The sequence below is a fragment of the Bos mutus genome, chromosome 27 (assembly GCF_027580195.1).
Source record: "Bos mutus isolate GX-2022 chromosome 27, NWIPB_WYAK_1.1, whole genome shotgun sequence".
NCBI lineage: Eukaryota > Metazoa > Chordata > Mammalia > Artiodactyla > Bovidae > Bos > Bos mutus.
The window spans coordinates 29,240,872-29,385,050 of NC_091643.1; the positions used below are offsets into that span (position 1 = coordinate 29,240,872).

Sequence of the window (144,179 nt, forward strand, 5' to 3'; positions counted from 1 at the left end):
CCCTCAGAGGTTGTTTCCCTAAATGGTGCGAGTACCGGTTTAAATCTATGTAAATATTCTCCTTTGTTTCTTCTGAATTTTTCTCATAGTGGAACATATGTTCTCATAATATAATAAAACTTAAGATTTGCTTGTGGATTCAGAAGGAGCAAATCAGAAAGAAGATGAAAGAGGCAATGATAGGTAGAATTCTAAAATGTTCCCCAAGGCTTCCTTCTATCATCCCAGACATTGAAGAAAATGGGGTACCACATTTGTCCACGATTACTTTATGTTACAGGACAAAAGCAATTTTGCAGATGTATCAATAATTAAGGTTACTAAACTGTTTTAGTAACTAATCAAATGGGGATTATCTGGCTGTGCCTAATCTTACCACTGAGCCCTTTAAAAAGAGAGCTTGCTTCTGCTGTCAGCATAAAAGTCCTAGAGATTCAAAGTGTGAGAGCCTTTGGGCGGGAGGGGGGCTCTCCATGGCTGGCTCTGGAACCACATGTTTACAGTGGGTGTGGTTTGAAGAAGCAAAAGGAGAAGAGAAAGTGGGGTATCACAGGATAATTCTACAAATAAAGAAGGTGCTGTTCCTGCAAAGAGGGAGTCTCTGGGCAGAGTAAACAAAGTTAAATGTATCTATCAGCATCTCATTAGATGCTGGAAATAAATACATTTGATTGATCCAAATACATCCAGGGTAAAAACTGACCTTTTTATGACCAGCATCTCTTTGTGAGACAGGTCAGGTGGTTCAGAAATTGACATTCCTCGGTTGTCTGTGACGGAGAGTAGAGTGTCAGTTCAATAGGCCCCGTCCTGGAGAGGTTTCTAGGCTGTAAACCCCTGGGACCCAGTGATGCTATGGTTTTTGCTTACTCCCAGGGAGCCCTTAAGAGGGATTTTACTTTTTGCTATCAGATGAACAAAACGTTCTGGGATTTCTGCTTCTCCTCTAGTTTATGCTTCAAAGTATGGGAAACTTGAAATCAGTCTATGATAGCAGCGGAAGGGTCATTTTGTTAGAAAGTGTGAATGACACTAATGATATCAACTCAAAAGTACTAATACTTTTATTACATTATGAATCAGTCATCCACTAAATTATCCTTTAAAGTTATCCATATTTCCAACTAATGTCAACTCTTAGGATAAAATATAGCACCCATGTTTAAAATGTAATGTATTTTTCTTGAGTTACCCCTTTTGAGTAGAAGACAGGTAATAGGGATATAGATATTTGATTATCCTTTTATTTAAAAAAATCAGCATCTACATTTCCATATTACAAAAGATGACATATTTCTCAGTTACAACTCTGACACAGTTTCAGAGAATTTCCAGGTTAAAAAAAAATAAAATCAACAAATTATTCTGAGGCTAAATGAAGATTTTAGACCTAAAGACAACATGTAGTAATATTTTACATTTAACTTTACATCATATTGTGGGGTCACTTAAACACACACAAAGGTTTACACGTAAGTGCATGAAATTCAGAGATAAGGCCAATTTCCACAAATAAAATTCCTATTATCCAGGGTCATTGGGGCGCAAGATTTCTACATACCCAGTTTTTAAGTAAGAAGGTTAACCATAAGATGGAAATCTTTTCTTTATATCGTATATGTTCTTGACTTTTTCTGCTCAGCTTAGGGGCTGGGTGGTCCACAATGGGGATATGAAAGTGGGTAGATCTGCTGACCCTGTCCTTAGTACCACAGCCTGTGATGCTTCCCAAGTGGCTTTGGTTTTGTAACCTCTTTCTTTGATATCCATTGAAGAATACATCATGCATCTTCTTGTTGTTTCTATCCGTTATTGTCTTGGAAAATTGAAGAAACAATTTTTATTAAAATTATTTCTTAAAAGAAGTTTCTGAAAGTCACTGAGTGAGGGACTAGAGATGTTGTCTATGGCATTAAAATTTGGGGAACAGGTGTCTGTTATCAGCTTGACAGGTATGTCCTGGAGGATTCAATTTACTACAAGTCTAACCCTATACTAAGTGAGATGTGATTGATATACTTAATATAGATGAATGGCTTCTCTTTTTCTTTAATAATGGAAGAGGAAATATGCCAAAATCAGAGGCAGAACATCTACATTCTAATAACATATCTAGACATGGGTGCCATGAAGCAAGATCCTATTATGGAAGTGTCACCATATTGGGAGTGGAGAGATTTAAAGATCTCCATTGCCAGCTTTATCATCACCCACTAGCAGCGTGGCTTTGGGACTTACTTTCCCCTGAACTCAGCCTGTTCTATTAAGAGGGAGTACCCCTTGGTATCCACGAGGGATTGGTCCCAGGACCCCCACAGACACTAATCTATGGATGCTCAAGTCCCTTACACAAAATAGTGTAGCATTTGCACATGGATCTGCACATCCAACTCTGTACTTTAAATCATCTCTAGAATACTTACAATACCTAATACAATGTAGTGAAGTGAGTGAAGTCGCTCAGTCGTGTCCGACTCTTTGTGACCCCATGGACTGTAGCCCACCGGGCTCCTCTGTCCATGGGATTCTCCAGGCAAGAATACTGGAGTGGCTTGCCATTTCCTTCTCCAGGGGATCTTCCCGAGCCAGGGATCGAACCCAGGTCTCCTGCATTGCAGGAAGACGCTTTAACCTCTGAGCCACCAGAATACAATGTAACTGCTATATAAATAGTTGTGAATACAACGTAAATGCTTTGTAAATAGTTTGGCTTTCTGGAACTTTCTGGAATTGTTTTTTCAAATAATTTCTATCAGTCCTTGGTTGAATCCATGGATTCAGAACCTGTAGACAGGGAGAGGTCACTGCATAACTAGAAAATCTCTAAGGTCCTTAGACCTTCCAAAGCCTTAGAGCTCCCAATCAATTCCCTGAGGCATGGGGAGGGACAGGAGATTACCAGGAGGAATCTCTTCCAATAATATACAATATAGAAAGGTAATTATGATGCTCTGAAAAATGAAAGGAAAGCTATAAGTACACACTCCAAAGGGAAAGAGGAACAGAACCTGTGAGTGAACTTATAAATGATCCACTGTACATGATTAAATCTTTGAAAACTATCATAGGATTATTCTCCTCAAAACTGATACCACTGATACAATTCTTGAAATTTAAGCTCCTTAAGTCATAGTACTTAATTACACAGCCTTTTTGAACAAATGTATATGTGTACATGCAAATATTTATTCCTGAGTCAATAAGAACATCTTAAAAATATTCTAGAACTTCATTTAAATTGTATCTTTTGGGTCTGTTGATTGGAATGGAATTGGCCTGTGAATCCTTCTGTGGAGAAGTTTTTGTATATTCATTTGCGTATGGTCATCAGTTAATTTATCTTGGGATCAAGACCAGGAGTCAAAGCTATGATGGTGATGAAGATATGGAAACTCTTGCTTTGGTAGACTTGATCCAAGCTAAGTGGGACAAGAAAAAAATTAAATTGAGGGATTAAGAATACTGAATCCATGATCTACAAACTGTAAATGAAAAGTTCCCTTTAAAGAAAGACCTTTTTATGATAAGAGCATAACCCAGTAATACAGTTAGGATTCATCTGTGTTTCTCCTCTTCAACTTGATCCAGATGCCGTTACTTGGACGAAGAATGAGCTCTCCTGCTAGACCAAGTTCTTCTCTTTTTTGGTTGGATTCTACCCAAAAGTGCCTCAGGATGCAGGAAAGAATGGTCTTTTCTTCCATTATGGCAAACTTTTGACCTTCAAATTAAAGTAAATACCAACATCATTAAATAGATATAACTTAAATGTGAGAAATCAGAAGTCCAATCAGAGGAAGCAAACAATTTTATGTTTTTGCAATGGGCCCTGGGAGAATCAGAATCACTTGGGATGCTTGTTAAAAATGAAGATTCTTGAGTGCCCTTTCCTTCTCCCACCAGTACATCTGAACGGCTGGGATGGAACAGGAATTTATATTTTAGCAAAAGCCTAAACAAATCCTGGGCTCATTCAAGCCTGAGAATCATTACTCTAGATTACTTTCTTATTGAGCCTTTAATTTAATTTACTACAGAGTCACCAAATAAGCTTCAGACTCACCCATTTAAATCTGGTCTTATATGAATGCCTGTATTTGCATAAATGATAAAATGCTAGAGATTCTGAAGCTGAACATGTTTATAATGCTTGGTGATGTGCATTCACTTTGTTTAAGCACTTCAGCTGGCCTTAGGGTGTTTTGTGTTTTCGTTTTCCAAAATGAAGTTCTTAAAAGCAACAAACAGAAATTAAATATAACGAATCATTATACATAAGTTTTCTACCATATGAAGTATATTCTTTTTTCATCTAAAAGCTACAATATTGTCAACTTCTACCAAGGAAAGAATTATGCTTTATGTTATGGGCTAAATTGTGCCCTGATCCCCCAAATTCATAGCTTTTTTTTTTAAAGATTAATAAATCTTAAAACTCAGTATCTCAGAATATGACTGTGTCTGGAGATAGGACATTTAAAGAAGTAATTAAATTAAAACGGTCAGATGGGTGAATCCTAATCCAATCTGACTGGTATCCTTATGGAAAGGAAAGATTAGAACACACGCACAGAGGCCATGTAGGGTTGCAGGGAGAAGAGCAGCATGGATCCAGTAAGCTAAGGAGAGGCTTATTATCAATTCTGTTGTCACCTTGATCTTGGACTTCTAGCCTCCAGAATTGGGAGAAAATAAATTCCTGTGGTTTAAGCACCCAGTGTAGGTTACTTTGTTACGGCTGCACCAGAAAACTAATAAACTTTGTGACAGTCACATTTTAAAACAATAATGTGTAGCAAAGGGGAAGGAAAAGGAAGTCAGTTTTGTTAAAAGACAGTTGCCTATGGGATGCTATATCTCAAGAAATTTTTGTAAGAAAACCACTACCGCTCTGCCAACCTGAAAGGTGAAACCAGTTCTGGTGGATACAGACCTATACAGTTTCGGGGGCCCGCAGAGAAGGGCACATATGCGTATGTATGACGTCCTTTCAAATTCTCGGGAAAGAACCGTTCTGGCTTGAATTCCTCAGGATCTGGGAAGTACTTTGGATCTCTATGCAGTGCGTAGGGCACGATGATTACTTGACAGCCTTGCACGATTTTGTGACCCGCTGTCAAGAAGTAGTCAATAGGCCATGAGGATGGAGCAAGACAGACCATAAAAATAACCCACTCTCCCTGCTATTCAAATTATACAATCTTTACCAACTTCACAGTCTTCGGTAAGATTACGGGCAAAGAAAGGAACAGACGGGAAAAGGCGAAGGCTCTCCTTAATAACACAGTCCAGATATTTAAGTTTCTTCAGGTCTTCTAGGGTAACAGGACGGTCAGACTTCCCTGGTTTTAACAGAATACACAGAATAACAATCAAAGAATTATTTGAGCCTGGGAGATGGGACATTGATGAAGAGTACACATCAAAACACTGAATGTTAAATATCTACAGCTAAAGTAGAATCTCTAATATCACCCATAATCAAAATAAAATGAGATCTATTCAGTGAAAGAAACCAGACACCAACAATCACATATTTGTAGGATTCTATTTATAGGAAGTATTCTGTTGTTGAGTTGCTAAGTCATGTATGACTCTTTTGCGACCCGATGCACTGTAGCCCACCAGGCTCCTCTGTCTGTGGGATTTCCCAGGCAAGAATACTGGAAGGGGTGGCTATTTCCTTCTTCGGGGATCTTCCTGACCCAGGGATCCAACCCACATCTCCTGCATTGGCAGGTGGATTCTTTACCACTGAGCCACCTGAGAAGCCCAGGAAGTACCCAGAACAGGTAGTAAGTCCCATTAGAAACAGACTGTAAATTAGAGAATTCCAGGGGCTGAGGGAAGAGAGGAGAGTGGCCAAGTAATGAGACAGGGTTTGCTTTTGTGGTGCTGGGAATCTGAGGACATCACTGCTGGGTCAGCCTGTAGATTGCTGGCTGTGTAATAGAAATGTACATCCTAGCAGCTTAATGTGTCTTTTCTCTCATTCATGGCCAGATGCGAGGCGGGATGAAACAGGTTGCCTTGAGCCCATGACTCAGTGCTGTTGCATGTACACCTGCTTCATCTATTAAGCAGTGAGATGCCTGAGGATTGTAACATTTATCTGTGCATCACATGCCAAACACTTAGCAAATGCCTATATTCTTAACCAGGCCTTGCTAAGAAAACTGGCATTGGAAGGACCCCACATGGGAGCCTTCCTGCTCAGTGTGGTACCTTTAGAACAGATCCTACTGCATACCCTTCCTGAGCGAGAACAACTCTTGCTTCGGTGGCCATGGTGCCCACGGGGTAACCAGCGAAGGGGCTGAACATACCAAACACTTCTTCCAGCTCACTGTCCACTTTCTGCTGGACTTCTGGATACCAACCCAATAGATACAAGGACCAGTTTATTGCAGCTGCAGTTGTATCGTGGCCCTACAAATGCAAGGAAAAAATAGCTTAGCAGAGTCGTATGGTGAAGATTAGAAGAGAGAACTCCATTTTGAACTGTCTGGATCTGACAGCTGCACCGTGACTCCAGACATAATAAATTGAGGGTGCAGCATTTCCCCTCGATAAGAAACAAAACCGTCCCTTCAAAGGGGGGATTCATGCTTAGAGAGGCGTTTCAACGCCACACGAGGTTGCATATGTGGTGAGAAGGGGACAAGGTGCTCTAGACTGTTTTTAAGGGGGAAATATCTGACTTTCATGAGCCAATCTGCCAGACCTGTACTGCTCCACCTCCTAGCCTTTGTAAGGTGCTTTACCTGTGGACCTTGGAGGCCAGGAGTCTATATGTGGTTCTGAGTAACATCCTCCACGTCCAGAAGTTGATACGTCCCCTCCTGTAATACTGGCTGAGCTTTAGGCAAAATACTAAGTACTTTGCAGAAACTAACTTATTCTTCAGAAAAACTCTGTGAAACACTTGATACCACTATTTACATTTTAGAAATTAAAAACAGATCCTAAAATTGTTTACCTGAGTTCTTCAGAAAAAAAAATTATTTGGAAAATCAATAGTAATAGTATAGCTCTATGAATAAGACTTTCAGGGGGCACTAAAGACAAAATTATTCCTCTGTGGAAGTTCTTACTATTCCATTTTTGCTATGCAACACAAGTGATAATTGTCATTTTTCTTTCTCTGGGCAGCAATCTCCAAAGCACCTTCTTCCTAAAACAGCTTCTCAGTTGAATTTGTTGTTGCTGTTGTTTAGTCGCTCAGTTGTGTCTGACTCTTTGTGACCCCATGGACTGTAGCCCATCAAGTTCCTCTGTCGATGGATTTCCCAGGCAAGAACACTGAGTGTGTTGCCACTTCCTTCCTAGAGCGTCTTTCCAACCCAGGGATCGAACCTGTGTCTCCTGCATTGGCAGGAAGATTCTCTACCATGGAGCCACCAGGGAAGCCTCTAAATTGAATTGTTTGAGGCTTATTCTGCAATTTTATAAAACGTGTATTTTTGGAGTCTCTGATATTGGTGTCCTGGCCTCTTCTGCAGCCTGCAGTGCCTTCACAGACGCCACCCTGAACTCCAGACAAGATCTGGCCCCTTTCACTCAGCTGTTTACCAAAGCCACAGAAGGAAGTGCTCTTGCTAAATAATTCTTAATAACTGCTCTTGAATTTGTAAGTGGAAGCCTGATCCAAACAAGAGATGCCTGCTGAGCATAAGGAAGCTGTGACAAGGATCTGGGGTGACAGGCAGCATCTCATAAGGCTAATCAGGAGAGAGCCAGAAGGAGAACTCAGGTCTAGGAACACTCAGCCTGCTTTCCTACACTGCGCCCTCAGGAGCACGTGTGTTCCGGCGCCCTCCCCAGACGCCTGCAGGCAGGGCGGCTCGTTCCACCCAGGGGCGGCCTGCACTGAGCCATGCTAAACCACCCATGCGCTTCCTCCAGTTCCAGGATATTACCACGTGGTGCTTTTTAAAACATTTCTTCATCTTTATTTGGCTATCCATCCACTGAATGGTTCATTCTTTGTAATATTTAATAACACTAGAATTACCTTTTGTAAAAACCGCAACTTTCTTTTAATGATGTGAAGCCCAGAAATCCCTTTAGAATCCACAAACTAGTTAAATTCGCTATCAGAGGGCTCTTGCTAATCTTCTTTAGTTTGGGCAGCTCATAGCAGGAGTTCATTTGCTAGAACTTCAAAAAGGAGGTAGTGAAAAGACAGACTTGGGGGTTTCAGAGTTTTTGTTTTTTTTTAAGCATGAAGCAATACAGGGAACTGAGAAATTTCTGGCTGCTTTTCTACTTGGAAAAGTCTGATGGGTTTTAGGTTATCCTGAGAAAACTGCTTTACTCACCACAAGTCAAAGGCTTTTTTCTGAAGAAGAAAGTTGATCTGATAACTTAATCAGGTTCTTTTGTAATTTCTAGTTGTAATTTAGTGACTCATCCTCAGTTATATGAGGCTATTTTAAAACGAATAAACTTTTAAAAATAATGCTAAAGATTCAAAATTTTTTTTTGGAATTTTTAAAATGATACCCAAAAATGATGTGACAAGATAAAATACCTCAAACATAAAGGTGTCGACTTCTTCTCTTATATCTTCATGACTCAGCTTGTTCCCTTGGTCATCAGTCACATTTAAAAGCAAGTCAAGAAAAGCCCTGCATTTAGTTTTGCGTGGAGGAAAGTCCTTCTCCTTGTCGTTACTCGTACCTTCTTCATGTCTCTTCATTTCATTGGCCCGTTCAGTGATGACCTGTATGATTTAAATAATATGCTCTTGTGTGGAGTTTGATATAGCCCCATAATACATTTTCCCATGAAAATATACTAGTTTCTTTCATGGATTTTTTTTTTTTTCCTAAACCTTTCCTATTCTGACTCAAGAATAACTTAGACTGTTGTGGAAAATATAGATAAAGCTTCCTGTTAACATTTTAGGACATTATTTGATAAGACTTTTAAAAACAAATTTAACATCAGACAAATTCAGCATATTCAAGTGCCATCCTTCTAACACGGAATAGACCTGGTAATCCCCTAAATGGTGCCCTAGAGATTTGAATGAGCTAATGAGAAAAAGCTTGGGTGGTGAAGAGAATGCAGTCATTATATAAGAGGCTAATTATGGATCGCTCTCATTACTGGTTGGATTGGAGAAAAGAAACAGCTAGTTCATAGGTGACATCACCTGATGTGCTTGCTGTTCCTGTTGCCTGGAAGTCTCTCTCTTCAGACACCAGTGCGGCTGGCTCCCTCCTTCTTTAAGGTCTGTCCCCTCTGCACACCATCAGAAAGACCTTCCCGGATCACTGCTACCCTGGTCTCCAGCACTATCTTCCCAACTCTATTTTTCTCCATTTCACTCACCTCCCTGACATTATATTATACTTGCTGTATAATATAATGCATACCTCAAATATAGCATCCCCATGGCAGCAAATCTTTGTTCACTGATGTTAATTGCAACCCTTCCCTGATAGCTCATTTGGTAAAGAATCCACCTGAAATGTGGGAGACCTGGGTTTGATCCCTGGGTTGGGAAGATCCCCTGGAGAAGGGAAAGGCTACCCATTCCAGTATTCTGGCCTGGAGAATGCCATGGACTGTGTAGTCCATGGGGTTGCAAAGAGTTGGACATAACTGAGTGACTTTCACTTTAACTTTCAGAGCACTGCCTGGCATTTAAGGACATTCATTAGATCTTTTCTGAGTGAATAAAAGAACTAAAGCCCATAAATTTAATTTGGTCATGTATTTCAACTTTCTCCTCCTATCAAGCAATTGACCAAACCTGCTGCTAAGTGGTCTGAATGAATGGATCCTAAGTTCTTTGGTGACAAAACACCATATTTCTCTTCATCCTTGGGGAAACCCCTAGTGCCTGGCACTCAGTATGCAATTTTCAATGTTTATTAAGTAAATAGTATCGTTCATCCAATTTGCAGTTCATTAATTATTGGCATTGATAGTAATGCATGTAATTTGAGGAAATAATTAACTATAGTTAAAAGATACAAACTGTTGGTCATTCTCCCACCACCCAGTAATGGAGATTACTCTGTCTTCCACTGTAGGCACCTTGATGTAAAACTTCATTCATCCAATGTCTCCTGCCAGTAACCACACACATAATGCTAATACACAGTTAAGATGCAATCGTGCTGTCTACTTTTTTCCATTAGTATTCACCTTTTATGAGACACAGGTTCCAGACTATGGTAATACAACATAAAAATCTTGGACTTGTAAAGATCTGGAAGTGGAGAGTGGCGATGGTTCACAACATCGTGAATGCCCTTAATGGTACGTTTTATGTTGAGTATTTTTTTTTCTTCTAATTTTATTTTATTTTTAAACTTTACATAATTGTATTAGTTTTGCCAAATATCAAAATGAATCCGCCACAGGTATACATGTGTTCCCCATCCCGAACCCTCCTCCCTCCTCCCTCCCCATACCATCCCTCTGGGCCGTCCCAGTGCACCAGCCCCAAGCATCCAGCATCGTGCATCGAACCTGGACTGGCAACTCGTTTCCTACATGAGTATGTTTTATCACAAGTAAAAAAAAAAAAATCGAGGGCTTACATTGTTGGTAAAATCATGTACAATCTTTAGGCTCTTTCTGTGTTCTCGTCCATTTTTAAACATATAGAATATAAGGTCAAGCCAGAGCCAGGGCGTCTTCATTCTTTGATGTATCGAATCACTCATCCTATAAACAGGATAAAAACACATCAGCTGACGTACTAAGAATGTGTATTTCTTGAGCCCTGATGTGATGCCCCATCTCAGCATGGGTGATTTGGGGAATGGCGATTATTCATCTTAGAGGCTATTGAGAACTCCAAGCTTTACCATCAACATGAAGGCATGGACTATCCAGGGAAGCTTAAACATTGAATGCGTTCTTGAGAGGAACGAAGAATCCATTATAAAACATTCTGACCAGATAGCCATCTGATCTCTGCTTCTTCTTCTCCAGGGAGAGTTCTTGCTCTCCCCAGGCCAAGCATGGCTCTTGCACCACAAGATCATATGAAATCTGCCTCTTTTTAATGACCACTCATTCACTTGCTCACTCCTCTGCAGTGCTAACAAAACAAATGACTTCCCTCTTCCACGGAAAAGTGCTCATCAATCCCCATCTGTCACAGAGCTGTCACGAGCCCCACCCTCAGCATTTCCAGTGAAAAGCAGAAAGACCTACACAGCCTCCTCCTTTGTGACCAGCTTAGATGCCAATTCCACGAAAGGACCTTTCACGGCCACTCAATCTGTAAAATTTATCCCTGTGTCCCCTCTCGCATCAACTTGATCTTTTCTTTCCAAGTCATTATCATAATTTATAAGTTTATAGTCACCTGCTTCAATGCCTGTCTCCCCTGTTACTGTTTCATGAGCCTGTATAAAACTAGTCAGTACCTTGTGCAGTGAATGGCAGGTTAGATGCTCAATAATTAATAAGATTAAGTGAAAGGAGCCATGGATTAAACATAGGATATGTTGAATCAGATTCTGGTGCTGCCTCTTAATAATCATGAGAAATTTTAAAAGTAAAGTTGATTATTTCTATTAAGAAATAATACTCAAGGGTAGAAAATATAGGAAAGGAGAATGAACCACAACAAAAATAAAGCACAATAAGAAAAAGAAGCACACATACAACAATAAACACAGCTAACATTTTGATGTAGTATCTTCTCATTTTTCCATGAAAATGTCTTTCTCTTCAACTTAGCATCATAATATAATCTCTCAGTATATAAAATAGTCATTTAAAATTACTGTGTAATCTGAATGTGCTATAATTTACACAACTCTTCCTCTACTATTGAAATACATGCTTTAATGATTAGGTTGATTTTTAGTATAATGTTTCATTTTGAAATGAAGAAAAAGATACAATATAGACAGAAGTGATTAGCAATAATTTTTAAAGCCCTAATCAATAACAGTTTTAGAAAGGATTTCATTTACCTATAAACGGCTCGAACATACTCGGAATCATCATTTCTTTGAGCACCAATGTTCTTTCCCATGGCTGTTTCTGTAAAATAGAGTGAGAAGTAACCATTCAATTCACGCACACATCTTGGGTACATTTTCCAGTGTCAGACATTTTAAAAAAAGACATTATGTCCTGTTCTGATATATTGTAGAATTCTTCTTTTCCCTTTTCTCTCGAATCTTCTGCTTCTCTTCCTCCCAGCTCCTATCCTTCCTTCCCTCTGACCTTCTGGTCGTGCTGGCTCCGTAACTGCTGGGTTTGAAGTCCTGTGAATGGCTACTGCTTCTCAGGAGGCTAATTTAGGACTAGGACTATCCAGATGAACCCCAAATCCCTTCTAAATGGCCCCCCTCCACATACACCATGAACTGTTATTTTCTATTTGGGCCATTTTCTTTACAGCCTAACTTTAAAAATAAATCAGTGAGACTTACCACAGATTATATCTAAGGTACAAAGAGTGACGTAAAAAAAGCAGTTAAACGCTTCTTGGTTAACATGCTTTTCAAGCTTAGTAACCAATATATTTGCTTGTTCATTCATGACATCTAAGAAATCCTCCAGAATTGTAAAATGGAAAGTGGGTGTTAACATTTTTCTCCTAGATCGCCATTTGTTTCCAGTACTAGAAATACAATACATGGTTACAAAGAAAAAGAAGCAACATCTGAAACAGATAAAATATAAATATAGTCAAGTCACCAAGTTCTCCTGAAATAGCTTATTCTGTAGATTCTCGATTGCTTTGATCAGAATGACAAAGACTCATGTATAGCTACAGAATGTGAATATTTTGGATATTGTTCTATATTACTAATATTTACAAGGGCATTTATTAAAAATGGAAACAATTAAAATTTTTCCTATATTTCTAAGTTCTGAGGTTCTAAAGATTAGAACTTTTCTCCCTTTTGTCAATACCATGGTCCTCAGGTGATCCACTGTTCCATGATTTACTTTAATCTCTATTATCTTTGAATTATCTAAAGTCCCCACAAGGGTCCTGTCTTTCTGGAGTCCTGTTTCTGAATCAAGAATTGAGGTCCCTATGTTTGATATACTTCTCTGGGGGGGGATGTGACTGCTTTTTCATTATATTTTCAAGATATCCCTCCTCCAAACTATCCTTTGCTTTACTCCATTCATTGTTCTTGGAACACTAGTGATTATCAGTATTGAATACAGTGCCTGGATATTACCATATACCCAGGACTCCTGTCAATCAAAGGCCGATTGTTAACTAGACTCTTCCTTGTGCCTGCTCCCATAATTCTCGAGAGCTCAGTCTTGTTATTGGAAGAATACTTTGGGTCAGTTCCTGAAATAACAAGTTACCCAGAGAAGAAACTGTTTCTATAAGACAGCTTTACAAATTTCCACTGACATACCTTGTAAGAAGTCCTAGTCCAAGCCACGGTTCTAAGAACTTGTACATATAGGATTTTTCAATGTGCTTTGAACTGCTTAAAATTACCTCAAAAAGAGAAAAAAAAAAAGAGAGATATAGACATCAAAACGATATCAATTACAAGAACATCTGGCTAGAACACAACTACTTTTTAAAACAAGATTTCATAATTGTTATTTCTCTGTGATTCATTTTTATTCCTGTGCCTCAAAGAAATTCAATTAAGAGTTTTGAACATATAACTGTCATTCAGTCTTGAGGACTAAGTGGAATTGAAAGAAAACACCCAAGATGATTCCTGGTTTCTGCCACCAACTAGGAACTGAATAGAGAATTGACTGAGGGAGATGGGGGGAGGCAGGTGAATGTGGAGAATGACCACATCTAATGAGATTCCCACACCATCAAACAGACAGTGGAATATGGACCATATTTGCCACGTACTCACTTCCACAGTTTCTGCGTTATAAAGGGCCACGAGAGGCACAGGCCCGAGCCAGAGTTTCAGCAGTGGCAGGTGTCGGCATTCTTCAGTGAAATCAATTATCTGCTGAAAAAAATCTAGGAGAAATATTTAACCTTAAAATCAATCAAGACAAGAATTCTGTCAAATAAGGATCTACTGTACAGCGCAGGAAACTCTACTTAAAACTCTGTAATGACCTGTATGAGAAAAGAATCTAAAAAAGGAGATATATATATATATAAACACACACACACATATATATGTATAACTGATTCACTTTGTTGTATACCTGAAACTAATGTAACATTGTGAATCAACTCTACTCCAATACTTTTTTAAAAAAAAGACAAGAATTTTGTAATAAGTTCCTTATGTTATTTTAGATTCCACAGAGAAGTGAGATCACATCACACTTATCTTCTTTGTCGGACATTTCATTTAGCATTCACGGCCTCAAGTTTCATCCATGTTTTTACAAATGGCAATATTTCTTTCTTTTCATGACTGAGTAATATTGCTGTGTGTGTGTGTGTGTGTCACATTTTCTTTATCCATTCATCCAGGGATGGACGCTTGGGTTGCTTCATGCTGATGCACCGCCTGCCTCAGTCTGATCTGACAGAGAAGACAGGGAAGTCTGAATCTGTGGTTTGAAGGTATCAGGTCCAATAGCAAGTAGCTGCTGAGGAAGACAAGTGCAGACACAGAAGCAAAAGCAAGAGGCTACTAGAGTTCAAGAGGCTCATGGGAAGACAGCCACAAAATGTAAGGCACAGCCTCCATGTGAGACGAGATGCCGAGGACAGGAACTATTTCACAGAATATTCTGAAATCCCCAGTTTTGTTGAGCTCAACACTGGGCACAAAGCAGGGCCTGGATAAATGGATGATTGACAATCTTAAAGAACTCATTCGAACCAAGTTTGGACAGTGCAATAGAAACCACATGCATTAAATTGAATCCTTAAAATTACTCTGTAATACTACAAAGTGAAAATGAAGTCGCTCAGTCGTGTCCGACTCTTTGGGACCCCATGGACTATAGCCCACCAGGTTCCTCCATCCATGGGATTTTCCAGGCAAGAATACTGGAGTGGGTTGCCATTTCCTTCTCCAGGAGATCTTCCCAAACCAGGGATTGAACCCGGGTCTCCCAAATTGTAGGCAGACGCTTTACCATCTGAGCCACCACCAAGGAAGCCTGTGATACAGCGAGTTTATAATATTAAACAAAAAAGTTATGTAAAAATATAGACCTTCCCATCCCCACTAAAGAAACAGTATGCTTAAGGAGTCTCATGTTCTTTTTGAGAATTTTTCTAATTGAAATCTCCACTGAATAAGACCTATTTTAAAACAAACTGCGAGTTGTCTTTGGAATTACTTTCTGAGTGAAGAGAATGACAGTGTACTGCCTTTTATAAAGGACCATTTTAATCTGCCATATAAATACTGGATTTTGGCATCAGGCAAACCTTGGCTCAATTTCCAGCTTTGGAACCAAGTTGTTTGATTTTGGGAAGTTGTTTAAAACTCTAAGTTAGAGTGGTTTCTTTTTTTCTTAAGCATGTACTTATATTTTAACATAACTTTTTTGTTTAATATTATAAAGCCTTAGGATAGAAAGGGAAGTCAGCTCAGCTTTTAAGTATTAGGGACTTTTCTCGTAGCTTAGATGGTAAAGAATCTGTTTGCAATGCAGGAGACTTGGGTTCAATCCTGGGTGGGAAAGATACCCTGGAGAAGGGAAGGGCTACCCACTCCAGTATTCTTGCCTAGAGAATCCCAACGACAGAGGAGCCTGGTGGGCTACAGTCCATGGGGTCACAAAGAGTCGGACACGACTGAGCAACTAACACCTTCAAGATGACTTTACAAATGTGGTTTTGATATAAGTAAATGTGTTGTTGGATCACTTGTGATGTTAGTCACTTTGATGTTTGGGTGGTGAAAAGTCTACTTGGATTTCTTCTGCCCTAAAATATGTTCAGTATTTTGGTAAACACTCTCCCACAAGGCCTCGTGGTATTCTTGTGAGTTTAAGATGACAGTACTGTTTTGCTTGGGAAAACAAAGGAAAATAATCCTTCGAGCATTGCAGTTAATCTTCAGCCTGTAAAACCACTAGCATTTACAATTAATTGGAGGGGGAATGGGGTTCTGGTCCCTGACTTAAAGCATGTCATATTGAGCAAATCTTTTCAGCTCTGGGTAATTCAATTTATACCCCTATGAAATAAAGTACATGTGTTCTCAGTTGTGTTTGACTCTTTGCGACCCCACGGACTGTAGCCCACTAGGCTCATCTGTCCATGGGATTTTTTTCCAGGCAAGCATACTAGCGTGGGTTGCCATTTCCTCCTCCAGGGGATCTTCCCAACCCAGGGATCAAACCCCAGTCCCTTTGAACCCATTTCTTGGGTCTCCTGCATTGGCAGGCAGATTCTTTACTACTGGCGCCACCTGGGAAGCCCTGAAAATAAAGTGCTCATATCTGTTAATAATTCATCCTCCCTAATGGAGGACTCCAAATCTCAGATACTTCTGAGACTTTTCTAGCTTTTTAAAGCGATCTTTTCCATCAACAAAACAATATAAATCTCTCTCTTCAAAAAGACGATCTCAATAAAAATAAATTCACTCTTAAATAAGAATTTTGAAACTTCCTGCGTGAGTTTTCAAGAAGGCCTGGCCTTAAGTTTTGTTATTACATAACCTCCTTAAAAGGGCTAAAATATTAAAGTCAAGAAGGAATCAAAGTTGTGGTCAAGTCTTGTGATGTCTGGATAGGGAAGAACCTCAAGTGCCTTTTGAGAGAGAGAGAGAGACAGAGATTTTTGTGTTCTAAGGGATTTATCTTGTTCCAGGTGGTGCCAGTGGTAAAGAACCCACCTGCTAATGCAGGAGATGTAAGGGACCTCGGTTCCATTCCTGGGTTGGGAAGATCCCCTGGAGAAGGGCATGGCCACCCACTCCAGTATTCTTGCTTGGAGAATCCCATGGACAGAAGGCTACCGCCCATGGGGCCACAAAGAGTGGAACACCTCTGAAGCTACTTAGCACGCAGGCACAGGGAAGTTTCTGCCCTTAAAGGCTTTAAAAGCCCAGACAGAAGCAAAGGCAGCAGTGTTTTGAGGTGCAGGAGCAGCTACGAGGTGGAAAAAGCAGCAGCAGAAAAGCAGGACAAGAGCTTAGAAATAAGCTTGCGATCTGTGCTGCACAGGCAGAAAAAGTTCATTTGGACCAGATGCAACCGCAATGTTGCCAGGTGTCATAGGGAACCTGGATAGAATTGGGAACCCGTCTTCTAATGAGTGGGTGACAAATTCTCTCTCTCCCGGCGTCGGCAGGCCGGGCACTTCGGTGTCCAGACTACATGCACGAGGGCCGCCAGGCGGCGCGTGCTGGAAGCCCGGGCCCTCGGATGGGGTCGCGGCCGGCGCCCTTACCTCTTGCGTCGGGCTTCATCATCAGCGCGTGTCCCACCAAGGGGTAGGGGTCCCCAATGGTCGGGACGGGACGCATCTGACGCCATTTCCGCGCATAGCTCGCCACCATCTTCAGGAGGTTCAGGGTGAGGGTGGCGCCTGCTAGGGAGACGGCGCACAGCCCGCTCCAGAGCAGCAGCTTCGGCCCGACGCTCAGCAACCACGGCGCCAGCATCGCGCCCGCGGGGCCGCTGTGCACCGGGGCCGAGACCGTGGGGACCGCAGGGCGGGATGCTGCGGGCGGCCGGCGCTGTCCAGCCCCCCGAGGTCAAGTGCGCGGGCGCTGGGAGGAGTTCGTGGCCTGCGGGCGGTCGGAGCCGAGCCGCAGGAAGGGGCGCGCCGGGCCAGGTCACTTCCCCCCTCTGGCCGGTGGAGGGGATGAGCACCCGCCTGGCTCCCACTCTGGTCTCCGAGCCGACGACGCCCGGCCGGGCTTGTTACGACGGGTCAAAGCCTTCGTAACGCGCACCGGCCTCTGTTGTGCTTCTAGCGGAAAACGAAAGTTCGGAAAGCGGCTTGAGCGCTCAATAGGCTGCGCGGGTGTAAACGGAGGCACGTTAGTGGGTGGAGACTGGAGGATAATGAAGGTGGAGTGGAAGCAAGCGGTTTAGTGATGGAGAGGCGTCCAGGGGCTGGGGGCTGCGTGGGTTATACCCAGCAGCTGCTGGGTCCCGGACAACTTCAGGGTACAGCGAGCTGGATGTTTTAAAATGGAAAAAAAAAAAAGCATCTGGTTTGAAGCTCAACCTCTGGAGCTCATTTTTCGCTCCCGGCTGGGTATCTAACCTCGCTCCTTTGCACTCCGCTAGGACCGGCTGCCAGCCCGGATGGAGATGGGTTGCTTCTTGGCTTCCACGTTAGGGTCACCCGGGCAGCTACCTACTTTGACGCTGAGTAGCCTTAGGGGCACGACCTTCGGGGCACCAGTTATCAGGCTGCATTGGGCTGCTGATTGCGACACAGGTGGGTTGAGTAATCCAAGCTGTGATCCAAGTATTTTTCAGAGTATTTTTCAGAATATTTTTCGGGACCAAGAAAAGTTAGCACCCCAAGAGAACAAGACAAGGGCGGGGGTGGGGTGAGGATGGAGGTGGGGGTCTCTGAAAGCGGTGAAGGTAAGAGATGCTGGGAGAGGAGGGTTTGATAAGGAGACAGCAGTTGGGGAGCACGCTGAAAAGGGAAAGACGACACACCGCGGAGCCCGCACAGGGAAAAAGTAAGGACAGTGAGAAGGACCCTCCGGTTCTGCCCAGGGCCTGAGTTCTCTGACTCTCAATTCCTCCCTTTTCTCCAGGTGCCCAGTCCTGATTTTCCTTTCCTTTTCTACTCTTGATACTTCCTCGAAAAGGGGCTGAGAGGGGAGTGTTCCTCTCCTAGCAGAAGGTCCCTAAATTGTAGAACCAAGGAAGATGAAGTATTGAGAATACCCTGCATTTTTTTCTTTTTTAAATTATGAAAGTATGATAACACATTTACAGGAGACGTGAGAAATAAAGAACAGTTACATTCAGTTCCACTATATATTAAAATTACTCTTAAAGTAGATAAATTAAGATTTTTACTTGGAGTTTCAATATCAAAAATTAGACGAATTAAGATTTTTAGTTGGAAAAAAAAAGATTTTTAGTTGGAATTTCAATATCAAACTCTAAAAATTAATAGAATAGGCTGAAAAGTAGAAGGATATAGTAGACCTGAAAAGCACTATGAACCAGTTCAACATAATTAAGATTTATACAATTTTCACGCAACAGCAGGATGCAAAGAGAATATCCTGCATTTTTACTTTGCATAATTGGATTAGTTTTTCCAGCAGCTATTGTATAGTTTGCTCACAGCCACCAGCAGAGGAAACCTAAGACTTTTCTCTAACTGGATTTCAAGTCATCAACATATACTGACATAGAACAATGTTTGTGAAATATTAAGTGAAAAAAATAAGCAAGTCGCAGAACCAAGTATTTAACCTAAATGCCCTCTTTGGGAGACCTTTTTTCTTTAATTTAAAATTTATTTATTTTAATTAGAGGCTAATTACTTTACAATATTGTATTGGTTTTGCCATACATCAACATGAATCCGCCACGGGTGTACACGTGTTCCCAATCCTGAACCCCCCTCCCACCTCCCTCCCCATACCATCCCTCTGGGTCATCCCAGTACACCAGCCCTTTGTTTTTCTTTCTCTCTACCGCTAGACTGATATCTGGAAAGAAAAATACTGAGCAACTTGATCATTTGGGAATGGAGAAGAAACTTGAACTTTTATGTGATTCATGTCTATATTGTTTACTTTAAGACTTTAAAAAAGTGTATCTGTGCAACATCTGTTAGTATATCTTCCTGGACTTCGATTTCCTCCTCTCTAAAGGATCAAGGATAGAACTTGCTGGTGGCCCTGTGACTAAGACTCTGCACTTCTACTTGGTCGGGAACTAAGATGCCACATGACTAACATCTCTCCAAAAAATGGATCAAGGCTGAACTACAAGGTCAGTTATACATATAAAAGTACAGGGTTTGTATATATCTGACTCTCTGCTAATCTCTGTGGACAAAACAAGAACTGTAACATACAAGCGCTGCCCTCGGAAGTGGAGAAACAGGGTGATCCCAGGAGCAGCAAATGTGAGCCAAGAAATGCCCCCACTCAGGGGAGGATATGAGGGATTCAAAAGGCAGTGGAGGGGCTCCTGTTTGCACACAGATCAACTCATAGTGACAAGAGCAAGGTAATTTGACTGGCGGCATGGAGCAAGCTGAAATAGAGCTTGACTGCCAGGCTTAAACTTTTATTTCTATTTTGAAGACAATGGTGAGTGAGGAAGAGGCACTGAAGTTTTTGTTTTTTTTTAAAGGGGCAACACAATAAAAGCCTTCTATTTTGTTCCCTTTCATCTTTCCTATGGTTTCCTTGTTACCAGATGGGACCTTCTCATGCTGCCTTGGAATACTGAAATTTCAGATGAAACCAGTCAAATGGCCAGGCCTGCAAGAAATGTACAGCACCATCCTTTCTCTCCGGGTGACAGAGTGCACAGTGAGTCCACCATAAAGTGGAAGGATCCTCTGTGTAGGGAACAGTGCTCTGCCAAGGTCAAGACTATCAGCCTTTGTAACCATGTTGATTGTCAGCCTTGCGGAATGAATCTGACTGCTTGGGAAGGTGTGAACCTTCCCTCCTGAAGATTCATTCTAGAGTAAAGGTTGAATTCCTTCTCACTTGGAAGGTCTTTGCCACTCTCTCCAGCAAGTGCTTTTGACAGTTAAAGTGGTAGGCCAGAATATGTTATAAACTACAGAAGGGCTTTGTAAACGTTGACACTTGGATTTACTTAAATTTTCTGTCACTTGGAATGGTTCCCAATATGAAAAAGGTATTTTAGACTGAAAAACAAATTCTGACTGGATACAGAACTATGGTATCTATATACTCACACACATGAAACCATCAGTGTAAATTCCTATCATCTTCAATTCCTCTCCCTGTATTCTCTCCTGAAGCCTCTGCAGTCACAGTTTTGCCTTGACCATTCTCCTAGCACAGATCTTGTCAAGATCACCAATATCTTCCATGTTTTTTTTTTTTTTTTAAGTCACTCAGGTGTGTCTGACTCTTTGCAACCCATGGGCTATACAGTCCATGGAATTCTCTAGGCCAGAATACTGGAGTGGGTAGCCTTTCCTTCTCCAGGGGATCTTCCCAAACTAGGGATGGAACCCAGGTCTCTCACATTGCAGGCAGATTCTTTTTTTTTTTGCTGTTGTTTATTTTTTTTTCAAGCTGTGGGTCTTTTTTTTTTTTTAATTTTTTTAACTTTACAATATTGTATTGGTTTTGCCATATATCAACATGAATCCGCCACAGGTATACACGTGTTCCCCATCCCGAACCCTCCTCCCTCCTCCCTCCCCATACCATCCCTCTGGGTCGTCCCAGTGCACCAGCCCCAAGCATCCAGTATCGTGCTTTGGACCTGGACTGGCGACTCTTTTAGCTGAGTCAAAAGGGAAGTCACAAGGGAAGAATACTGGAGTGGGTAGCCTATCCCTTCTCTAGGGGATCTTCCCGACCCAGGAACTGAACTAGGGTCTTACAAACTGAGCTATGAGGGAAGCCCTATCTTCCATGTAGCTAAACCTTTAAGTCATTTCTCAGACCCTATCTAAATTGACTTATCAACAGCATTCAACATATGTGAGTGCTTATTACTTTCTTGAACCCCTGCCTCGTTTGAGGATTCCATATTCTCTGGACTGTTTTCTCCCTCACCGGTCATTCTTTCTGCTTTGCTCGTTTCTCTTCGCACAACATACCACTAGATGTTAAAATACCTAGAGCTTGAACTCTTTTTCTCTGCTTTTCCATTCTCCACTCTCTTGTTTAGCTCATCCATTTCAGTACTTAATTTATGTATTATATATATATATCTGGGGTATACATATCTGTATCTATATGTATCTGTATGTATATATATTCCCCCAGTCTGAACCTCCTCTTTATCTCCACTTAGACATCTAATAGGCATCAAACAAACACATCCCAACATGCTTCCAAATCTGCTTCTCTTGAATTCTTTCTGATTTTGGTAAATGTCAACATCATCTTTCCAAGTATTAAACCAAAGCCTTGGGGTCAACCTGGATTCTTTTTTTTGTTGTTGTTACCCTCTTCATCCAATCCAACAGCAAATCCTATTGGTTCAAATTTGAGAACACACCCAAAGTCCCTGACTTGTCACCAGCTGCCCCTCTGTCATCTAATCTGAAACATCATCTCACATCAGATTACATCACTCTGTCCTCAAAATTCTCCGGTGGCTTCTGGTTTCAGGTAACTTATAACTCCCACCGCCAAAAAAGAATCTTAATCCCTTGCCCCTGTTACTTTACTGATCTCATCTCTTATTATTTACCCCCTTGCTAAGTCCATCCCGTGTCCCACCAGCCTTTTTACTGCTCTCTAGATCTCCAGGTATGCTCCTGTTTTAGGCTGTGTGTTTTCCCCTCTGTCTAGAATTTTTTTTTTCATCTCTATATGACTTCTCATTTTCTTTGAGTCTTTGCTCAAATACTCTTTGCAATAAAGCCTTTCCTGATTATTATCTAAACTTGCAACTCTTTCCATCCTGTCACATGGCCATATGTTATGTTTCTTCATCACATTTATTATTATCTGACCTTATATTTCTATTGATTTGTTTATACTTTTTGTCCTCCATGAGAATATAAGTTCTGTTAGGGCAAAGTCTTTGTCTTGTTCAGCTCAATGTTCCAGAATCTTACATGAAGAAGGTGCTTGATAAATATTTGATGAAGTAATAAATCCAGGATGATGGTCACACAGTCACACACATGCTTAGTGCATGTATTCACAGTAATATATGAAAGTATATTATTTAGGAATATGCCTTTTTAATCTAGCAGTATATAACTATCTTGACTTTTGTCTCATTCTATTATTAATGCCATTAAAATCCTAGTCATTAATAGATATTACTCCCTCCTTTAGAAAAGTTGGTACAATCTGCCAGGTTGACTAATAATCACATTGTTCTAGTCATTGTGCTGACTTTCTTTTACATTTTTTTTACAGGCACTTTATATGCATAGACTATACTGCTCTGATAGAAAAGAAGACATGGCCATTTGAGATCTGAGAATATCTGAATCCAAGGATTTCAGTCACTATTAAAGGAAAACAACGGTAGGTAGGGGGAAAAGGAAGCAAAAGATAAAGGACCCTAGAGGCTTGCCTCCAACTGATACTGCTCCTGCACTGTCTCTGTTCAATTTTCTATGTTAATATCAGGTCAGGACATGTGCTCTGAAGAAAAATATGGCAAGTCTAGAGGACAGAGGGTGGATAGAGCTGCTGTTGAGACCGAGGGGTCTGGGAAGGTTTTCTGCAGAAGTGACCATTTAAGCAGAGATCAGATTGTGTTAAAATGAGGAAGATGCTGCTGCAAACACTTCCCACCAGTAGATGAGCACTTCTGTCGTTAATAGTAAAGAGGAAACCATTTGCAATATGGTTTAAGTACATTTATATTCAGCTTTTACACAAGCAATCAATTTGGGATACTTTTATTGTATTTGAAATAGACTGCCTGAATTTGAGCATGAAAACTAGTAAAAACAAAACTGGCTTGAGACACTTAGCCATTGACTTTCCTCTAAGTCAGGACAATGACTAGAACAATCTGAATATGAGTCAACCTAGCATACTGTACCAATTTTTCTATCTTCTAAAGAGGGAGTAATATCTATTAGTGACTATGATTTTGATGGCATTAATAACAGAATGAGACAAAAATGTCAAGACATAGTTATATACTGCTAGATAAAAATGCTTTTTTCCTAAATAATATACTTCCATATGTTACTGTGTGAATACACACATTAAGCACGTGGATGTCTGTGTATAATTGATAAAAGGATGGATTATAAACACATACTAGATTCGTCTGAGTAAAACCTAAAGAATCTGTATAGGAATGCTTCCGATAAAGGAGGAGGTTGGTAATTTTGACTCATATTCTCTTAACAATGCAAAGTGTTCAAAATTAAATTGTTTATTTGTTTGCGTTTCTCTCGGGCAGTCTAACATCTCAGACTGTCAGATACATAACATAATACTTCTTCCATTTCAAGTGATAAATGGTGCGCTGAGGCTTTCAGTGCTCCAGAAGGGTTGTAGTTCTGATGACGTCACATCAGGAGGCCACTTGGAATCTCTTTCTTAAAGTCAGTGTTGTCCTCTGGAAAGATTTAGGTGGATACTGTGAGCCTGAAATACCAAGCAAAATTCTCATTCAAATGTTTTTACAAATCCCAGCTCTCAAAAGGGTCATGTTTGTATGTTCCATGCAGATGATATATATTTTTTTAATTAAAAAAATTGTAATGTCATTTTTACACAAATCAGGGAACAGTCATAGGGAGAAACTGCCATTTGGGGTGCTGAGAAGAAGGAGGGGTGCTCCCCTTAACTGGGCCTGGATCCTGGCTGTGAGTTGTCCCAGATAACTGTCAGCTACCTTAAGAAGTCCTTCCCACTATTTGCCTCTCATTTCTTTTTTTTCTTTTTTCCTGCTACAGAGCAAATGCTGGTTAAGTTTATATCCCTGCTGCTTTTGGATCTGGGAACAAAGCTAAGCAGAAACCACATGCCTGCTCATCAGAGAGAAAACACATCGTTAGAAATACAGGATCATCTCTCTTATGTACCTTTCATTGCTTTAAAAAAAATCATATTACTACTTTATTTTACTTTAATTTTATTTTGGCTGTGCCTTGTCTCAGTTGCAGCATGTGGGATCTAGTTCCCTGACCAGGGATCGAACCTGGGCCCCTTGCATTGGGAGCATGGAACTTAGCCAATGGACCACCAGGGAAGTCTCCCTTCCATTACTTCTACAGACATGACAGAGGGCTCCAACCAGCAATAATAATAGTTGTCAGAAAGTTATTGGTAAGAGAATACAGTAACTTAGTATTTGGTGAAAAAGTAAGAGTGTAGATTTTAAACAAATTCAGAGTTCGGTTTCCCCTTCCTAAACTCTCTTCCTGTGTGCTATTCTACTTTTCCACTTAGCACACTTTGGTCAACATTTCCAAAACCAAACTCATCTAAACTCCTCAGTACCATCTGCAGCTATCTGCAGAGATCACATTCATCAACCCTCACTCTACTGTCTCTCAAGTACCATGGCTTCCTTTAACAGAAAGAACTATTGTCACTGAAGACGAAAGCAAACACTGCTGGGGAATGTATAAGGAAAACAGCAACAAAAAGGCCTGGCAGCTTAGAGCTATGAGCATAGCAAGGGAAATTTCAAACGAATACAGAAATCTTTGACATCACTATGCTGGGCTGATGTAAACAGTGATAAGCCTAGAATGTCCCAATGCTTGAATTATACTAGATTTATTTTAAAATGATACTATATTAAGTATTTCCCTTAAAACAGCAAATTGTCCTCTATGTTTCAGATTATTTATAATAAAAATGGTTCATAATTTTTGAGCGAACAGTGTATCCCTGACATCTGGCTAGGTCCTTTCCATACGTTTTTCCAATAATTATTCTATCTAGTCTATTATAAAAGAACTAAGATCCAGAGAGGTTGTTATTGCCTTTGTTTAGCTGCTAAATTGTGTCTGACTCTTTTGTGATCCCATGGACTGTAGCCCACTAGGTTCCTCTGTTTATGGGATTTTCCCAGGTAAGAATACTGGAGTGGGTTGCCATTTCCTCCTCGCGGGGATCTTTCCATGCAGAATCGAACCTGCCTCTCTTGCATCTCCTGCATTGGCAGGTAGATTCTTTACCACTGAGCCACCAAGGAAGCCCCTCAGGAGAGGCCAAGGCTCTCTTAAAGTGCTCAGCCAATAGGTACTAGAGTTAGGCATTTGATTCCAGAGTGACACACCTCATGACAACGCTATGTGGTGGTGGTGGTTTAGTCACTGAGTCATGACAGATACTTCGTGAGCCCACCAGGCTCCTCTGTCCACGCGACTTTCCAGGCAAGGGTACTGGAGTGGGTTGCCATATCCCTTTTCCAGGGGACGATGCTATGTTACCTCCTTAAATAAAAATGCTGGTAATGGTTTTGAAAATTAAAATATCATTGGCCTGAGTTCAGGCTAGAAACGTCATTCTTTAAATGGCATGCTGCTGCTGCTGCTAAGTCACTTCAGTTGTGTCAGACTTTGTGTGACCCCATAGACGGCAGTCCACCAGGCTCCCCCGTCCATGGGATTCTCCAGACAAGAATACTGGATTAAATGGCATACTAGCTGAGAATAAGTATTTATCTGTAAAACTCTAAATCATAAAATAACTGGAACATTTGTATTATTACTTTTGTGAAGCATTTTTATAATTAGATCTTCAAAGAGAATCTAAAAGTATCGAGTTTCATTTAGAAGAAAAGTGTAGAAACTCTACAACAGAGAAAGACCTTGATTTCTCTTAAGACTCATAAGACAGCATTTTCTTTTTTACGTGGGTGAGGCCCTAGGTTATTCAGAACCTTTGGGCATTTTCTCTTTTAAGATTATGAAAATTAATAAAAGGAAACCTCAGCCAAAGTTGGGGGCAGAAGGCCAGTAGAGGGTGCTCTCTGGCCTGCTTACCACTCACCTTCAAAAATCCCAATAGTAAGACAGCTGGTAAAGAATGCCTGCAATGCAAGAGACCCAGTTCAATTCCTGGGTTGGGAAGATCCCCTGGAGAAGGGATAAGCTACCCACTCCAGTATTCTTGGGCTTCCCTGGTGCCTCAGACAATAAAGAATCTGCCTGCAATGCGGGAGACCTGGGTTTTTTTCCCTGAGTTGGGAAGATCCCTGGGAGAAGGTCATGGCAATCCACTCCTGGAGAACCCCACAGACAGAGGAGCCTGGTGGGCTACAGTCCTTGGAGTCGCAAAGAGTCAGACACGACTGAGTGACTAAGCTCAGCACAACAGAAAGAAACTATCTTGGTCTTCCAAACAAGCAGCCCAGCCACATCCTACCCCAGCAGGAAGAGGGAAGACTTCCTTGTTGCCTAGCAACAAGCCCAGCCAATGGGAAACCCAGCAGATCAGCCAATGAGAAGCCATCATTACTTAAACCTTTCCTTTCCTCCAATGAACTTTCCTTTTTCCTTTGCTTATGACTTCCTTTCCTTGGCCTGCCTTCCTTTTATAAAAGCTGTCCATGCCCTGCAACTCCTCAGAGTATCTGTTTGCCAGATGAGATGCTACTGGATTCATGAACTGTTTAAAAAAAAAACAAGTTATATCTTCAAATGTACTCAGAAGATTTTTGTTTTTTAACCAACAGTAGATAAGTGCTTGTCTTTGTATTTTGCTCTTCATAAAAATTCCTGAGATACAACCAAAGACTACAAACACTTGGTCAAAATTATCCTCTCAAGGTAGATAATCTTGAAAACTTGAAACTTCACATATGACATTGTTTTGTTTGTATATGGAAAACACTGACCTGTTAAAAAACCTTGACCTGTCCACATGTGCCCAGCAAATTCCATCAGTGTTAATGAACCTTTTCGAGGTGTATCTGACTGTTAGAAGAAAAATAAAATGAAGGGTGAGTTTTATTGTTGTGAATATTTTTAAGAATCAGAGTTAACGGTTAACAGAGAACCTACCCGAAATGTATGGGTAGTGCTGGGCCTTGAAAACTGTTCCATGGTTAGAGATCTTTCTCGAAGAGGTGACCGTTCTACACTATCAGGTAATGCACTCAACCCATGATTTTGTAGATGTCTTCCTCTGAGCTAAATAAAGGATAATATATTCTTGTTAAAACAAATGCAATTCTTAAAAAGACAAAAGAAAATCTGTATATGTTTTGATCAGTCTCTCGTCTATTCATTCTTTCGCTTATTTGAAAAACTTTTATTTAGATGTTGCTAAGTATACAGTCTACTAACACAAGTATCAAAATATACTTTGTGTAACTAACTGTATCTTTTAATCTGATAAAGCCCTAATAAGTAAATATGGATTAAAACATTAACCACATAAAATTCTTAATATTAAATTATGATAGAAATGTTATTCTGCATTTGTGAATGCAGCATGGGTGCATTTGTGAGGCATCTGAATTTTTTTAAATGTGATGTTTGACTGCTTTTATGATTCCACTCTAAGCCACAATATTCTAAGGTTAAATATTAAAGCTTTGCAACTCTTGCCTTCTGGGAATGATTTTTATTGCTGTGCCCAAGGAGGCAGAAGGAATGTGAGAGAAAGCACTGCCTCAGTTGGTTTTTCTCTCTCTAGACTTTATGTTCCTACGGTTGGCATTCTTCTATATTTTATCAAAGAGACACAAGTTAGGCTTCTTTGGCTCTCCAATGGTTAAGGCTCCACACTTCCAATGCAGAGGGTGGGGGTTTAATGCCTTGTCAGGGAACTAAGATTCTATATGCTACATGGCCAAAAATTAAAATAAATAGTTGCTTATATTGGAGTCTCGGAGAAGGCAATGGCACCCCACTCCAGTACTCTTGCCTGGAGAATCCCATGGATGGAGGAGCCTGGTAGGCTGCATGCAGTCCATGAGGTCGCTAAGAGTCGGACACGACTGAGCGACTTCAGTTTCACTTTTCACTTTCATGCATTGGAGAAGGTAATGGCAACCCACTCCAGTGTTCTTGCCTGGAGAATCCCAGGGACAGGGGAGCCTGATGGGCTGCTGTCTATGGGGTCGCACAGAGTCAGACACGACTGAAGTGACTTAGCAGCAGCAGTGAGAAGTCTGTATAAATCTGGGGGAAATCTGACTATGCTTCCTACCAGCAGCATAGCTTCCTCAGGCTTTCTGTAATTGCTTGGCTGAACTGAACTTGGGTGAAGAAGACAGTGCCTCTACACTGCAGTGAACATGGTACAGACTAGCTATAAAGATGAGAGTTTAGGGCTTCGCCGGTAGTCCATGGTTAGGGACTCGGCATTTTCATTGCTATGGCCAGGGTTCAATCCCTGGTCAGGGAACTAAGATCCCTGATGCCATGTGGCAGGGCCAAAAAAAAAAAAAGAGAGAACTAGTAAAAATGGCAGAGTATTTTACTGTGCTTTTAATCTATGCCAGGCATTATTTAACATCTATAAATTCATTTAATCCTTATAGCAATTCTTTGAGGTGGGAATCATTATTGCCCTTTTATAAATAAAATTAAGGGAGATTAATCTGTACCAAATTATACAGAGAATTTGTGTGACAGGCCTCAAATACAGATCTACCTGTCCATGGGATTCTCCAGGCAAGAATACTGGAGTGGGTTGCCATTTCCTTCTTCAGGGGATTTTCCCAACCCAGGGATCGAACTCAGGTCTCCTGCATCGCAGGCAGATTCTTTACCATCTGAGCCCCCAGGGAAGCCCCTCCTGACCTAACCTTCACACTTTTCCTTACTACACCATCCTGACCATCAGATATTTCCTTGACACCTGGACCCTCTGATTTAATTCAGGCCATGTTTGTATTTCACAAAATATTGAATCAACCGTCCAGCCTCCTGTAAATTCTCACAAGCTACTGACTTTCAGGAAGCAGATCAGGGAGATGTTTTATGCTACTGAGCTCTTGTGAAAGTGTTACAGTTATGTCTGCTTGCTTTCCAACAAACAGTGAAAATGGTGCACTTAAGTATTAAGACAATTGTCTTACGGAAACAGGGCGTGATCCGGGACCTGCCACGTGGTGCTCTCCAGTCTCGGAGCCTATTGGGGGCAGCCGGCTCCGTGGGGTTTGAGTCGGTGGGGAGCCCATACGGTCCACACCAGTTTGCCTGTAAACACAACAGTGTGACCTGAGCACCCAGGTGCAGAGAGACGAAAGACTTTTCTGCAAAGCTCCTCACCTGAGCTATTGATCACAGCCTGCCTCCAGCGCCTAGCAGAATGAGCTGAGTTTCCTGAAGATGAATGCGGGCGGGGGACTGAGCCCCAGCTCCAGTCACTCCCATGTTTAGCAAGGACTATGAGCCTGTGTTTAATAAGTGCTCAGCTATGTGCAGAACACACAAGTTTCTGAAGGTCTAGTTCCTCCCCTTATGGAGATTTGTTGTTGTTTAGTCTCTAAGTTGTGTCCAACCTTTTGCGACCCTGTGAACTGTAGCCCACCAGGCTCCTCTGTCCATGGGATTTCCCAGGCAAGAATACTGGAGTGGGTTGCCATTTCCTCCTCCAGGGGATCTTCTGGACTCATGGATCAAACCTGTGTCTCCTGCCTCTCCTGCATTGGCAGAAGGATTCTTTACCACTGAGCTACCAGGGAAGCCCTAAGGGAGATTACAAGTTATTGAAAACAAGATGAAGACACATAAATAATTAGATTACAAGGCAATGCAGTTGATATAGTGCTATGTCCAGTATCTGGTTCTTATTACAACTGCTGTAGAAATTTAGGGAATAGAGCAATCAATGCAGGATAAAATTAATTCTACTCTGCAGGGCTTAGGTGAGGAAAACCACAAAATTTTATGTAAGGTCATAAAATCAAGAGGTAAGATAATGCTCTTTGATGGGAAAACTAAATATTGTGAAAATGTCAATTATTCCTAAATCTTAAATAGATTTAAAGCTATGAGGTCCAATGTGATACTTTTTTTAAAATTTGACAACCAGATTGTAAAATTTATCAGGATGGGTTAGAAATTTTAATAAAAGAAGAGTAAGGATGATAAGACACCTTCCTTACCAGATAATAACATTGAAAAATTAAATGATCCAACTCATGCACAAGAATAGAGATGGATACTCTAGAAATGAATTCTAATTCATTTTTCATTTATTCACTAATCATAAACTTATGAAAATTAAAATATGACAGGTTTTGATCCATCAGGTTTTAAAATACACATACTACCTAAAGTTTACAGGCTGTAAGGAAAGAGTCTTATCTGTTTCCAGGGGATCTATAAAAACTGGTAGAACCATTCTTAGAAGAACTTTGAAAAAATATTTCAAGAGCCTTAAAAATATCCATAATCTTTGACCCAGTAGCTTTACTTCTAGGACTTACTACCAGGAAACAATTTTAAGACACCCTAACTAAGATTTGCAGAAGGCAATGGCACCCCACTCCAGTACTCTTGCCTGGAAAATCCCATGGACAGAGAGAGGGGCCTGGTAGGCTGCAGTCCATGGGGTCGCTAAGAGTTGGACACAACTGAGCGACTTCACTTTCTCTTTTCACTTTCATGCACTGGAGAAGGAAATGGCAACCCACTCCAGTGTTCTTGCCTGGAGAATCCCAGGGACAGGGGAGCCTGGTGGGCTGCCGTCTATGGGGTCACACAGAGTCGGACACGACTGAAGCAACTTAGCATAGCATAGCATAGCATAGCAACTAAGATTTATGTCAGATAATATTCACTGCACATTATAATAGTGAAAATATAAAAGATATGAAATTTTCCAGTAACAGGGCAACACATATACCCACATAATTATATTTTAGTCATTAAAATCATGCTTTCAAAAATATGCAATAACATGGAAAATATGAGTAATGTTTAAGTGAAAAACTGTATGAAAAAGTGGTACATTACAGGACTTCCCTGTGGTCCAGTGGTTAAGAATCTGCTTGCAGATGCAGGTTCCATCTTTGGTTGGGGAACTACTGATAAGATCCCATGTGCCACAATGTAACATCTTGTGTGCAGTGACTAGGAGCCAAAGCAGCCAAAAATACATTTAAAAAAGCTGTTCTTAGACTGTCAAAGCAATCAACAAGACACTACTATTAACCTAAATATTGCCTGACACTTGGGTGACTGAGAAAACTGCTTCTTTATAATTCTACAATTAAAGGAAGCGACAAATGTCTTTTTAATAGGCAATGATTTGATGTTGATTCCCCAAGGCCAATAGATTTTCTGAAATTCCCTACACAGAGTGAAACTTGTCCTTAGAGATAAATAAAACTAATAGGTATGTTGTTGAGTCTTTAAGTTGTGTCCGACTCTTCTGTGACCTCATGGGCTGTCCATGGGATTTCCCAGGCAAGAATACTGGAGTGGGTTGCCATTTCTTTCTCCAGGGGATCTTCCCAGTCCAAGAATCGAACAGCTCCTGCCACATCTCCTGCATTGCAGGTAAGGTTCTTTACTGCTGAGCCAGTAAAGAACTATTTACTGGAGCTATTTACTCTAATAGCTATGTATATCAATTTTTACACATCACAATGAAAGTATCAATTATGTTTTTTAAAGGCTAATAATTTGCTAATTATTAGTTTTACAGACTTGGTCATTGAAACCCATCCAAGACCCTCTCCCTCAAAGAACTTGCTTTTGTTTGGCTGCCTGTGCTATAGGTACATGGCCTGACTTTATATTCTAGTATCCAACTAAGTATACTACTTCAATTCATGTTAAATATCCAGAGGAATGAACCACTTAGAAAAATGTTCATATAAAATTTGACAGCGGATGCTTTGTCTGGAATAAACCACAAACTAAGTGACAAGCATCTCTGTCCTCTGTGATCTTTGCTTTACCACCAGAAACAAGACTTACAGTTTTGTCCCCCTAAGAACTTCATCACTGTACACACTGGGGATTTTCAGCCTCTGGGAGTCCGAGGTAAGAGAAGGCAGCCTCCTGTGCGCGAGTGTTTTCTTTGCGGAGGTCTGTGGTCCACGAGCATCTGTGATCCGGGCCAGACGGTTCTGGGCTGAGGAAAGAACAGCGGATCCTACACCCAATGGTTTGTCCTCCTGCTCACTCCTGGGGGAGAGAAAGCAACTTAATTGTTCAGGGGTAAGCTCTGCGAGAACAGGGCACTTACATATTTATCCTTTAGCAGACTCTGTCTAGAGCCTGGCATACAGAACATAGTCCCATTTGTTCAATGAATGAACAGACTAACATGCCCAGCTCAATTTTAATTTCAATGAAGGATCATCAACAGGGAAAAAAGATCTAAATTTCTTCTTGTTTGCATCAAACCATATAGCCCACAAGAGGCAGAATTCATAGCTACAGTCCCCTTTTCTTATCAGCCCCAACCTAACAGAAATTGTTTTGTGGCTGATACCTGACTATTGTCCTTTTACTTTACACATTGACTGCATGTGGTCTTTAGGGCTAGAACGCATCCAGCCGGGGGAAGAGGGTGGATCACTATTTTTTATACGCACTGTGTTCTATCTGCAAAACAGGTAGGTCTCTGCTGAAGTGGTTTTGCTTGAATTGTCATCACACCATTCAAGTCACTATAAAAATTGTTGGAGAAGCGATGTATCTGAGGAAAGTAAACACAATAAAAATTAAAAAGCATCCAGGGTCACTGCAATTACTGTTAAAGGACACCTTCAAACTGGCTAATGGGAGGTGAATTTAATAAAGGGACTCTATTTTCTAAAAATATGTGAAGAGAAATTAATAAAGAATGACCAGATTTCCAAATGGGCTTCTCCAGTCGCTCAGCAGTAAAGAATCCTCCTGCAACTTTGTAGAGTTATTAGGAGAATTCAATTTGATAACCTTGGTGAAAGCGTGAAATAAAGACTAAATTATTACTAATCTAATATCTGGCCTGTAATACAACCAAGTAGATTTAAAATAATATTTAGTTTCAGGCAAACAGGGTTTCTGAAACTAGAATTCTAATTCCAGAAAAATGTGGCAACCCTAATCCCATTTTCCTCATATCAAATACATATAAAAATGTCAGAGGCATAAATTAAAACCTAGTGTGATTACCACCAAATGCTTTGTCTATTTCAAAATAAACTCTACTAGTATTTTACTTTTACTTTTAACTTTGTTGCCCATTCACTTTCTTTTACATTTATCCAAATTAAAACAAAATAGCTATCAAAAACATTTTTAAAAACCATAAAAAGCCATAAGTACAACAAAACATCTGTTGAAAAATTTCCTTAGATTTGAAAATTTCCGTATTTCTCAAGTATATTTATGTTGAAGTGAAGTGAAATAGCTCAGCCGTGTCCGACTCTTTGCAACCCTGTGGACTGTAGCCTACCAGGCTTCTCCCTCCATGGGATTCTCCAGGCAAGAGTACTGGAGTGGGTTGCCATTTCCTTCTCCAGGGGATCTTCCCCACCCAGGGATCGAACCCGGGTCTCCTGCATTTCAGGCAGACGCTTTAACCTTTGAGCCACCAGGGAAGCCCTATACTTATGTTGCCTGATAGTTAAAGCTTTTCTTCTATGTTGTCATCACTGTTCATTTGTATGTGATTCACATTTCATATTTTAATATGAAAAGTGGGAAATATTATTGAGCCTGTCAGCAATTTAAAGAGACCAAAAAGTACATTAAGCTGGTAGCAATTTCAAAAGTTTCTTTTGAACAGCACAAGCAAAGACTAAGTGGAAAGCCCTGGCACTAGAGAGTAAATTCTTTTAGTTATTTCTGTTTTAATCCACTGCTCCCTGAACCTCACACCCTATTGCTCCTATGCTGGGTGCCTATTTCTGCCTCCGCTTTGTCATCCTCCAAAGTTGTAGTCTATATCTAAAGCTACAGCTGTCATCTATTCTAAACATATCTACTAGATTGCCTCTGTGTGTGTGTGTGTGTGTGTGCTCGCGCGCATACACGCATGTGCTGTACTCTTTGTCATGGCTTGACTCCCTCCAACTAACTTGTAAGAACCAGGAATTTCGTCTTCTCTTTTGTCTACTTCCCCACACCAGATGGGCTGTGCAAACATAGAGTCCAAACTCCTTAGCCCTCCGGAAGGTCTCCCATGAACAAGTGCATCCTTTCCAGCCTACTTTCCACTAGATCTTTCTTTGCATAGGGATGTAATTCAAGAAATCCGTATTGAGTTCCCAGTACATGTTTGTATGATTCTGTGCTCACAACAACCCCTTGCACAACATATGATTGCCCTCATTCTACAGATAAAGAAACTGAAGTTTAGAAAAGTTGAACAACAGGTCCAAGATAATCCTCCTTACGGGTCTCAATTCCCAATGCCACGTCCTGCCACAGAGACTCTGCTGGTCCCGGCGCCCCATTCTCCAGCCCTCAATCGGTCACTGCCACCCTCCCTCACGCCTCCACGTGAGAACTGTCTGAATTGACCCACACAGTCTTCCCACCCAGGAAAACTACCTGTTTCTTCATGTTTGGCTCAAATTTCATCTCCAACCTAAAAGATGAAGCCTCGCTTCAGGCAGGGTAAATCATCCTCGTCCGCATTCTCTTACAGCCCTTCTTTTGCACATCACTTAGAGAAGACACTGCATCTGACCTGTATAATACTTTTCACTCGACTATTTCAGAGAATATGCTGTGATCATCTCTGTATGTCCTTAAAACACCTAATATAGTTGGTGTGTGGGTGCTCAGTTGTGTCTGACTCTTTGCAACCCCATGGACTATAGCCCACCAGGCTCCTCCATGGAATTTCTCAGCCAAGAATACTGGAGGGGGTTGCCATTTCCTATGCCAGGGGATCTTCCTGACCCAGGGATCGAATCTGCGTCTCCTGCATTGGTAGGCAGATTCTTTACCACTGAACCACCTAAGAAGCCCCAATACAGTTCACTTAATACAAACTCAATAAATGCTGAATGAACTCAATGCATACTCATTGATTGAGTCTTTTATTGCTTTGGTGGGAGGGAAGGAGAACATCTGAAACCTTCAACTTGTCTAGAAATACTGGGGAAAGCATGTTTTCTTTTCAAAAATTGTGGAATCAGTTCTACCACTCCAAACAGCTGGAAAGTCACAAATCTGAGTGTCCCTGCTCTGTCAACCAATCTGGTGATTCTATTAAACTTCATCTGAGTGTCCCTGTTCTATCAGGAAATCTGGAAATTCTATTAAACTTCATAAAATATTTTAAAATTTTGGTCTTATTGGCCAACAGACCCAAATATCTTGATAACAATTTAACACTGGACACTGGCACTCTGGACAACCTGAGGCCAGATACATAAAGACTGAAAGAAAGAGACAGCGAGAAAGCACCTACCTGCTGTGGGTTAAGATGAGAAGCCAGGGATACACTTCGAGTTTCAGAGCTTCTGGATGGCGGAACACTGGACACATCAGCGTTAATGCGGGAAATGACTGTGGGTGGAGATTTATTCTCAGCTACTTTCAATTTTTCTTTCTGTTTTTTTCCTTCTGTGCCAAAGAAAAACCAATATCATTACAAAACATTATCTAATACTGTATATGTACTTAAAATTCACTGTTCAGAGAGAGCATTTCTTCTTGAGATCCTTGAGTCTGCAGTGGCCACTGACCCTTAAAGAGAACAGACCCTACAGAGTAATGGGCTTTGACACTTTTCCAAGAGCATCTAATGAAATGCCTATCCTTTCAGTGGTACGTAAGAAAAAAAAATCAGAATTATACACTGGAGCAAGAATGATTCTTGGTATTTTATAATATCCCAATTAATCCCTTTGATTGCAAAAAGTAATATTTAATTAATATATTATTAATTATATATAATATAATATATAATATATTATTATAATATATACTATTATATTATATTGATTAATTATTACTATATTATTAATATATATTATATTATAATAACATAATATATATATGATATATTATTATACTATTGTGAAAATTGGTTAACAGGAGTCATTACTGTCCACCACTGACATTTCTATCATGTTTCTGCTCGGTTTCGAGTAGAGAACATTTTATACAGGTAAATGAAGTGATTAATAAATTAGCTTTGTTGACCTTTTATTTTATAAATAATGTCATCTAGAATTAAAAAAACAATATCCCATTACTAGAGATTAGTTAGGTAATTTTTTTAAATCAGAATTTAAAAAGTGACTTCGAGCTTCTCTCTAATGTATTTCTGTATTTTTTCAGGAATACCTCAATCTTTTTTTAATAGCTCAAAACGTGAGAATGTCATTTCTGAGGTGATTAAAGGTTACTTGTGAATAAAGGCAGAAACCCACTTCCCTTCTCACTCCAGTCATGTCCTAGATTTGGCCAAGTCAAGCACATGGGACAGAAAGCTGAGGAGCACGGGTTACTTTTTCTTTTCAATACGTCACATTCTACAAATTAAGTACCTGTAAGTTCCCAGTGTTTTCTGGTCAGCTTTTCCAACACCTCCACCACATTCATCCAGACGTGATCAAACACTTCCGCAGCCACCGCATCTCTGATACAGTCGTGTGGCGACACAGGAGGAAGTCCGTGCTTACGCCACGTCCTGCGACGATGAGCTGGTTTTTGTTCAAGACAGTCCTCGCCACTAAGGACAAAACCCATTCTCATTACTAAGCTATCAATGGTTGAGGTTAAAAGAATGCTACTCCTCTGTCCAACACACATGCATATTTGTATACTGTATGTATATAGACAAACAGCATTTTTTTAGTACCAATTTTTAATCAGGAGGCAAATTTTCATTATACAATACCAATAGCTCTTGTCTAAGAATCAGATACGCATTTAGAGCAGAGACTGGACCTGGACCTTTTCCCCTTTGCTCTCCTGGGCAGCTAGATTCCGAAACCCCGGGGGACAAAGGCCACTAGGAGCCTTTTTCCACTTTCACCAACGCGCTGAACGCAATTCTTATTTTCTGTCGGTGCCACTTTGTCAGAAAGAAAGGGAAACACTGCTCTAACATATCTATATTCTGCCAGGAACTGAAAAACTTCAGGGAGCACAGGACTCTGAAAAGAGTGGAAAATCTTTCGCATAAGTGAAAAATGCACAAAACACTAAATGAGCCTATAATCAACATACACGCCCAATAAATATTATTGTACTAAGTCAATGTCGAATAAAATTCTATTTACTCTTGTTTTCTGTCAAAAGCAAAATACTCTTCAATCTTTCCATCCACATCAAAAATCTCTTCTTCCAGAGATGAATGTGCCAGGAGGTCCACAACCCTGGTGCCATCAGGACCCGGCAGGGAGGGGGCTGGGAGAACGGCTGGGACTATCTGAGAGCCAGAGATGCACAGCCTATGGGGAAAAGCAGATTCTCCATGAGGGTCAGCAATACAATGTTTACATGATCAGGGTGGGCCCTTCAATTAGTTATAAAGCCACAGATTTCCAAATTTTAAAAAGCACTAAACATTACATTTGACAAAAGGCATATGCTTAAAAGCAACATTTTAACTCAGGCATCATTTAAATTTTTAAGGGCTTCTTAAAAGTCTAAATTATTCTACGAGTTTGTGTCTTCTTTGCTATGATGAAGGAGCATCATGGCATAGTCCGTTCCTAAGATGTGTGAATGGCATAAGGGATTTATCAAAATCTGTTCATGAGCAAAAGAACACAGAATAGAGCTTTATTTCTTCTGCTACTGTCTTGAGGCTTAGAATCCATCACCATGAGGCAGTTCTTGATTTGGCATTAGCCCCTGCCTCTCAGAGTATTTGAAACAACAGTTTAAAAGTTAACTGTCTTGATACTTGTATTACATGCACACAGCACCATCAGTTTAGAATTGGAAGTATCTTGGGTAAAAAAAAAAAATTGCTCTGTATTTGCCCTTTATTAAAATCTAAATTTCTAAGTTGGTGAAGCCAAGGATCGCGGCTGAGATAGACATGAAAAAGTATAACTAAAATGCATTTGAAAATACTTTTTAGGGCTTCCTACATGGCACAGTGGCAAAGAATCTACCTGCCAACGCAGGAGACACAGGAGACTTGGGTTCCATCCCTGGATCAGGAAGATCCCCTGAAGGACGGCATGACAACTCTCTCCAGTATTCTTGCCTGGAGAATTCCATGGACAGAGGAGCCTGGCAGGCTACAGTCCATGGAGTCGCAAAGAGTCAGACATGACTGAGCGTGAGCACATCTGCTCGTAACAGTGGATGGATGTGTGTGTGTGTGCTAAGTTGCTTCAGTCGTGGCTACTGGGGTTCCCCAGTGGCTTAGCAGTGAAAAAGCCACCTGCAATGCAGGAGCCACAGGAGATGTGGGTTCAGGCCCTGGGTCAGGAAGATCCCCTGGAGGAGGGCATGGCTACACTCCACTATTCTTTCCTGGAGAATCCCATGGACAGAGGAGCCATGGACAGTTCATAGGGTTGCAAAGAGTCAGACACAACTGAAGCAACTTAGCACATGCACACTCTGGCTATTACTTATTCATTTAAATATATAATTTAAAATACGCTTCCCAGGTGGCTCAGTTGGTAAACAATCTGCCTGCAATGCAGGAGACCCGGGTTTGATACCTGGGTTAGGAAGATCCCTTGGAGAAGGAAATGGCAACCCACTCCAGTATTGCTGGAGAATTCCATGGACAGAGGAGCCTGGCGGGCTATGGTCCATGGGATCGCAAAGAGTCAGACACGACTGAGCGACTAACACTTTCACACTTTTCGAAAGTAACTTCTAGCAACATACTCTCTGATATTGCTGCTGTGTCCACAGTCATCAAGGAAGGGTCTTTGGATGGCAGAAGCAGGCCGACTGCTCTGGAAATGCTCAACTCCTTCATCAGCAGGTGGGATGAGCTGTCTTCCTAATACTCTGAAAGTAGGGGGGAAAAAAGGAAACTAACATTTTTTTATTGGAAAGGGGAAGATGTTTTGAAGCAGTTTGGAAAGTATGAAGTGATAAGGTAAATACTGGTACATGGGCAGTGTAACGGGATCACAGGAAACGTACGGGCTTTGAGGGGGGGACATACTACACTGCTCTTGCCGTTGATGCAGAGCCTTTAGCCAAAGTTTGCAGGCTCCCTGAGCCACTGATTCCATCTGTTCCATTTTGTATCCAAAGTAGAATAACAGTTCCTTTGTAGGACTAACAAGTAGCTTAGAGACAGTATAATCACATTCAGACAACTAGGGTAATGCTAGGCACACAGAAGCTCCCTATGTTAACTGATACATTCGCAACAAAGGAAAATAATGTGAATATACATACTTGGTTTACAGTCCTTGCCATCTTTTCTTTTCTCTACTCTCTCTCTTCCTTCATTTTTATCTAAAGTATATAAGACAACACTGAAAGAAACAGATCTGAGCTCCTGGGTTTAGGCAAGTGCACCATGATGCCTAGGAAAGTCCACATTGCATCGTTAATGTCTAGTGGATTCTAAGACAGGGGCTTACAATGGCCTGGAGACAAAAAATTAAACCTACTGAATAAAGATTTTTAAAAATCTTACTTAATTAACCAAAAGATTTATCAACATGTGTATGGAAGTTCTAATGTAGTCTCCCCAGATATAACCCAGAGAAACTTCAGATAACTGACATGGATTTTTTTTTTTTAACCCTCTAAGTAGGTTTGGCTGAGTAATTGAAGGAAGACAATCTTCCCTTTATACTCAATCTATATACTTCATCTTTGATCTTAAGAAGAAATAGATGAGCTTCTCCTACATAAGGGATCTTGATGAGATGGTCAGATTCATCCACGCCATCATCCAGCAAATAATCTCTCTGTTCCTGCCCAGATCTTGCCCCATGCGTTGCTCCTCAAGGGCAGACAGACACAGCTGCTCAGACTCGGGAGTGGGAAGGCATGGATAACTCCCTCCCTCCTTCCATTCTTGCACCTGTGATACACACAATGCCTTTCCAGGCACGAGCTCCATTTGCTTCTCACAAATTAAAGTACACTTGGAAGGTCTCCAGATTTCCTCAGACACCATTTCAAAGGGAGTGATTTCTCAGTAAAGCACATGTGTTCTGGGTACATATTTTGACAAGCACTTTCACTCAAAATATACCGACATATTGAACAGGTCAACAGGGAGCAGTTCCCAACCCCCTTCCGGAGAATTTTCGTGAACAACCTCCTCACCTCAGATGCAGGGACCGGCCCGCCCATTCACGGCACTCAGCCTGGAGATTCTGGGTCTGAGGGCTTACTTTCCCTTCAAACAACATTTCCTCGACCTCCCAGAATAACTGCTGTACTTTCTGTGCACTGGCTTTGTCAAACTCCTAAAATATAGAAATGCACATTTAGTTACAGGACTAGAAGTTGTCAATAAAGGCTTCAGAATCAATGACACAAATTTATATAATAGGAGGGAGTGTGACTCGATCGAAACCAGACATACCAGGGCTCCAATTTTTACTCTTCTGAAAAATTACATCCCAACTGAGACTTAGTTTCCTTAACTGTTAAATAGAGATAATCTCTACTACGAGAAAGTCTCATAATCCAAGATTTTACATAAACATAGTTACAGCTATGAATATACATATTAATATAGACATTGATAATGACAGAAACACACACACCATATAGCCAAGCACATACACACACACATATATGTGTGTACACAGACATGTGTCCCTCATATAATTGTGCATTAGACACCTAACTACATTTGCAAATTATAATCTTTTTCTAATGAAAAGGAATATTATTTCATGGAAAGGGAAATAATCACTTTCTTTTAATTAAGGAAAACAGAAAAACAAACAAACGAAAAACCACCTTAGGTATCCTAAAAGATGTGGTTATTAGGATGAGACCAGAATATTCATTTTTCCTGTCTGGCCTTAAGAGATTCTTGGGCTGTGGGCGCAGTGAAGTGTCAGTGAGAAAACCCTTCAGTTTTTCTGTATATTGAAAATGACTGAGAAGTAACAGACCTAGAGCCCTTACAGTCAGTTAGAAAAACATGAACAGAAGTACAATTGGAAGAACCAATTATTGGCTTACAGGGCAAGGGCTTTAGTTCAGTCCGTTTTCTCCCAGGGCGGGTGTGTGAAATCTAACCCATAAATTCAGCCTGACGTACCTGATCCAAAATGGTCAATTCAGGCTGATTTTCACAGACTGCTATTCCATATTTTCCATGATACTTCTTCCCCTTAGTTGATAAAAAACTAGATTCCCAGACTGCAGGGTAGCTGAATTACCTCTTTTAAAATACAAATAAGGAGAAAACTCAGAAGAATATTTGGCTGGGGTGTGAAGAGGGCTTATTTTCATTTTTCTCTGTTTTGTATTTTTTTGCATTTTACAAATATTACCTATCGAACAGTAAAAAAAATGCTTTTAAATTCAAAGCAAAACAATGTTTAGGGACTGGAGTAATTTAAACTCTACAAGTGGAAGTCATAAGACTCTCTGGATAATTACTTGAACTTTTGCAGGAAAGGAACCCAGCATTTGGACGGTAATGCTTCATAAAGCAATGGTTCTCAGCCTTCTTCCCATCTGCACTCTTTTGACCAAAGAGTGTGGGTGGGGGTGGGCGGTGTTTATCCCAGAGACAGACTTACATCTCCTCTGAAAAGTGCCCGAGTGATTCAGGGCCGACTCCCTTTCAGCCGCCCCCCAACCCCCACCCTGCACCCCACAACCCTCTCCCTCTGGCCCCTCTGGAGACCCGCTCCTATAAAACCATGTAAAACCGTCCTCCCCGGGGAGTGGACCCACATGCACAGTCCAGGGCGGAGAGCTGCTTTTAAAGAAAGCAAAGAAAACCAGAACACAAACAAGAAAACAGCAGGAATGAGACCATCCAAGGAGCTAGTCCGGACTCTTCCATGGCCACAGGGGCGTCACAAAAGCCTGTGTTCCGGAATTCTCAGACTCTTGAGGGGATGAAGAGGTCAGAAACTGTGCAATCACACAGATTTGAATGGTAAGCTTGCACTGCAGACTAAAGTCCCACCGGCTCAGTCTCACTATAGGGTTAACATCTTCTGCTGGGATTAGATGTAAAATATCTGACTTAGAATATTCAGGGGAAATTCCCTAATTGTGATTTTTTTTTTTTAAACAGCTTTTATTTTTCCCCAATTTTTCTCTTGTTCACGTTCCTAATTGTCAGAATCTCTCCTGAATTTCCAACCACAGATATTTATGCAAGAAATCATGTATAACAACCTGATAGGGGTTTGGAGGTGGGAAAAACAGAACTATCAACAGCTAAGATGCTGGATGTGTGGTTATGGGAGCTTTTTCATCTTTTTTAAGAGTCTGTATTTTCAGTTTTATGTGTGACATGTCAGTGCTTTTATATTTATGTGTATGTACAAGTGGACCAGGTAGAGGTTTTAATTTGGTAAAAACTTAAAAAAAAATAATAAAGCAGATCATCGTTATGAATTGCAACCATGAGATTATCCAAAATTTTGTGACATACATCATCTCTCCAGGAGTAAATGGAGCTCCTCTCTGTAGATAAACCAGTTGTTGAACTCTGTGTCCCAGACCCAGACCAGGAGTTGGGGGCTTCTGTAGGCGTGGGGCTCCCACTTGATGAAAATGATGACACAGATTCCCTGCAGGAAGAAATATAAGTAACATAAACGACAGTTACTGGAAACAGGTTTTACTGGGAAGCAGCTTCACCTCTCTGAGCTTACTTCCTGTTTTTTCTTTAAATATACTGGTTAATTTTCACAGTACACTGATTTTCAAAGATTTATGCAGTATAACATTTCACTTGGCTAAAAATAAAGCGTTTTATTTTTTTTCACCTTGGAGAAATCCATGGCCCATCAGTGATTCTGTTTCCCGTATTCATTCAGGCAAGTTTTGATTTTGTGATCAGAAGCATTTAAAGGCTAATTCTTACCGACTGTATTTAGCAATGGCTTTCTGTACATTTTTTGTAAAATGGGTAGGTAAAGGATCTTTGCTTTTCACAGTGAAACTCTGCTTTCCAGATCCTTCTGACAGTCCTCTTCTGAAAAAATAAAATATGAAAAGTAACTGTAAGATAAGTCCATTCATTAGGATATTTAAACTTTCCTTTCATAGAAAGTTGCCTCTCTCTTCCCATTATGTCTCCCTAAACACACACATGTATGAGCACACACACCCCACACACCTCAAGACACTGAGGCTTAGTTCCCTACCATTTTTATTTTTCTTAAAATCAAGGTTGTAGGGTGGGGAGGGAGGTAGAAGGGAGGTTCAGGATGGAGGGACACATGCACCCGTGGCTGATTCATGTTGATGTATGCAAAAACCACCATTATTTTGTAAAGTAATTAGCCTCCAAATGATGCTAAAGCTGAAACTCCAGTACTTTGGCCACCTCATGCGAAGAGTTGACTCATTGGAAAAGACTCTGATGCTGGGAGGGATGGGGGGCAGGAGGAAAAGGGGAGGACAGAGGATGAGATGGCTGGATGGCATCACTGACTCCATGGACGTGAGTTTGAGTGAACTCTGGGAGTTGGTGATGGACAGGGAGGCCTGGCGTGCTGCAATTCATGGGGTCGCAAAGAGTTGGACACGACTGAGCGACTGAACGAAACTGAAAATAAATTAATTAATTTAAAAAAATCAAGGTTGTTATTAACCTATATGCACTGTTACATAAACTAGGGAAAAGCAACTTCTTGTGACTCAACCAGATTGGTCTAAAGGTTGCCCCAAACCTAGGTGAACACAGCCTCACTCCAAAACTTGGTGATGGAACCGTGAACTGGATTTCAGGTCCCAGGTATTCCTTGACCCCAGGCGCCCTTGCACTTGCAAAAGCCAACCAGCTTTGTACCAAAAAAAAAAAAAGACAGTTTTAAAATATTAAAAGTAATGGAAAACTAAAACAGAAGAAATCTCTCAATTTTAAATATGGCATTAAACCTGGCTGGTGTAGTCCAGTTAGTGTTAATCATTAAAATGTCCTTTCAATGAACCTCTTAAAACATTTACTTCCCTTTAATCAAAATACCTTTCTAACAGTAAACTACTTCTGTTCTTTTATCAAAGTCATATTTTCCCACATGTTTTATATTAACTTTAGATATGGTAGTTATTTGAGGAAAACAGTCAATTTTCTAACAGGGACGCCACTCTAGCATTCATTTAAAAATTTGCTTTTCAAATAAATGGTATGTAATTTTCAACACTTGTGTTTCTGAATGTAAATGGAGTTTTAAAAACTATTAATATGAGGATCAGTTTTACCCTTTGTTATATACTAAAGAACTCTACAACAAGGAGAATTTTTAACAAGTTAATTACTATTACTTTTAATGACTATTACTGAAGGAAATGGCAACCCACTCCAGTATTCTTGCCTAGAGAATCCCAGGGACAGAGGAGTCTGGTGGGCTGCCGTCTATGGGGTTGCACAGAGTCGGACATGACTGAAGCGACTTAGCAGCAGCAACTATTACTTTGTATAGTTATTACTACACAAAAGTGAGCAATCATATATATATATTTACAAGGGAGAATAACAGAATTATAGGATTTTTTCCCTCCCTTTCTTGTTTAATAGTCGTAAGTACAAGCAAACAATCTTAAGAATAAAGCTGTTAAAGAAAGAGTAATGGAGAAAAGAATATAGACAAGCTTTTATACTAACACACTGCCTTACCTCTAACCCTATCCAGTCATGTCCACATGACTCTATAACTCCAAATAAACATAAAAATACTTATGACATAAGAGACAATAAAAAATTGTATCAAATACATCTGCTTTGAGTATTATAATATATATATATATATAAGTTAATTTGCTTGTTATTGAGAAAGAATTTTAAACACCAGGGTGGTAAATTAGATAAAATATTATTCTTTGGTAATATCTATAGAATAAAATAGCATGGATTAGAATCTTGCCCAGGCACTGACAAGGCTGTGTGCTTGACCAAGTTATTTCTCCAGTTGTTGTGAGACTTAAACTAGATGAGTATGTCAAGTGTCTACATAATCAGGCCAGATAAATCACTACTTTGTTGGCATATGCCACTCGATGAAAACATCATGTTCTTATTTTATTTCACTTTTCCCAGCATTTCCGATTATACATCTGTCTTGGTACTTTAGTTTTAAAAAAATATTTATATTTATTTATTTGGCTGCACCAGGCCTTAGTTGTGGCACGTGGGATCTTTAGTTGTGGCATGCGAACTCTTAAGTTGAGGCATGTGGGATCTAATTCCCCAACCAGGGATCGAACCCACCCCTCGCACTCGGAGTGTGGAGTCTTAGCCACTGGACCACCAGAGAAGCCCCTACTTAAGTTTTTTATTGGGATGATCCTGATACCTTATTAATATTTTCCATCTAGAGTACCCAAAATACTTCCTTTCACTTAGAGATGCTCTCTGTTTGCTGAAAGGATCCCTAGTGAGATATTATATTAGTACCTCAAACAAAGAGCATACTTTGGCCCTCTAATCACTCTGAATGTTTCTGTTTAATGCAAAATGAAAGTATCCTCCACATCCAAGATATTGCTGGAGAATTCTTTATCCTTTATAAAGAAAGAAGATTTACAGTTCTTAGCATAGCTACTATCTCCAAAAATGACTATTTATGGAGCACCTAATCCACTCAAGTCCACCTTTCTCATTTTGAGCTCTTCCTCTGCCTTTTCTGCAATTGAAAGTTACAGTCATTAATCAGACTCATGCCAGTCTGCTTTGTTTTCAATGAACAGTAATTTCTTCTTTCAAAAAATTCACCCTTTTTCTAAGGGAGCAAGGGGATATCTTTTCAAACTAAGAAGAAAGCTGTTTACAAATTGAAGAAGGAACCCTCTCTTCATATCACACCATATTCTTGCTCAGATCAGCATTCCTACTCACGTCAAAGTGTAGTTGAGGACAGGAGGACTGAAAGATGCACGGATGCTGGGAGGGGGCAGATAGCTGGAAAAGCAGATGCCTGAAAATGCTAGCAACCTCCATACCATTTCTACAACTCTTCTCACCTCTTCCCTGCCTCATCTTCTCTGAAACCCCTGTATTTCTGTGGGAAATACATCAGAGTTCAACATCAGAGTTCAGCTGAACAGCAAATACATTTGACCACAAAGTTCAAAGGAATTCTAAAGAGGAATTGGAGCCCAACAAACTCAATGCCTGCTCAAAGTCATGAAGAAGAGAGGGTTGGAGCTGGTCCTGGGACCCAGGCCATCTAATCTGCATGTCTCTCCAGGAACCACAAGTTACTGATGTGGTAAATGAAGGATAAAACACATAAAACTGGCCATGTTTCTTTTTACAGTTTATTTTGAACCTTGTGGTTTCTCTGGCCTCTAACCATGTACTGTAGTTATATCAGACATAATATTGAGTATCTTTAATATCCTGTAAACTGTCAACTCCTCCGTCATCTAGAGAGTCTAGGAAAGTATACACAACTCAAAGTATGTCTTATAAATATCTTAAAACTTTAAAGTGGTGACATGTCTAGTAAGCTTGTATTATGTGATACACAGACATATAAGCATTTTATACTATTTCCTGTCCATTCTGTTTAAATTTTAGAAATAATAAAATGCCACTAGTCGCTACATTTAAGGCTGTTGATCTGGGCACAGGATCTGGGTCTTAGGGCAGACTGAAGGGCAACCACTGAACTCTATTGCACTAATTGGTTGCTACATGAAAGTTAAATTAAGGCTAAGGTTTGGGAAGATCCCTCGGAGAAGGGCATGGAAATCCACTCCAGGATTCTTGCCTGGAGAATCTCATGGACAGAGGAGCCTGGACGGCTATAGTCCAAGGGGTTGCAAAGAGTCAAACACGACTTCAGTGACTTAGCATGCACATGCACTCTATCTCCTTGAGTCACTCTATTCCAGGTCAAGGAAACGACTAGATAATCGACTTTTATTTTTTTTAAGTTGCCTCTTGGGAGTTACCTGGCAGTCCAGTTAACTGGACTTTCACTGCCTGGCCGGGGTTCCGTCCTGGGTTGGCGAGCGGATATCCTACAAGCGCCCCACAGCAGAAAGGAAAAAAAAAAAAAGCCCTCAATAGCCCACAAACCTCTGTCACTTTGCTCTACAGAAATTCAATTAGTAATCAGTAACTGCAGCTTTCAAAATGTATATTTCTGCTTTAAAAGACTGTCTGAAACGTGAATGGGCTGGAAATGCAGGATGGTAAACCCTGATTTACACAAGCACATCCTAGAAGCAACTGAGGCTCTCTGCCCTCGGGACTGATGAAAAGTTATCTCAGACACCACGAATGCTCGTCAGACCAAGCGAGCATCTTGGCTCCAGGAGGCCGGATGATGTCAGCACGAGATTTCATGAATGGATGCCGGGGAACAGACCAGATGGATTCTGGCTTTGCAAGCAGTGGGAAAAATAAAAAAAATCAAGAGCATGGCACAAAAATGCTATCTATACGGAGGCAAGTTCATGCCTCCTACCTTCCCAGATCAGGACTTACCCAATCACCATCAGCCCCAGGCCTGGGCTTGCGTCCTGTGGGCCGGGCCCGGAGCCCAGAGGCCTGGGCACCGCTGGGCGCTGCCAACCCGCGCCCGCGCCCTGCAGGCGGCGCCCCCGCGCCCCGGGGGCGGGGGGTCCCCGGCCGCCCAGCTCTGCGCACCGGCCCGCTAGCCCTGCATGTGCCTCCGCAGCGCCGCCGGGAACCGCGAGTCTCTAGGGGTGCGGCCAGGGGCGCTCCGGGCCCAGGCAGCGCGGTCCATGGGCACTGCGATCGCCGGGCGCCCGGCGCTGCTCCCCCTCCGACTCCTCCAGCCAGATTCCAGTGCGGCAGGGCGACGCCTCCAGGCCCGCGCCCGCCCTCCCCTCCGCCTCCGTGGCTGCCGCGCCCCTCGAGGAGGTCGGGCAGCACCAGAAGCTGGTTCCCTGGCTGCGTCCCCCGTCTTCCAGAGACTCTCAGCGCTCCCTGCTCCCACCAGCCGCCCAGGGCCTCGGTCGCGCCCCCTCTCCCTGGAAGAGCACGCGTGCCTCCTTCCCGCTGCCAGGGGCCACCTTTCACAATCCAGTGCCCTGAGCTTTGACCGCAGGCGTCTACCGCTCCACTGCCCTCTCTGCGCCTCCAGTGAGCAGCGATCTGACCTTCGCACCCCCTTCCCCGGGGTCTGCCCAGACATGTGTCTGCCATCCTTAACCTTTAAAAATAGAAAGTTAATTAACAGGAGGAATACGGAACCATTTCACCAACCCCCCTCCTCGCGTCAAAAGATTCCTAGTGGGGATGAGGGTAAGTAGAGGGAGGTTTAATAAAAAGTGAAGTCTCAGCCTGGTAAAGGCAAGATGCTAATCTGATTAACAGGGACTCTAGATCTCATTGGGCTTCCCAGGTGGCTCAGTGGGGAAGAATCTGCCTGCCAATGCAGGAAACAGCAGGAGAGGGGGGTTTGATCCCCGGGTGGGGAAGATCCCCTAGAGTAGGAAATGGCAACCCATTCCAGTATCCTTGTCTGGAGAATCCCATGAATAGAGGAGCCTAGCGGGCTACACTCCTTGGAGTGGCAAGATCCTGCAGTGCGAGCACGCGCGCGTGCACACACACACTCTCTCACACACATACACACACACAGCACTAGGTCTCATTAGGCACCCAGATTCACTTCCTGTGCGGTCTTGTGTCTCCATCTTCAGATGCTTTCTCTCATACACCTTGTTTTGGTTTATGAATATATGCTTGTTTCAGTCTTGAACTCATACAATTACACCAAGATGAGAGTCACCAGAGGCTATGCTGTGAGACAGCCAAGTGGCCAAGCCACTCTTTTCATAAACTAAAAGAAACAACTCACTAAAAGAGTGAGTTGGCTGAAGTAAGATAAATTGTCAAAGTAAGATGTCCAAAGGTGGGTACTACCTGGGGTGTGCCCTCTCCCACTAAGAAGTTCTTAATAATCACAATGAATAAAGGGGACGCGGCCTGCCCTGGCCTCCATCCTCCTGTGAGATACGAGGCCTTCTAACCCTGAGCAGGTATAAAGGAGCCCATCTATTCCTCCTGCTGGAAGATAGAATGCCTCTCTCAGTGGGAAAGGGGTAAAAGAATCTGCAGACTTCTTTACCCTGCCAACATCCTCTTTGAGTCTCTATCCCTCCCACATGCCCAGTACACTCAGGCCTCTCAAGAATCCCCTAAAATGTCATCACCCCAGTCCTGGCCAAGTGAGGATGAGGAGCCTCCTCCTTGGGAGCATGTCCTCTGGCTCTGAAGACCAAGAAACAGCTCTGCCAGCAGACTGCCTTTGGATTTGAACTACAACTAAAATTCTCCCCTGGGTCTTTAGCCCTCTGATCTGCCCTGCAGGTATGGGATTTACCACCACCTCCACAATTATGGGAGCAAAGTCCTTAAAACTGAGTTGTTTGCATGCAATACTGCCACATAAGCACTAGACGGCACTCTTTTTGCACTTTGAAAACCATGCCCAATTACATTTTAATTCTATTACGTTTTGCATAAGAAAATGAGGAAAACAATAGAAAGGGAAAGACTAGAGATCTCTTCGAGAAAATTAGAGATACCAAGGGAACATTTCATACAAGATGGGCAAAGTAAAAGACAGAAACAGTACAGACCGAAAAGAAGCAGAAGAGATTAAGAAGAGGTTGCAAAAATACACAGAAGAACTATACACAAAAGATCTTCATGACCCAAATAACCATGATGGTGTGATCACTCACCTGGAGCCAGACACTCTGCAGTGCGAAGTCAAGTGGGCCTTAGGAAAAATCACTACGAACAAAGCTAGTGGAAGTGGTGGAATTCCAGCTGAGCTATTTCAAATCCTAAAAAATGATGCTGTTAAAGTGCTACACATAATATGCCAGCAAATTTGGAAAACTCAGCAGTGGCCACAGAACTGGAAAAGGTCAGTTTTCATTCCAGTCCCAAAGAAGGGCAAGGCCTAGCAAGTTCAAACTATTGCACAACTGCACTCATTTCACATGCTAGCAAAGTAATAGGAGAAGGCAATGGCACCCCACTCCAGTACTCTTGCCTGGAGAATCCCATGGACAGAGGAACCTGGTAGGCTGCAGTCCATGAGGGTTGCTAAGAGTCAGACACGAAGGAGCGACTTCACTTCACTTATCACTTTCATGCATTGGAGAAGGAAATGGCAACCCACTCCAGTGTTCTTGCCTGGAGAATCCCAGGGATGGGGGAGCCTGGTGGGCTGCCCTCTATGGGGTCGCACAGAGTCGGACACAATTGAAGCAACTTAGCAGCAGCAGCAAAGTAATGCTCAAAATCCTTCAAGCTAGCCTTCAACAGTATGTGAATTGAGAACTTCCAGACGTACTGGATTTAGAAAAAGTAGAGGAGTCAAAGATCAAATTGACAACATCCATTGGATCATAGAAAAAGCAAGAGAATTCCAGAAGGATATCTACTTCTGCTTCATTGACTATGCTGAAGCCTTTGACTATGTGGCTCACAACAAACTGTGGAAAATTCTGAAAGAGATGGGAATACCAGACCACCTTACCTGCCTCCTGAGAAATCTGTATGCAGGTCAAGAAGCAAAGGTTAGAACTGGACATGGAATATGGACTGGTTCAAAATTGGTAAAGGAGTATGCTGCTGCTGCTGCTAAGTCGCTTCAGTCGTGTCCGACTCTGTGCGACCCCACAGACGGCAGCCCACCAGGCTCCGCCATCCCTGGGATTCTCTAGGCAAGATCACTGGAGTGGGTTGCCATTTCCTTCTCCAATGCATGAAACTGAAAAGTGAAAGGGAAGTCGCTCAGTCGTGTCTGACCCTCAGCGACCCCATGGACTGCAGCCCACCAGGCTCCTCCGTCCATGGGGTTTTCCAGGCAAGAGTACTGGAGTGGGGTGCCATCGCCTTCTCCAAAGGAGTATATCAAGGCTGTATATTGTCGCCCTGCTTATTTAATTTATATGCAGGGTACATCATGAAAAATGCTAGACTGGATTAAGCACAAGCTGGAATCAAGATTGCCAGGTGAAATATCAATAACCTCAGATATGCAGATGACACCACCTATGGCCGAAAGCAAAGAGGAACTAAAGAGCCTTTTGATGAAAGTGAGAGAGGAGAGTGAAAGCCTGGCTTATAACTCAACATTCCAAAAACTAAGATCATGGCATCTGGTCCCATCACTTTATGGTAAATAGATGGGGAAACAATGGAAACAGTGACAGACTATTTTCTTGGGCTCCAAAATCACTGCAGATGGTGACTGCAGCCATGAAATTAAAAAACACTTGCTCCTTGGAAGAAAAGCTATGACAAATGTAGCGTATTAAAAAGGAGAAAAATTACTTTGCCAACAAAGGTCTGTCTAGTCAAAGCTATGGTTTTTCCAGGAGTTGTGTATGGATGTGAGAGTTGGACCATGAAGAAGGCTGAGCACCAAAGAACTGATACTTTTGAACTGTTGGAGAAGACTGGTGTTGGAGAAGACTCTTGAGAGTCCCTTGGACTGCAAGGAGATCCAACCAGTCCATCCTAGAGGAAATCAGTCCTGAATATTCATTGGAAGGAGTGATACTGAAGCTGAAGCTCCAATACTTTGGCCATCTGATGCAAAGAGCTGACCCTCTGTAAAAGACCTTGATGCTGGGAAAGACTGAAGGCAGGGGAAGAAGGGGACGACAGAGGTTGAGATGAATGGATTGGCATCACCAACTCAATGGACATGAGTTTGAGCAAACCCCGGAAAATAGTGAAGGACAGGGAAGCCTGGCATGCTGCAGTCCATGGGGTCACAAAGAGTGGGACGTGGATGAGTGACTGAACAACAACAATGCTTTTGCAAGGTTTAGTGAATTTTTATTATAGTACAGATATAGGCTTCCTTCATAGCTCAGTCAGTAAATCATCTGCCTGCAATGCAGGAGACCCAGGTTCGATCCCTGGGTCAGGAAGATCCCCTGAAGAAAGAAATGGCAACCCACTCCAGTATTCTTGCCTGGAGAATCCCATGGACAGAGGAGCCTGGTGGGCTACAGTCCATGGGGTCACAAGAGTTGGACATGACTTAGCAACTAAACTACCACCACCACCACAGATATAGGACCTGGTTAGATCAGAAATCACTGTAGCAGTGAACAATATCTAGTCTTCGCAGTTAACACCACATGTCATCTCACTGACAGCCTCCATGGACAGTGCTTTCACCTTGGCAGGTAATTAGGTCAGGGACCTACATACCTTACTCCCAAACCTCACAACAACCCTAAAGGTGACTACTTTTTTGTATAGAAAAGGTAACCCTTTATTAAAAAGCAGTCTAAACTGGAAAATGATATTGTACCAGCATAATTTGTCAGATGATTAATATTACTATTTCTCTGCTGTGGAAATAAGTGTGTTTCTTTTCATTAGAAATGGCATGTACTAACTCTTCATCCATAAACATTTATATTCAATATTTCTGTATTCTTCAAGAAAATCAGAGATACCAAAGGAACATTTCATGCAAAGATGGGCTCGATAAAGGACAGAAATGGTATGGACCTAACAGGAGCACAAGATATTAAGAAGAGGTGGCAAGAATACACAGAACTGTACAAAAAAGATCTTCATGACCCAGATAATCAGGATGGTGTGATCACTGACCTAGAGCCAGACATCCTGGAATGTGAAGTCAAGTGGGCCTTAGAAAGCATCACTACGAACAAAGCTAGTGGAGGTGATGGAATTCCAGTGGAGCTATTCCAAATCCTGAAAGATGATGCTGTGAAAGTGCTGCACTCAATATGCCAGCAAATTTGGAAAACTCAGCAGTGGCCACAGGACTGGAAAAGGTCAGTTTTCATTCCAATCCCAAAGAAAGGCAATGCCAAAGAATGCTCAAACTACTGCACAATTGCACTCATCTCACACGCTAGTAAAGTAATGCTCAAAATTCTCCAAGCCAGGCTTCAGCAATATGTGACCTGTGAACTTCCAGATGTTCAAGCTGGTTTTAGAAAAGGCAGAGGAACCAGAGATCAAATTGCCAACATCCACTGGATCATGGAAAAAGCAAGAGAGTTCCAGAAAAACATCTATTTCTGCTTTCTTGACTATGCCAAAGCCTTTGACTGTGTGGATCACAATAAACTGTGGAAAATTCTGAAAGAGATGGGAATACCAGACCACCTGATGTGCCTCTTGAGAAATTTGTATGCAGGTCAGGAAGCAACAGTTAGAACTGGACATGGAACAACAGACTGGTTCCAAATAGGAAAAGGAGTACATCAAGGCTGTATATTGTCACCCTGTTTATTTAACTTCTATGCAGAGTACATCATGAGAAACGCTGGACTGGAAGAAACACAAGCTGGAATCAAGATTGCCAGGAGAAATATCAATAACCTCAGATATGCAGATGACACCACCCTTATGGCAGAAAGTGAAGAGGAACTAAAAAGCCTCCTGATGAAAGTGAAAGTGGAGAGTGAAAAAGCTGGCTTAAAGCTCAACATTCAGAAAACGAAGATCATGGCATCCGGTCCCATCACTTCATGGGAAATAGATGGGGAAACAGTGGAAACAGTGTCAGACTTTATTTTTCTGGGCTCCAAAATCACTGCAGATGGTGACTGCAGCCATGAAATTAAAAGACGCTTACTCCTTGGAAGGAAAGTTATGACCAACCTAGCTAGCATATTCAAAAGCAGAGACACTACTTTGCCAACAAAGGTTCGTCTAGTCAAGGCTATGGTTTTTCCTGTGGTCATGTATGGATGTGAGAGTTGGACTGTGAAGAAGGCTGAGCACCGAAGAATTGATGCTTTTGAACTGTGGTATTGGAGAAGACTCTTGAGAGTCCCTTGGACCGCAAGGAGATCTAACCAGTCCATTCTGAAGGAGATCAGCCCTGGGATTTCTTTGGAAGGAATGATGCTGAAGCTGAAACTCCAGTACTTTGGGCACCTCATGTGAAGAGTTGACTCATTGGAAAAGACTCTGATGCTGGGAGGGATTGGGGGCAAGAGAAGGAGACGACAGAGGATGAGATGGCTGGATGGCATCACTGACTTGAGGGACCTGAGTCTGAGTGAACTCCGGGAGTTGGTGATGGACAGGGAGGCCTGGCGTGCTGCGATTCATGGGGTCGCAAAGAGCTGGACACGACTGAGCGACTGATCTGATCTGATCTGATATATCAACTGTGTCTTTGATGAACAATATACAGTTGTTGCTATAATCTTAAATACAGAGGGGATTAAATTTGGTTCTTACAGCAGACAGGGCTAGGAGCTCCAGCAAATTCAAATCATCTAAATCCAATCAGGAATTAAGGAGATTTAAAGCTGGGTTTCAGTTCCTATGAGGCTGGTCTATTTCCAGTTTACCAAAACTTCAGTGGCTTTTAAAATTTATTCTCGCTCTTCTACACGCATTCAGGTGGTGGTTTTCCTAAAACAACCTAGTTTGTCACTGTTGGAAGTAGAATGAAGGGAATTTTTGCACTGAAATATTGTACAACGTGTGATACAAATCTCCATTCATATCCCAAGGGAATCTTCAGTAAAATACACATTTTATCCCTAATTCTTCTTTTTTTCCCCTAATATTTTGGCCACACTGCATGGCACGAGGAATCTTAGTTCCCTGACCAGGGATGGAACCCTCAGTCCCTGCACTGGCAGCTCGGAGGATGAATCCGTGAACTACCAGGGAAGTCCCCTGTCCCTCCTGCAATTCTTTAATGCAAGAACAATTCATTGGTACTTAAGGGTGAAAACAAGATTGCCTGCTGCTTTGTAGTCGGTTTGAGGCAAAAACAGAGGTTTCCAAAGGGACAGGTAGATGGCTTATATGTATTTGGAGTTCACACACACACACACACACACACACGATGCTAAACTCAAAGTGTCCATGTTAAGCAAAAGAGCAACATTAAATAATTAAATGGTAAAGAAAAGTGCTCCATTCCTAAACTGAATTTCATATTGACTTTGAATTCACAAGAATCATTAAGACACATTTCTATTAAGCACAGGTCAATCCTTGGCTAAAATAAAGGTAAAAGCACATTTTCCTTATTATAAAAAGGAAAAAAAAAAGGTATTATGCAGTAAGGTGTCCCACAGAGGGTTGTGTTGTTTTTGTTTTTTATAACACTGAGCTGAGTTACTGTTGAAGATAACATTACTATACAAATTTTGTATGGAGAAACATTTTTTAACTTTTCTTGCTTTGCTTTTATTTTAGTCAACTGCCTAGTACATGTATTAATGTCAACCTTTTATACTAGGGTAGAGCTGATTAACAATGTTTGACAGTTTCAGGTGAACAGCGAAGAGACTCAGCCGTACATACACGTGTCCATTCTCCCCCAAACTCCCCTCCTATCCAGGTTTCTGCATAACATTGAGAAGAGTTCCCTGTATTATACTGTAGGTCCTTACTGGTTACCCATTTTAAATAAAGCAGCATGTACAAGTCCATCTCAAGCTCCCTACCTATCCCTTCCCCATCCTTCCTCCCCCCAATCCCCTGCAAATATAAGCCTGTTCTCGAAGTCTCTGAGTCTGTTTTGTAAGTAACAGAACAATTTCTTCTTATTCACATCTCACCTAAAATCATCGTCCTTCATCTTGATCTCAGTTGTGTGAAATCTGAACCAAGAAATTTAGGACTAATTTTATCAGTAATTAACATTTTAAAAAATAGAGTAGGGAATTCCCAGGTGGTCCAGTGGTTAGGACCCTGTGCTCTAACTGTAGAGGGCCTGGGTTTGATTCTTGGTAGGGGGAGCTAAGACCCTGCAAGCCTGGATGGTGCAGTCAAAAATTAAATTAAATTAGAAATTAAAAAATAGAGTTTTACCCAAGACTATCCCTTTCACCTCCATTCCCATATCTTTACAGTTGTCAATATTTAATTAATATAAGGCTTCTTCTAAACCCTTAAGTGAAATGGCTAATTAAGAAAATGCTAATGTGTACATTTTCCCCTTAGCAAAGGCATATCTAACTGCTTCTCCTGTTATTTTTCCCCAGTAAGACAATGCTTGCTAATTATCTGCCTTACTTGTACAAATATCTGATTTACTATTAAATATACACAAAATAATTTATGCGAAACACATACATAATAAAGTAAAAGAGAGATAATAGTTTTGCTTTAAAGAAAGGAAATGCTTTAAAGAAATTCTAGCTTTATAATAAAAATCATTTGTTATCTGTGCCTCAAAGTGGACAAAAGTATGCTTTAATTTTTGTCTCCTTATAGTATTACTAGGAATATTATTTTGAGAAAGATAATTTTAGATTACTTATTAACATGATTTTTATTTTCAAACTAATTTTTATTGGAAAGAGTACAATTTCCTAGAGTCAGTTTGTTTCAGAAAAAAACGCTACCGATTTCCTTAGAAGTAGATTTTAATCCTTATTACCATCTTAATTCTTTAAAAAAAAACTTGGCTACACGTAAGCGTGGGGGATAAAAATTGACTGCGTGAATTTGAATCTTTCATTTCCACATATTAACCATCTGAATGAGACCATTTATAATCCTTTCTGAACCTCAATTTCTTCATATGTAAATGGAAATAAAATTCCTTCCTTGTGTGTATGTTCTGGGGATGCATGATAATGACTATAGAATATGCATACAGCATTTGGTACCTGGTGTTCTTGCCTGGAGAATCCCAGGGACGGGGGAGCCTGGTGGGCTGCCGTCTATGGGGTTGCAGAGTCGGACACGACTAAAGTGACTTAGCAGCAGCAGCAGCAGCAGACAAGGAAATACTAGTCATTATGCTAAGAACCTTGACTCCATAGGATAATACATATTTGAGAAACAGTCACAAAACTAATGCTTTAAAGCAGTGAAACACTATACCATAAGGAAGGTGCCTGGCCAAGTAGTTAATGAGGGCGGAAATCTATCCAGCCCATCATTGGAAAAGTGTTTCTTTTCTTATTCTCATGGGCCAGTGGAGCCCTGAATCAGCCTAGGGAGTTCCAGGGAGTTTCTAGAGGAGTCCTTCAGGAAACTGACGCAGAAGCACAAAATGCAGACCTCAGGGGCAACAGAGGCTGACTGATGAGGAGGTAATTGATCAGAGGGCGCTGATCCTTGTCCACAGCCTAGGTGGGCTGGTAGAACCCCAGAGGAAGGCTGTGTGCTATGGGTTGGCATCTTCCTGGAAGTCCTGTGACGGAGAACGTTGGTAAGAGAGCAGTGGGCTGCCCCCAGGGCCTCCCAGAAGTACCACAGAATTAACCGGGGAGATCCCTAACTGCAAGGGCCTTTGTGGATAAAGGCATAGGACCTGGGTTATTACGAAGGACAAGATTACGGATATCTCAGTATATTCAGCAGCGACAGAGGTTATTAAAGAACAAGTGGGCTCCTTCCCCAGTGATGAATGCCCTGGTCTTATCAAAGCCCCCAGAATGAGGCTCAAGTCTAAGATAAAGATGAGAGCAATCCCAGATAACTGGGCTTTCATTTCCACCAGAGGAAGAAAGTGAGTTTCAAATGTAAATTAAACTTAAAATTAAACTTAAAAAAACTTAATGGGTCATAGGATTCCCTCCTATGGGACATGATTCCCTCCTGTGCAATTCAGAAGGGATTAATACATCTGATCATTTATTACTGGTAAATCAGGGATTCTTCCAAAGAGACTACAAATTGGCAATAAGAGAAGAAAGCATGTCATGTCTGTAAATTTCATCTTAAAAGTTCCTTTAGAAACAAAAAAACACATTATCTGTACTTGCAAGTTATGCCTTATGAGAGAAACAACAGCCATCAAGGGCTGTGAACAAGCTCTGATGGGATACAGCATTGGTGTAAAACTTAAAAAAAAAGCATTAACTGTGAGAAACCTCCTCCTTCTGGCCACAGATTATATCCCCACAGCCAGGGCTCCCAAAAACTTTGTGACAAGAGCATATACTTGACTCTAGATTATTTGAACAATCATTTAAAGAATGTCTTCTTTAATCAGAGGATACTGTTCAAACCTTGCTTAGCCCTGTATTTTAGGAAGAGTAAAATGCTAGTGTGGTCATCCGGCTGTTTTTTTCTCTCTCGATGTCCTGAAATTTGCTGTTCATTGTGGTTTACAAGTGTTTAAGTAAAGTCTGCTTCAGTGCTTCTCAAGCTAACATGTGCTACAGGCTTAGTTACTAAGTTGTGTCTGACTCTCTGCAACCTCTTTGCAACCCCAAGGACTAATGTGTAGTCTGACTATTAAATTTTTCTTTCCTATTCATTGTGGATGTTGTAACTTTTAAGTATAATAAAAATAAATTATTAGAAAGCAAAATGGAAAAAAGATGCACAAAACACAAAGTCCAAAAGTTTTATCAGTCAATAGACATAATGTTACTCTGTCAATTGTTAAAAACTTTTCTAAACATTTATTCTCTCAATCTTTCTTTTTTTTCAAAAGTTATTATTTTTTATATAATATAATTTGGTAAGGAGTTTGATGTCCTTTTAAAATTTTTTATTTATTTTTTTTGTCATACCCCATGGCATTCAGGATCTTAGTTCCCTGACCAAGAATCAAACTAACGCCCCCTTCACTGGAAGCACAGAGTCCTGGACCACCAGGAATTTGTTCTTACTTTCTGTACTTATCATGGAGTGGTAACCGGTAACTGCTAGCATACCAAGTGTTAGACACATTAGCTATTACATTACATTACATTAGCTATTACATTAGAAAAGGTTCAATATGTGTCTTTTAAATACACAGCAGAAGAACATAATAGCTCAAGTTCAGTTTTTTTGAGCCTTCAAAGTAATAAAGAAGATAATTTAAAGCTTAAAAACCTACTGTATAAGACGTTAAGAACAAAATTCTTTTCTTGGGTTTAAGCAAATGCGAGGCATGAATGCCCAAGTCAGGTTCATTACTATTTTTTAATGAAATTTATGGTCATCTGACTGTAATAGAAAGTAATAGTCAAATGACAATTGTCTGCTGAGCACACCATTCATCCCTGTGGGAATGCAAAGTCCCCGCAGAAAGCATTACCAACTCTGGGAAAACTCCAAGACAATGGAACAGAGAGGCCCAAGACAATTATTCTTAAAGAAGGACATTTAGGGACTTCCCTGGTGGCCCAGTGGCTCAGACTCCAAGCTCCCAACACAGAGGGCCTGCGTTCCATCCCTGGTCAGGGAACCAGATCCTTCATAGCACAACAAAGAAGCTGCTCCTACGTGCCACAGTTAAGACCCGGTGCACTCAAAAAAATATATATTTTTTTAAGAGGGCTTCCTTGGCTCTCTAGTGGTTAAGAATCCGCTTTGCAATACAGGGGACACTGGTTCAATCTCTGGTTCGGGAAAATCTCACATACCACAGGGCAACAAAGCCCGTGGGCCACAACTACTGAGCCTAAATGCCGCAACCACTGAAGCCTGTGTGCCTAGAGCCCCCTGCTCCGCAACAAGAGAAGCCACTGCAATGAGAAGCCCGTGCTCCCTGCAACTAGAGAAAAGCCTGAGCAGCAACAAAGACCCAGCACAGCCATAAATAAATACATATTAAAAAAGGACATACGTACATTTAAATTTCCTCTGGATTTTTACAAGATTAGGAACATACGCAAGTGGATATTATAATGGAAATATTTTCATTTCTTCATTTAATAAATATTTATTAAATGCCTTTTGTGGATGTGTGCTGTCTTAAATGTCACAGGACAAAGAGTTTACAGTTTAAAAAAGATATGTACATATAAAGAACACATCACTGAGTAGGAATGGCAAGGGCTATATGAAGTATTGGCCATGAACGATTTGATTTGTGAGGCTACTGGTTACTCCGCAGTGTCTCTAAAAATTAAAAGTTTGATCTCTGGGTGGCAAATACATTTTCTTCTAGATACTGTACAGCAAACAGTAGTAATACTAATTAAAGTAGCCTTTATCTTCTGTAAGTTTCACAGGGAAAATGATGAAAGATTAGAGTGTACTCTTATTTGTTCTGCCTAATAACTGCACTAAAAGATTCCATTTTCAATACTAACTCTTACTAATATTTCCCTTTTTCCTTCCTAGTGGAAGAGATTAGATATGACTATCCCATTGCCTCAAGTGTTATTTGACACTGAGAATATAGGTGTACTACCCATGTCTTATTTTTTTCAGCTTTAATAGGATGTAGCCCACCAGGCTCCTCTGTCCATGGGATTCTCCAGGAAAGAATACTGGAGTGGGTTGCCATGCCATCCAGGGGATCTTCCCAACCCAGGGATCGAACCCAGGTCTCCCACATTGCAGGTGGATTCTTTACCATCTGAGCCACCAGGGTTATACACATTTCTCTATGTTAGGCACTTAAAATATTATTTCAATGAATTTTTGGAACATCTGTATGAGAAAAGCATCATTATTATCTCCATTTTATCAAGGTGGAAACTGAAGAGCTTGCCCAGAATTACACAGCAAGCAAATGGTTTGAGATTGGAATTCAACTCATTCGATTCTTGCCTGAATCCTGAAGAGTCACCCCAGCTCTGGACTCAACAAGTCCCTGCATTCTTTTTCATTGGCAGTCAAGTTCACAAGTCCTGCATGCAGCTATTGTGATATTTCCATACTTACAAGACTTTAACAAGGGAACTCAACCACTCACAAAAGCAATGACTATATACTATCAGCAATAACTTAAAAAGATAGAAATACTTTCCAACAACATGAAGTTTAAATCTACCAATCTTCACAAACAACAGTGCCTATCTGCCTATCTTATCTACTGATAGAAGTTCTTCTATTCGCAAAGAAAGAATAAGTCCATTTACGAGGTGATAATTGTATATATCAAACGAGAAATGCAAAAGGAGGTAGTGATGAGGGATGGGGAGACAGGAAACCAGTGTGAAGGAGGGACAATGTGTATATCAAAGACACAGGGAAATGAAGGTGAAGTTGACAAGTGCTAGCTCACACATCCGGGGGTGTGGGAGAATGGGGTAAAGGAGGCAACTCAGTATCTCTGCCTCTGGTTTAAACGTGTCACTGGAAAGAGCGAACCCCTCTTCTGTGGGCTAGTCATTCATTTAATCTATGAATCAGAGATCAAAACTCATGCTATTACACAGCACCTTAATGAAAAAGAAAAAGGCTCTGAACTGAAAGAAAGTTTGCATATATCCCCACTGAAATTTCAGTATTTTTAATTTTAGTAAAGGCCAAGAACAGAATCAGGTCAAAGGTAAGATGCATAGATCTTCCAAAAAATATAAATTGTGAATGAGGACTTTTTTAAAAAATGAGTGGTGGTCTTAAAATTAGATTAACTGTTTCTCAAGATTTTCTTACCTTTGTTTGACATGTATCTACATTCTCTTTAGCTATGCTTTCCCCCTCTTCCCTCTCTTATTCCTACTTTAACTACCTTTCACTCTTCACATATCTGGCTTGAGAAAACCAAATATATGGTTTTATTATTAGTTAAGCGGGCTAATGATTAACAGCAGCTATCTGAAAACAAATAGATAAGGTGAAAATTGTTGTGCAATTTAAATCCATTGTTGAAGGATTCTTTCTTATTCAGTGTCATAGTCAACCCAGATGTCCAGGAGGGAAAAAATACATTTTAAGATGCAAAAGGTCTGTAAGAACGAAAGAAAGATTTCTTTCTTTTTTTCTTCCCCCTTGTCCCTTTGTACATTTCATGATTAAAAAAAGAAATGAGGCATGAAAGGAAGGGAATATGACTATTTGTATATGCAAAAGAAAAAAAAAATAACTAATGTACTCAAAAGTGCTGTAGGGTGTTCCACAGAGAGAACAAACAAGCATAAATAAGAAGATCCTTGAACACACGTATCTGTGCCTATTATTCCTCAAAGCAATTTTATAAAATTCAGTGTCTGCCCTTTCAGGACAATTGGATATCTCTGCCAATGCAGATTAGCATACTGTAAACAGGGCCAAATACAGTGTTATTCAAAAAAGTATCCATTGAGCATTTTTGGACAATGCTAACATACACTATGGCAAGCCACTCCAGTGTTCTTGCCTGGAGAATCCCAGGAATGGGGGAGCCTGGTGGACTGCCGTCTATGGGGTCGCACAGAGTCGGACACGATTGAAGCGACTTACCGGCAGCAGCAGCAGCAACATAGACTAAAATGTTCAAGAAAGAAAACCACACTAGTGCTTTCACGGGCCCTACTGAATGTTTCAGTGCCTGCTGGAAAAAGGACTAAGATTAGAGTTCAAGATCAGTGTGTATATCTGTTTGCTCATAAAACATTAATTGCATAAATGTGAAGGACCAGTAGCCAATAACAAAGGTCTAAGTCCTTAGGCATACATATTTTAGCCACTTGCAGGCATGCATGCTCAGTCGCTTCTGTCCAAATCTTTGAGACCCTATGGACTATAGCCTGGCAGGCTCTTCTTTTGTGAGGATTTTGTGAGGATTCTCCAGGCAAGACTATTGGAGTGGGTTGCCATGCCCTCCTCCAGGGATTCTAGCCACTCATCCAAATGCAACTGATTTTCCTTTAGGGGGAAAAATCAGTTAATTCATCTATTTCATAATACAATAATTTAAGTGAAAAGAAACAACTTACTACTTAACTGCTTATTTTAACACTGAGATGAGTGTCACATGGCTTTGTGAAAATAGTTATTTGAATTTTGAATGACTTAGAATCAGTCTTAATGCCAAAGTTTTCCAGTCCATTTTTGTGGGCAGAGGAGAGCTTTTCTGCTAGCAGGCCTAACCGTTCTTCCTTCACTAGACTACAATGAAGAAATCTGCATCCAGGAATGGGACTTCCTGATTTGTGCTTGACCTTTTCACTACATTTGCCCTTGACTGTATCCTTTTGTGAAATTCAGAAGGCTGAACATCTTTATACCCACTTAAGAATAGCTATATCCTGTGCTCATTAATAAAATAAAATTTGCCTGACTTCTGACATCCACATTTTCCAAGAGGAATGTGTGTGAGTTTGTGTGTTGAGGGAAGTGTCTCCCAATTCCCATTGAGATGGTCCCCATGAAGTCAGTCACTGTTTGTGGAGTATCTCAAGGCCCCACGGCAAGAACGCAGGAGCTCTAGGATACAAGATACAACAAATCCATTTGTGTCAGATGATGTTATGCATACGTAAATTAACTCCATGTCTCATACCAAAAAAAAAAAAAAAAAAGATCCCACTTAAAGGGATGAGAATTGAGGCTGATCCTTGAAAAAGGGGGGAGGCATGAGTCTCACCATTTCTTAAAATGAGAGCTGCTAGTGTAGTAATTGGGTTACCTGCACATCTGTTAATCCTGCATCAGAGAGAAGGACTCAAAGGCTCCTTTCTAAATCCTTAAGGAAACCAGACTCTCAAATGATCTAAAAGGGAAGGCTTCAGCGAGAAAAGAAACAAAATGTTGCCCCTCTTTCATGCAAGCCCTGTTTCATCGTCTCTCCTTCACTGATGGTAAACACCAGAGGATTATTTCCCAGAAAGCTAAGCGCAAGCCTGTCACAGCCTGTATTTTAAAAGAACAGAAAGCCAAGGAATCAGGACCCAAGAAAAGTGCAAGGAGGGTGATCCAGGGGAGTTAGTGGAAGTAATGGCAAATGGCGCCGTTCTGTAACCGGGCGCCCGGCAAGGTGGCTGTGGCAGGTGGAGGGGTGGGGTCCCCAGAAGGACCTGCCTGGCCCCAGCGGGGCTACTCACCCTAGCCGGCCGTCCTCCGAGTCGCTGTCCGAGGCCCACTCCTCGCCGATGTCCGGCAAAGTGAAGAACAGGGTCTTGGGGCCAGGCCCGGGGGGCACCCGAGCGCTGGGTTCTTTCTCCCCAGGGCAGGGGGGGCGAGGGTTCCGCGGGCTTGCGGTCACACTGCTGCTGATGCTGCTGCCCACCGAGCCCCCGATGGACGGATACGCCGCCCAGACCGCGCCCGGGCCCGGGGGCTGCCGCGCCACGACCACCAGGTGGGCGGGGGAGCCCGCCGAGCTGCGGCCGCCGCTGGAGGGGGCGGGCGGCAGAGCCAAGGGCAGGGGCAGGGGCGAGGACCGGACTTTGGCTGCTCCAGGGCTACTGGGCAGCGAAGCGGGAGTCTCCACAGCCTCTGCCGGGCGGCCGGCGACGGAGACTCGGACGTGGGGGGCGGCGAGCAGGGGATGGAGCGCGGCGGGCGTCGGCTGCAGCAGGACCGAGGGCCCCCGAGAGCTAGACGGGGAGTCGGGGGCCAGGGCCGGGAGGACGGTCAAAGTCCGGGCCGCGCTGAGCGAGGTGCCCGGGCGGGAACCCGCGGCCCCCGCGGCAGCAGCGCCTCGCGAGGGGCTGGAGGAGGACACCGGCGAGGGGGCCGCAGGGGGCGCCGTCGAGGTCTTGAAGATTTTGGCAAAGAGAGACCCAAGGTCCAACACCGCGACCTTCATGTCCTGGCCCTAGACACGCCGTCCTGGCTGTGGCCCGAACCTCAAGTCCACGCGGAGCCGGGCTGCAGGGCTCCATCCACCGCCGCCCGCAGGGCTCGGGATGAGGCGGCCCTGGGCCGGGGCGGGGCGCGGCGGGGCCCGTGGAGTCCCCTCTAGTCGCGCACCCCCGGGGGGCCTCTGATGCTCTCTCCTAGTGAAGGAAATCCTGCGGGCGCTCGGCCCCGCTACTCCTCGGCCGGACCTTCCCCGACGCCGGGTTGGCCGCCCTCTGCGGTGAGCAGATCCTTCTTTGCCTTAGCGCTGCCGCGAGACCCCAAGGGCAGGGGTCCCGGTGCCCACGGGGGGCGACTCCTGCAGCCGCCGGTGCCACCGCGGGTGGAGGACTCAGACCCGGGCCTCCGGCCCCCGAAGAGACCCCGACGGGCCCCCGGGACGGCGCAGGCGGTTGCTAAGCTAAACAAAAACCCGGATTAGCTCACTGCTAATTGGGCCCCAGACTGCAGCCTCCGGCTGCGTCTACAATAGACACCTGGGTCTCCTCCTTGAACCTCGCCTTAAAGGAACACTCTCCAATTTATCACCCTTAGAACTTCACCAGATTTGCAGAAGTCTGGGCAAAATGATACGAAGTTTGAACACAAACCTGGAAACCATAACCCTGATTCCAAAAGATCTGGGACTTAGCCGAAGGCCAAAATGAAACATGGCCAGTCTCTGATAGGAGGGAAGGTTAATAAGAAGCTGTATTCAGATCATTTCTAGAGTATGAGCTTTCAGGGTTTAAGCCCTTAATCATCGGATTGATTCTGAACACAAGTAATGTAACTTGAAGGGAGAGTCAGCACAAAGGGTCATTGCTGAGTGAAGCTTGATTGAACTCACCCAGTTCCTTGGGAGCTGCACTTGTCTGCGGCCACCTCTCTGGGTTTCTGATTTTACAGGCCCAAGACCTTCATAGCCGAGCAACCTCTTAGGATGGAGCCCCAGTAACTTAACTCATAAAATACTGATGTGTAAATCCAACTCAGATGTGTTAAGTAATAACAGCTGCAGTGTTGTCTGCTCTTTCTCTAAGAGAGGAATTCCTGTTGAGGTCAAATTAAGTTGAGCACAGAATCAAAGCAAGGGGAGTGAGTCATATATATGATATATATTTCATATACAGAGGGCAGTAATATAAGGGAGCAAATCACCCTTCTCTATGAACAGCAGGGAATTCATCCACCTGTCTTCAGTTATTTCTATGCTTTCATTACTAACCACTTCCATTATTGCACACGCCTTTTTTTACATACATGCTATTATTGTTGTATAGCTGTGAAGTCGTGTCCACCTCTTTTGCGATCTCATGGATGTAGCCCGCCAGGCTCCTCTGTCCATAGGATTTCCCAGGCAATAATACTGCAGTGGGTTGCCGTTTTCTTTTCAAAGGATCTTTCCCACCCAGGGATCGAATTTGCGTCTCCTGCATTGGCAGGCAGATTCTTTACCTCTGAGCCACCTGGGAAGACCACTTTAAATACAAAGATACTGTCAATAAGGCCAACAGAAAAGTTCCTACTCTTTCAAGTCCCAGCCTTGAAGGTAGTTTGTCTCTGAGGTGTGTTTGCAGGTATCCTCTCTGTTACGGGCTGAACTGTGTTCCCCCCAAAGATATGATGTAGTCCTAACTCTGTGTGTGTATGTAACCTTATCTGGAGATATTAATAGGATCTTTACGATAAAATCAACATAAAACAAGGTCATTAGCATGGGCTCTAATCCAATACCCTTAAGAAGAGAGATCTCTGAACACAAACACACAAGGAGAACATCATGTAATAACAGAGGCAGAGGCTGGTGTGAGGCAGCTGTAAGCCCAGGGGCATCAAGCTTTGAAGGCCAGCGCCCAAAAGTTAGGAAGAGGCAAGGAAGATCCTTCCCTACAGGTTTCAGAGGGGGCTTGGCTCCACTGGCACCTGTTATCAGACTTCTAGTTTCCGGAACTGTGATGGGAAACATTTCTATTGTTTTAAATCACCCAGTTTGCAGGACTTCCCTGGTGGTCAACCTTGCAATGAAGGGTGAAAGTGAAAGTCGCTCAGTTGTGTCCTGCTCTTTGCAACCTCATGGGCTATGCAATCCATGGAATTCTCCAGGCCAGAATACTGGGGTGGGGAGCCATTCCCTTCTCCAGGGGATCTTTCTAACCCAGGGATTGAACCCAGGTCTCCCACATTGCAGGCGAATTCTTTACCAGCTGAGCCACCAGGGTACGTGGGTTCAGTCCTTGGTTGGGGAGTTAGGATACTGCATGCCGTAGAGCAACTAAGCCCATGTGCCACAACTACTGAAGCCCACGTGCTCTGGAGCCCATGCAACTACTGAGCCCATGCACCACAACTAGAGAATCCATGCATTGCAATGAAAAGATCCCACACACTGCAACTAAGACCTGACACAGCCAAAATAAATAGATAAATATTAAAAATTAAAAAAAAAATCACCCAGTTTGTGACACTTTGTTATAACAGCCCTGTTGCTGCTGCTGCTAAGTCGCTTCAGTCGTGTCCGACTCTGTGCGACCCCATAGACGGCAGCCCACTAGGCTTCTCTGTCCCTGGGATTCTTCAGGTAAGAACACTGGAGTGGGTTGCCATTTCCTTCTCCAATGCATGAAAGTGAAAAGTGAAAGTGAAGTCGCTCAGTTGTGTCCGACCCTCAGCGACCCCATAGAGGGCAGCCCACCAGGCTCCCCCATCCCTGGGATTCTCCAGGCAAGAACACTGGAGTGGGTTGCCATTTCCTTCTCCAATGCATGAAAGTGAAAAGTGAAAGTGAAGTCATTCCGTTGTGTCCGACTCTTCGCGACCCCATGGACTGTAGCCTACCAGGCTCCTCAGTCCATGGGATTTTCCAGGCAAGAGTACTGGAGTGGGGTGCCATTGCCTTCTCTGATAACAGCCCTAGGGAACAAATACACTATTGGGGTAGTAATTAATATTTGGGATGCTTCATGATCATAGGATCTTTCTGGTACCTCTATGAAAGTCTTCAGTGGGTGTGCTGCTGCTGTGCTAAGTCGCTGCAGTCGGGTCTGACTCTGCGACCCCATAGACAGCAGCCCACCAGGCTCCTCTGTCCCTGGGATTCTCCAGGCAAGAATACTGGTGAGGGTTGCCATTTCCTTCTCCATTGCATGCAGGCATGCTAAGTCTCTTCAGTCGTGTCCGACTCTGTACGACTCTATGGATAGCAGCCCTCCAGGCTCCTCTGTCCTCGGGATTCTCCAGGCAAGAATACTGGAGTGGGTTGCCATTTTATTCTCCTCAGTGGGTGTATTGGCTCTAAAAAGCTAGCTACAAATTAAGATAATTATCATAATTGTCTAAAAAAATCGACAGGGAGGATGACAGAATATATAAAAAGGACAGAAAAAAAAATACCATGGTGGTTTAAACAGTGGATGTAAGAACCTTCTGGTCAGCCCGCTTCATGAAGAAGGCACAATGGATAAATGATTGATCCTTTTGTTTGAAGGTCCTTTGAAAACAACGGATAATTGCAAACATGATAAACAATTCTACAGAAGACGCTAGGTCTTTTATACCCATTGTTCATCTGTCAACAGTCTTTCAGACAGACGTTAGAGGCTACCCAGCTTTTCTGTTAATTACCAGTAGCATGTCATTCTTAAAACATGAGCCCCGGGTGATGTGCCATGATGGCCTGGCTCAGCAGAGTAGAGAAGTGAGGGTAAATGCAGCAAATCATCCTTTTTAATTTTGACAGTGTTGATTTTGGAGAGACTTTATTTGAAATGTCAAAGTTGTGTTTTATGTGATAAACTTCTCCTGTTTAAGTTGTTTAATTAATTGGTTTTCTAATGTGTATAATGATGCTTGGCTACATCACTGAGAAAGTATTAGGAAGTGATGACCATGTTGCTATGTAGAGATATTATGTTTTGGAAACCTGAAAGTTAAAACAACCTGAGGAATTAATCTGTTTAGGGATTTATATTGTCTCAGTATGACACCACGGTCAAGATTCTATAAAGAAAAATACTATCAAATCTGATTTTATAAAAGAAACAACTAAACTTCCAGGCAAGGAAAGGCATTTGTTGATTTGACAAACATTTAGCTTAGCACCTGGGTGGAGACAGTACGGTATGGAAGCCTTTGGGGCTAGACTTCCTAGTTCACACTGTCTCTTTTACTGGCCAATACCCATGGCTCTCTGTTCCTTAGTTTCCTTATCTGTAATCCCAGGGTGATAATGGTTTCTATCTGAAATAATGGGACTTGGAGAGTTACATTAATGGACACATGCTTGGAATGTGGTATGATCCCACAGCATAAGCTCTCAGTAGATGTTGGTTTTTCATCACATGTGATACCAAGTTACACTGAGAGGATCCTCTTTATCTCAGCACAGATGAAGCCCAGGGCTCAGGCAGCAGCGCCTGCAGCTGCATCGCCCTCCAGCGGAGCACAGGAAATCCGTGCTATGCGGTGGGGCTGCCGGGCTCAAGGGCTTTAGGTCTCACCAGCAGGTCTCTGTCCACTTCAAGGGCCTGCACGTCCAAGTTTGTGCTTAAAGTGAACTGGGAGGTACACAGCAGCCCTGTGCCTGAGAGTTTGATTTGTTATAAAGCCTCAGTTTTAGCACATAATAACTGTGTGCAAGACTAATGAAAGGGAGCAAGAACCTATGGAGTCCTCCTGGGTATAAATCCTTTCTGTGTTTGTAGGGAAAGGTTTCTTCAGCCTCCTAGAACTTCCCAGAGTTCCAAAAGGCAAACTCAAGCCCCTGCTAATCAAGGAAGTAGATGGGGAGACAGTGGAAACAGTGACAGAGTTTATTTTTCTGGGCTCCAAAATCACTGCAGATGGTGACTGTAGCCATGAAATTAAAAGACGCTTGCTCCTTGGAAGAAAAGCTATGACCAACCTAGATAGCATATTTAAAAGCAGAGACATTACTTTGCCAACAAAAGTCCGTTTGGTCAAGGCTATGTTTTTTCCAGTAGTCATGTATGGATGTGAGAGTTGGACTGTGAAGAAAGCTGAGCGCTGAAGAATTGATGCTTTTGAACTGTGGTGTTGGGAAAAGGCTCTTGAGAGTCCCTTGGATAGCAAGGATATCCAACCAGTCCATCCTAAAGGAAATGAGTCCCAAATATTCATTGGAAGGACTGATGCTGAAGCTGAAACTCCAATACTTTGGCCACCTGATGCAAAGAGTTGACTCATCTGAAAAGACCCTGATGCTGGGAAAGATTGAAGGTGGGAGAAGGGGACGACAGGGGATGAGATGGTTGGATGGCATCACTGACTCAATGGACGTGAGTTTGAGCTAGCTCCAGGAGTTGGTGGTGGACAGGGAGGCCAGGCGTGCTGCAGTCCATGGGGTCCCAAAGAGTCAGACAGACTGAACTGAACTGAACTGAATCAAGGAAGTGAAGGAATTTGGAAACAAAGGAGGAACAATCAAGAAACAATGGTGCAGCAATTAAAGCAGGGTCCAGGGTCCTCATCAAAGGACACACAGACCAATACCTCTGAGTTCTTCTGAAAGAACTAAGGTCTCCACCCATGTGGAGGATGGTAACTTCCAGCTGAGTCCCGGAACATCTCTTTTATCTTGCAATCAACCAAAGAGAAGAAAGTCACACATCCTGTAGCCCGCACCCAAAGCCTATAAAAACATTTCGCTGAAAACCATTGAGGGGTTTGAGATTTTTTGAACACAAGCCACTCATTCTCCTAGCTTGGCCATTCAGTAAACCTCTTTCTGCTCCAAACTCTGCCCTTTCAGATTCTTTGGCCTCATTGTGCATTGAGCATATGAACTTCTGTTCCATGACACTTGTCAGTCTTGCAAAAGACTGATAAATTGAAATCTTAAAACATCTTCAGAACCAAGGTAATTGCTGGGGGGTGAGAGGGGGAGGAAAAATCCCTGAATCTTCATGAAAAACATTTCACAAACCAAGACGCTCCAGAAGAGGAACAGAGAGGAAACTAAAGAACTAGTTAACAGTTCTCTAAAAAAAGTTTGCAACTGTAGAAGAGGAAGAAAATTATTTTTCTCTCTACACCTTAGGTTCATTGGGCCCTAAATAAAAGACTGAGAAAAGAAAGATTAACAAGAGTAAAGTTAAGAAGCTTCCCAGTAAGGAAATAATATTTGTACTATTTTTCTGTAACACCAGCTAAGATAATGCATCAGCAAGAGAAATTGAAAGTGTCTGATAAAATATTGATAACAAATACTTACGTACAAAGAATTCACAAAAGCCTAGCTCTCCACTTGAAGCAGAGCATATGGCAGTTGACACCGGAACAGATCGAACCACTGGCTGGGATTACAAAGCACATACTGATCCAGAGGAGGAAAGTCACCCGTAGCAGAGGTTTTCAGCTAGAGTTTGTCCTCTGTGGACAGACACTCCAAGATGAAGACGGTAGTAGGAGGATAAGAGGAGAGGCTGAACCCTGCCGAGATGAGATAGAGACGACATAGTCTTCATTCTCAAGGTCAAGGGGAGCTTCCTGCCTACACTTGTACAGAAAGGCTCGGTGGAGGTCAAAAAGAGTGTGCTGATGCCAACCTACCCATGGGCCTCTTCCCTGGAATCCATCTTGGCTAAGAGATGCACGCCCAGATAGGAGGACCCTGAGCTAAACCAAACAGACTCAGAACAAGGCCAAGCAAGGTGACTGGTCAGAGGAAACCCAGAAGAAACGCCCCATGTAAGAGATTCAAAGTACCACGAGGGCATGACTCCCTGCCTCTGCCCCGTGTGCCTGCTCACAGGGACTCTTGTTCCTCCTAATAAACACTTGACTTTTTTCACTGCTTTCCGTTACATTGTGGGAATTCATTTCCACAAAGCTGACGGGCCAGGGGCCTTGTCACTGGCCCCCAGGTCAGCGCTCTCACTCTGAGACCTCATTCCATCTCTGGTCAAGAATCAAAATGGTGCTTCAAGCCGCTGCAGGCTGGAGTGACTTGAGATTTAGAAGACAAGGGAAAAGGACTTCGCATTTCCAGGGGCAGCCAAGTGTGGGACAGTAAAGACATGGGGAGGGCAGTGGAAGACCGCTGCTAGTGAGGTTTGTTACGCTGACCTTTTCATGGTGCCGTCTTATCTCCTGTTACTGCTGACCTTTTCATGGTGCCGTCTTATCTCCTCCCGGCTCCCGGTTCGGGAGGTTTTTTCGCGGGGGAGGCGGTTTGTGGTGGGGGTTCGCCTTCACATGGGGATTTCTGTTCTGCTTTCAGGCAGATGGTGGTGGTGGGGATAGGGATGCAGATTGCTCATCCTGGTTGTCCTTTTCTCAATTGCTGTCAGCTCAAAATGACCCTTATGCCAGTGTCACACATTTTGGAGTGGTATACAAAGCATGACGGGCATAAAATATTCTTACCTTTGACTTATAACACTTTAAATGTTTAAAGTTCAGTAGATTATAAAGGACACGATGCTTATAGTTCTGACTTTTAAAGTACAGCAAGAAAAGGCCACTGTGAGGAAAACTGGTTTTAAAAAGCACAGAGATAATTCATATGATAAATTTAAACAGTTTTCAAAAACGACAGCACTTTTGGGGAACTGACTCATCAATTTTCCAGGAATACAGTCAAGGACCCTCTCTCTTCGGACTCCTCCAGTGGTCATTTCTTTGTTGTTATGGTAACTGGCCATAAGCTTTCCCTGGTTACTTAAAGCCCTGTGGCCAATGAGCACACAAGGAAAAGCTGAAGATTAAGACGGGCGTCACAGAAAGGTGAGTTCAAGCACGGTTTTGAATATTTTATTGATTTCGTTTTTAATTTGGCAATGTTACATGGCATGTGGGATCGTAGTTCCCCAACCAGGGATGGAATCTGAGGGCTCTGCATTGGAAGCTTGGAGTCTTAACCATTGGACCACCAGGGGAGTTCCAATATCTCCTTTTTTTTAAAGATAATTTCTCATATAGCATGGACAAAATGTCATAGTGTGTTAATTACTGTCCAAGCTGTATATTAATAAATCTGCCTTTAAGGGGCTTATAAATATTATAAAAAATAATTACACACACACACACACACACACACACATTAGATTAGGGCTTCCCAGGTTGCTCTGGTAAAGAATTGTCCTGCAATGCAGGAGACACAGGAGATGAGGGTTTGATCCCTGGGTCAGGAAGATCCCCTAGAGGAGGGCATGGCAACCCATTCCAGTATTCTTGCCTGGAGAACCTCATGTTCAGAGGGGCTCGACAGGCTATAGTCCATAGGGTTGCAAAGAGTCAGACAGGACTGAAGTGACTGAGTATGGATGCATGCATATATTAGATAATAATAGATTATAATAACATATAATTGGGTTGTTTGTACTTTTGTACCTTTGACTGTTGTGATGTAATGAATCTGCTAATATCTCTTTGAGATCCTGAACAGTAACTCTTTTGGATTGCTGACCTGAAACAAATGCCAGATATTTCTTCAGCAAAAATGAGCTAATTTGGGATCAGCATAGAATTGCAATTGGGGTCCATAACCAGGGTGAGCCACGTGCAAGTTCCCACACAGCAAGAGAAGGAGACCATCTTTCTAGGGAGGAAAAAAAACCCCAGCGAATTAAGGAGAGCTGTAGTAAACAGAGTCCCTGACTTTTCATTGGCTGAGTCCTTGCCAGAAAAGAGAGTCTTTCTTCTTCCTGTTTGGCTCAGCGATCCTCAAGGGTATGACAGCGCCCTCTTCTGGTCTCTGTTTATTAATGTTTTACGGGATAAATACCCACAGGTGGGATTGCAGGATCATTTGATACTTGCAGTTTTTTGAGGAATCTCCATATTATTTTCCATAGCAACTGCACCAGTGTACAAGGGTTCCAGTCTCTCCACAACCTCACCAACACGTGCTGTCTTTTGGTTTTTTCAATAAAATCCATTTCAACAGATGTGAGATGACACCACACTGTGGCTTTGATCTGCAATTCCCTGATGCTGAGCATCTATCCATACACCTGTCGGACTCATCTCACACCATACGCAATAATCAATTCAAATGGATGAAAAACGTAAACATTTAAGACCTGAAACTGTAAACCTACTAGACGAGAATACAGGGGAAACCCTTCAAGACCTTGGTATTGGCAATGATTTCACAGATAGGACCCGCAAAGCACAAGCAACAAAAGCAAAAATGGACGAGTGGGACTACACCAAACGAAACAGCTTCTGCACGGCAATGAATACAATGGAAAGAGTAAAGAGCAACCTACAGAATGGGAGAAAACATTTGTAAGCCGTATATCTGATAACGGGTTGTGATATTGTGATTTATCATATGTGATGGCCTTTGTTCATTTCTGGCACAGAGCTAAAGCCCTCGAAATTCTTTCAGTGAGAAGAGCAATGGGAGCAGCTTTTGTTGTAATATTTGGTTTCTTGATCTCAGTTCCTGAAACACTCAGAGCCATAAAAGTGAAGCTTGGTGTCTTCACTTTTCACCACAACTGGCTTTAACTTAATGAGATGATGTGGAAAGAACCTAAGGATGGGGGCTGGGTGCCAGCAGAGCTGAGCATGTGATTAGAGGTTTGGAAATTTCAGTCGCACCTCCACATTCTGGGTAGGAGGGGACTGACACTGAATTCAGTCACCAGTGGCCAACGATTTAATCAATCTTGCCCATGTAATGAAACCTCCATAAAACCCCCAAAGTACAAGGGTTAGAGGGCTTCTGGGTTGGCAAACACCTGTAGATTCAGGGAGAATGGCTGAACTCCAGGAGGGCATGGAAACTCCACACCCTTTCCCCATACCTTGCCCTGAGCATCTTTTCCATCTGCCTGTTCCTGAGTTATACCCTTTTATAATAAACAGGTAATCTAGTAAGTAAAATATTTCTCTGAGTTCTGCAAGCCACTCTAGCAAATTAATGGAACCCAAGGAGTTGGTACTGGGAACTCAGATCCAATCAGGTGATGACTTTGGTGTGATTTTGTCTGAAGTTGGGGGGCAGGGGCAGTCTTGTAGGACTGAGCCCTCAACCTTTGGGGTCTGACGCCCTCTCCAGGTAGATAGTGTCAGAATTGAGTTGAGTTACAGGACACCCAGCTTGTGTCAGAGGACTGCTTGATTGTGGGAGAACTCACCCACACCACCACACATTAAAACTGGTTTTAGAAACTTTTGGAAATTAATTTCTCAAATATATAAGGAACTACAATTCAATAGCAAAAAAAAAAAAAAAAAAGGGACTTCCCAGGTGGGCTAGTGATTGAGAATCTGCCAGCCAGTGCAGGGGACACAGGTTCAATCCCTGGTCCAGGAAGATCCCGCATGCCGTGGGCAAATAACCTGTGGACCCCAACTACTGGAGCCTGTGGGAAGCCACTGCAAAGAGAAACCTGCACGCTGGAACTAGAGAGTAGCCCCTGCTCGCCACAACTAGAGGAAGCAATGATGACCCAGCCCCAAATACATAAATAAACAAAAATGAATGATAAAAAGAACCTATTTGAGAGATTAACCAGAACTTCTGTTTCCTAACCTCAGTCCTGGACCATCCCTGAAATACTACCTTCCCTCTGTAGACTCTGCTATCCTGTCCAGAACTCGCCTGGTGTCCCCTAGGGAGTGTGGATCTGGTGGTAGACAGGGGTGTTCCTCTCTCTTCTGGGCGAGGGTTGATCTTGGGAGCACACGCCCTTTAAGGCCAGGGAATGTTGTGAGCCGCCAGAGATAAGTTACATCAGGAGAGGCTGCAGAATCACTGTTATCAGGAAGTCTAGAGGGATCCTCTGTTTCTTACCACTGCTTAGGTAACTGGCTCTCTCTGAGGAAGGACGATCTCATTTGACCCAGTGTTTATCCCAGTCAAGGCTGCTTCACACCAAAACAGCTCCAGCAGAACAGCTCTTTAAATCCCCCTGCACCGAAGGGTTATCTTCAGCAAATGAGTGGAGAAGAGTCTCTGATCTGAGAGTCCCCTCTGAGGCCACAGCCAAGACAAAGCCCTTTTTTTGACCAGGGCTTTGGGTTTGTACAGATGCCTGCATCAGTAACAGTGGGTCCTAAGGTTGCCCCTCCTGTGACTCCTCCCAGGCATTCCTGGTGTTTAGGAGCCTGAGCCCGTTCTGTCCAAGAGTACTTGATCTAAGACAAAGTTCTATAACTCATCCTACGGAGGAGGCATGTTTAGGAAGCTTGTAAGTTTCAAGGGTTAGGTCTCTTCAGAGGAGATACTGGCCCCAGATAGCTGAGGTGCACATCAAAGGAATGATTTCAGTGATCCCAGACTCTTGCATCTTCCCATGCATACTGTTCAATCGTTCTGTCGTGTCTGACTCTGCAACCACACGGACTGTCGCCCTCCAAGCTCCTCTGTCCACGAGATTTCCCAGCAAGATAACTATTGTGGATTGCCATTTCCTTCCCCAGGGGACCTTCCCAACCCAGGGATTGAACCCTGGTCTCCTGATTGGCAGGGAGATTCTTTACTGCTGAGCCACCTGGGAAGCCCATAGACGGAAAAGCCCTACATTTCTTAACTTGAGATATCTGATTTTCTTTAATTAACAAGTATCTTTTGACGTTCAGACTATCCTGTCTTTGTTGTAAAACTTCTCTGAAACCCGGCTCCTCCCTTCACCTCCTCAGAGCAGTTCTCTCGGGGTTATTCAAGGTGCTGCTTCCCAGGCTTGAAGTTCTAAAAATTCCCGCCGAATAAAACACGACTCAACTTATAGGTTGTGAATATTTTTTAACTCGACACCTGCTTCAGTTAATCTCCATCCAGGAGTCTGTTTTCTGGGGAACTGACTTAAGATAAAAGTGAGCTAAGAATTCAGAACAGGTTTCCCAGGAATTCTCACACAGAACTGGAAACGTTTTTCCATCACTGAAAAGTGCCATGACCCCTCCCTCTTGACTGTTTGTTAAGCTGGTGGGAGAAAGTCACAGAACCAGTTATTCACCTGAACAATAATTTGGATTGAAACTTGGTTGCAAGAGCTAAGAATGGCTGATGTATCACCTGGTGTACTTAGTGCCTAGTGATCAATTGATTATCATGCTTTGCTATTTTAATACAGATTTATATATTTATCGGAAAAAATAAACGCTTCAAATCCCCTTGTGTTATGTGAGAGTAAGTCTGGCTTGTGTGGACTGTGAAGTTATAAGTTATTCTCCTCTGTTCAACGAGGTGTCATGTAAATCGAAGTCACAGGCCCCAAGAGGGAATTTTATGATAATTTCTCATTTGTCTATAGAAATCCACCAAGTTACAACTTCAAAATACCGTAAGCGCTTCCCTGGTGGTTCAGTGGCTAAGACACTGAGTACCCCATGCAGGGGACCCAGGTTCCATCCCTGCTCAGGGAACCAGATGCCCGAATGCCACAACAAAAGACCCTGCGTGCTGCAACTTAGACCAGGCACAGCTACATCAAAATAAATATAAGAGACAAGCAAAACCAAAACAAACACAAAATACCTAACCCCTTAAATCTAAGCTCTTCTGCTATGCCCTCGGCAATATGGTTCCATCCTCTGCATACCCTGACTATCTTCCAGCACCAAGCCATGTCTCCCTCCTTCCCTTCCATCTTACAATTCATTCTGCCATCTTCCTTGTCACTCGCCAAAATCCTTCCTTGGCCAGGTCCATCTCTGAGCATCCCTTCCCACCTCAACTCCTATTGCCCCATTTCCTACAGTGCATCTCAGACCCAACTGTACCCCCACAGTGCTTAGCATGGGGTTAGGCACATATTGGAGAAGGAAATGTCAATCCACTCCAGCATTCTTGCCTGGAGAATCCCATGGACAGAGAAGCCTACACTCCATGGGGTCCCAAAGAGTCGGACATGACTTAGTGACTAATTATAGGCATGTGTAGCTAGCTCTTCAGTGAATATGATTTTTAAATAGCTATATTAATGTTTAATTTTCATACCCAAAATTTACCTGTTTTAAGTGTATGATTCAGTGATTTTTAGTAAATTTACAGTGTTGTGCAATCATTAACCTCAATCCAATTTCAGGACATTTTCACCACCCACAAAAGATCTTTGATGCCCACTGTCTCTAGGGTTGGCAAGAAACTTATTTTGAGCTCTTCATTTGAAACATCTTTACATTTTCTCAGGATGGCCATCAGTTACTACTGAGACCCTTTTACAAATAATCCAAGGTAGTATTTTAAAAAGTAAACATTGTTAAGTAAATGGTGTTGAAAACCTCTCGTTCTCACAAATGGATTGCGCCTACTTCTTACTGCAACCTAAAAGGTGTCATTTTTAAATCTCAATACCTAGGTTTATTTCAAACTCCATGTTGTTGATTCAGCTGGATTCTGTTCTGAAAGTGAAAATGGGAAGGAGTTGGGGTGAATGGCTTACATGATGACATCCTGAGCACATTCAGACAAGTCAGTTCAACTGTGGAAATTAGGTCAGACAAACATTCTTTTCTGTACTCCCTTTGTCTTAAACCCAAGGGGGATGGACTCCCCCGAGAACAATTAGAAAGGTCAATCTGCAGAAGAACCGGCTGCTGCTTCCTGTGTAGGTCAAACACAAGTCAAGGCTTATACCTTTTATTAGTTATATTTATATTCAGTTAAACTGGTCATCCCTTGTACAGCCTAACCTCATAAATATTAAGCAACTTCTAAAAAATGACATTTGAACTCAATTTAAATTGTGCCCCTGTGATCAATGACTTCATAAACAAGGAAGAGAGAAAACGCAATATTACTTCCTGCTTTGCTTTTCACAAACTGATAATATATTGATAAATTCATAATAGTGAAAGTGAAAGTGAAGTCACTCAGTCGTGTCTGACTCTTTGCGACCCCATGGACTGCAGCCCACCAGACTCCTCCATCCATGGGATTTTCCAGGCAAGAGTACTGGAGTGGGGTGCCACTGCCTTCTCCGGGAACTTACTTTAGAGTCATTTAAAAGAGAAAAAATTTTGGTAGCCTGAAAAATCACTAAATTGAAGTATTTAAAAGTGTTTTGAAGTTGTTACATTTTGTAAAAGTTTGTGAATATAACTTTGTCCAGCTCCAGCAGCCAGACCTCAAAATGTTTCAATGAGGTTGGGAGTATTGATAACATACAAAGTGCATCAAGAAAAAAGCAGTTGTGATTTTTATTTTATGATGCCAAAATAAAACAGGGTTCTTTCACAGATGGGCTTCCCTTGTGGCTCAGCTGGTGAAGAATCCGCCTGCTATTTGGGAGACCTGGGTTCAACCCCTGGGTTGGAAGATCCCCTGGAGAAGGGAAAGGCTATCCACTCCAGTGTTCTGGCCTGGAAAATTCCATGGACTATATAGTCCATGGAGTCGCAAGAGTCGGACATGACTGAGTGACTTTCACTTTCACTTTTCACCATTAGAAAACAAATCTTTACAAAAAACAATAAAACTAACATCTCAAGCATAAGGGTGGCATATAAATGTGAGAGTGAAAATGAATTCTCCATATACTCATGTTGTTGTAGAGTTCTTCAGAACCAGCAGTACAGCGAGTGTACTTTATTTAGGATTACATGAACCTACCCTGTACTATTTAATAGTTCTGTGTGTGTATATATACATATTAATATGAAATATAGAATATTTAAATCAAATCTCCAAAATGTGACATCTCACATGCTTCCTAAATTCAGCAGACAAATGAGTGCTTCAGATACAGAAAATATCTCAGCATGATCATTTCAACTCTCCCTTATATTTGAATACCAGAACTATAAAGGTTTAAAAAAGCTATTCACGTCAATTTCCAATAATTAGACCCTTTTTAAATTGTAAAATGAAAGTAAAACAAAACAATCATAAGAGTAACTTGTACACAGGATACTTTTTAAATGGTTATAATAATATAGTCTACATGAATATATTATACCACAATCATCATCACTAATGATATATGAATAATTCAGTTCAGTTCAGTAGATCAGCTGTGTCCAACTCTTTGCAACCCCATGGATTGCAGTGCGCCAGGCCTCCCTGTCCATCACCAACTCCCAGAGCTTGCTCAAATTCGTGTCTATTGAGTCGGTGATGCCATCCAACCATCTCATCCACTGTCATCCCCTTCTCCTCCTGCCTTCAATCTTTCCCAGCATCAGGGTCTTTTCAAATGAGTCAGGTAGGAATAGTTAACATTTTGTTAATCACTATAATTTTCAAGATTGGCAGGCAGAAAATCCCAGTGGAACCAAGTGAATTAGCCAGGGCCATCTCCTGAGTCTGTGACCAGGATAAGACAATATTTTGTTTCCACAAAGCCAATCTACTAATTAACCTTTGGGAAGTAAGCCTTCCTGAAACACTTGTAAGCAAAAGAATTGTTTTTTCTAATGCCTCAGAAATCCAAATATCAGGAAACATAAGTATTCATTAAAAGATTCATTGTATTAAGTAATCAAAATGAAGAATAAATGTTTTTTGTCCTGAGTATATGGGATTCCCAGGTGGCACAGTAGTAAAGAATCCGCCTGCCAAGTCAGGAGGTACAAGAGACACGGGTTTGCTCCCTGAGTCAGGAAGATCCCCTGGAGAAGGAAATGGCAACTCACTCCAGTATTCTTGCCTGGGAAATCCCATGGACCGAAGCTCCCAGACACGAGGTCAAAAAGAGTCAGACACCCAACTCAGCAACTGAGCACACACACATGTGTACACTAAAATGTAATTTAATATTTAATAAAATCAACACTGCAACAGGCACCACTAAAACACAAAGTTTGCAATTAAAAAATTGCTGTAATTAAACTTTTAAAAATATAGGTGTACGTTTTACGTTTTACCCTTTCACAACTGAAATAGCATTGTACCCATTAAAAGTCATATTTTATTCTTAGTGCATCCAGAAAAAAAATAAATATATTTATCACAAACCCTTATATACCTCTAACTTTTCTTAAAAGTCATATTTTATTCTGAGTGCATCCAGAAAAAAAATAACAGATATATTTATCACAAACCCTCATATACCTCTAACTTTTCTTTAAATTGAGGACTATTTCAAAACTGTTTTCATAGGCCTCAGTAACCTGTGTGTTCATTAGTAAAAGATATTCTTATATGTTTATTTTGGGTCAGATTATGTCAATTGGTAACAAAAGGCCTGAAATAGGGAGACATATTTCCATAGAAGAGACATAGTGGTGATATTCTTACTTATGAATATGAATGAACAGATTTATGTTATTGTCAAGGAAAATGTAAATTTACCATGGAACTTTTTTAAATTAGGAAACTTACTCCTTTAATTCAGTCTTTAAATAAATTTAATGTGCTGAATTTCTGGACCCAAGTGCTACTTTCAATTTATGATGAAAAGCATTTACCCGTTCTTTCTGAACCGGCCAATTCAAGATGCAATGAGATTTAAACATCCCTCTTCGCAAACAGAGTGCATGGTTCAGTTTATAATCCGGAATCTCCTCAAGAAAGATCAATATAATGGAATCCAGATTTTGTTCAATAGCTTGCTGAACTGCATGGTGAACCTTGAATCTAAGTTAAAAACATTATTAAGTCATACATCAATACACAGTTTTTAACAGCCCAACACTCTAAAATCTAACATTCTCCTTGTAATTAACTTTAGTCTTGTCACTAAAACCCAGGTTATGTTTCTTCTTAATTTTATTTTTAAAATACTTTGAGTTGTGAGTAATAACGTTGCTGCTGCTGCTAAGTTGCTTCAGTCGTGTCCAACTCTGTGCAACCCCATAGACGGTAGCCCACCAGGCTCCCCCGTCCCTGGGATTCTCCAGGCAAGAACACTGGAGTGGGTTGCCATTTCCTTCTTCAATGTATGAAAGTGGGAAGTGAAAGTGAAGTCGCTCAGTCATGTCCGACTCTTAGCAACCCCATGGACTGCAGCCCACCAGGCTCCTCTGTCCATGGGATTTTCCAGGCAAGAGTACTGGAGTGGGGTGCCATTGCCTTCTCCGGAGTAATAATGTTAGTAATATTTAAAAGCTCAATTCAGGGGCTTTCCTGGTGGTTCAGGGACTTCCTTAAGGACTCAGCCGCCTGTAATATGGGACGGGCAGTTTGATCCCTGGGTTGGGAAAATCCCCTGGAGAAGGGAATGGCTACCCACTCCAGAATTCTTGCCTGGAGAATTCCATGGACTGTAGAGTCCATGGGGTCGCAAATGGTTCGATAGGACTGAGCGACTTTCACTTTCCTTCTGGTAGTTCAGAGGCTTCCCTGGCGGCTCAGTGGTAAAGACTCCACCTGCCAGTGCAGTGGACATGGGTTTGATCCCTGGTGGGGGAACTAAAGAGTCGGACATGCCTGAAGTGACTGAGCAAGCATGCACAGGGGAGCTAGGATCCCACTTGCTGCAGAGAAACTAGGCCCACATGCCACCAATTGCTGAGCCCATGGGCCACCTAGAGAGCCCATGCACCCCTTTAATGCATGAACAGTCCCGACTGCTGCAACTAAAACTGGACACAGCCAAATCAATAAAATAAAATTAAAACAAAATAAAAGCTCAGTTTAAAGATAAGAATACATTTCAAATGTCATAGTGTTCACCTACCTTTTGCATAGTGGATCTTTCAATAGATTCTGTGTTACAACGAAAATAATTTTTCTGCTCCTTCTGATGCTGTTCACAATTGCTTCAAGTTCAAGGACACCTGCCTCAAAGTCCCTTTCTTCCAGACAAAATCTGAGAGTATGATCTTCTTCCTCCATTGGGGAGAAGTGCTTCCAGACCCAATCCCTATCTTTATAGGCATGAATTATATATGCTGCATATTCAAACTGCTCTGCTCTGTCTATTTCTTTGAAACCGAGAACTCGATGCACTGAAACATTCCAATAAAAAGATATCCTCCAGCCTTCAAAATGGATGAGCAGTACAATAAAGATAAAAATCAAAAGGATATTGATGTTAATCATGAAAAGGAGTTCAAATGGGGCGCTGTCTTTGCAGGGCGATACATCGAAAAGCATTACTGGGTAACCATGGTATTGGGGCGGAGTGTTGCAGAGGTAATGGTTCGACAGTTCAGAGATGTTGGTGTGGGTACTATTAATCCAATTAACAAACCAGGCAATGCTTTCACAGGTACAATCAAATGGATTAAAACGCATATCTAAATAACTCAGGTTCCTGAACGCTGGCCCAAAAACAGTCTTTTGAACAGATGTTATGAGGTTCTTCTGAAGGCTTAATGACTTCAGTGACACTTGATTATCAAAGACAGATTGTGGAAGGATATTTAAATTATTCATTCCTAAATCAATACTCTTCAATTCACGTAAGTCCTTGAAGGCTTCCACTGGGATCTCATCAAAGCCATTAGACCCTAAGTTAAGGATGTGGAGGTGAAAAAGGCCCTTCAGAAACTGAACAGGGCCGCCAGGGTTGGCATGCTTCCAGAGCCGAGCTAAGTTGTTATGCTGCAAGTCCAGAATTTCTAGTTTCTCAAGACCCTTCAGCAACTCGTCATTTATGTTGGCTATGTTGTTGTTGCTTAGATCCAGAATGACCAGGTTCGGAAGAGGGCGAAAAGGCGAAGGGGAGCAGTCCACATTTTTCAGGGCCACCCTTCGGAGCATCAGTCTTTGAAGGCTTGGAACTGAGGTGAAAGAGTTGGTGGTCAGCTCTAGGTATTTGTTGTAGGAAAGGTAGATTTCGACAATATTGTCTAGGCCTCTCCATTCCTGGCCTGTGAGTTCTTGCCCAATCTCATTAAGGCCGAGGTCAAGGACCTCCAGGTGCCCCAACCAAGAAAAAGCACCACTCTGAATTTTTGAGATTTTATTTTTGGTTAGGTTGAGTAGGAGCAGAGGACAACCAGCGAGCGATAGAAATGTCTCATTTGTTAAAGTCCGCAAACTTGAGAAGGAGTTGGAGAGACTTAAAAATTTCAGCCTCACCAATCCCGTGAAAGTATTTCTTTTTATGCCTGGAAAGTTGTTATCGTCCATGTTGAGGTACTCCAAACATTTTAGCCACTGAAAGGAAAAATCGTCAATCTTGGGGAGCGAAGTCAGTGAAATGCTTTGTCTAGTAAAAGACCGTCTCAAGTCCAGGCGTCTCAAGTTGGAAAGCCCATAAAAAGAGTGAGAAGACAAATGCTCTATGTTATTATACTCCAGAGAGAGGTATTCGAGATGTGGAAGCCAGGCAAAGGAGTCATTACCCATCACACGTAAGGAGTTACGGGAAAGGTCCAGCGTGGTGAGATTCGTCTGCTTCAGTCCATCGAAGGTCGTGTGGCTGATTGTGTCCAGCTGGTTGCTGCTCAGGGACAGATTTTCAATGCTTGTGTTTGACAGTTCCAAGCAGAGCTTCTCTGTGAGACTGGGGCTCAGCTTGGCATTGTTCAGAGAGAGGCCAGATAATTTTCCAATGGCATGAAAACACCCAGGAGAGAACTAAGAGTGGGATGGAAGAAGAGGTTAATATTGAAAACACAGCAGTCTGTATGACCTTTGGAAAACAGGCACAGTTCTTTACTCAATTTCCTTTCCTCTCTCACCACCTCCTCCGGGTTTTCACTCCATCCTCTCTCTCCCAGCTCCTTCCTCTGTGCCTGGGTCACCCGCCTCCTGCTCCAGCCTGTACTTCCATGGTCACTGGCCACTACTCAGCACCCACATCTTGGCCTCCCTGCCACTTCTTCAGAGGGTCTTCCCTGATCTCCCAGACTAGGTTAAGTGGCATCCCTGGTGGTTCAGACAGTAAAGAATCTGCCTGCAATGCGAGAGACCTGGGTTTGATCCCTGGGTGGGCAAGATCCCCTGGAGAAGAGAATGGCAACCCACTCCAGTATTCCTGGAGAATCCCATGGACAGAGGAGCCTGGTGGGCTACAGTCCAAGGGGTTACAAATAGTTGGACACGACTGAGTGGCTAACACACACACTTAGCCCTTTTATTTCACCACACTGAGTATAACTGTAATTAGTAAACTCTTTGCAAAGTAAGCTCTGGGGCAGATGCTGTTTCTGTCTTGGTGATCACTGCTCTCAGTGAACACCCCGGAATGAATGAGCGGACTTTATTACCACCCATTGACCGAAGTGTTCACTGACAGGCACTTTCCCTTCTGTGACTCTGAGCTCCATTGACACTCTCTGTTTTTCCAACAAGTTTTCTCCTGACTATTTCATTTTTCTGTTTCCATCTGCCTTCTGCTCTGCCCCCCAGTCCCTCACTGGAAGCCTTGGCTGCCCTGGGACTCAGTGCTGGAACAAGAGGGCAGAAGGCAGGAGAGAAGGAATCCAGAGAGGATAGATCAAGTCTACCAGGAGTGCAAAGAGGCTCTGGTTTCTAGCATGTCACTTCTGTGACCTTAGGGCTAATGGAAGAAATAACAAAGACATGGAAGAAAGTGTGCTTTATCATAAGTGAGTCAAAATACAAAACAGGAAAATGATTAGATTCAGTTTAGTCGCTCAGTCGTGTCCGACTCGTTGCGACCCAATGAACCGCAGCACACCAGGCCTCCCTGTCCATCACCAACTGCTGGAGTCCACCCAAACCCATGTCCATTGAGTCAGTGATGCCATCCAACCATCTCATCCTCTGTCACTCCCCTCTCCTCCTGCCCTCAATCTTTCCCAGCATCAGGGTCTTTAATTAATTAAGGGTCAGATTAATTAAGGTAAATCTATATGATAGGGTTATTTTTCTGTCACTAAAATGAAATTTTTGAATAACTCTTAATGACATGGAGGATACTCATGACATGATATTAATTTTAAAAGGCAGGATGCACCATCATCCTCAGAGAAGCAATACAGCACAGCTGGGAAGAGTACATGCCCTAGTCTAACACTTGCAGAAACTCAGCTCTGTTACCAGCCCATCACCTGAGATTCTGGGTAAGTTCCTTAACTTTTCCTCATCTCAATTTACTCTTTTTTTTTTTTTTAAGTTATTTATTTATTTGGCTGTGCCAGGACTTAGTTGTGGCATGCAAACTCTTAGTTGCATCACGTGGAATCTAGTTCCTTGACCAAAGATTGAATCTGGGCCCCTTGCACTGAGAGTGTTGCGTCTTAGCCACTAGATCGCCAGGGGAAGTCCCTCAATTTACTCCTGTGTAAAACCACGATAAGCATAAGTTAGTTACAGAACTGTATAAAATTAGGCTGTATTCCTTTGCTAATCACCTGAAACTATCACAACATTGTTAATCGGCTATATCCCAATACAAAATAAAGTTAATAAAAAAAGAACTTGTCACAATGCCTGACACATAAGTACTGTATGAATTTCAGTTGCTCTGTTGTTATTTCTTTTATTACATGGAGAAAAGCTGGATACAAACATATCCAAATTCTAACACTGGTTGCCTTGGATCGTGGGGATTTGGATGATTTTTTTCCCTCATTACTTAACATCTTTTACATTTATTTATTTACATATTTCTACAATAAATGTTCTAAACAAAAAAATGCTGTTCAAAACGAACACAAATAGCTTGAGTAAGATATTTAATTATTATCTCAGGATAATTTCATTCACAGTCTCTTTTTTTATCTGAAAAATCAACATAGCTTTAAAAAAATTTGATTTTGCTTAGAATTCCCGATACTCTTCTTCTTGGTTTGTAAAGGAATAAAATACAGACATACCTGTATGCAAAAATCATTAGCAAATTGATGGTCATAGACCCCCAAAAAAAGGTTAGGTTTACTCCGTTATAGGAAGATGTTTGTAAAAATATAATGCAAGGTATCATTTATCGAGAACTTCCTACATGCCAGAAACTGCTAAATTCTTCCCCACACAGCCCTATGGGGAAGTGTAATTACTATATCCATTTTAGATTTAGGGAACTGAAGTAGACGGAACTTGAATCATTTGCCCAATTACATAATTGTTAACAGATAAAGCCCAGACAGGGAGTCAGCTAACCCAACTCTAAAGTCTGTGCTCTTAACCATCATACTATTATTAACTTTTCCAGGACTTCTGTACAAGAGGTAGCATTATTTCCACTTTATAGGCAAGGAAATTAGACCAAGAAAAGTATGTAAGTTCCCCAAGGCCAAAGTTCTGGTCTGTAGTGGACCCTCCACTTCTTTTTGACAGCACAGCCCCAGATTCTGGATTCTAATAGCTACCAAACTCACTTTCTTGTGAGGCTGATGGCAATGGCCCAAAGCAGTATGTGTGAAGGATTTCTGGAAAACATGACAAAGGTTATCATCCCTTCCTCATCTCTAGCTTTAGATTCTCATCCATATGAAACAATTAGGGTGTGCCCACACTGAAAAGTACAAAGGAATTTTTACCTTACCTCTTTGATTTGATTTGATGACAACTCTAATCTTTTTAAAGAAGAATTGCCAAGGAAATCAAATTCTTCTGGTGTTAGTGAAGAAATTTTATTATTTGATAATAGAAGCTCTTGAAGGTTCTCCAGTTGGAGCTGAGTTCCTAATTTAGTAGATGATAAGCCATTATGAGAGAGGTCTAATTTGATTAAATTCTGAGGAGGAAAAAAAATATGTATGTAAGTTATAGTCTTGGCATCAAAAATGGTTCTTCTAAATGTACATGCATCTTAGAAATAACTGGACAGCAAAATAGCACATCTCAATTATTCTCTAGAAAACTGTAGGAGTAGTAAGAAATCCTGATTGTTACTGAAAACACCATTGCTACAAAGATGAATTTCTTAATTCAAAGAATTTACTTCTCTTCCAAAATATAAGGACAAGTTTTATTTGTCATGATGTAAAGAATATTCTTAATAAGCATTTTACTTATTTATAATAAGCTTTCATTTATGATGTAGGAAATATTCATGTCGCTTATCAAGTAAATAGTCATGCATTAGTCTTGAATCTAAACAACAGAAAAAAAGTTGAAGAAACAGCGTCTTAAGAGGCATGAAGAGAATGTTACTGGCCACGAAATTTTAAAAGGATTTTTATATTGAGAAATATTGGTGGTTGTGTAAATTTTGCATCCTGACTAGTACAGAATACTAATTTTTATTTGTTTCGTCTGTGCTTTGGGATGTTTTACCATTTCGTGCTACTTTTGAATATGTAAACTTCCACTCAGGTAAAACATAAGGAAAAGCTGATACATGTTAGGGCAAAGTCTTATGTAATGTCTATTAATAGCATAAGCCTTCAATTTATGTTTTAAAAATAAAAATAACATCTTGCAAGCAATTAACCAGATTTTGAGGTCTTTGAGTCCAAAGACATTTCTTCCACATCAACATCAGGCATGACAAGAAAGCATTTCAAGTCTCCAGCTATCCAATGAATCATTTTATAAATATGTCTAAGCGTATTAAATGTGTTCATTATTCTTGGTATCTAAGGCCAAGGGATGCTCAGTTTTTTTGTTAGCCCACAAAATGAAGAAAACAAAGAGTTCTGAAAATAACCTTGATATAAAAAAGCACTTAATAATTGCCTCAGATTTAGCATACATTTTGCATGGATTTACAATTCAAGCAAAGTGCTGACAAGAAAAAGGTGGTAGCCATTGGATAAGCAATACTGTAGAAGATTTCATAAATCAAAAGGAGATAATTTTTAGTTGAACAATTTGCTTTATAATGGGTCAATTTGTTAACTTTATTTAAATCAGATTTTGGACTCGACACTTTTTCATACCTGCAGGTGCTAAATCAGCAGTACTGAGAGTTTATTTGCCTTTCATCATGGGATATTCTGATTCGTCTCCACATCTTATATCTAAGTTCTGTTTCAAGTGGAAGGATGCAAGAGAGGAGAGTTCTTTATAATTAAGATTGAAACTGACTTAAGACAGTATTTGCTCTTTTGAAAATATTTCCAATCATAATGGCCATATTTGAGTGTGGGGTACCCCTCTTCCCATTTATGTAGATCAGACTTCTCATTCTTCACCTCGATAGCTACAAAGTCTAATGATGCATAAACGACTTGAAAACAATATTTGATAATATATTTTTCATTTCTTACATGAAAATGTTCATTTCCTTCTTACCTTCAGGTTTTTAAAGGGATCGTTTTTAATTTTTTGGATTGAGTTGGACATTAGATGGAGTTCAGTCAAATTCATGCAGAAGATAAAGGTTTTATCAGAAAGCTGAGATATCTCATTGTGTTGGAGGTTCAAAATTTCCAACCAAGGGAGACTTTGACACAGTTCTGGCTCCAGCTTTGAGATGGAGTTAAATCCCCCATCCAAGATAGTAAGTTGGCTGTATCTCGTAAAATTGGCAGGTGGCAATCTTCTGAGTTGATTATGGGTGAGATTCAACACAGTTATGTTTGTTGGGAGGTCATCAGGTATTTGCGTCAACTTCAGATGACTGCAATCAGCTACTTCATGTCTAACAGTACATTTGTGGGCAGAAGATGTACACAGTATCCAACAGGTCAACAGTCCCGAAAAGAAGTGGATATGATAAGGCAAAGGTCTGCTCATGCTTTTGCCTTATAAAGAAAAGCATAGACATAATGGACAGCATTAATAACATACGCTTTCATATTCATTGGTTTATTCCTTGTAATAATATGCAACCAAACGTGACTATGTGTCCTCTTGATACTCATAACATTTATGATAAACAAGTATGTTTTATACAAATAATACATCAAGTGGACTGAATCAGCACAAAAAACTCACAAATGGAACCCACAAACTCTCCCCTTCCCTGGTGACTCAGTGGTGAAGAACCTGCCTCCAATATGAGAGACCTGGGTTTGATACCTCGGTCAGGAAGATCTCCTGGAGGAGGGCATGGCAACCCACTCCAGTATTCTTGCCTGGAGAATCCCCATGGACAGAGGAGCCTGGCAGGATACAGTCCATGGGGTCACAAGGAGTCAGACACAGCTGAGCGACTAAGCAAAGCACACGGCACAGTTGCAAACTTCCAAGGTGAACCTCTTAACAGCTTCTACTTTTAATTCTCATGGTCACTTACACAAACCTGAATGATATCCTTATGTTTCCATTTCTTTATTTCCAGACGTTAAGTAGTTTCTTCCCACACCCCAAAAAATAGGGAACTTAATTATATTCTTTCCTCATCCTCTTCACATTTCTCATTAGTTATTTTTTATTTCATTTAATCTATTGTTACATTTCTCATTTTAAAACCTATTCCTAAAACTCTTCTCCTAGTACCATAAGGGTAGGACCTCTATTTACCAGTTCATAGGCACAGTCCCTGGAGAAGGCAATGGCACCCCACTCCAGCACTCTTGCCTGGAAAATCCCATGGACGGAGGAGGCTGGTAGGCTGCAGTCCATGGGGTAGCTAAGAGTCAGACAAGACTCAGCGACTTCACTTTCACTTTTCACTTTCATGCATTGGAGAAGGAAATGGCGACCCACTCCAGTGTTCTTGCCTGGAGAATCCCGGGGATGGGGGAGCCTGGTGGGCTGCCGTCTATGGGGTCACTCAGAGTCGGACACGACTGAAGCGACTTAGCAGCAGCAGCAGCAGCAGCAGGCACAGTCCCCGAAATACACTCCCCTCCTTGTCTAGGTGACATTTACTGCTTCCAGAAGGGCAACAGCTAGAGATCAGAATTACTGAGAAGGATTAAGCCATTTATAAAACATGTAAGGACTGAAAGACATTCCCAGATCTGGAGATAACACTTCATCTGCTAGAAAAGACTCTCCAAATGCCAGGCAGGGTGAGTGAAAAAGGAAAAATACACATACTCTTATGAAACTTCAGAATTGTGATCACTCACCAAAAACATCCTAAAACTCTCTAAGGAGAACATATATGATCCATTACTTCCACAGGAAAGAGATCCTGATGGCTACAAAGCTTTTCACCAGCAACATAAGTCACTAGAAAACAATAGTGATAAGCTTTCAAAACATTCATGGGGAATAATTTTGAACCTCAAATTTCATGTCAGGCTGAACAATTAAAGATAAGGGGAAAAAGCATTTTGAGATATGCACAGACTCCATAAGTTTATAACTAAGCAACCTACATAAAGGACTTTAATTCTAGAATGTACTTCGGTAAAACAAACAAAAACACAGCGAGAGAATGAGATGAGAGTGAAGAGCTGATGTTTCATGAGATGTAATAGAAACAAAGAAAGGCTGAAAGAGATGAAAAGTAGATTCACTGAGCCTTGCAATTTTGGAAAACCTAGGATTATACATTTCTTTTTCCAAGTGAAAGACAATAATGTTTGGGACATGGCGTCTGGAGGCAGGCTGCTTAATCCTTATTTATAGTTTGGCTTGTACAGTTTGGTTTGTAAATTCACAACATTTTCCCCTAAATTTACGCAGACACACACTAACATGTAATCCTACTTGAAAATTTGGAGCCAACTTCCCCAAACCAGTACTGCCCGAGGCTGATCAACCCACATTTACTCATTTCTGACCTTTCTACACGTCTGGACATTGTTCCATGTCTCATCTTCTTCCATTTTCCTTTTTAGGCCGAAGAAAGCTGTTTACTCACTCCTAGGAAAGCCTGAATGTTTTCTCATAGTCAGATTCACTATCGAATGTCAGCCCCTATCTCCTCTCCAGCCAACAAAACTGAGAAAAGGAGGTAAGTTCTTTAAAGCTCAGAAGGCTTTGTATCTTTAAGAAAAGATATGATTTTTTGTTTGTTTTAAGAAGGCGGGTGCAAAATGATTTCTATCACTTCCTCAGTGTGCTTTCCCACTACAGAACATCACAAAGAAAAAGAATACCACACAAAATGTTTCATCACGTTAATTAGAAATTGCTGCTGTCACTTGTTCTCTGTGTTACCATACACTTCTCCCCACTCCTTCACCTTCTCCCCTTTCCTCTGTTCTCCTTGTTGAATGATTCTGACTCCACTTCAAGCACCAGATCAAATAAAGACCAAAGAATGTTCAAACCAATGTAATTCTAGCTTTACCCAACATGAGAGCTCCTATCCCAGTAAGAATGTAAAAAATGTACCTTCACTTACTGTGACGACAGCTGACCGTTCCTTTTTTCATTAGTCCAAATCCAGTTCGTTTTCCTCTGGGGAATGTGCTGCAGTTTTGAAAGTGAAACTAAAGTTAAAAAAAAAAAAAGCTTTTCTACTTGGTACATTCAAAAGAAAAACATCACAGTCTCAGAAGTGTTTTCTATTGCTTCTTAAAAATGTCTTCTTTTTCCTTTTCCATGTACAGTCCCTTCGGTTTTATTAAAAGGGTCACAGACACAGTGACAGAGAATGTTGAAAGAATTAAGACTTCACCCTTTGATATGAGCAGAGCTAATACTCTAGAGGTTGATGAATATCTGACTGAGAGTGAATTCCTCTATTTTTTTTTTTTCAAACTGAAGTCTGATGCATGGCTGTCAGAAATCTAGTAGAATGTGATTAGAGGAACAGAAAAAACCCTCAGTCCCTAATTAAAGCTAAGTACTTTCACTTCTCTTATCTCACTTTATCTTTTCAGCAACCTTGGAAGGCAAATAATATAGAAATTAACCTTTTGATGAAAGAGACCAAGTTTCACAGTAGAGTAAAACCTGGCTTTGGCAAAGCCACGAGCCAGTCCTAACTCATTCTGTTCCACTTTACATGGTCAGACTCTGTTAGGGAACAAATAGACACATCGAAAGAAAATTCAGATTCGCTATTTAGTTATCAATTAGCTTTACTGACTTCAACTAGTGTAAGGAATATGCTTGTCAAAAAAATGAACACATCTTTTTCATTGTTAATGTAACATGATACGATTAATTTTTTTTTAATTACTCAATTTTTTTTTAGAGTTGGGAGGTAAGTTTGCTTGGGGGTAAAATGAGAAATGCAGCCCGGGAGATAGCATTTTAGATAGCTCTGAGAAACTATTCAGAGGAGGCAAGAGGAGGAACTAGGATATATGGGAGTTTTCCAACCAAGTGCAGGTAGTCAGGAGTATCAATTCAATCACTAATTAAAGAAACCACCATTAATTAAAGAAACCAGACTTCCTGGTTTCTCAGGACTTCCCTGGTGGCTCAGATGGTAAAGAATCCACTTGCAATGCAGGAGACCCCTGGGTTGGGAAGATCCCCTGGAGAAGGGAATGGCAACCCACTCCAGTATTCTTGCCTGGAGAACTCCGTGGGAGAGGAGCCTGGTGGGCTACAGTCCATGGGGTCACAAAGAGTCAGACAGGACTGAGTGTCTAACACTTTTCAAGGAATTTAGCACCTTTTTATGTATAGGAAGATGCAAGAGTCTGGTTCCACTGAAATCATTCCTTTGATGTACACCTTAGGTATCTGGGGCCAGAATCCTATGTTTTCACATCTTGAGTTTCCTCAGGGCTCACCATGGGGAGTGGCTACAGTCTGATGGCTGCTAAATGGCAGGTATTCTTTCCTTCCTGAGTTCCTTCAGGGCTGAACAGCTCAGGTTGGAGGGCTACAATCGCTGATAACTATGACATCCTTGTTTACTGATATGGCAGGAAATTTTCCATTTCTCACTATCATGTTATGTAGTAAAATATAACAATCGGCAGGAACTGTAGAGATCACTGAATCCAGCTTCTTTGTTTGAGAAAGAAGGAAAATGAAACACAGCGAGAAGAGGGCTTTGCCTGAAGACATACTGCAAGCTGCTGCAATGCTTTATACAAACAAGGGAAGAAAAGAGCCTGGAACAGGTGAAACCTGTCACTAGCTTGACTTGACTGCAGAAATGAGAGCAAGAAATACATTTGTTTCAGATGCAAAATGCCCTTTCCTGGGCCCCAGCTTTGGGCTTACCACCTTGTGGCTACATTTTTCTGAGCCTCTGTTGTCACACCTATGCTATAAGCATAAGCAGGTAGCTGTCCTGAGTAAACGATTTATCCACTACATCTACGCATTGGGATGTGCAATAAAACATTCCCAGTATCCAGAAGGCTTCTCCTCTGTGAGCCCCCAAAGGCAGGGCAGGATGTACTTGTGTGTGACTCTCCGGTCACTCTTCCATGGTAGGTTAACACTGCTGGCTCCAACGGACCAGGCTGCCCTTCAGTATTCAGACCCTTGAGTGGTCTCCACATTGACCCTGGATTTGACCACATGACTAGCTTTGGCCAACGGGATATTAGTAAGCAGGCAGCTAGCCAAGGCTGGATAAGCATTGGCATGTCAGGACTTTCCCGCTTCCTTTCAGAACCCAGTGGCCATGTGGCGAGAAGCCCAGCCTAGCCTTGTGCAAGGCAACAGGGAGGAGAACCAAGGGTCTGGCCGGTATCTCCAACGGAGCAGCCAGAAGATGGCCACTGAGTATGCCACATTGGGACCGGGTCTTTCAATCCCAGTTGAGTCACTCCAGCTGATGCCCCAGTGAGCAGAGACGAGTTGTGCCCACAAGTCCTGCCCCAACAATTCCAGAAGAACAAACATAAATAACGTGATGTACTAAATCAAAAAATTTTGGAGTGATGTGTTAGACATCATTACATAAAATTCATTTCTTCCATAATCCAACACACCCATCTCTTATGCCTTATAACTTCTTGTACATATCAGGCTTTCCATAATGTTGGCTGAACTAATGAATGGCTCCCCAAAATAATTTTTATGGTGATCTCATAATGCAATTATCAGTTTAGGCATAATACCAGTTCCCATTGAGATATGATTAGTCCTCAGTTCATGCTGGCTTCTAAAAACAACACAGGTTAGTTTCTCTCCAGTGTATGTTTCTTAATTATGCATTAACTTATTTATCTATTATGGCAGTAGGTGCTACAGTGAAAAACTTTATTTTCCCCTTTTTAAGGAATTAAAACTGTGATATATGTCCATACATGGACTTGAAACAACCAAATCAAACAAAACAGAAACAGACTCACAGATACAGTGAACAAACTGGTGGTTACCAGAGTGGGTGGGCGGGAGAACAGATACAAACTTCCAGCTACAGAGTAAGTAAGTCACCAGTATGTAACGGATAGGGAATAGAGTCAATAATCTGAGAACAAGGTTGCATGGTGACAGATTATAACTTGACTTATTGTGATCAAAATGCATAAAGATACTGAATCACATGCTGTATACCTGAAATTAATATAATATTGTATGTCAATGTTGATTCCAAAACAAAAAACTTCCCATCAGTTTATTATGTGATCAGTATATTATGGACCTAGATAAACAGTTATATTTCCCTCAAAGCATCAGATGACAGTCAGTTTGAACTGTGCTCACTGGTGTCCTTTCACAACCACTGTTCAGAAAGGACGTTAACTCTGCTCTGAGTTGTCTGAAATTCCAGAAGGCATTGCTTTTTCTTTGTGAACTCTTCCTCTAAAGTACAGGCACATGCGGCTTCCCTGGTGGGCCAGTGGTTAAGAGCCACCTTGCAATGCAGGGCACATGGGTTTAATCCCTGGTCCAGGAAGATCCCACATGCCATGGGGCGACTAAGCCTGTGCACCACAACTCCTGAGTCTAGAGCCTGCGCTCCACAACAGGAAAAGCCATCACAATGAGAAGCCCAAGCACTGCAACTGCAGAGTAGCCCTGACTCACTGCAACTAGAGAAAGCCTAGTGCACCAGTGAAGACCCTGTGCAGCCAAAAATAATAAAGCAAATAAAATAAATTTAAAAAACACAAAAATAATAAACTGAAAGACGCAATTCCTCTTGCCAGTGTCATTTCCATTTCTGCTTACTGAAGTGACGGTTTAAATTAAGTTTGTTGTTGGCCAGACAACAAACTCAGCAAGAATTTTAATGAGAGGAAGTAACACTGCGCCCCTCCCGTTACGTTCATTCATGTCTACTAAGCAAGAGTGAACCTGAACTTCCCCTCCGAAAGAAAAAAGAACACATACGCACAACATTTGTCACACAGAGCATCTACTTACTTTGAACTTTATTTTGTTATTTCTTGGTAATTTTACAGGGTGGTTGAAAGAGGTTAGACCTTCTCTCTCTTGTAAATCTAGGGAGGTGGGTTCCTGTGAATGAGTCTTGCGCTTCTTCACTGACAGTCTCAGGATATGGTGAAGGGTGCTTCAAACTCTTTGCTTCAAATTTGGTATTCATTTATTAATTTAAAAAATAAAATCCCAGCTCCAGTGGTTAACACTGCTCACTCCCACTGCAGGGGGAACAGGTGCTATCCCTGGTTGGGGAATTAAGATCCTGCATACCATGTGGGGTAGCAAAATAAAAAAAAAAAAAAATTCCACTTCACAATCATCCTACACTATTTATTTATTTTCAACGTGGACATTTTCTCAGTAATTATTATGAGTAAACTGGCCTCCTGGAATTGTTCTACAGAGTTATGATTAAATAAATAACCCTAGGGGTGCTACCTCTGTCTGTATGAGGAACAGCTTAATTTCAAATCAAAATCTGCTGATAAGAGCATTTGTCCTTATTATTCTTACTTTTCCCCTTTCTTTTGAACTGGAGTATAGTTGATATGCAATATTACATCATCCTACACTTTAAATGGACATGAATTTCAGCAAACTCCAGGAGATAGTGGAGGACAGAGGAGCCTGATGTGCTGCAGTCCATGGGGTTGCAAACAGTCAGACACAACTTAGCAAGCAACAACAACCACACTTTAAATATCCTAATTAAATCTGAATGAATTGATGCCTACTGGGTTTCCAATGAATGGAGTTATAAATATTAGACAAAGCCATTAAACAATCACACTTAACACAAGGAAGTTCAAAGTATCAAAAGCAACTAATAATTTACTGCAATCAAATCGAAATGGTCATTGGTGAGAGCTGAATGCTCCTGCAGGTTGATTTCCACTTTATAAAGCAAATTTTGAATTTGTTATTGTTTAGTCTCTTAAGTCATGTCCGACTCTTTTGGGAACCCATGGACTGTAGCCCCCCAGGCTCCTCTGTCCATGGCATTTCCCAGGCAAGGTAAACACAGAAAATTAAAGAGGTTGTCCAGGGTTGAAAGAATTGGTATTTGCTTTTGAACATGCTTCTTGCCTTTCCCCTAAGAGGAAGCTACACTGTTTCTGGGTAATTTATAATAAGAGAACCGGTCCTTAAAAAATGAGAAGTAAAAGCGGAAGAGAGGCGGGGGAAAGGCAGGTTTATTAGGCTAAAGATTTGGAGAAAAAGTACAAAAACCTAATGCAACTCAGAAAGCTGTAATCTAGAGTCTACAGTCTGTATAAAATGTTAATCTTATTCTTTACCTAGAAATAGGCCTATATAAGAGTTAAATGTACATTTTTAACATCACCAAAAGAAATGGTACTGTTTCTTTCCACTTACACTACCTGTTATAAAGTGCCTTGGATTGTGAAAGGCCCTCAAAGGAAGTGAGTGAATTCTTTAAGAAGAGGAGCTGACCAACCCCTGATCAGGGTCTCAAACTGGGTCCCCAAGTTGCCAAATATGTGACAAAATCTATCTAATGTAAAAGACTGATCACCAATAAAGTCTTCTACCTTATGTGAAAAAAAAAAGAGAGCATTTTTTAAAAAACTCTGTTATAATCGACTCTTTGATGTTCGGATATTAGTTTTGAGTTCCATTTTTGGGGTATATTTGACGACCCCTAAATAATAGAGGAGACTTTTAGAGATTGGGCATAATTTGCCATAAACTTAATAGAAAACAATTAATCGTGAGAGTAGAAAGGAGGAAAAGAAGTACAAAGAGCCCCAAGTTCCCCATTTATACAGTATCAGCCAAGACTTGGACACAACTGAACACAGCCAAGAAAAGAGACCTGAAATTTCTGGGGTCTCTAAAAACATTCTGGTTAGAGTTAAACAGTGTATTAAAATATGAGTCAAGGTGAGGGGTCTGGCTACATTGTTGGAGGGTATATTGTTGTTCAGTCGCTAAGTGGGGACTGACTCACTTTGTGACCCCATGGACTGCAGCACTCCAGGCTTCCCTGTCCATCACTGTCTCCCAGAGTTTGCTCAAACTCATGTCCACGTTGAGTTGGTGATGCCATCCAACCATCTCATCCTGTGTCACCCCCTTCTCCTCCTGCCCTCCATCTTTCCCAGCATCAGGGTCTTTCCCTAGTTGGTTCTTCACATCAGGTGGCCAAAGTATTGGAGCCTCAGCACTAGTTCTTCCAATGAATATTCAGGGTTGATTTCCTTTAGGACTGACTTGTTTGATCTCCGTGCTATCCAAGGGACCCTCAAGAGTCTTCTCCCACACCACAGTTCCAAATGATCAATTCTTCAGTGCTCAGCCTTCTTTATGGTCCAACTCTCACATCCGTACACAACTACTGGAAAAACCAAAGCTCTGACTAGATGGTCCTTTGTTGGCAAAATAACATCTCTGCTTTTTAATATGCTGTCCAAGTTGGTCATAGCTTGCCAGTTTTGTTGGTGATAGGCAAGCTAGTGAGGTCTTTGGCCAAAATTGGATGGCAAGTGGGCTTCAGAATACATCATGTTTGGTTGAAACAAGGGCTTATTTGAAAGGCTTAAGCCTCCAGAACACAAATTAATGAAAACTTCATGACCAATAGACTGGATGGTGTGCAGCTTCACTTGACAGTTTCATTGCCTAAGGCAGAGGTCTGCGCACCCCTCCCCCATGTATTTTTATCAAAGAGAGGTTTTCTATGATGATGATATGATGTTGATTCCATTATTATCCCTGAAAGTGATTTGCATTTACTAAGCGGAGTTTTCTATCTCTCCTCTGGATCTTTCACTATATAGAGGCACTGGCCCTGGAAAAATTATTTTAACTCCCTAGGGAGGATCAGATGGGAAGCAAGATTGATGATCTACCCCTGATAACCTGAATAGAGAAGAAAATCTGGGGCACTGGAAGTTTATGCTACAGGGGCTCTTATATCCAATGGGCAGGTGTGTGGCTCAGGGAACAATCTGGATCCAACGGATCTCAGTAGAGTGTGCTCTCTGGATCTGGCCTCAGGCCATATGGGATGAGAGCAGGATAGAAAATCTATAAAAAGAGGGTGAGACAATCTTCAATTCAGTTCGGTTCAGTCTCTCAGTCGTGTCTGACTCTTCGTGACCCCATGGACTGCAGCATGCCAGGCCTCCCTGTCCATAACCAACTCCCGGAGTCTGCTCAAACTCATGTCTGTCAAGTCAGTGATGCCATCCAACCATCTCATCCTCTGTCATCCCCTTCTCCTCCTGCCTTCAATCTTTCCCAGCAATCAGGGTCTTTTCCAATGAGTCAGTTCTTTGCATCAGGTGGCCAAAGCTTCAGCTTCAACATCAGTCTGTCCAATGAATATTCAGGACTGATTTCCTTTAGGACTGACTGGTTTGATATCCTTGCTGTCCAAGGGACTCTCAAGAGTCTTCTCCAACACCACAGTTCAAAAGCATCAATTCTTTGGTGCTCAGCTTTCTTTATGGTCCAACTCTCACATCCATATATGACTACTGGAAAAACCATAGCTTTGACTAGATGGACCTTTGTTGGCAAAGTAATATTTCTGCTTTTTAATATGCTGTCTAGGTTGGTAATAGCTTTTCTTCCAAGGAGCAAGCATCTTTTAATTTCATGGCTGCAGTCACCATCTGAAGTGATTTTGGAATCCAAGAAATAAAGTCTGTCACTGTTTCCATCGTTTCCCCACCTGTTTGCCATGAAGTGATGGGACCAGATGCCATGATCTTAGTTTTTTGAATGTTGTTTTTTAAGCCATTTAAGCCACCCTCCTCTTTCACTTTTATCAAGAGGCTCTTTAGTTCTTCTTCACTTTCTGCCATAAGGGTGGTGTCATCTGCATATCTGAGGTTATTGACATTTCTCCTGGCAATCTTGATTCCAGCTTGTGCTTCATCCAGCCCAGCATTTCTCATGATGTACTCTGCATATAAGTTAAATAAGCAGGGTGACAATATACAGCCTTTACGTACTCCTTTTCCTATTTGGAATCAGTCCGTTGTTCCATGTCTGGTTCTAACTGTTGTTTCTGACCTGCAAACAGATTTCTCAAGAGGCAGGTCAGGTGGTCTGGTATTCCCATCTCTTGAAGAATTTTCCACAGTTTGTTGTGATCCACACAGTCAAAGGCTTTGGGGTAGTCAACAAAGCAGAAGTAGATGTTTTTCTGGAACTCTCTTGCTTTTTCTACGATCCAACAAATGTTAGCAATCTAACCTCTGGTTCCTCTACCTTTTCTAAATCCAGCTTGAACATCTGGAAGTTCTTGGTTCACGTACTATTGAAGCCTGACTTGGAGGAAATGGCAACCCATTCCAGTACTCTTGCCTGGAAAATCCCATGGACCATGGAGTCTGGTAGGCTACAGTCTATGGGGTCGCAAAGAGTCGGACACGACTGAGCGACTTCACTTCACTTCACTTCACTTGCTAGTGTGTGAGATGAGTGCAATTGTGTAGTAGTTTGAATATTCTTTGGCAATTGCCTTTCTTTGGGATTGAAATGAAAACTGACCTTTTCTAGTAATGTGACCACTGCTGAGTTTTCCAAATTTGCTGGCATACTGAGGGCAGCATCATCATTTAGGACTTGAAATAGCTCAGTTGGAATTCCATCACCTCCACTAGCTTTGTTTGTAGTGATGCTTCCTAAGGCCCATTTGACTTCGGACTCCAGGATGTCTGACTCTAGGTGAGTGATCATACCATCACGGTTATCTGGGTCATTAAGATCTTTTTTGTATAGTTCATCTGTGTATTCTTGCCACTTTTCTTAATATCTTCTGCTTCTGTTAGGTCCATACCATTTCTGTCCTTTATTATGCCCATCTTTGCATAGTAAAGGACAGAGACAATCTTAAAGGGCCATATAAGTCTGTATACCTGGAGGAGAGACACTTTATCCTTTAAATACAGGAAAGGGTGATGGGAAAGTTTTTTAAAGTTTGTGTAAAATATGAGTCAACCAAGGGACCTTGAATTAAGAGAGATTGCTGCTGCTGCTGCTGCTATGTCGCTTCAGTCGTGTCCGACTCTGTGTGACCCCAGAGACAGAAGCCCACCAGGCTCCCCTGTCCCTGGGCTTCTCCAGGCAAGAACACTGGAGTGGGTTGCCATAAGACCCAGCAAAAGGCAGAGACCTCTTTAACAGGTTATTGGTAATTTTGTAACTTGAACAGAAGCTCTTGAGGAGTGCATTAATTTTCTCAATTTAACCTGTTAGGAGGGACCTCTTGGAGGCTGTAAATTCTGCTCAGTACCTTTTACAGGAGACCAGCGGTATTTGTTTTGAGAAGTGAAATGTGTGCTTTGGTCATGATCAGTCATGTCTGGAACCCTGAAGCATATTACTCTTTGTGCTGAGTCACTGCAAGGTATTTTAAGGCAAAGGGTGCTATGACCATGGGAAATTTAGGCAAGGCATAATTATTTTTTTTCTCTTTTATATTTGATTATTTCCCTGAGATTAAAAAGGCCACCATTCTTAAATTTACCACATCCCAGATATTGGCCAACAATTATGACTTGAGCTCCCATATTGATTAAGTCCACAAAGCTTTGTTCAATCGGTATATTTTAGCAAATATTTAAGTTAATTTAGAACCTATGCAGCAGAGGCACAAGAGTCAACCAGCATCAATTTATCTTTTTGTTATACACATTTTCAAAGTAAATTTTGGATTGCCAATGGGTCAAATTATGGACCTTTGTTTGAAATTTATATACTTAAGTAATATATAGAATTTATATAATAAAGTACATAAATAAACATTTCATTCCTCTGTATTGTTTCCAGTGAGGTTGCTCCTAGCTGCTTAAAGCCTCAGTTCTTATTTTCTATCTCTGTCTGATAATCCACTGGAGAACCTTCCAAATGAATGCAGGAAAAGCAGGGGAAGGGCTAGAACCTACCTAGCAGGCTGCTGTCTGTCTTTCCCAGGGTTCCCAGGCCACCTCCCAGGGGCTGGGGTGTGCACTCTGAGGCTATGGCAGGCAGCCTGACCTTGGACAGTGCAGTTAGTCCCCTTGTCCTGAGTATCAGCCCGTCTGCATGTTGATACTGGCAGTACTTACTGAAGTCTGAGCACAGAGGCTCAGGGGTTTTTGCCTTATTCAAGCAATCGGGTAACTCAGGTAGGCATTCTGGAGAGGGGGAGTCCTGGATGGGAGTAAGATATTGGTGTTCTTGTGCCAAGAACCCCCTTTGGATTAAACATTGGGCTACTGGTCCCCAGGGATGATAACGATCCCCCTAGAGTGTGGGGAGCATATTGGTTGGAGAAAGATGAGGCCCACAGTGGGAAGAGGACAGGCGGGGGCCAGAGCTCATCTGAGCAATGTCAACATCGAGACTGGGGTGCTGACCCTCTGCCCTGGGGGAGCCACCCAACACCTTCCTCCACAGGGTACCCAGGAAACACAGGGAAGAACAAGGGTTCTGCTCCAAATAATAATAAAGAAACACCGAGATGTGATGGGCCCTGGAACGAGTCTCTGCCAAACACAGGCTGTGACCCGAAACCCAGGAGCATGCCCAGCATGCCCTATGGTGGGCCCACCTGGGGTAGTATCTAGAAGTCCGATTTAGCTAGTGAGGACTACGCATTTTGAATGTTCCCCGATCTGGGACATTAGCGTAAGGAGGGATGTGGCAAATTCATCAGAGGCACAGATTTCATCTTAAGTGGCTCTCATGGGGGCTCGGAACCAATCAGGAAGACAAGCACAGTCCTGTTCACAGAGCTGCTCGAGTCCATGCACAGCATTCTGCTCACAGAATAAAATCACCTGTTTTATACGATTTAAAGATTCTTTTGATGGTGAAGCAGGACACAATGGCATTCAGTCGAAAGGCAGCTCCAAACCAGAGAAGGCTGCCAGGCAGGCCCATGCAGGGTGTTGCAGTTTGCATCATCGTAGTAGTAAGCTGGGCTGTGGGGAGCTTAGCTAGTTCTTGTGGCTTCCTGTGGATTGAACAATTTGAATAATTTCAGCAGAATCTGGGGCTGAGGGGCTGTCCCTACCGGTCTGGTACCGAATTCGAGGGCAACTGGGGTAATTGTACACTGGCCTTTGTGAGAAAGTCCTGTAAGGAAAGTGGTTGTGGTGCGGACTTAATTGTTCAAGCTGTGGGGTGTGGATTAACTGCTCAAGGACAATTTGCCAGCTTCAAGCCAGGACCTCAAAACAGAGTCAAGACAAGGTTCAGTCAGTTCAGTTCAGTCGCTCAGTCGTGTCCGACTCTTTGCGATACCTTGGATTGCAGCACACCAGGCCTCCCTGTCCATCACCAACTCCTGGAGTTTACTCAAACTCATGTCCATTGAGTCGGTGATGTCATCCAACCATCTCATCCTCTGTCATCCCCTTCTCGTCCTGCCCTCAATCTTTCCCAGCGTCAGGGTCTTTTCAAATGAGTCAGTTCTTCGCATCAGGTTACCTTTAAGTATTGGAGTTTCAGCTTCAACATCAGTCCTTCCAATGAATATTCAGGACTGATTTCCTTTAGGATGGACTGGTTGGATCTCCTTGCTGTCTAAGGGACTCTCAAGAGTCTTCTCCAACACCACAGTTCAAAAGCATCAATTCTTCAGTGCTCAGCCTTCTTCGTGGTCCAACTCTCACATCCATACATGACTACTAGAAAAACCATAGCCTTGACTAGAAGGACCTTTCTTGGCAAAGGCAAAATAGTATTTCTGCTTTTTAACATGCTGTCTAGGTTGGTCATAACTTTTCTTCCAAGAAGTAAACATCTTTTAATTTCATGGCTGCAGTCACCATCTACAGTGATTTTGGAGCCCCCCAAATAAAGTCTGTCACCATTTCCATTGTTTCCCCATCTATTTGCCGTGAAGTGATGGGGCCAGATGCCATGATCTTAGTCTTCTGAATGCTGAGCTTTAAGCCAACTGTTTCACTCTCTTCTTTCACTTTCATCAAGAGGCTCTTTTGTTCTTCTTTGCTTTCTGTCATAAGGGTGGTGTCATCTGCATATCTGAGGTTATTGATATGTCTCCTGGCAATCTTGATTCCAGCTTGTGCTTCATCCAGCCCAGTGTTTCTCATGATGTACTCTGCATATAAGGTAAATAAGCAGGGTGACAATATACAGCCCTGACATACTCCTTTCTCGATTTGGAACCAGTCTGTTGTTCCACGTCCAGTTCTAACTGTTGCTTCCTGATCTGCATACAGGTTTCTCAAGAGGCAGGTCAGGTGGTCTTGTATTCCCAACTCATGAAGAATTTTCCACAGTTTGTTGTGATCCACATATTCAAAGGCTTTGGCATAGTCAATAAAGAAGAAGTAGATGTTTTTCTGGAACTCTTTTGCTTATTCAATAATCCAACAGATGTTGGCAATTTGATCTCTGAAATCTCTGCCTTTTCTAAATCCAGCTTGAACATATATAAGTTCTCGGTTCATGTACTGTTGAAGCCTGGCTTGAAGAATTTTGAGCATTACTTTACTAGACAATGTTAGAAAACACAAAACAAACCAAAATTATATGAGATCAACAAACTAGGAACAGAGGAAACTTCCTCAACAAAATAAGAGCTATTATGAAAACCCCACAACTAATATCATATTCAGTGATGAAAGACTAAAAGCCTTTCCCTAATATCTGGAACAAGACAAGGATGCTCGCTTTTGCCACTTTGATTCAACATAGTATTGGAAGTTCTCAGGAGGAAAAGTAGGTAAGAAAAATAAACAAAAGACACTCAAGTTAGGAAGAAAGAAGTGAAATGACCTCTGAACAGGTATGACATGATCTTATATATAGAAAACTCTAAGGATCACACACACAGTATCACACACACACACACACACATACACACACACACAAATAGAACCAATAAATTCAGCAGAGTTGCAGGATGCAATGTCAACACACAAAAATCAGCTGTGTTTCTATGCACTAACAATAAGTTAATCTGAAAAGAAATAAACAATTTCATGGGAATTCCCTGGCAGTCCAGTTGTTAGGACTCCTCACTTTTACTGTCGAGGGCAGGGGTTCAGGCCCTGGTTGGGGAACTAAAATTCCTGGAGCCACATGGCCAAAAAGAGAAAAAAAGAAGGAAGAAAACAATTTCATTCACAGTAAGCAGCATCAACAAGTAGGTATCTTACCTCATGTGATTTCTAAATATGATTCCCAACTACTGAGAAAGGCAAATACTGTGATTTTGGAGCTTATCAAGCCCAAGTTCAAATCATAACTCGGTCACTTACTAGCTTTATGATCTTTGGCAGTTTTCCTCATCTAAGCATGAATTTCCTTCTCAGTCAATTGGGGACAGAGTAACCAATTAACAGAATTACTGTGAAGATCAGGGATGATTCAACTCAATGTTTGGCATATAGAGTGTACTCAATAAATTATAGCTATTGATTGTTTTTTTCTACTAATATCAATCAAGTAATTCTTATAAGAAAGCTAGATAGGCAGTACCTCTGAGTTCTGAACACTCAAAACAAATAAGCTAATTGTGTGCAAAAGCTTGTGAGCACATAAACGGCATTTCATCAGATTAACAATTTTGTATTTCTTGAGGAGTACCCATAGATAGTCTAGGAAAACAGGACCTGATTTTATCTGTCAAATCACCACCTGGGGGCATTCAGATACTGTTACAGCCAGGTGCCCACATGTCGCAGGGCACACCACCAGCACATCAAAGGGGAGACTAGTTAAGGAGATGTCATTGACAAGGACCTGAAGATATTAGGAGACTTAAAAGTGTATGTTTTAAAAATAAGAATATGCTATTAACATTGGTAGTTATTGTTCTATCTTCATCCAAAACGTTATACAAATCCTGAAATTATATTCCTGCCAAACAGATCTTGAGAGTTCCTTCTTTCATATAGTTTCAAGGATACTTAAACTTCGACAGTTTGATAAATGAAAAATAGCATCTTTGGTGTGTGTGTATGTACACCCAGTCATGTTCGACTCTTTGCAACCCCATGGACTGCAGCCTGCCAGGCTCCTCCGTCCATGGGATTTCCCAATGAAGAATATTGGACTGGGTTGCCATTTCCTCCTGCAGGGGATTTTCCTGGCCCCAAGGATCAAACCTGCGTGTCCTGTATTGTAGGTGGATTCTCTACCACTGAGCCATCAGGAAATTTAATTTTTTTAATTTATTCATTCATTTACTTATTTAAAATTAATTTTTATTGGAATATGGTTGATTCACAGCATTGTGTTAGTTTCTGCTGTACAGCAAAGTGAATCAATTATACATTTACATATAGCTACTCTTTTTTTAGATTCTATTCCCATATGGGTCATTACAGAGTACTGAGTAGAGTTCCTGTACTATACAGTAAGTTCTTATTAGTCATTTTACTTCTAGAAGTGTGTATATATCAATCCCAATCTCCCAATTTTCCCTCCCCCTCTTTTTGGCCCTTGGTAACTGAGCGAAGCTGATAATTTTTTCATCTTTATTTGTTTCTCACTAACATTTCTGATTATGTTATTTTCTGGTTTTTCTACTGTTTTTGTAATTTTCTTTAGTATTTATAAGAAGTTTTTTAATACTAAGAAAATGAAACTTTTTATTATATACCCTGTCATTTTCCCTGGTTTGTTAATTGCCTTTTAATTGTTTTGGCCACACTGCTTATGGGATCGTAGTTCTCCCACTAAAGATCGACCCTGGGCCCCCTGCAGTGGAAGCATGGAGTCTTAACCACTGAACCACCAGGGAAGTCCCTGTCTTTAAAGTTTTTTCAGGGTTGTTTTAGGCCATGAAAAAGTTTAGTGTAATCATATTTATCCATCTGCTCACAGCATCTGAATTTTGTTTCTTGCTTAGAAAAGTTTTTCAACTCTATGCTCTTCCATTTCATTCTGGGAGTTTAACTCCTCAATATACTCTCCAGAATGATTAAAACAGTATGTTCACAAACTTTCACTGCGCTAATACAGGATTGGTCCATAACATTTGCTAACTCAATAAACAGAATACTTGCAGGGGAGTTAAAATGGGGTAGGTATATATTTACCATTTTAGAAAGGTTTTCAATTTATGTTGTTAACTGATACAGCCAAATTGCAAAACAATATATGGTATACTCCATTTCTATAAAAAGAGAAAAAAGTACCTATATCTCTAAAGAATATTCTTTTATAGTCTTAGAAAAGCTCTAGAAAATTATGTAAGACAGTGTGAATAGTAGTTACTCCCAGAGAAGGGAGAACTCTAGGTATATGTGTGAAGGAAAAAGGATTTAATTTTCATAGTAAACTCTTGCATGTTGTTTAAGCTTTTATCATGCCCATACTCTGTTCTTATTAACATAATAAAGAATGAATGATAATAATTCATATAAAATAAAGAAAGATAATAAAAAGAATGAATGAATGAATCATAATAAAAAGAATGAACACTGAGATGTACAGGCTCTGAAGATATGGCAGTGGCAGCAGATAAGAGCAGATTTAAAGTAGATTGAGCAATTGGATAGCAAAACCTCAAACCCATGGACTGCATCACAAGCAAAACTAGTTGGCAAAGTATCGGAGGGTAAGTATAAGCTATCAGCAGCATCATACCAGCATCCACACAGAAGAAATTAGAGGTATATGGCATTTGGCAAATCTAAGTAAACGTTCAGCTTTTGGATGTGGAAGTTTACATTTAGCCAGATCTCTAAAATTCCCCCTCATATAAACCCAGAAATGTTAAAGAAACAAATCTCTTTTTGTTTTCTTGCTGACTTGAATATACCAATGTCCTTATCCTTAAAATATGAAAAAAATAAACAACTATAAAGTTCTAAAAGAGGAAGATGAGATCTTTTAACATTTTGCTGCCATCAAGCTTGACCACTTTAGCAATAAACACACTTTAGTACTAAACCAAACTATTCTAAGATGCTTTGAAGACCTAAAATATGTTACTTTGGTCCAACACACCTTTACATCCATTCACAGAGGAAATTTTTGTTCCAAACTTGGGAAGTTTAATGACCCAGCATCATGGAATGATTGGTCCTTGTATAGAAAACAAAATTCTTCTCAACAGGAACATAATTAACTTAAGATAGTTTAAAGAGCGCTCATGAACCAATCAAATGCAATTTGAGAGAACATTTCTCCCATCTTTTTTGCTTTATGTTTTTGGACAGTTCCTGACAAGGCCTAGCAAAAGGCATAGGACTTTGAGGAACTGACTAATCTGCTAAGCAAGTAGAGAATTTGACCATCCTCCATTTTGTGTTGAGACTGCAGAACCGCCTTTGCTTCATTAAGTTAATGAGCCAAGGTTTCTGGAGAAGCCACTCATTTGCAACGCACCTGCTTCTCACATGATCGACGTGTCGATAATGTCAGTGCCTGGTACCACCAGCCCCTCAGGTGGGGGGACGTGCTCCTTGGCATTTGGAAATGAGATGCACAGTTATGAAAATCCTCTTCCTTTGCCTCACAGTTTGCGTGCGTTCCAAGTTTCGAGTGATCATTTCAGTTGTGCTGCACTTTTGCAACATGAGATGATCACTTCTGGGTATCATTTTAAACTAGTCTAAGGAAAATGACGGACAGGGAGGCCTGGCGTGCTGCAGTCCATGGGGTCACAGAGAGTCGGACACGACTGGGTGACTGAACTGAACTGAACTGAGTGAAAACGAGAGGAAACAGATTGAAGAAATAGGGAACAGATAGGAAGTTGAACTTTTACACCTATAGTCATGAATTTAAAACAGTTCTGACAGAAAGAGGCACAGCAGGGAAAACCAGAGCTTTGTAATCAGAAAGATTGATGTTCGCATCACAGTTCTGTCGGTTAATGACTATGAATGACCTTGAGTGGCCTTAACTTCTACATCTGAATAACGGCTTTAGTGATACCCACTTTAGAGGACTATTGTGAGGATTAAATGAAATAGTGTATGCACATGTCTGGCATATAGTAAATATTCAATGAATGGTCATTACTATTATTAGTATCTTTCAGTGGTAATTTTACTTACCTATTTAATACTTTTTAGCAATTACAATTAAATAGCCTTAAGACTCTGTTTTACTTAACATGTTCTTTTTTAAAATCAGATATGGTTATACAAATATGACATGCTCTCTTCTTTCCTTCTAGAATACACTTAAGTCTCTATAGTGTATGATGTATCTGCTGATGCTCAAGTTAATCTGTAAGGTTATATTCTAGGCTACGTTCGTTCTCATTGTTTTGGCAGCTAGGGTCATGTCTCACATCTGAACTTCCAAGTCAGTAAGGGGATCACAATCACTGTCTCACCTTAGGTTTGGGGATTTCCTTGGCTACAATGGAAGAAATTCAACTGGTGCTTGGAATACCTGATCTTCTGCTTCAGAGCACTTCTCAGGGTTTTTCAACAGAAGAGGCTCATCTTGTCTGGTCCCTCATTCAACTTTCTGTGGTTGGGTAACACTGCTATTCCTCTGGGTTGTGAGAGGTGTCAAGGAGCATGTCATTTCAACATACAACACTAGATGGAGCAAAGAGATCGGTTTTTTTTTTTTTTTTTTTTTAACGTGAAAATTCTAAATGCTGGAAAAATTAAATTTCATTTTAAAATTCAGTGACCGGATAGGCTACCCAGAGATTAGAGTCATTAGACACTTGAGTCTGCTCTTTGTTCCTTCCTTTCTTCTCTGTTTACTCATTCTCCTTGTTTGGACCTGCAGCAGCCTTGAGATTTGGGTTCCCTGGCAGTGGTAGAAAAAGCAGAGGGTTTTACCGTGATTGTTCAGGAGTAAGCATAAGAGGTACAGGGAGAGTTTTCCTATGTCCGTGGAAACTCAGGAGACTGATGTCCACGTCTGCTTTACACGCGTATGTTTTGCTGCCTGTCTTCTAAGTCTGTAGGGCTGCTAAATTGTGCCTACGGCCTACCCCTTTCTTCAGCATCCTTCCCCTCCCCGTCACTGGGTCCAGGTCAACAGTGAGCTGCTGTCTGGATCACAGGAATCTCTCCTTACCCCCCTCATCCAGCCTTCCCTGTACATCGCTCCCTTTTTTCTACAGCTTCATTTCTCTTATCTACATCCCTGCCTGGAAAAGCCCAACTTTTCATCAGTCCCCTCCCGTGTGTAACAGATGAATTGAATCAGACTGTATAATTCTGCTGTCACCTCCCCAATTTAAAGAGCTCATAATTCTTGGTCGAGATCAGTTCTATCCCTTTGTTCTTCTTCCCTTCTCTTTCCTGTGTTTCATCTCACGCACAGCCTTCTACAACATTTATTCTAAGTAAGCCCTGGTTCAGTCAATGAAGGGATGGCTAAGTGGAAGAAAGGCTAGTTCCCTTGACCTCGTCCATCTCTAACACTGACTTTCCTGTTTTCTCCCACCCGACCTCCTACCTCCCCTTCTACTTACTTGTCCTGATCGTTTAACTGTCCTTTGCCAGTGACTGAATGCAGGGCCCTTGCTCAGATTCCTCCCTTTCAAGTCAGTTCATTCGTGTAATCTTGCCTGTGCTCTCCTATTGCTTCCCTGCTGTGTCATTTTAATTGCTGCTGTTTTGGTATTTTGTTTTCCACATTTGTCTCTGGCTTACGTGCATTAGGTCTCTGCTCATTAAAATGGATTAACTGAGATATTTATTGAAGTGGCAGACTTGGACTCATCTCAGCTTGCAAATGAAATCGGAATCTGACTATAAGATTGTAAAAATAAAACTGAGCTGGTAAGTTGGATCATTGGGGAGTATCAGGTAAACATAAAAAATGAGTTAGCTTTAATTCTTCAGAAGACAGTCCACGGGTCAACAGTCTTAGAAGCAAATAAAAATGACAGACTGGGCCTGCTGTTCACCTCCATCTGGGCAATTCTCAGCCTTTACCAACAGATAACTGGTGTTCTGCCAATTATTTCTCTACTGTTTCTCATTATTTATATTAAATGTTGGGAGCAAAGTTTCTCCCAATTTGCACAGTCCGTTTAAAGAGCCATGGAGTATGTACAAAACTTTCCTGGTGACTCAGATGGTAAAGAATCTGCCTGCAATGCACAAGACCCGGGTTCAATTTCTGGGTCAGAAAGATCCCCTGGAGAAGAGAATGGCAACCCACTGCACTATTCTTGCCTGGAGAATCCCATGGACAGAGGAGCCTGGCCAGCTACAGTCAGCAGGGTCGCAAAGAGTTGGCTATGACTAAGTGACTAACACTACTTTTCATGTACAAAAGCACATTCACTTCTTTATATTTAAAACTAAGAATGGCTGGGATTTTGATAGGTAATTATATATTTAGAAGTATTTATCAAAAAGTTAATATGTGTAAAAATAAGGGTTTTTTTTCACACTATAAAGTGTTTCATAACAACTTAATACTACTTGTGATAAGATGAATGGGATAGAAAAATCATCTATGCCTTGGCTTGCTGATGTCATGTCCAAGCAGGAGAGAGTGCATCTGGGCCTGGAAATTAATTTCAGCACCGATCCCGGCTGAAAATAACTCAGGATGTTTGTTAAACTGACTTGGGCTTGAGTGGAGTTCAGATGGATGAAAACTCTGCTTCTCTGTGGGCGATTATAGGTTAGAGAGAAATTGATGTGCCCAATTTCCATTTCTTTAAAAAAAAAAAAAAAAAGCCTTGTGACTCAGTACCTTGTAGTAAAAAGAAAGGACTTGGTCATCAAGATGACTTTAGGTGTCATTTCTCCGTTTCCTTTTGCCTCCCGCAGGACTATTCGTCAACAAAGTAGACGCGCTAACTACTGGCTAACTTGAACTGAGTGGGCAGCAAAACTGTCCACACTGCACTCGGGTGGGTAAAGAAAACGTAGCTTCTCAATTTCTCTATAACCAATCACATCCCAGTCAGGAGTTTTGACCTGCTGGGGTTGGTGATGAAGACGAAGTAGGATGGTGAATCCAGATTTAGTTCAACCTGATTTTTTAATTTAAAATCCTCCTTCATTAGATGCTCAGGTGGCCCCTCTCAGCTTCTTCCCACCCTCTCCCAACACCAAGGGAACAGACACAACGGTTCGCTCTCCCCCCTCAAAAACTCCCCGCATTCACCACATCCTCCTAGCACAGCAGGTAGGGTCTCCTGACCAGCCTTGCTCCCCACAAGGTCTCTTCTCTACCATCAGGGCAGAAGCTCTGGGATCCCAGCACCTTTATACGCTTAAGAGATGCATATAATTCTTTCTTTTTTCCCCTCTCCCTTCATCTCTCTCCAGCTCCATGTCTCTCACTCCCTCCGGCTCACTCTTTTTTCTTTCTCATCCTCTTCTCTCCAAAGTCCAGCCTTTGGTCTCTCTCTTGCACACTGCACACAGCAACACGATTCCAATTCCATTGTTGCCGCAAGCAGGACTCCACGTTTCCCCAAAGCACTGAAACAAACTTCCTCAAGGCTGGGATGGCTGGCCATTGAGATTTACCCGAAATGGAAATCATGTTTGAAAGGAATTAGGTCAGAAAATACATTTCAAAAACCGTTGTGCTTATTACGAACCATCCCTCATATAAAGGGAGATAAGGAACTTTCTTTTCACAAATATTGCCATGTTTCATATGGGGGAAAAAATGAGTCCATCAGGTTGTTAAATGTGCCAAATGACATATTTTTGGCGGGGGAGGAAGATCGTGAAGGACGAATTCCCATTGGAAAAAGAACTAACGCAGAAAGCTGATCGCTATCTAGAAGTTCGGAGCCCCATCTGATTAACCGGCTGCACACTTGTTTGCTTCTTCATGGCTGACTCTCCTTTGAAATATGGAAGTCGGGGGCAGAGTCATCACTTGAAAGGAGCATGTCTCAAGGCCAGATTTCTTGGAGGCTGCAGAACTTTTCCTTGTGCCCATGAGCACTGGATGGAGCAAAGCAGGAGTCTTGTTTATTCTCCACCAGCAGCCAGAGGAGAGAGCCTGGGCCAGAGGCTGGGAGACCACCTCACTGTGACCTTGGGACTGACCTTGACTTCGGTCCCTTCCTGCTGACAGAAAAGGCAAGTGGGACCCCCGAAGCTAAGCGCTGAGAGATACCAACAGGACCAGGAAGCTGAACGCACAGGCAGTGCCCTAAATTCTTCTCATACTAAAACCCAGACAAGTTCCCCCTGTGCTCTGAAACTCACATACCTTCTTTTCTTATTAATCTCCCTTTCTGGCTATTATTCAAGGACTGCGAATGAATCCCTTCTCAGGCTCTTAGGCTTTTTAAGCTGTAGAAAGAGAATGAAAAAAGTGCACCCTAAGACCTAGGATTTCTTTTTCTTCCTTTTGTGTTGCCAGCGAATCCCTCTGAAAGGCGAGCTGGCACAGGTTCCAGGAATTTGTGTAAATGCCGGATAGAGATCTACTGCCGTTTCTGCAGCAGCCAGGCGTTTCCAAAAATGGTGTGAGCTGCTGGCCTGCACTTTTAGGGCAGTGACCAGCCAGGGACCCGTGTGCTCTCCCACCTGCACAGAGGGCCAACGCATTTCTAATCTGGGCTTTTTACTAGTCGAGGGGAGAGGGTGTCCCATACATTGTAGTCACTCTATGAGCAAAATTGCTGCATTTACAGCCAAGTGATGAAGGCACACATGTCGTCTCCGTCTCCTCACTTTGGTTTCTTCCTGAGGAATCTCAGAAAGTGGGATGGAAATGCTGTGCCTGCAACTCGAAGTATTTTTCCATGGAAAGGGCCATCATTTGCTTTTGTTTAATTCTCAAAGGGTCTGCTGACTTTTCTCCAATATTTCCTGAGGGCCAGCTGTATGCTGGGCGCTGTGGTTTATAGTGAGCCTACAGCTGAGGACAGGGGGGACAGTGTCCCTGCATGAGTGTGTGTGTGTGCGCTAAGCCGTTTCAGTCATGTCCAACTCTTTGACATCCCATGGACTATAGCTCGCCAGGTTCCTCTGTCCATGGGATTCTCCAGGCAAGAATATAGGAGTGGGTTGCCATGTCCTCCTCCAGGGGATCTTCTCAACCCAGGGACTGAATCCAAGTCTCATAGGTCTCCTGCGCTGGCAGGCAGGTTCTTTACCACTAGCAAGTAGAACTTACAAATGAATGAGGTAGGAGGACGCATTGAGCAAATAAAACTCAACAAACAACCACATGTATTTTATTTTGTTCTGAGGGCCCTGGCACTAGAAGGAAATCAATAGGGTAATGGACATGCATCTAGTCTGGTGGTAGGAGCAGTAAATATTATGGATTGGCTTTTACGACTCCTATTCCAACACACTTACAGAATCCCTTCCTGAAGTCTAGCTACAACGTTATGTTGAACTGCAGCAGCAGAAAAGCCAAAAAATAAAAAATTCAAAAGGCACTCCCCAGGCTCCCTTGTAGCGAAGGGCTGACTGTGGTCTCAAGGAGGCGATGAGCAGTGCCAGGCAGTGAAGAGCTGGACTCAGTTGCCAGTCTGTTAGATTCATCTAGATTACTCGCCCAGAAACTCTCTCCTGATCTCCACGTTGTAGATGCCGAGTGGCAGCTGGCGGCAGTGACACCGACAAGGGACACATCGGTGCCATGTCGCCCCTCCCAGCTGCTGCCCCTGACCACAAAGCTCCCGGCAGCCCTGGCTCAAGGGCAATCCCTGCCTCTCTCCCCAGGGTAACTACCCTAGGTGGTGGAGTGGTAAGGAATCCACCTGTCAGTGCAGGAGACTTCCAGAGACTCGAGTTTGATCCCCGGGCCGGGAAGATCCCTTAGAGGAGGAAACGGCAACCCACTCCAGTACTCTTGCCTGGAGAAGCCCATGGACAGAGGAGCCTGGCGGGCTACAGTCCATGGGGTCACAGAGAGTCAGGCATGACTGAGCATAAGCACAAGAACTACATCGAGATAATGACCCCGAGGTGATTCCTTTCTTTTTTTAAATTAAGTTATAAAGCAAACTTCGGGAGATGGTGAGGGACGGGGAGGCCTGGAGTGCTGAAGTCCACAGGGTGGCAAAGAGTTGGACATGACTGGGCGACTGAACAACAATAACAACACAATATCATATTAGTTTTAGGTGTACAACATAGTGATTTGATAGTTTTATAACATTATGAAGTGATCACCACAATGATTCTAGGTACCATCTGTCACCATGCAAGGCTGTTCCAATGTTCTAGACTATATTCCCTGTGCTGTCATGACATCCTCATGGCTTCATTATTTTATAGTTGGAAGTTTGTACCTGTTAATCCCCTGCACTTATTTCGTCCATCCCCCTCACCTACACCCTCCCCTCTGGCAGCTACCCATTTGTTCTCTATATCTACGGGTCTGCTTCTGTTTCGTTTTGTGTGTTTGTATTTCTGATCCCGCATGTAAGTGAAATCATATATCATTTATTTTTCTCTATCTGACTTAGTTCACTTAGCATAACACCCTCTGAGTCCATTCATGTGGCTGCAAATGGCAAGGTTTTACAACTCAATGTCAAAACAACCAAAAAACAGGTAGAGGACATGAACAGACATTTTTCCAAAGACGAGATACAGATGGCCGACAGGTGCGTGAGAAGGTGCTCAGTATTACTGATCATCAGGGAGATGCAAATGAAAATCACAATGAGATACCACCTCAGACCATAGTCAGACTGGCTATCATCAAAAAGATAATAACAAGGGCTTCCCTGGTGGCTCAGTGGTAAAGAATTCACCTGCCAATGCAGGAGGCATGGGTCCGATCCCTGATTCGGGAAGATCCCACGCGTGGTGGAACAGCTAAGTCCGAGTGCCACAACTATGGAGCCTGCGCTCTAGAGCCCGGGGGCACAACCACTGAAGCCCATGGGCCTAGAGCCTGTGCTTCGCAATGAGAGAAGCCGTCACTGTGAGAGGCCAGTGCACCGCAACTGGAGGAAGCCCGAGCCCAGCAAAAGACCCAGCACAGCCAAAAATAAAGAAAGAAAAGATACTAACAAGCGTTGGTGAGGACGCACAGAAAAGGGAACACTTGTGTGCTGTTGGTAGGAATGGAACCAGCTGCAGTCCCCACAGAAGGTATGGAGGTACCTCAAAAAACTAAAAATCGAGCTACCATATGATCTGGCAACTCCACTTCTGGGTATTCATCTGAAGAAAACAAAAACCCTAACTGGAAGAGATACACGCCCCCCAGTGTTCCCTGCAGCACTATTTAAAATAGCCGAGATAAGAACCAACCCAAGAGCTCATCATCAGATGAATGGATAAAGACGATGTGGAATACTCAGTCAGTTCAGTTCAGTTCAGTCGCTCAGTTGTGTCCGACTCTTTGCGACCCCATGAATCGCAGCAGGCCACGCCTCCCTGTCCATCACCAACTCCCGGAGTTCACTTAAACTCATGTCCATCGAGTCGGTGATACCATCCAGCCATCTCATCCTCTGTCGTCCCCTTCTCCTCCTGCCCCCAATCCCTCCCAACATCAGAGTCTTTTCCAATGAGTCAACTCTTTGCATGAGGTGGCCAAAGTACTGGAGTTTCAGCTTTAGCATCATTCCTTCCAATGAACACCCAGGACTGATCTCCTTTAGAATGGACTGGTTGGATATCCTTGCAGTCCAAGGGACTCTCAAGAGTCTTCTCCAACATCACAGTTCAAAAGCATCAATTCTTTGGCGCTCAGCCTTCTTCACAGTCCAACTCTCATATCCACACATGACCACTGGAAAAACCATAGCCTTGACTAGACAGACCTTTGTTGGCAAAGTAATGTCTCTGCTTTTGAATATGCTATCTAGGTTGGTCATGACTTTCCTTCCAAGGAGTAAGCGTCTTTTAATTTCATGGCTGCAATCACTATCTACAGTGATTTTGGAGCCCCCCAAAATAAAGTCTGACACTGTTTCCACTGTTTCCCCATCTATTTCCCATGAAGTGATGGGACCAGATGCCATGATCTTCGTTTTCTGAATGTTGAGCTTTAAGCCAACTTTTTCACTCTCCTCTTTCACTTTCATCAAGAGGCTTTTTAGTTCCTCTTCACTTTCTGCCATAAGGGTGGTGTCATCTGCATATCTGAGGTTATTGATGTGTCTCCTGGCAATCTTGATTCCAGCTTGTGCTTCTTCCAGCCCAGCGTTTCTCATGATGTATTCTGCATATAAGTTAAATAAGCAGAGTGACACTATACAGCCTTGACGTACTCCTTTTCCTATTTGGAACCAGTCCGTTGTTCCATGTCCAGTTCTAAATGTTGCTTCCTGACCTGCATATAGGTTTCTCAAAAGGCAGGTCAGGTGGTCTGGTATTATGTGGAATACTGAAGGGAAGTCCCTCAGTCCTGTCCGACTCTTTGCGACCGCATGGACCTACCAGGCTCCTCTATCTATGGGATTTTCCAGGCAACAGTACTGAAATGGATTGCCATTTCCTTCTCCAGGAGATCTTCCCGACCCAGGGATCGAACCCAGGTCTCCCGCACTGTAGACAGACGCTTTACGGTCTGAGCCACCAGGGAAGTCCTTATGTGGAATGCTGCTGCTGCTGCTAAGTCACTTCAGTCGTGTCCGACTCTGTGCGACCCCATAGACTGCAGCCCACCAGGCTCCCCCGTCCCTGGGATTCTCCAGGCAAGAACACTGGAGTGGGTTGCCATTTCCTTCTCCAATGTGGAATACTACTCAGCCCCAAAAGACCATGGCTTCCTTGTGCCCGGGGCAGGCCCAGCACTTTCTGCCCCTCCCCAAGGGCAGGGATCTCCCTCTGCTCCTCCCTCCGAAGCGGAGCGGGGGGCCAGGCCAGTTTCCTGCTCCACCCTCCACCCTTCTCCCGCGCCCACAGTGGAGGGCCGTGCGGAAAAGACACCAGGGCACCTGCTCCCTGCGTCTCGGGCTCCCGGACATTACCAGTCGTCTCACTGGCCTGCTATTGGCCTCTCAGCATCTGTGAAAGTTTTAGCTGTTTTCTCCCACCCGCTTTGGCAGCTCCATCCTCCCCCACCCCCCACCCCCGCGCTCTGTCAAAGTGAGTCTTGCCACCCACTTCCCCTCCACTGGCTTGTCAACTTCTCAGAATAGAGTTGATTGCTTTCTGATGTGCTCAAAAAATGTTTATGATTCTGTAAGTTAGCTGGCCTTTTCTCACTGCTGAAGGATGCCACAGGGGGCGGGGGAGGGGGCGGTGACATCTCCTCCAAGCTGTCCACATCCAAGCGGAAGCAGAGGCAGAGATCTCTTTGAGGGGCGGGGGGTGTCTAGAGTGTGATTCTCTCCCTGATCAGAGATCATAGCACCTGCGCTACTAAAAGCTTCCGATGTGAATCGTTCGTTACTTCATGGAGCATTTATGAAGCTTCTGCTATTTGCACATCACCATGTAAAGAGTTGAGGACACAAAGATGAATAAGGCACAGTCTTTGCCCTGCAGTTACTCACAACCCAGGGACAGCAATGGACATAAACAAGCGTGATGAAGCTGAGTGATGAAGCCATAATAGGAGTGGAAGCAGGCACAGAGGGAACACTGGCCTGAGGAAACAGGACACAGGGCACAGAGGATGTGTAATTTTCTGAGTTATTTCTGAAATTTTGGGCAAGAGTTTTCCACTCAGAAAGGGTGAAGGGCATTTATGAAGAATTTACACAAAAGTGTTTTATGTAAATAAAAGCATTTACATAGAAGTATGCCTTCCATTCCTCATTCACAAATAAGGAACTGGAATTCTGTCTTTTATTCTTATTACAGGGTTAGCTGGATCAGAATTCTCTTTTTGAGGTCTAGTAGGTCAACCCCATCTTAGCCACAGTCAGCTCTAATAACAGGGAATCTAGTAGAGGGTATTTGATTAAAATCAGTATGTTTTTCTTAAAACAGAAGTTTGAAAACTAATATCTAGGATGCTGTCATTCACACTATCCTTTTCATGTTTTATGAAAGGATATTTTCATATCCTTTCATTTTTTTTTTGGAACCTCTAGACTTGTAGCCCAAGTACAGGTGGCGCTAGAGATAAAGACTACAGATGGCATCACCTATAGTTAGTCTGGTTGACCTAGAACCTGCTCATCTTACAGAAAGGCTGAGTTCACCTGGAGGGCTCAGAGCTGACTGTGGCTAAGATGGGTTTGACCTGCTAGACCTCAAGAAGAGAATTCAGATCCAGGCTAACTCTGAAATAAGAGTCAGAATTTCAGTTCCTTATTCGTGAACAAGGAATGGAAGGCACACTTTTATGTAACCTGTTGTACCCCAAGTACAGGTGGCTCCAGTGATAAAGACCACAGGTGGCACCACCAGCTCAATGGGCATGAGTTTGAGCAGGCTCCGGGACTCGGTGATGGACAGGGAAGCCTGGCTGGCGTGCTGCAGTCCGTGGGGTTGCAAAGAGTCAGACACGACTGAGCTACTGAACTGACTGAACTGAGTGATAAAGAATCCTGCCAATGCAGGAGACGTAAGAGATGCAATATGGGTTTGATCTCTGGGTTGGGAAGATTGCCTGGAAAAGGAAATGGCAACCCACTCCAGTATTCTTGCCTGGAAAATCCCATGGATAGAGGAGATTGGCCAGCTACAGTGCATGAGGTTGCAAAGAGTCAGACACGGATGAAACAACTTAGCAAGCACACAAGTGCATGGATGTCTGGCTATTGCTCGATCCGGACCACGGGAAGGAGATGGCAGCCTGGCTCGGAAAAGAAAAGGGATGCCATGCGGTAGCCAAGGCTCTCTTTTTTGGGGTCCCTTTCAGCCCAGTCCGATGTGTCAGTGCCAAGACAGGACTATCGGAGCCAAATAGGGACTGGCCAGAGTGAGATGCCCAGGTGAGGGCACGGGACACGGGCCAACAGTAAACAGAATATTCGCAGGGCAGAGGATGTCAATTACCAGGCATGGAAGCACAGCAACGCGTCAGTCTGTGGACAAACCCAAGAGCAGAAGCTGGTGACGCAGACAAGGACAGGACAGAAGGCAGGACGGGAGGCTAGGCTGCCCCTGGGGTCTCATGAGGTGGGTGAGTGGTTGGTGGAATCTGTCTGGAGATCACAGACTCAGCCCAGTTTGCCTCGTCTCCGTCAGCATTTGCCTATCATTCCTAAGAACCGTGCTCAACAGACACACAAAAACACACGGGCCACACGTTCCGAACCAGAACAAGACAGAGCAAGTCAAGCCCAGCGGACTGCATGAATCTGTGTACTTGGGAAGCCACAGGATGTGCCTTAAAACATTCAACCTGATGACAATACCTTCTGAAAAGTAACATTTGAACTATGGATACAATTTATAGTAAAGGCTCAAGCCTTGTAATTCTATAAAATAGAAATATTTTAGCATTTGAAAATTTTTCCTTTTCTTTAACCATTGACTAAAGAAACAAGCTGGTGAAGAGAGAATCAGACTATAGAAGAGGATGAGAAATGGATGTTGTAGAAAATCCTACAGCGTGGCACTGTGTAGGCTGGCACCTCCATGTCCTCATGCCTTGGTATTTAAGGTTCCACTTGGGCAGGGGTGGAGGTGCTGAGCCCTGCAGAGAGAAAGTTAATTCCACATGCAAATTAAACAGCTGGTTGGTTCTTGGTTGTTTCAGCATTGCTTTGATCTCTTTTGCTGTTATTTTGGAGGAGGAAACGGCAGCTTACTCCAGTATTAGGGAAATCCCATGGACAGAGGAGCCTGGTGGACTAAAGTCCATGGGGTTGCAAAGACTCGGACACGACTAAGGAGATTAAGAACACATGCATGCTGTTACCTTGAACTTTCAAATAAGCAGGAAGTAAGATAGCTGTCAACTTTTGCCTAACATGACCTTCAATATCTTGAAGTCATTATTAAAGAACCCTCCATACACCCCCCAAATTACATTGAGCAATTGTTTTCCTGCTTGGAAACGTTCTTTCATATTCTATCTTCCCCAGCCCAGCAGATGAGAGTGTGTCCTCTTGTTTTGCTTCTGAATCTGAGATTTTACTGAGAATATTTTTCCAGTGAAGGCAGAAAAAAATAAAAAATAAAAAACAAAACACCATTATATTACATACTTTGAATGTAAGTGTCACCACCCAATTTTTAACCCTAATGTAGCGGGAAATTCATCAATCCAAGCTATTATTTATGATCATGCTCTTCCTTGTATTTTAATGACCTGTAAGTGATTTAAAACAAGCTTGTCTGGTGGTGACACTTAGCAGGAAGCTACTGTTACCGACCTGGGGCAACTCCCTCTGCTGTCTGTGTCCTTCCACACTGAGCGTATGTGTGCTTATAATAATGGTGGCACCACACTGGGGCATTATTCCTTTGTCGACTTGTTGCCTACTTTAATAGTAATAAAAATATGGGTTTAAAATTTACGGAAATGGGAAGAAATTAGTAGAGAAGATTGCTATGAGGATCTTATAATTGACACACTTTCTTAATTTTCTTTGGATAACCAATGTTCACTAGATGGTTTTTGGCCTTATTCTACTGAAATAACCAATTTTATTTTCATTTTGACTTCCACCTGGCAAAGCCACTTAAAGCTATTGCCATGAATCTCACTTTGGACCTCCGCATCCTCTTCTATAAAATGAGAAGTCAGATGACACAATGAACAAGTTGTAACTCCTGAAACTTAAAGATATTAAAAAAAAAATTCCTCTGAAAATAAGGGTTATACAATCCTTAAAGAAAATCTCTTTGGGTGAATCACAAAAGGGTAAGGATGTATATCTCTCAAAGTTTAAAATCATCAATTAAACATTTTCTACCTGGCAAGACTTTTCATTAGTAGGTCTAGAAGGCAGAATATTGCATAGGATATAGATTGTTTCCATTAATTGTTTGTGTGTGTATGTATGTGTGTGTATACATAAATTTTTCATTATTATGGTTTGTCTGTAGGTAAAAATCCTAAAATACAGGGTTAAATTAACAAATTCTTTTCACTGAAAATAGATAAACACGCATTTTCCTCAATAACAACAGTTGGTAAGAGCTTTATACTTTTAAACTGTTTTCATATACTTTTACTTGATCCTCATCATAGTGCCATGGGGATGGACAGCAGACATCAGTGCCTCATTTGATGAAAAACTACATACATAACTGATAGAGACAGAGGCATCTTGGATTTGTCGTTAGAAAAGCTGAATTATGAATAAAATGGACACATGACTCACTTCCCCAAAGGCTGCATCAGATCAGGCAGTCATTACCCAGACAAGTCAGACAAGACCAGGGTTATTTGGGCCTGGATTTTATCCTGTAAATTGTATCCATTGTTTCCTTCACTTTGGTGGCAGCAGATTGCTCTGGAAGTTACTGGCCGCATCAGGCAGCTAGAGAAAAACAAGTGCCTCGACCTCCAATTCTCACTGTGACCACTAGAGTGCAGTGTTGCTCTCTGCACATCTTAACCAGTCTCCACTCTGATGCGAAGAATTACCTCGTTGGAAAAGACCCTGATGCTGGGAAAGATTGAAGGCAGGAGAAGAAGGGGACGACAGAGGATGAGACGGTTGGATGGCGTCACCGACTTGACAGACATGAGTTTGAGTAAACTCAGAAAGTTGGCAATGGACAGGGAGGCCTGGCGTGCTGCAGTCCACGGGGTCACAAAGAGTCAGACAAGACTGAGCGAATGAACTGAACTCTAAGAGAAAAGACTGGAGTCCTGCAATCAATCTATACCACTGCCTCACAGGGTGCACTGGTGCAGTCAGTGTTAGGGACATGGCTTTGAATCCCCAGTTCTAGACAATGTCTCATTTGCCAGCCCCAAGCACTAGCGGATGACTGGCCTCTATACCACGTGGTATGGTTTCGGTGGAGGGAAGGAGACAGTGTCTCTTTTCACTCACCAGTTTCCACGTGGGGGCTCTAACTAAGTCTTGAAAACCTTGAGTCCTCTTCCTAAGTGCTAAGCTATCAATGAGTAATTGTCACCATAGGCTCAAAGATTTTTAGCCTGATTCATTTCCTAGAGAGAACAGTGAATGTATTGCTCTGATCACATTATTAGGCATCAAAAAAAAAAATTTATAAGGGGTAGGAGAGGAGGAGAGTTAAATAATTCTCTGCTCCTGTGATTAACTATGACATAAAAATACTATATAAAAACCACTACATAAAAAATATATTGCTGTACCTTAAGTATAACCTACTTCTCCTGATGCTTAAAATGCCTCTGTGGGTGTGTAGGGGGAGAGATGTTTCTCACGACTGCGCTACAACTGAGTGTTTCTAGGAGGATATAAAAGTAGCCTGTAAAACTTTTTACTGTGGAAAGAAATGATCCCTAACTTTGCCTGGCTTCAGGGCCAGAATGGCTGGTGCTGGTTACAACGCTGACAGCAGATATTAACTACGGGTCTGTGAAATTTCTGCAACGAGATGAAGCCATGTCTGTGCGTGCGCCATCCCTCAGTCGTGTCCAATGCTTTGTGACACCATAGACGGCAGCCCACCAGGCTCCTCTGTCTATGGAATTCTCCAGGCAAGAATACTGGAACACCACATCTTATTAAGGTTAAGTCTTGGAGTTTCAAGGTCTCCTTCCTCTGAACTGAGTATCTGTGTCCATCTGGCACTTACCTTCTACCACCTTGTGTATTAAGCAATTTCCAGGGAGACTAGATTAAAAATTCATTTCAATTCATAAGACCTGTCTACAAATGTCTTACAGCACAGGTGCTGAGCTCTGAACTGAAGTGTCTTGATGTAAGAGGCTGGCTTCTACACAGCTAACCAAGCTTTGAGTTCTTGGGCAGCCCTTTGACACCAGTGATCTGTTTTGCTGGTCGTGCTTCCTGCAGACACACGCTCTCCAGGCAGCCCCTCTTGGCAATGCCCAGCTTCCCTCTGCTATCTCAGGGAATCCTGGAGCGGTCTCACCGACACCCTCCCAGGTTCTGCCTCATACACCTGCCCTTGTTCTCGTCTGTTTTCCTCAAAGCCCCACGAGAGCCAGGCTTCCTTCTAGGGCTGCTGCCCATGTTACAGAAGAGGGAAGTCCCGAGGGAGTGTGTCCCAGGGAGCCCGAGCTGCTGACCCCCCTCGGGGTCTTCAGTAGACCAGGACAGTCCTTTCTCACCGTCTGTCCCTGTACATCCAGGTTGAGGGACCAACCAATCAAAGCTAAACTCTCCTCCTCTCTTTTCATCACCACGTGTCTATGCCTCTTGAGAGTCCCTTGGGCTGCAAGGAGATCAAGCCAGACAATCCTAATGGAGATCAACCCAATATTCATTGGAGGGACTGAGGCTGAAGCTGAAGTTCCAATACTTTGGTCACCTGATCTGAAGAACTGACTCATTGGAAAAGACCCTGATGCTGGGAAAGACTGAAGGCAGGAGGAGGAGGAGGCAGCAGAGGATGAGATGATTAGAATAGCATCACTGACTCAGTGGACATGAACTTGAGCAAACTCTGGGAGACAGTGGAGGACAAGCGAGCCTGGTGTGCTGCAGTCCCTGGGGTTGCAAAGAGTCAGACACGACTTAGTAACTGTATAACAACAATGACAATCTGTGACAACCCCTGGCTCTTTCTCTTCAGTCACAGATTTCTGTCCCCCCTTCATCTCAGACACCTCTCAATCCCACCACAGCCTCCCCACAGAAACAGATCACAAAAGATACCATCCGTCAGTAAGTTCACAGGTATGACTTTGCCAGTTCTCACTCCTTAGTAAACTGTCTGGAGTAAACACTGATGATTTGCAGAGAGTTGTCAGGACAAGTGTGGGCATGTGCCCTAATTTTAGGGGTTACCAATCTGGCTAATGACTATACTGGCAGGCACTAACATAAGCATCCTTTAGAGTTTTAACACTGAATTCACTTGTTTGCATGGACCATACAGCAGAATCCATCTTTGATTGATTTCTAGTGATTTCATCTTAACCTTATCTCTCTAGTGATCATGCAGTTCTCCAGGTCAGGGAATGGGTCTTATTGCTATGATATACTCACCCCATAACCTCCATTGTAAGGATCCCAAGTTCTAACTGCTCCTCTCATATTTCCAGCTCCTCTCCCTCTCTGTCTCCCTCTCCAACAATCCCTTCCAACAGGAATGTCACCTCCACAGAGAACTTTTCTCCCCAAGCTTCCTCTCCTCTGCTTCATTCCATGGCACTTATCACCTCTGACACCCCATCAATTTTTACTGCCAGACCCCCCTCCCTAAGAAATCAGTTCCATAAAGGAGCTTTTGTCTATGTCATTCACTGCTGTAGCCTCAATGCCCCCAAAAGTGTCTCACACATAATCAACACTCAATAAACATGTGTTGAATAAATCAGTAAATCAAGCTTTTAACACAGCATTTCCCCACAGTGGGCAGTTAAGAAATACTCATTTATCTGTGTTAATACAGTTATGTTTTCATCGGTTCAGGGAAGTGGAAGGTCAAGTGTCCCTTATACATGGGGCCAGAAGAGCCTGTGCAAGCTTGCCACCCGTTAAAAATCTCCAGAAACAGTTTAAATGCCTTTTTTTTTTTTTTTTTGGTAGCAAAATAAGCAAAGGATGCTTTGACATGAAGACTTTGGGACTGGAATCACGGAAGGCCCTGGAACTAGCTTGGCTTCTAGGATGATCAATTCAGGGGTTTCAAACCAATTTGTACAGCAGGACTCTTTAATGGAATCAAGCATTCAAAAACCATTTATGTAGTGTAAAGCATTCATACTGTACAAATGCAGGGAAACATATGAGAGAAATTCCATGTTATGCATCCATAACATGACGATCTTGTCTTGATTAGCAAGGCTCTGTGTTACAGAATGTGGAGAGTATTCATTGGGGGCAATTAATACTTTTCAATACTAACTCTTACTAATATTTCTCTTTTTCCTTCCTAGTGGGGGAGAGTAGATATGACTATCCCATTGCCCCAAGTGTTATTTGACACTGAGAATATAGGTGTACTACCCATGTTTTTTTTTTTTTTTTTTTTCAGCTTTAACAGGATGTAGCCCACCGGGCTCCTCTGTCCTTGGGATTCTCCAGGCAAGAATATTGGAATGGGTTGCCATGCCCTCCTCCAGGGGATCTTCCCCACCCAGGAATTTAACCCAGGTCTCCCACATTGCAGGCAGATTCTTTACTGTCTGAGCCATCAGGGAAGCCCTTATTGGGATATAATTGACATATAACTTTATAAAGTTTAGGGTGTACAATGTGGTGATTAGATGTGTGTATGTATGAAAAAAACAATACCATATCCAGGCTGGTTAACACACCTCTCAGGTCACAGAATTACTATTTCTTGGTTGTGGTTTTGGCCATGAGAATATTTAAGATCTAGTCTCCTAGAAACTTTCAAGTATGCAATTCGGTGTTGTTAACTATAGTCACTGTGCTCTTCACTGGATCCCCAGCACTGTTTATCCTATAATCAGAAGTTTTTATCTTTCGCATTATCTGTATTTTGATGCTTTGCATCTGGGTGTCCTTGCTGACCGAGGAGGAACTTCCTCTTCCAGGATGAACCAATTGCTGGAGATAATAAAACACATCTCTTCCTTGGCCTTTCGAAAGCTTCACCTTTCAAAAAGAAAGCCAGTTATCCTGGAGCCCACAACCCTGACTGCCTCCTCTATTGGTTTCTTAGACTCAGGGCGAGTTCCTGCAGTAATTATCACAGAAGTCAGCACAGCCTCTATGCTCTGGAGCCTGTGAAAAATCATTCAAACTAGTGATCCCTAAGACTGCTCACACAGCGTTGCGTGCTCCTTCCTAGAGAAGCCAGGAGAAAGGTTCTTGCCCACATTTTTCCTTTGTTCTCCCTGCCTCCCGAATGCCCCCTAGGTACCCGCTGTGGTGTGGTGTGGCCCCTCTTCTTGGGGCCTGTGAGTAACAAACTATCTTTCACTGGTAATCATTTCCTGATGCTTTGGTCTTGCCATACCTCAATAATTATAAAACCTGTATCTTAAAACAGGGGCTTCCCAGGTGACCCAGTGGTAAAGAATGTGCTTGCCAATGCAGGAGATGTGGGTTTGATCACGAGGTGGGGAAGATCCCCTGGAGAAGGGAATGGCAACCCACTGCAGTATTCTAGCTAGGAGAATCCCATGGACAGAGGAGCCTGGCGGGCTACAGTCCATGCGGTCCCAAAGAGTCAGACACGACTGAGCAACTAATGCTTCCACTTTCTTTCAACACTGTGTACATGGTCCTGATTCTGCAGCTTTGATTTACTGCAGAAATAATCACGTCCTGAGGTTACATTTCTTTTCTTGGCAAGCGTCCCTTTTCTTCGCATCCCCTATGCCCTGTTCTCTTTATCTCCATGGTCCTCATCACTTTTATACGGTCAGTTCCGTGTGTTTTTCTGTCCCTCTCTCTGGAATGGGAGTGCTAGGGGGCCAGGACCCCTGTCTAATGATTTGCTGCTGTAACACCAGAGCAGAGCAGTGCTTGGCACCCAGCAGAGGCTCAATAAGCCCTACTGAAGGAGTATCTATGAGAAAGAACATGCTAGTGTGGAATTCACAGAGCTGTTTCCAATCAAGGGTTGAGATAGGTAGAAATATGTGTGATCTCCCCAGAGGATGGAGGAGGAGATGGGGCAGAGATAGTGCATCGTAGGGTTCCCTGTCTTGGCCATTTTCTGGCTCCACGGGCCCAAAGTACTTAGGGTGATTCTCAGTTAGAGGAATGGGGATAACACTTAGCAGGTGTGTGTGATGTTTATTACATTCAGGTAAGCTGAAGAGCTGGAGAAGGCAATGGCACCCCACTCCAGTACTTTTGCCTAGAAAATCCCATGGACGGAGGAGCCTGGTAGGCTGCAGTCCATGGGGTCGCTAGAGTCGGACACAACTGAGTGACTTCACTTTCATGCATTGGAGAAGGAAATGGCAACCCACTCCAGTGTTCTTGCCTGGAGAATCCCAGGGATGGGGAAGCCTGGTGGGCTGCCATCTATGGGGTCGCACAGAGTCGGACACGACTGAAGCGACTTAGCAGCAGCAGCAGTAGCACCAAGCTGAAGAGCTAGGCAGACACAGAAGCAGATGAAAAGCAGTCTGCTTCCAGCTGTTTGCTTATCTGAAACACCCATGAATTTGACGTACTTGGGTAATACCTATGGTCTTGCCTGTGATGAATCAAATTCTGAATAATAAGAATACTTTGGAGGCAAACATTCAGATGAATTGATTTCTCTACTTAACACACGCTTGCCAGAAAATCCTTTTTAATGAGTCCCTTGTTGAAAATAGTTTTAAGGTATTTAAATAGACTTCTTTCCTTAATAACATAATATGCTGAGTACGATTAACTTGTATTTGGATAATATGGTAGTATTTCATTAGCATTAACCTGAAGCTTAACTGAGCTGAGGTAATGTAATATTGGAGAAAGAGCTTTATCTTGAAGTTCTATTTTCTATCCTCATTTGACCTGATCCAGCCGAGAGTGACCTTTACTAAGCCACATTATTTTAGACTTTACTGTTTTGCCTCTCAATAATGGTATAGGGCTTCGCAGGTGGCCCAATGGTAAAGAATCCATCTGCAATGCAGGAGATGCGAGAGATGCAGGTTCAATCCCTGGGTCGGGAAGATCCCCTGGAGAGGGAAATGGCAGCCCACTCCAGTATTCTTGCCTGGGAAATCCCATGGACAGAGGAGACTGGTGGGCTTCAGTCCATGGGGTCACAAAGGAGTCAGACATGACTTAGCGACTAAACCACCACCACCAAGGGGAGGGGACTAAATGACCTGAGAGTTGTTGGACTGTAATGGGCTATTATTCCACATAGTTCAGATACAGAATAGGTGAGAGGAAAGGGTTTTTACATGATGATCAAATCAAAGACTCAGGAAACCATGGATTTAAAACATACATTTAAAAATCCCTCTTTTCATTTGACCATCATGATTTTTTAGAGTAAATAAATGAAAAGCAAAGATTCTAGGTACTTGGTCAATTTAATAATGTAGTCTCGGTTACATTATATTTTAATGATTACAGAGTTCTACCTCTGTATTCCCAGTAAGGACAGAATTGTACATCTGATCATGATCAGCAATGAGTAATACATTTTATAAAATTATAGACTTAGTCTCAGGGATCTAGATATCACTTGGTCTATTCCTTATATCTTTATGTACAAGAAAAAAATGGAGGTGAAAGTGTGTACATATTTTGTCTGTGTGTGTGTGTGTGTGTGTGTGTGTATGTATAAAAGACAAGAAGGTAAAAGATGATTTTTCCCCCCCACTTTAAACTTTTGGATTAAGCTAATCCACAGCCATCCAAACTAGTATATTCTATGTCCCTAGTTTCTCAAAAGGATGAATCTGTGGAAAACAAAACAAAAATCCAAGAACATCAAGTTCTTGGATTTTACTAGTCTGTTAGATTTGCATGGAATATTCACATGTAACCTCTGAAAGGAAAAACAACGAAGGCATTGACAAGTCTGTGTGGAGTCCGTAAAAACTTTGTGGATGGTAAAAGTATTATCAGGCCTCAAAACTTGAGATCAAATGGTCCTGGAAGTTGGGGAGCATCCAGTATGAGAATGAAAATATATCTTTAATAAAATTGCGCTTAATAGAAGGGAGAAATCTGCAGAGGTCATCTTTAGACTTTTTATTCCTAAATATAGACACTTTAAAATTATTTGAAGAAACCCCTTCAGAATACTTGGAGAAGAATTAAGCGGAGATGTCACCTGCAAAGTAGCTGCCGTTTTTACGAAGACTTTGTAAGAAACGCTCGGAAGCAGGCTCTTACATCATGGGTATCTTACAAGTGACAGGCGAACTATGTTGTGAGGAAGGGACGGGATGCCAAAGAGTGAGGAACGCATATAGGTAAGTGCTGGAATAGTTTAGGCATAAAACAATTTGTCAGGAAAGTCTGTGGGCTCATCTATAGTGGAGGTATGAAAGCCACCACTTACCTCTGTCATTCAGCACAGATAAATAGGCTTCTTATTATGCACACATCTTAACATGCTTCCCACTTTTTATAGACTGGGAAATTGACAAGCAACAGTGCTTATCCAATCACATTGTTAAAATGAGATTGCAGTCAGGATGGTTCAAAGCTTCTAACTTTTATACTTGTGTCTCATTATTATGGGATCATTTTAACATGTCAAAAATAAATCGATGGATTGGGGTGGGGGGGCTTCAGGAGAAATGTTGTCTTATCCTTTCAGGCAAACCCAGAATTAATCCTGTTGCAAGAAGCCTGTCTTTTTGTCTTAGCTCTGGTTTTTAAGAGCCTGTCTTTACATCTCAGCTCTGGTTTTTAAGACGGGGTCTTCATTCTAGGGCAAATTCTGTCAACATCATGTCAAGATGTCTCTCACTTCCCCAGGCTTATATGACAGTAGTTCGATAGCCCCACAGGAAGAGAGCTCCATGTTCCTTAATAGTTCAGTAACAACCCTGAGGTCAACTTTCTTGGAACAGCTTAGGTCATGGGACCATCCTTAACTGTAGTAGCCAAAGGATGGGGTACACCCAGGGTCCAGAGCAGGATTAACCCTCACACCTGGAGCTTGGGAACCCCCAGTCTACAAGGCTGAGAGTAAAGAGGAAAGCCATGGCTTGCCAAAAGAAAATCAGGACGCTGTCATCAAAGGCAGATGACTGAATGAGCAGCAAAAACAATAGATCTTTTCAAGCCAACTTGAATCTTCTTTTCAATCACTAGGGGGTTGTTCTGTTTAGGGTGTTTGGAAATTTAGGCTCACTTCACCCACAATTAATCATACTAATTTGCTACTATAAACTTAATGGAAAACCCAATTGTCCCATAAATTACTGAATAACATTTTGTCTTCTACAGTTTTACATAGAGCATAGATTTATGCCCACAGGCAATAGTATAATGCTGCAAATAATAAAACTTGAAAGTCACTATATTTAGTTGAAAATATGAACAAATTAACTGACGTAGAAAATAAAGGAAAATAGTTAGGTTTTTATGGTCATAAAGAAGTAGCTCCTTGGGCTTCCCTGGTGGCTTATTGGTAAAGAATCTGGCTGCCAAGGCAGGAGTCACAGATTCGAACCCTGGTGCAGGAAAATCCCACATGCCATGGAGCAACTAAGCCCGTGCACCACGACGGCTGAGCCTGTGCTGCTGAACCCGGGATCCACGACCACGGGGCCCATGTTCTGCAACTGCTGAAGCCCATACGCCCTAGAGCACGTACTCGCAACAAGAGAGGCCAAATGCAATGCAAAGCCCAAGTACCACAAGTAAAGGAGGAGCCCCTCCTCGCTACAATTAGAGAGAAGCCCGAGCAGCAACGAAGACCCAGCACAGCCAAAATAAACAAATAATATAATAAAATTAAAAAGAGAAATGGCTCATAGAGTTTTACACGTCAGTACAAACGAAATAGCTTTGTAAATGTTAAACACAAACCATCCCAAGGAACCTTAGACGTTAGAACACATGCCCCCAGTGCCTGACACTAAATGTAACTCAGCCTTAAAGTTTCCAGTGACTCAGATCTGAAACCCAGCAGCTCCCACAATATTATCATAACTGAGGAAAAAATCCAGAGCACGAAACTCTGTGTTTGTGAGTGATCTGTTTTATCTGAATCCTTGTTTTCCAGATTCTAAGCAATTTTGCTCATGGACTATACAGTCCATGGAATTCTCCAGGCCAGAATACTGGAGTAGGTAGGCATTCCCTTCTCCAGGAGATCTTCCCAACCCAGGGATCAAACCCAGGTCTCCCACTTTGCAGGTGGATTCTTTACCAGCTGAGCCACAAGGGAAGCCCTCACAGAGAATATGGCTCCTAACATCCTAAAATCAGCAATAGTCACAGTCTCAGTTTTACCAAACAAGAGCATGTTAGTTACTCTGCTGGGTTATAATCCAGTGTTCATTCATTCCTCTTTTCCACCTCTGACACATGAATAGAGGGTTGGTTTATGACCTGAACACAGAAGAGAATTGGTTGAAAGTATTGAAAATTTAGGGGACAAGCAATATCTTTTGTAAATAGCATTGAAAAAAATTATTTGCAGAGCTATGTTAAATTTCTGACTCATGAAAATTCAGAAGTTTGAGATAAGTCGATCTGTGAACATACAGTAGAATGTGATATACAATTAAAATGTAAATTTACATTCCACAAAAATGTTCATATTGCAAAAACGATGGTTCTTAAAGATACTGCAGGACACTAATGTATGGTGTTGGACTTAGAAAGTTCTACCCTGCTAAAAAACCAGGTATTAGGTGCCAAAACTTATTCACCATATGCAATAACTATACCAAGAGTAAGAAAGGGAAGGTGCCTGCTGAACGTCAAGTACTTCTTATCTCATTGTATTACCAACCCCATTACACAGATGAGCAAATCAAGGGTCAGAAAGATTAAGAATTCTGTCTAAAGTCATACAAAAATTTACCTACCTGAGATATGAGCAGAGGCCCAGCTGGGTCACCAGGCTGGACAAAGTCTGGACTTTTGGCCACACAAAGTCACATCAAGGTGCACTGAGAACCACCTTTTTGCTGTTCTTTACAAAGAGAAAACCCAGTTTCTGTGTGCTCACATATATTACTGAACACATTTACTCCAGATTTGCTACTTTTTTCACATCTGTATTTCCATAAATACTTTAGAATCATTTGTTAACATCTTTTGGTATGAGTATGTGTGTATGTGTCTGTCTTTAGCATTCTGATCTAATTCAGGGGCTTCCGTGGTGACTCAGATGGTAAAAAATCTGCCTGCAATGAAAGAGACCTGGGTTTGATCCCTGGGTTGGGAAGATCCCCTGGAGGAGGGCATGGCAACCCACTCCAGTATTCTTACCTGGAGAATCCCATGGACAGAGGAGCCTGGTGGGCTGCAGTCTATGGGCTGTATGGGCTTAGAAGAGTTGGACATGACTGAGCAACTAACACTTCCATTTTTTCACTTTCTAATTCTCCAGAAGACATCACACGGTAAGTCCTATTACACTTTAAGCATCATAATTCTAGGATATTTCAAGATACAATTTGCTCTTGCCTTTTAATTGTCAATATACTGGTGATTATTTTTGAAGTTTATAAGACTTACAGGTATTATTGGTAATTTATTGCAAATATATTCTAGGAGAATATGACGGAAGTCTTACTATGTTCTGCCACATTTAAATAACAATTTTATAGGAAACTTGATGGTCGTTAGAGGTAATCTGGTATACAGCTGACCAAGCCTAACTCTCCTCTATTTGGTAAATTCTTTCTCTAACCAGTCCACCTGGAACTGCATCACCTATTAATTGATCCTAAAAAGGGATGCCAGATTTAATGCTGCGATGGTTTTCGTTTGTTCACTCTACAGCCTCTTGTTTATAGCACCGTCTTCTTATTCTCTTTCCTCTAAGCCATGTCCATTTTGCAGAATTCAATTTCTGGCTCAAACCCACAATTCAGTGGAGTGAGGTCACTCAAAGACTGTTTGCCAGACCTCTCCACCAAAGGACAATAACCAAGGACAGAATGGAAAATCTCACACAAAGCCAGATTAGACTTTGCGCTAATGAGAGCATGGTATTGGTTACAATGATGCTATCTTATCTCTCAAAGGCAGCACAGTTACTATAAAGGCTCCAATCATCTTCTCATCCTCTTCAAGCTCTCCTGGGCAGACCCAGAGACTCCAGTTCTAGAACTTAACCTTGTTTTTCACGAGGTTTGTTTTCTTTACCTTTTGACGTGGCCAGGGAAGGTTCTGCAAATTAAGACATGACTTTAGAAAAAAGTGAAGGTACCTGACTCAAACTATGTTAAGTGCAACCCACTGTTTCGTATTATTCAGTTTATTAGAATTTGGGTATATTGTAGAGGTATTTCAGTAGACAGAAGTTTTCTGTCTACTGAAATATTGAACTTGGAGAGCTGAATTTTAATTTACCATTTACTTGCTATATGGTTTTGCTTAAGTCTCTGAAGTCCTCTGTGTTTTACTTTCTTGGTTGTTAAAAATTGGAAAAGAAATAATAATCCTACCTGCCAAAATTACCTTCAACATGTAGGAATACAACATAAACATATAAACAATTAAGACTTACAAAGTGCAAGTTTCTGCTATGTTAAAACCCAAAACATAAACTTCAACCATCTAATGACAAAAACCTATAGTAACAGTCCGCATGGCAATATGAACAGTAGGATAAAACAAATTAATCATTCCTTCAAGTACATATTGATCAGAAAGGAGTACTAAGTCGGTGTTTTTTGTACACATCTGAACAGGCATAACTCCCATGAAATTATGCTTTTCATGGAAACTTTGACCATATTAATCTTGGCAGAGTTGGGGTAATATTTTTGGAACTCTGAAAGGACTCTTTCATTTTAATTCCCATGAAAGGCTTTATTTTTCTATACTGTATTAGGGAAATCCAAAAAGGAAAAAAAGAAAAAAGGCACCATCATGCTTCAGATAATATTTTATGGAAATAAAACAGCAGGATCAGAAGGGTGCCCTCAGAAGTCACCTTTACCATAACTAAAATCGATGTGTAAGTGTGAGCCTTTCAGCTTTTATTCATTAATCATTCATTTCACACGGTGATTTCATAAATTCATGTTTGCATAATACATTAATAAGTTGGCATTTTCATCTTTAAGGTGTTTTTAGGCAAAGTGATTTTATCTCAGCACCACAGTGAGTCAGGCTCCTCCGGCTGTTTCTACCTCAAAAAGAAGTCCTAACTTTTGCAAAGTACATGGGCTCTTTCAGGCTATTGCAGCAGTGACCTAGTCTGAGCACGGCACTGGCTGGCTCACTTGAAGAGTTCATTGACTTCAAGGCTGGATAATGCACCCCAGAGAAGCTAAAGCAGAAAAAGCATCTTGCCCAACTCGATTACTCCACACTTAGTATTCTACTCCCATGAAGATTTTAGGAGGCATTTGGAGCTTCTTTTGCTCTGCACAGTAGAATTGAAGTAGGGAGTGTTGAAGGATTAACAAGTCCTAAGAACTGAGCCTCAGTACCCTCAAGATATGGTGAAATCGTAAGTCATCCCAATCCAGCGAAAACTGCCTCTAAGTGGTTTTGCCAAAACAAATCTCTCTACCAGCACAAGACTGTCAAGGCTCCAATTAGTAAATCCCTGAGCCCCAAAGTTAATTATGTGGATAATGAAAAGTGCTGGAAAACCCTCATTCCTGGGAAAAGGAAGTATCAGATCAACCATTAGCCCCACTGGGTAGATAGAGGGATGAGAATCCATCAGAGAAAGAAATACTTGTTCTACTATTAAAATGGAATAAAGACAATTTAATGATTATTACCATTAGATAAGTTTCAGTAACTTTTTGAAAGTAATAAAAGCCAGCAAAGGACACTGGATGTTTATTCCTCCTAAGCAGTCCCTCTGCTCTTATGCACTATAAAACACAAAATATGTTTAAGGTATTAGGGAAAAGAGGATTAAAAACACGATTTTTCCTTCAGCAGGAAAAGCCAGGATTCTCTGACTAATGTAACAATGAAGATTTCGGTATTTAATAACTGAGAGTAACGTCAACTCTCCCAGAAAAGGGGAGATTAAAGATAGACTATTCTATCAAAGATAGATCACCTAGAAAGATAGCATACTATCAGAATATCACAAAACTAAGTGTAAGTGTGAAAAATAATACTGAAAGACCATATACATAAAACAATACATTTGGTTAAAGCTTTGGTCTCAGTTGCTTCCAAACCAGGATAATTTAGTAAATGAACTGGAGGTGATAAACACAAGTAGATTTCATCCAAGACAACTCACAAAAGCCCAGGAATGTTGGGAATTTTACCTTTAAATGGCAAATGAGGAAATAATTCCTTAGAAGGAAGACTGTTGTTTGGGTGGAGGTTGCTGAAAATCCACCAAAATCTCTCTTCCATTTGTCCATAGCACAAAATCTCATTTTCCCTTCACACCAGAGTTTTTGCTGGACTCGGAACTGCCCAATCAGACAGCACATTTCCAAGTCTTCCTGGCATGTGGTGTGACCGTGGAGCTCAGTTCTCAGTACAACGTGGATGAAGTGACGTTGGCCACTTGTTCTTTGTCTTAAAATACTGGGCAAGCACACTTCCATACTTTTCCTTCTCTTGAGCTAAACTCATGACAATGGCTTCTAGAGAAGGGAGGTAAAAGAAAATGGAAGGAACCTGGCTCCCTGGAGGCCTGTTCAGAGGAGAGGGTCACGGCCCATCCAGACCACACACCTTAGTCCCATCACAAGAGGTGAAAACAAACTTTTCAACTTCATTTAAATTTGACACAGGGTGAACACGGCCCCAATTTGTTTAGGACAGTCCTGCCTTATGTGTGCATGTGTGTGCTCAGTCACTCACTAGTGTCAGACTCTGAAACCCCATGGACTGTAGCCCACCAGGCTCCTCTGTCCATGGGATTCTCCAGGCAAGAATACTGCAGTGGGTTGCCATGTCCTTCTCCAAGGGACCATCCCAACCCAGGGTTTGAACCCATGTCTCCTGCATTGGCAGGCAGATTCTTTACCACTGAGCCACCTGGGAAGCCCCTTATGTGTGTTGTTTTGGCATAATGATAAATGGCGTTCTCTTTCATGATGTCAAAATAAATTACATGGTAACCCTGTTTTAAATCAGTGTTTCAGGCTACATCTTTATATAGTAGCTCAGCTTCTCTACATAGAAACTGGCACCTGGAATTGGATGCTAACATAATAGTTGTGATTAACAGCCATGTGGTGGGAAGCGAGGGCATGTACACACCAAGTTAGGAGACTGGTAAAATATTTGATAAAATTTATGACAACCTAGAGCTTCCCAGGTGGTGCTTGAGGTAAAGAATCTGCCTGCCAATGCAGGAGATGTAAGAGATGTGGGTTCTATCCCTGGGTGGGGAATATCCCCTGGAGGAGGGCATGGCAACCCACTCCAAGTATTCTTGCCTGGAGAATCCCATGGACAGAGCAGCCAGGCGGGCTATAGTCCATGGGGTCACAAAGGGTTGGACACAAGTGAAGCAATTTAGCATGCACTCACGCATGTGACAACTTAAAAGACCGACCACGTGTACCTATCAAAGCTGCAGGCAGAGTGCTAGAATGTTAACTTGTGTTGGTTAGTCCTTGCTGCATTTAGCAAGGTATCACAAGAATGAAATAAACACAGGCAAGAATTAAGTTGAAAAGCAGAGATGAAACAGAGCAGATGGGGTTGAAAATACCTCCCATGTCTCAACTTCAAACAACAGTAGATTCATAGCTCTTGTTTCTCAGAACCTTTCTCAAAGACTTACCATTAAGCCAAAGTAAAAAAAGAGATCAGATTAAGAGTGTTGCCTTTACATATAAACTGGCTGTTTCAAATGCCATCATAATAGGTGCCTCTATATCCCAGAAGCCAGGAAATAAAGCTGGCCTAAGAACTATGTGCAGAAAAGGGTTTGTGGATGGTGACTGGAGCCTGGGACTGATGGGAAGAAATAAAACGACTTAGAACCTTGCTGGATGAAATTAAAAGATGCTTGCTCCTTGGAAGAAAAGCTATGACCGACCTAGACTGCATATTAAAAAGCAGAGACATCACTTTGCTGACAAAGGCCTGTCTAGTCAAAGCTATGGTTTTTCTAGTAGTCGTGTATGAATGTAGGAGTTGGACCATAAGGAAAGCTGAGTGCCAAAGAATTGATGCTTTTGAGCTGTGGTGTTGAAGAAGACTCTTGAGAGTCCCTCGGATTGTAAGGAGATCAAACCAGTCAATTCTAAAGGGAATCAGTCCTGAATGTTCATTGGAAGGACTGATGCTGAAGCTTCAATACTTTGGCCATGTGATGTGAAGAGCTGACTCATTGGAAAAGACCTTAATGCTGGGAAAGATAGAAAGCAGGAGGAGAAGGGGATGACAGAGGATGAGATGGTTGGATGGCATCACTGACTCAATGGACATGAGTTTGAGCAAACTCTGGGAGGTGGTGAAGGACAGGGAAGCTGAGTCGAATGAGACTGAGCGACTGCACAACAACATATTTTTATGCTTAATTTTTAAGCATACTAAAATCTCTCAGGAATGTAACTTTCTTAAAAAAAATAACAGATATGTTTATTTTGCCTTCCTTACTGGATGTTAAAATTATTTGCCAACATTTTGATAATGTGACTTTTTGATATAAATTAGTAAAAGCACAGAATACCCAATGCCAATTTAAATTCATATGCTTATATTCTGGGATTTTTCCATATACATCAGGTTGTAATTGAATTTTTACTAAAGCAATATTTTAGTCAAGGGTATTAGAACTCTAAGATTCCATGACTGCAAGGAATACTGGGCGAAGGTATCATTTCATATCTTGGCACACGTTAAGCTTTGAAAGGAAATAGCCATGAATAACTTTAGAAATATATACTTTAGAAATATATACTTCAGAAGGCATATTCTTTGATTCATCTTGCTAAAATCCACCTGGTTACCTAAAATCTTACTATATATGCTTATAATTTCTCTATGGAGGGAAAAAGCTGGAAAAGGTGGTTTTCTTTATATTGGCATTGTGCTAGTCAGAAGATTAGATCGCTTTTTATAATTAGTATTGGTTAATGTTGGTTCTTATTTTATCTTTTAGGGTCATGGGTGTCTTTGTAAGTAATACTGAATAAGCTATGCAAGGAAATAGATGCCTCTTTTTTGAAATTCTCACTGTCATAAGGGAAGTTAGGGAAATCACTCCCTTAGATCCTCGTTTTTTACAAATTTATTTATTCTTGGCTTCAAGGGCTTTCCTTCCGTTGTGGTGAGCAGGGGCTCCTCTCCAGTTGCAGCACACTGGCTTCTCATTGTGGTGGCTTCACTTGCTGCAGAGCATGGCCTCTAGGGCACAAGGGCTCAGTCGTTGTGGCTTGTGGGCTCTGAAGCTCAGCCTCAGTAGCTGTGGAGCACAGGCTCAGCTGCCCTGAGGCATGTGGAATCTTTCTAGACTGGGGATTGAATCCATGTCCCCTGCAGGCAGGTTCTTAACAACTGGACCCCCAGGAAAGTTTCTGTGTGTATGTGTGTGTGTTAGTCACTCAGTCCTGTCCAACTCTTTGTGACCCCATGTACTGTAGCCCACCAAGCTCCTCTTTCCATGGGGTTTTCCAGGCAAGAATACAGGAGTGGGTTGCCATTCCCTTCTCCAGAGGATCTTCCTGACCCAGTGATTGAACCTGGATCTCCTGACTGCAGGCAGATTCTTTACCATCTGAGCCACTAGGGAAGTCTGGGAAAGTCTCTAGATCCTCATTTTGTCTAAAATGTGATCCCGCCTGTGTCCAGCCTGGTTCTTGGTGCTTTCTGGACTTGCCTGCCAAGCAGTCTGGTGCTTTTGGTGCTTCTCTCCAGTTGTCTGGTGCTTCTCTCCATGGTGTATCTATGGTCTGAGTTTTCCATGATGGTTTTTTAATCAAAATTTTAGCAATCAGAATCCAACAACACATTAAAAAGATCATACACCATGACCAAGTGGGCTTTATCCCAGGGATGCAAGGATTCTTCAATATCCACAAATCAATCAATGTAATACACCACATTAACAAATTGAAAAATAAAAACCATATGATTATCTCAATAGATGCAGAGAAAGCCTTTGACAAAATTCAACATCCATTTATGATAAAAACTCTCCAGAAAGCAGGAATAGAAGGAACATACCTCAACATAATAAAAGCTATATATAACAAACCCACAGCAAACATTATCCTCAATGGTGAAAAATTGAAAGCATTTCCTCTAAAGTCAGGAACAAGACAAGGGTGCCCACTTTCACCACTACTATTCCACATAGTTTTGGAAGTTTTGGCCACAGCAATCAGAGCAGAAAAAGAAATAAAAGGAATCCAAATTAGAAAAGAAGAAGTAAAACTCTCACTGTTTGCAGATGACATGATCCTCTACATAGAAAACCCTAAAGACTCCACCAGAAAATTACTAGAACTAATCAATGATTATAGTAAAGTTGCAGGATATAAAATCAACACACAGAAATCCCTTGCATTCCTATACACTAATAATGAGAAAACAGAAAGAGAAATTAAGGAAACAATTCCATTCACCATTGCAATGAAAAGAATAAAATACTTAGGAATATATCTACCTATATATAGAAAATTATAAAACACTGGTGAAAGAAATCAAAGAGGACACTAATAGATGGAGAAATATACCATGTTCATGAATTGGAAGAATCAATATAGTGAAAATGAGTATACTACCCAAAGCAATTTATAGATTCAATGCAATCCCTATCAAGCTACCAACAGTATTCTTCACAGAGCTAGAACAAATAATTTCACAATCTGTATGGAAATACAAAAAACCTCGAATAGCCAAAGCTATCTTGAGAAAGAAGAATGGAACTGGAGGAATCAACCTGCCTGACTTCAGGCTCTACTACAAAGCCACAGTCATCAAGACAGTATGATACTGGCACAAAGACAGAAATATATATCAATGGAACAAAAAAGAAAGCCCAGAGATAAATCCACACACATATGGACACCTTATCTTTGACAAAGGAGGCAAGAATATACAATGGATTAAAGACAATCTCTTTAACAAGTGGTGCTGGGAAAACTGGTCAACCACTTGTAAAAGAATGAAACTAGAGCACTTTCTAACACCATATACAAAAATAAACTCAAAATGGATTAAAGATCTAAATGTAAGACCAGAAACTATAAAACTCCTAGAGGAGAACATAGGCAAAACACTCTCTGACATATATCACAGCAGGATCCTCTATGACCCACCTCCCAGAATACTGGAAATAAAAGCAAAAATAAACAAATGGGACCTAATTAAACTTAAAAGCTTCTGCACAACAAAGGAAACTATCAGCAAGGTGAAAAGACAGCCTTCAGAATGGGAGAAAATAATAGCAAATGAAGCAACTGACAAACAACTAATCTCAAAAATATACAAACAACTCCTACAGGTCAATTCCAGAAAAATAAATGACCCAATCAAAAAATGGGCCGAAGAACTAAATAGACATTTCTCCAAAGAAGACATACAGATGGCTAACAAACACATGAAAAGATGCTCAACATCACTCATTATCAGAGAAATGGAAATCAAAACCACTATGAGGTACCATTTCACGCCAGTCAGAATGGCTGCTATCCAAAAGTCTACAAGCAATAAATGCTGGAGAGGGTGTGGAGAAAAGGGAACCCTCTTACACTGTTGGTGGGAATGCAAACTAGTACAGCCACTATGGAGAACAGTGTGGAGATTCCTTAAAAACTGGAAATAGAACTGCCTTATGATCCAGCAATCCCACTGCTGGGCATACACACTGAGGAAACCAGAAGGGAAAGAGACACATGTACCCCAATGTTCATCGCAGCACTGTTTATAATAGCCAGGACATGGAAGCAACCTAGATGTCCATCAGCAGATGAATGGATAAGAAAGCTGTGGTACATATGCACAATGGAGTATTACTCAGCCATTAAAAATAATACATTTGAATCAGTTCTAATGAGGTGGATAAAACTGGAGCCTATTATACAGAGTGAAGTAAGCCAGAAAGAAAAACACCAATACAGTATACTAACGCATATATATGGAATTTAGAAAGATGGTAACAATACCCCTGTATACGAGACAGCAAAAGAGACACTGATGTATAGAACAGTCTTTTGGACTCTGTGGGAGAGGGAGAGGGTGTGATGATTTGGGAGAATGGCATTGAAATACGTATAATATCATATATGGAACGAGTCGCCAGTCCAGGTTCGATGCACGATACTGGATGCTTGGGGCTGGTGCACTGGGACGACCCAGAGGGATGGTATGCGGAGGGAGGAGAGAGGAGGGTTCAGGATGGGGAACACATGTACTACCTGTGGCGGATTCATTTCGATATTTGGCAAAACCAATACAATATTGTAAAGTTTAAAAATAAAATAAAATTAAAAAAAAATAATCTGGAGGGCTGCTTGGTACAAGGTTTCCTGGCTTCCTTGAATACCCTCTGAGCTACTGCCTGACTTCAGATGGCATTCAGTTTGGCATTTCTAGGCAGGGGTGAGGGCCACAAGAACAAGGCAGTGAGAACATGAAAAGTGACAGCAAGACCCAAAGAGAAGCAGCAGGGAGCATATGATTCACAGAGCAAATATCTATTGATACAGGGATAGATGGTAATTGGGTAAGTGTTCAGAAATGGTGATGTAAGTTTCCAATGGAGGCTGTACTATGGTCCAAGCATAACTTGCAAGGTACTTTCTCCCAAAGCAGTGGTACCACCTTAGGACACAGGAAGCGGTGATATTACTGTGAAGAGAAGTTTGGACCTGCTAGGAGAGAAGCGACAGGCAGTCTATGAAGACATGTCCTGTCTGAATTGGGTTCCCCTTAACCATAACCAGACAAGTAGTTTAAATGCAAATAGTTTATATGGTGAATCCTGGGACCCCATCTAGGAAGGTGGGAAAGTGGGAATTGGAGGGGTCAGAATCCAACGAAGTGTCTATTACTGTGTAGTTATGACGTAACTATTGTATGCCAGGCACTAAGCCAGTCCTGGGATGGAAGGATGAACAAAACAGACACAGTCCCTATCCTCCCAGATCTTAACAGTCTAGCTGTACAGAGTCGGACACAACTGAGCGACTAAGCACAGCACAGCACAGAGTCAGATGCTAACGAGAAACACAGCAAGAAACATTTTATTCGTGGTTCTAACTGGAAAAAGAAATGATTGTGAAAGATAACTAATATTGCATAATAAAGATATTGATGAAATCATTACTTTTTTATCCTGATTTGTTGATTTCAATTTTAAATTTTCATTATAGTAAGAGGAAGCTACCTATTCCTAAGTCAAATCAGTTAACTGTTCTCAGAGAAAACTTACAATAGACATTCTTGGCTCTTGTCGAAGGACAGGCTTCAAGGACACTTTTAGAAAAAAAAAATAATTTTACTCTAAAAATCAACAGTGTGATCTACGATTGATTCACTTAGATTGAATTCAACTCGACTCAACTCTGTGATATTCAACTCAAACCTAACAAAACTTCTTTGAGAATTGTATATATTAGAAAGAAATGATTCTTCTTGGTGCCCTAAACATTCATGCCCCGCTCCCAGCTTCCCAAGGCCCAATAAGCTTTAGACCTGAGTTCATTTCACAACCTAATTAGAACTCAGAGAATGATTTAAGTGCAAAGCAACATGCCTTTACAGACCAGCAGGAAAGAACTGTAAAGTTTTTTGTGTTTTTTTTTTTTTTTTAATGAATCATGGGAGTGAGTGACCTGTCCTGTTGTAAGCAATTAGTGAAGAATTATGTTCCAGTCTTTCCTAGAATAGATGCAAACAATCGCTATCTCTCTGCTGATTCTTCCTCTTTAAACTTGAATTTCTAAAAACGGGTTGAGTTTTGTGTGTTTTTCATTTAAAAAAAAAATCTATGGTTCCTTTTGCCTATTTTCAGCCCAGCTTCACTTTCAAAGTTCGTTTTGGGGACATAAATGACTTGCTCGCAGTTTGCCTGTGCCAGAAATGCCTTAGACAATTCGATATGGATTTTCTAGGAAAATAGGGCCAAAAGTAGTCAGTGCTAGATGAAATTTCCACCCATTTGGAAATATTTTTCTTCCTGTAAAGCTCTAGTGAAACTGAGCTTTACACTGAATTCCACTACTGAGGTTTTCAATCACATTAACTAGAGTGGTTTCCACAGCTTGGCGAGGCTTGCTATATATAGGTGTGAACGCCATTCTATTCAATTCAAAACAACCTCCAAAACATGTTTGCTTTCATTTTATGCAGAATTGAGAACCAGATTGCTTACATAAAATGCTTCAAGTAAAATTTCCTGCTGATTTGGTTGCTAATTCTTTAGATAAGCTGTTGCCTGTCTTGTTAATAGAGTAAGATTTCTAATAATATGGACAAGGGTTGCTTATAGTTTGAAATTTATCAAATAAATACTTTTTTCTATTTCTATCACGTTAATTTCAGTGTTATCAAGCACCAAGATAATTTGCAACATTATAGGAAAACAGACATTGGAAAATTCACTTAAGTGTTTTCCAATGACTTGAAATTACTATGACATCAGCTTACAAAAACCTTAGATTTCTGGTACAAGCCACACTGGACAGACAGAAAGCCCTAGTTGGAAGTGACCTTAAGAAACATTTCAGTCCTACAACTTCGTTTGATAGAGTCGGACTCTCCAGAAGGTTTTAAGAGAAAGAGAACCATTTTTAGCCCACTTGACTATTTCATTTTTTGAGATTAAATTTTCTTTATTAAGTAAATATTGTAAGAATGAATGAGTCCACTGTATAGCTTGTAAGTAATACCCTCTGAAAGGCTATTGGAAATGATACAAAGCTGTAATTTCTGAGGCATTTGTATATGTCCTCTGGTAAAGTCATAAACTGCTCTTTGTAGCCGAATATCTACCTTTCCTCTCATGGAGTCAAAACCACGTGCAAAGCCTTTACTGCAATGGTTACATTCTTTGTCATTTTACCATTCACTTTGAAAATAATTTAACATTAATCCTACATACATTAATTCAAACCATGTATGAGTTGAATCTGCTTTTTAAAATGTACTTTTATTCTTGCTCACACCTAGA

General features: G+C 41.9%; 3 protein-coding genes and 1 non-coding gene across 9 annotated transcripts; all 4 read right to left on the reverse strand.

The window, feature by feature from the left end:
• Positions 1 to 1,224: 1,224 nt before the first annotated feature.
• Positions 1,225 to 17,814, reverse strand: CYP4V2 (cytochrome P450 family 4 subfamily V member 2). 2 transcript variants are annotated; one of them, XM_070364368.1, is made up of 12 exons: positions 17,306 to 17,814; positions 13,839 to 13,951; positions 13,371 to 13,456; positions 12,417 to 12,607; positions 11,952 to 12,021; positions 10,560 to 10,686; positions 8,534 to 8,725; positions 6,327 to 6,429; positions 5,208 to 5,342; positions 4,934 to 5,113; positions 3,515 to 3,721; positions 1,225 to 3,419 (listed from the first exon to the last, which is right to left on the reverse strand). In XM_070364368.1, the coding sequence occupies exons 1-11, from the start codon at positions 17,517 to 17,519 to the stop codon at positions 3,549 to 3,551; spliced, it is 1,584 nt and encodes a 527-aa protein (XP_070220469.1). In that variant the 5' UTR covers positions 17,520 to 17,814; the 3' UTR covers positions 1,225 to 3,419; positions 3,515 to 3,548. The 2 variants fall into 2 exon arrangements, with proteins under 2 accessions (XP_070220469.1, XP_005899068.1); XM_005899006.3 differs by having other exon boundaries at positions 1,225 to 3,721.
• Positions 17,815 to 23,903: 6,089 nt separating this feature from the next.
• FAM149A (family with sequence similarity 149 member A) lies at positions 23,904 to 65,352 on the reverse strand. 3 transcript variants are annotated; one of them, XM_070364366.1, is made up of 14 exons: positions 64,133 to 65,334; positions 43,380 to 43,490; positions 42,945 to 43,083; positions 40,637 to 40,779; positions 39,227 to 39,352; positions 37,651 to 37,821; positions 36,913 to 37,097; positions 35,829 to 35,983; positions 33,013 to 33,116; positions 32,390 to 32,599; positions 29,536 to 29,656; positions 27,509 to 27,637; positions 27,343 to 27,421; positions 23,904 to 24,134 (listed from the first exon to the last, which is right to left on the reverse strand). In XM_070364366.1, exons 1-14 carry the CDS (start codon positions 64,837 to 64,839, stop codon positions 24,061 to 24,063), a joined length of 2,454 nt encoding a protein of 817 aa, XP_070220467.1. In that variant the 5' UTR covers positions 64,840 to 65,334; the 3' UTR covers positions 23,904 to 24,060. The 3 variants fall into 3 exon arrangements, with proteins under 3 accessions (XP_070220467.1, XP_005899067.2, XP_070220468.1); XM_005899005.3 differs by lacking the exon at positions 64,133 to 65,334 and adding an exon at positions 47,955 to 48,260; XM_070364367.1 differs by lacking the exons at positions 27,343 to 27,421; positions 27,509 to 27,637; positions 29,536 to 29,656 and having other exon boundaries at positions 64,133 to 65,352.
• Positions 33,934 to 34,005, reverse strand: TRNAF-GAA (transfer RNA phenylalanine (anticodon GAA)). The gene has a single exon. It is a non-coding gene; the product is annotated as a tRNA-Phe (tRNA).
• Positions 65,353 to 80,524: 15,172 nt separating the features above from the next.
• TLR3 (toll like receptor 3) lies at positions 80,525 to 92,088 on the reverse strand. Of its 3 annotated transcripts, none has more exons than XM_014479210.2 (5): positions 91,781 to 92,088; positions 88,828 to 89,279; positions 87,134 to 87,325; positions 82,409 to 84,258; positions 80,525 to 81,366 (listed from the first exon to the last, which is right to left on the reverse strand). In XM_014479210.2, the coding sequence occupies exons 1-5, from the start codon at positions 91,809 to 91,811 to the stop codon at positions 81,138 to 81,140; spliced, it is 2,754 nt and encodes a 917-aa protein (XP_014334696.2). In that variant the 5' UTR covers positions 91,812 to 92,088; the 3' UTR covers positions 80,525 to 81,137. The 3 variants fall into 3 exon arrangements, with proteins under 3 accessions (XP_014334696.2, XP_005899066.2, XP_070220280.1); XM_005899004.3 differs by having other exon boundaries at positions 91,771 to 92,088; XM_070364179.1 differs by lacking the exon at positions 91,781 to 92,088 and adding an exon at positions 91,215 to 91,655.
• Between the last annotated feature and the right edge of the window lie 52,091 nt (positions 92,089 to 144,179).

Excerpts from the sequence above, each read along its gene's own strand:
- FAM149A (XM_070364366.1), bottom strand. The coding sequence starts at position 64,839 with ATGAAGGTCGCGGTGTTGGACCTTGGGTCTCTCTTTGCCAAAATCTTC. Across the intron at positions 43,084-43,379 it reads GCCATTGCTAAATACAGTCG|GGAATCTGTGTCATCATTTT; the intron begins GTAAGAATTAGC and ends TTCTTCCTGCAG. Across the intron at positions 35,984-36,912 it reads AAAACACTGGGAACTTACAG|AAGGAAAAAAACAGAAAGAA; the intron begins GTACTTAATTTG and ends TCTTTGGCACAG.
- CYP4V2 (XM_070364368.1), bottom strand. The coding sequence starts at position 17,519 with ATGCTGGCGCCGTGGTTGCTGAGCGTCGGGCCGAAGCTGCTGCTCTGG. Across the intron at positions 10,687-11,951 it reads TATGTTCGAGCCGTTTATAG|GATGAGTGATTCGATACATC; the intron begins GTAAATGAAATC and ends TCCTGTTTATAG. Across the intron at positions 3,722-4,933 it reads GGGCCCCCGAAACTGTATAG|GTCAAAAGTTTGCCATAATG; the intron begins GTCTGTATCCAC and ends TTTAATTTGAAG.
- TLR3 (XM_014479210.2), bottom strand. The coding sequence starts at position 91,811 with ATGAAAAAAGGAACGGTCAGCTGTCGTCACA. Across the intron at positions 89,280-91,780 it reads AACGGTCAGCTGTCGTCACA|GCAAAAGCATGAGCAGACCT; the intron begins GTAAGTGAAGGT and ends TTTCTTTATAAG. Across the intron at positions 87,326-88,827 it reads ATCCCTTTAAAAACCTGAAG|AATTTAATCAAATTAGACCT; the intron begins GTAAGAAGGAAA and ends TTTCCTCCTCAG.